This window comes from Callospermophilus lateralis, chromosome 10 (genome assembly GCF_048772815.1).
Source record: "Callospermophilus lateralis isolate mCalLat2 chromosome 10, mCalLat2.hap1, whole genome shotgun sequence".
Classification (NCBI taxonomy): Eukaryota; Metazoa; Chordata; class Mammalia; order Rodentia; family Sciuridae; genus Callospermophilus; species Callospermophilus lateralis.
Window position 1 is genome coordinate 48,756,933 of NC_135314.1, and position 144,179 is coordinate 48,901,111.

The 144,179-nt window shown below is 41.6% G+C and overlaps 1 protein-coding gene across 1 annotated transcript; it reads right to left on the minus strand.

Annotated features, from left to right (window-relative positions):
• Positions 1-7,644: 7,644 nt before the first annotated feature.
• Mb21d2 (Mab-21 domain containing 2) lies at positions 7,645-121,510 on the minus strand. Its single transcript, XM_076868444.2, has 2 exons — positions 121,300-121,510; positions 7,645-10,488 (listed from the first exon to the last, which is right to left on the minus strand). Exons 1-2 carry the CDS (start codon positions 121,508-121,510, stop codon positions 9,224-9,226), a joined length of 1,476 nt encoding a protein of 491 aa, XP_076724559.1. The 3' UTR covers positions 7,645-9,223.
• Between the last annotated feature and the right edge of the window lie 22,669 nt (positions 121,511-144,179).

Consider the following 144,179-nt stretch of genomic DNA (forward strand, 5'->3'; position numbering starts at 1 on the left):
GGGGGCATGGGAGGATTAGATGAATTCTAGATAGGAAGAGGGGTGGGAGGGAAAAGGAGAGGGCAGGGAATTAGCAAGGGCAGTGGAATGTGATGGACATCATTATCCAAAGTACATGTATGAAGACTCAAATTGGGTGTCAAAAACTTTATATATAAACAGGGATACGAAAAATTGTGGTTTATATGTGTAATAAGAATTGTAATGTAAAAAAAAAACAAAGTTCATGTATAAAGGCAAAAAAATAAAGTTGAATAGTGATACACACACACACACACACACACACACACACAATGGAGTTTTATTCTGCCATAAGAAATTATGGCATTTGCAGTAAAATGGGTGAACTAGATGATCATGTTAAGCAAAATAAGTGAAACTCAGAAAGTCAAGAGTCATGTTTTTTCTTATATGTGGAAGCTAAAACATCAAAGGAAGATTGGTAGAGGAGAGGTACCAGGGAGTGAAAGATGGGAGGAAGCAGATAAGTACTGGGAAGTGATATGCACAAAATTATGCTGTTATATTATGTGCATGTACAAAAATGTAACAACAAATCCCATTAATATGTAAAACTATAATGCACCAGTAAAAGTGTGGAAAAAGAAAGAAAAGAAAATAGCTCCTTACAAAATACTTTGAGAATAAAAACATATCTCATAACGGAGAAAGCTGGCAGGCAATATCTTAATTTAGTAGTCAAATCTCAATAATGTGCCACAAGATGGAATGTTTTAAAAGTTCAGCATAGATTCTGGTTTTCAGTGCCAATGCTGCAAAAAACTAATTCAAGATGTGTAGAAAATATTAACAAGCTTAAATTGAGAGGCATTGTACAAAATAACTAATAATAAATAGAAGGAAGACCAATAGAGTAGAGGAAGGGGTCATAGAGAGGGAGGAGGAAAGGGAAAGAGGAAGTACAAGGAATTGAAATGGAGAAAATTGTGTTATGTTGCAAACTGTTGCATTATGATTATATCAAAATGAACCTCACTGTTATGTATAACTATGATGCACTAACAACAACAACAACAACAACAACAACAAAAACTAAGTAGTCATCTTTAAAAATGCTAATGTCCTATAAGTCAAGGAAAGACTAGAAAATGGTTCCAGACAGCAGGAGACTAAATGTAATAAATAAATCCACTACAAACAGTCCAGAAGGAATTTATTTTGCTCTAAAGAACATTATTAAGTAAACTGAATACATTTGAATGGAATTTGAGTATTAGATAGTAACAATACATCCATATCAATTCTTCAATTTTGACAGAAAAAATACAACAAAGTAAACAGAAACTAAGAAAAAGGAAAAGGAAAATAATTTAAAGACAGTGAGAAAAATAAGACTAGCAAGAGAAATAAAATATGAATATTAATAGTGTCCCAAAAGAAAATGATCAAAACAATGTTATAACAGAAAATTTTTTTATATTAAAAGTAAGCTTTAAATGTACTTAAACAAAACACCCAGTAACTGGTAAATATTTCCTAGAATGGCCAATACCTGTCCTAATATGGAATTTTAAATTTAAAGAAAAAAAAAACATGAAAGGGGATACAAATGAAGACAAATTGACATCAGGAGAAAAATCGATAATAAATTTAAAATCGAAGCAAATTTTTTTTTTTTAAGTTTTCTTTGGCTTTTGAGGCATTCACACGTTACTGATACTGCTCAGTTATTGATTTGAAAGTTTCATGCACCATTTGATGTGACTTAAACTTTTACTAGTTTGTGTGGAACAACCACAGGTAAGAATATTTTCAAAGAACTTGAGAAAGTCACTAATTCTATACAATCCGAAGTGGAATCTCCCAAGGTGATAATGGTGTAAAAAAAAAAAAAAAAAGTGTGTGTTGACTAGAAAAGGAGCTACATATCCCAAGTTCAAACTGCTGTTATAGATAAATTCATAAATTTTTAAAAATATAACCTTAAACCTATTATTCATTATGTTATTCATCACCAGTTACTTTGAGCATTGTAATTTAATTTTGTGTTGTGAACAGGTTGAAACAGTGAATTTAAAATGTTCTTAGTGATGTAACTATTGGAAATTTTATGTATTTTTGTTGAGAAATAGAAGTTGACCATTCTTAATTTCCTAAACACGTGGGGAAGGGCAGAAACATTTTTAGTTGTTACAAGTGCCCTTTTTCAATATAGGGCTGAAACTGAAAATTTCTGAATGAGAACTGCCCTCAATGACTATTACTAGACCTTGAATGGCTTTGGAAATTAGCTTTTGCTACAGACTTGATAATGTTTCTTAATGAATTCAACCAAAAATAGCAAAGTAAAACTGTGCTCATATGTAAACCTTATTTTGCAGAAAAGTCATTTCAATGACAACTTACATTTGAATCTCAAATATTGTCAAGCTGTTTTATATATTTCCCATGCTGTCAAAAGTTAAAACAAGAAGTGAAATTCCATTTCCAACCCAAATTTGCAACAGCTACATATCCCAAGTTCAAACTGCTGTTATAGCAGCATTTTCCAGATCTCAGTGTACGAAAGAATGGGATGACCTCTATTTCTTATCCTTCATTCCAATATTTGGTGCCTCCATATCTCCTTCTTTGTTTCTCTTTCATTCTACAGCTCTTTCCCAACCATCTTCACGGGTCTATCCCATTATTTTTCAAAGCCTTAACTCAACATTCCAGTCCAATATTTCTACCTGAGTTCAACTTCTATAATAACTATTAATGGTCCTTCTTGTGACCTTTTCTCCATATTACTTTTGTTACTTATTATACTTCCACCTCACAATCAATAACTCCTCTTATACACTCTAACTAAATTCCTTGAAGAAAAAGTCACATCTTGAGTGTAACAACAGTTCCTGTTGGCAATACTGAATTGGAAAATGTTGGTTGATTAGCTGTCTGAGCAAGTGTTTCAATCGTTAGAAACATAAAACTGTTAAATGAAGGATGATGGGAATATGCATCAACACTTCAGATCTTGCATATGTAATTTAACCACTATTTTCTAGGCATTACTTACTTTTAGCTAGCCATAAAAACGAACCTGAATTGTCCCTACCTTGAGGAAATAACAGATAATATAGAATTACTTACTACTGGGGTTGTCAACCAGAGGCAATTTTACTCTGTGTATTTGGGGGGAACAGTTGGGAATACGCAGAGACATTTTGTTGATTAAAAGTGGGAGGGGTAGGATGCCACTGACACACAGTAAATGAAGCAAAAAAGGATGCCACCATCCACAGGGCAGCCTCCCACAGCAGGAATTATTTGGCCCAAAATATCAACAACAACAAGTTTGATATCCTAAGTTGCTGTGGCAATGTGGCCTGATGTATGTAAAAATAGCTTTCAAGGAATTTTGTATTGGGCAGAGGTGAGTGAGGAGAGGGGAGCGGGTATGGGGATGGGAAAGATGGTGGAATGAGATGGACATTATTACCCTATGTACATGTATGATTGCACGAACGATGTGACTCTGCATTGTGTGCAACCAGAGAAATGAAAAGCTGTGCTCCATTTGTGTACAGTGAGTTGAAATGCATTCTGCTGTCGTACTAATTAGAATAATAAAAAAGTTGTTCTTATATTTCTTTCAAATTATGAAATTTTCATGACTGCTTTATGTATGTGTATGTGTGTGTATGTATGTATATTATATATATAATATACATACATATATATATAATATAAGCTAGCTAGATATTATAATCTCGGAGCACTTAGGACTGACAGTCTTCCCCACACTCAAACTCATTTTACTAAACTAAAAGAAAAAAAAAAATCAAGAAACCTAGAAACCAGTTCTCTTCTTTGAGATGCTTGGTAAAGCTTTGTTGAACCTAGGTATAAATAAATATTTGTTGAATAAATAATAAAAGGCTGAAATATTATACACTCTTCCTTCATTCTTCAACACATGGGTTTGGCATTTGCTTTCTAGAGTTTCTGGCCCTTTAGAAATCTAGAAGGACCTTTATAGATAATCTGATTACATGCTTCTTAATATTTGTTAAACCTGACTTTTTCTCCCCTCAAAGTAGCTTCCTATGGGAAATTCTAGTATGTAAGACAGATAAACATAGAACAGCTCCCCAAGCCAAAGGGGGTAATTAGGAGCTCCCTACCCACACATGTGACATCTCCGGGAGGGAATACTAAAAACAACAACAACACACTCAGATTGAAATTAGGAAAACAAAAGTAGAGAGAAAGAGTGACCAGATTAAAGTTGCACGGATGTATAGGTCACTAATAGAAGCTGTTTTCATTTAAGAGCCCTGAAAGACAAGTGAAGAATGAAGTCTCTCATTTTGTTGAACTAGTATAAACGCTATGCTTTTGGTATGTGTGTGTAGATGGTGTGTGTGTGTGTGTGTAGATGGTGTGTGTAAGAGAGAGATGAACCCCTATATTCTAAGACAGACTTCTTCCACATTAACCCTCTTTTCACTAGACTAAAACCTCTATGAACTCTTAATCCCTATCCAAACCCATGGGAAATTTGAAACTTGAACAAATTCTGTGGCTCAACTACCTACAGAGATATTCATGAATCATTTTTTTCCCACTGAGACATGGTTTTCTATGAGACCCATTCAAGTGGAAGAAATTTATCATCCATTTGCCCTTCCTTAGAAGTAAATGATTGTTACTTGGAAGAGGGTGGTTGTATAACGATATTTTGGAATTAAGAGTTATGTGTTGTGTGAAAAAGCAGTCTGTAAATTTATTTTTTAAAATTCCCTAACACCTATAATTTTGTGATAAAAACCTCTGAAAGCTTGTCAAAATATTTTTGCCTGGCTAGTGGGAATACTTACAAGAGTGCTTTTCTAGCAAGTCACAGGAAAGTGAAAAAGAAGCGTCTGAAAGACTCAGAGGTTGAAACATGAGGGTTTTATGTTTATCAAAGGATTTCAGGTTTTTAAAGGTGAGAAGCAGAAAACAGGGAATGTTATGTAAGGACTTGCTTCAGTGGGGTCTCTTCACCCATGAAATGTCCTTCTCTATAATTTAAAATAATATAAAGATTCAGGCATGTGTGCCTGCTATCCCAAGGAGTCAAGGAGGTGAAGTCAGGAGTATGGCAAGTTTAACGTCAGCTTCAGCAACTTACTGAGAATTTATCTGTCTCAAAATTAAAATTGAAAGGTCTGGGGATGTGTTTGAGTGGTAGAGTACTCCTGGGTTCAGTCCCCTGTACCAAACAAACAAACAAACAAACAAAAAACAACAGATAGCTAGGGCCAAACTTCAGGGATCCAGGTTAGGACCTTCCTTCTGAAGGTGAGGAACACATTCTTAGCCCCTCTTCTAAGGTTTTTACTCCATTACACTTTGTTGCATTCTTCTCAGCACCATGAGCATAGAGAAATGCAAGAGGACTGGAAGGTCAGTAGGACAGCAAGGGAGGATTCTGCTGGCTGGAGTCATGCTGTGATCTTGTCAGAGTCACAGGATTATGATGGGAGACATTGTCCCCAAAGGCATGGGAGGTAAAGATCAAATTTAAGCAGATTATATATGCAATCTAGTTTTTCTTGTCACATGACCGCCCAAAGGACTCTCATATAAAAAAGCTGAACAAAACTGATGCATTACCAAGGTCAAGGCTTGAGCTAGATATAATGACCTGACAATGAAAAAGGTTTCAATTTTTCCAGTAAAATTCTTCTGCAAGCAATAGCTTAACAAAATGCCACAACACAGCCGTGCAAAGGATACAGAGAGATCTGACCTATGACAAGGAGACTGGCCCCAGGGAGCTCTCAGAAAGCTGCCACTGGGACTAAAGGATGGGGCCAGTAGAAGCACTGCCTTCTCGTTGTTCTTGCTTGGGGGCTATTGTCACTTCCCTGCACCTTAGTTCATCTGGAGCCCCTGCCTGCAAATCCCGTGGACCCACCATAGGTTGTTATTACTTAATTTTCCCTTTGTCCACCCTCTGTCCTGGTGTTTATTTTCCCTCTACTGCCAACAGCTGTTTATGGAAGGGTCTTCAGAGGACCCCAATCTCACCTCCTCAATATTCAAATGTTGACAAAATCGAAGAGCCAGAGAAGGGGAGAGATGCCCAAAGTCACATAGCGGATGGCAGGCCTGATGCAAGCCAGGTGGCACAGCTCCTAGACTACTGCACTCAATCTTAGACACATTGCCTCAGCCTGATTTTCCCTCTCACTAAAGAATGCTCTTCCTCCTCCAGATCCTCTTTTAGCCCCAGAAGCCTCCTATTTCCTCATATGTCCATTCAAAAGAAAATTACATAACTCCTATCTCGTTTTCTCTTAGGTAATTCTGCATAGTAATTTTAGCAATATTTTTATTTTTTAATTATCTGATCCTGATTGGCTCCATTCAATCCCTGACATGAACCTTTATTTGCATCTTTGAATCTTCTGTTTCAAAAGAGAAAGGCAGGGGGCAGAGAATAATCTATTCTTGAGATAGGGGAAATCAGATTCTATCAGAGAACTAAAGGCCTGTTGAGTAATCACTTATAAACCCCTCACGGAAAAACTCAGCCATGCATAATGTCAAATCGTGACTTCATCTTTAAGGCATTTAAATTACACTTGAAACCTAAGTGATTGTAACCAATCTTCTGGGCTTTAGATAGATGGACTGGTGACTAATTCAATGATTGAAGTCTCAGACTGGGAAAGGTATCAAACTACATCTTATTTCTATTCACCCTCAACATTTGACTGAGAATTAAAAAAAAAAAAAAAAAAGTTTTAAAATTCTAGAGCCCAAGGGCCTCTGAACCTTTTTTGTGAAGTTCAACTAAGAATTTGTGTTCTTTGCTATGAGTTAAGGTAGCAAAAATGGAAAAAAATACGCCAACAGGATCAATGTGTTAGCCTTCTAACATGCCTGCAATGAAATTTATCAGAAAACACAGCATATAAAATATGGCAAAAGTTGATAAAGTTGCTAGTTAAGTATTGAAGTTGCAATTGACTTGACAGTAATAGCTTTTTGAACACACTTGCTACTGATGTGGTATGTAACTATTTTAACCTATAAGGTATAACATATGGTCAAAGTATAATAAATTTTAATGGACTTAGGAGCTCTGGTGCTTATGTTATCTCCCATCTCTCCATCAGCTCCATCCTGAGACTGGCTCTAGTCATCTTGTATGATATGTGCAAGTACAACAGAAGTCAAATGCTTCTTCTTCCATATCCAGAGATAGGATATGTTTCCACCCCAGCATTCCAACCTAGAAGGCTGTGAATGTCCCTGATTGGAGCAGCATATATCATATGTCCTTCACTATTGTTTGTGGAATGATGGTTGGTTTTGAGTGGCTTTTCCATTCACACCTGGAGCTGGAGCTCAAGTCATTTACCAAGAAGGCCATACATTATGTGGAGGATAAGTAGATACCAGAAGGGAAACTGGACAAAAGGAAAGAATGAATACTGGATATCCATTACCTGGACTTCTAGGCTAAAAGTCTATAGTTACTGAATATTTATATTCAAGTTATACTTACTGAAAATTACTCTTAGTGTAACTAATAAGAAAATCACCTCAAGATTACAAAATGATAATAACAACAACAAAATTCCAAGGTCAGTATGCTTCTTTTTTATTATTATTTCTGCAATTAACTTAAGTTCGTTGAATGATTTCATTTTCATTTATAAGCATTACATTAATTCCCATGCAAAAACCCAAGACCACATATGCCTGATTCCAAATGGCAAAAATCCAACTTATGAGTCTGGACATTCAGGACGAAAACCAAGATGTTGCTTGACTTTTCCATGAGTAGACATCATGGGTATCCTCTGGGAGAGCAGCAGGTCTCTTGACCCTCGAACAGCAGTTTGCCATGAATCCAGACCAAAGCAGGGAGCCAATGTCTTGAAGCACCTACAACTGGCAAGGAATTTCACTCATGAAGACAGGACACCTCTGTTCCAACACTGCCACACAGATTTTTCTGGTTCCAGCTCTACAGTAACACCTGCTTTTGAACAGATGTGTTATCTTCTCTTTGAGGATAATAAAATTTTCCTGCCAGTTTTCCTCAAAAGCTCAGGAGAAAGAGACTTCATTTAAAAAAATAATAATAACCAAAAACTCACCTCTAGAACCCCAAAAGAAATAAATACAAAGACACCTACTTTATCAAGTATGTATCTTCCCCAACTTTAGATAGAGTCAATGAACAGGTATAAAGCTTTAAAAACTTCTCTCAGTAAGTTAGGAACCAGGAATATCAAAGAGGGCAAAAAAGGACCCCACAATTAAAGGAGAACTAAACAAACACAAAGAATCATTCTATCAACTGAGAGAAATGGGCTAAATGAACAACTGATAGCATTTCAAGAGTGGATGTTAATTCCTACTGAAACACACATCGCAACTCTGACAATGGCAAAGATTTCATTAGTGCAAATAACAATTATAATGGTATGTTCTTTAACAGGACTTAAATAAGGCTTCAAATAATTATACATGCTAAAAATAACATTTGGAAACCTTAAATTTGTTTGGAAAGCTATCAAACATACTCTTCCAAACCATCCAATGTTCGCTGGATCCAGGACAATTACATTCAGTGAAGTTGTCCCCAAAACACAATTTGTAGCATTATTACTTTCAAAGTTTACATAGTCTGGTGAAAAAAGGGGAAACCACTCTGGTCACTGATCAAAAGAAAGAAATCCAGTCAACGTACCAGGTAGTTCCCAGGTTCTTATGATTCTCAAATATCCACAGTGATGAAAACTCATTAGAAAAATAAAGACAGAAAGAAAACAAAAATATATTAGAATTCTTAAATGTCAGAGATTTGTTTCCCAAGCCCTATTAATACTATTAATAAATTCTGCTCAAAGTATGAAACAGAAAAAAGAAAAAAAAAAAAAAAAAAAACAAGAGGATTCATGGGCATATTCATCTATGGCTCAAGTTCTCCTGAAAAAACAAACAGCAACAAAACCAACAAACAAAACTACAGGACAATAACGGGAAAACATACATGACAAAATCAGAGGCAGAGTATGAAATAGTAATATACTGTTTCAGAGCCTGCACCATCCTGCAGAACCAGGAAACTTAAAATTTGTTCTTAACAAATCCAATCTAAGCTGGATATGTAAAAAACGGAAAGACAGAATCACAAACCACACTGAAGGTTATGGGAGTTTTAGAACCAGGAGAGACCCCCCCCCAAAAAAAAAAGTCAGCAAGACACTCAGAAAAATTTATCATCAATTCTGAAGTGGGGCCTTGTGACATCATCGGGGTTAATAAAGACAGAGATGGACTTCCCCGGATTCTCAGTCACGAGCTGCTGCAGTTTTTTTGCCAAACGGTCATCAGGCTGGTTGGGGTCCCCTCCGTCCGACTGCGGGGAGGGGATGCTGGTGGTGCTGCCGCGCCGCTGGAGGTCCAGCGTCAGTCGGTTGGCTGCCTTGACGTGCTCGATGGCCGTGCGCAAGTGCTCCGCGGGATCTGAGCGCACGGAGGAGAGCTTGCGGGCGTGGAGCATGACCGTCTCCTCCGACAGGTGCTCCAGCATGTTGCACTGAGGGATGAAATAATTGGGGCACATCTTGTTGACAAGACAGTGTTGCAGGTCATCAATGAGGCCCAGCAAAAAGTGGGCGGCATAGTCTTCTTGAGCCAGATAGTTGGCAGGAAGTCTGTCGCAGGCCCAGAGCATCATGCTCCGCAGGTGATAGGGGCTAATGGCCTTGGGCCGGGACAGGAGTTTGATGATGATGGCTTTGCAGGCCTGGTAGGCCTGCATGAGACTGCTAGAGATGCACTTCTTCAACTGCACCTCGCTCCTGGCAAAGGACAGCCGCCACTCGTTGTCCTTCTTACCCTTGTAGGAGCAAGCAGGCACCAAGTAAAACCCACTGATGACTTCCTCCTCGGTGATCTTCCCATCCCAAAAGTGATTTTCCATGAGCCAGCTCTGGGCCACTGCAGGCCAACCTTTGAAAGATACCACTGGGACAATATCGTACAACATGCGACTGCTCCCCACACCCAGAATGATGGAGATGATGGTCCCATTCTTTTCTACCTTTTCCACCTTTGGCATCCCTCGCTGGGGCTTCTTCTGGATCTCTGATAGGACAATGCTGATGGAGTCATAGAACCAGTCGGCCACTTTGGTAGGGGAGAAGAAGTAGTTGGTGGCACCATTGATGTGGTCTACGATGGTGCAGCAGTCTTTCCATTTACTGATTGTCCCCTCATCAAAGAGACGAAGGCTGAGCCAGGAGTGGCACAAGGCTGAGTGACGCATATCGAGAGTCACAGGCTGATTACGGTCATGCAGTTTAAGGGCTGGCACCAGAAGGGTAAAGTCCATATCATAGTCAGTACCCCGGGCATAGACATTTAGCTCATCTAAGTCCAGATCCACCACACCTTCCCGGACTCCTCCAGAGAGCAACAGGTACTCGTTTGCCACTGGAAGTTTTTGGTCCAGCTTTTGCACCATTCCTAGAAACAAAAAGAAAAAAAAAATGCTATTATAAGAAACTCAGATGAGGGAGTCTTTGACCTTCTAAGAACCAAAATGCATTACCAACACAAAACCAGATCTCAGGCTGCTGCTCAGACCCACTTACAACACTTTGTTCTTCTGTCCAGTCCCAGAATCTACCCTTTTCCAAGTAGAATTATTATGACACATCTTTTTTTTTTTTTTCAGAGTGAAAAGCAATATCATTTTTAATCACAGACCAGGGCTCCTCTTCCTGCAGGCATATACTGCCTCAGTCATATACTGCCATCCACTCAACCAGGCTGAACACTTCAGTAAGCTTCAACCCTTCTTTGCTCCTTCTCCTACCAAATTTTACCTATGTACCTCTGCCACGTTTCTCACTTGCTTCCCTGTTCTCTATCTCTGCTGCCATCATAGGAGGCAAGGCCCTTTTTGTCTTTCGCTAAAGCAAGTGTGTGGACCCTTGTACTGAAGGTACAAAAGCCATGGAGAGCAAGCTGCTGGTACCTCACTCAGCTTCAGTCAAGGCAGCAGTATCAAATGTATCAGCAGTCAGTAAGTTCATATATATATATTTTAGCTTCACTTAAGAAAACCCTTAATGGTGAAGAAACATGACTGGTTTTATTAAATCCCAATCTTTGAGCCACCAGAACAAGTCCCTTTCTAATAGTCTAGTGTCAAGGTGTGGACGTATCCACAAAGCTCCTCTGCTCCACCTGGATCACAGAAGCACTGGTACAACTGAGTTGTGGGCCAACCTGGCCGCTCTGCTCAGGGAACACGACTGTTACTTTGAAGAATGAATGATTCATGAGGGCTATTCCGAATTGAGTATTTGGCATCCATTTTCTTACAAAATGAACAAAATAAGCCTGGCTCTAATAAAACAACTGCCAATATTTATTGTCAATGACAAAATTGAAGCTTTCAAGAGAAAATTAATTTTTAGAAAACTCATTGTTCACCAGGAGTTTGACATTTCCCAAATTACATACATCTCTGATGGGATTGATGATGATATTTACAAATGTGATTCTTCAATGAGACTGAGACCTCTGAGGGTGTGAATGGTGTCTCCAATGGGTATAAGCAGGCACAGGGTCTGCATGGGGTAAGCACACAACTTGGGTTATAACTAACAGATATGGGAACAAATGCACAGAATCAATGAACTGAATTCACACGAGTACTTAAACAAGGGCTAGACTTAAATGACTATTCCACAAAAAACATACCAACTTACCTTCCCTGACTCCTTTGTACCATGTAACTACTAGTATTTCATTGTCTAACAAACTGGCAGCATCATCTTGATTCATGTAAAAGCTTCTCCCCAAAGATCCAAGAACTATGAACTAATATTCCATTATTCACTCCAATTACTGCAAATTGATGGTTGTTCACAGGACAAATCTCAAAGCAAATAAATAAGCAGTACTATGGTTTGAATACCGTTTGTGGCTCCAAAACGCAAGCTGGATTTTCATCTCCACTCTAAGTTATGAAGAGGCTGGAAACTTAATCCGACTGCAGCATTCAGAGGTGGGGCCTCAGGAGGTGTTGGAGGCTCAGGGCAAAGCTCCCATGATTGGATACTGCTGGCTTTATAAGAGAAAGTGACCCAAGGAGATGCACATTTGTGGTAGCTCCCTGTCACCATGCATTGCCCTGCGCTGCCTGGGCACTCTGCCAGCCAGGGGCAACCCTCAACCTTGAACCTACACTACTGTGAAAACAGGTTTATTTAACCTGTTTTCTTTATAACTTAGCCTGTGGTATGGTGCTAAAAGCAACAGATAACAGACTAAGATAACCACCTAGATGTGTTTTGTTACCATTAGTTTTATAGACTGAATGTTTGTGTCCTGCCCCCCACCAAATTTGCAAGTTGAAATCTTAACTTCCAATGTGATGGTTATCAAGATGTTGGGCCTTTGTTAAGGGATTAGGTCATGAGGGTGGGGCCCTTGTGAGTGAGCTCAGGGTTCTTATAAAAGAGACAACAGGGGGCTTCCCTACCCCTCCTATCTTGTAAGGACACAGTGAGAAGATATAAGTCAAGAAGTGGGCTGGGGATGTGGCTCAAGTGGTAGAGCGCTCGCCTGGCATGTGTGGGGCACTGGGTTTGATCCTTAGCACCACATAAAAATAAAATAAATATGTTGTGTCCACTGAAAACTAAAAAATAAATATTAAGAAATTCCCCCTCTCTCTCTTAAAAAAAAAAAAAAGGAAGAAGTAACTCCTCACCAGATAATCAAACTGGGTGCCCTGATATTGGACTTCCCAGCCCCCAAAATTGTGAGAAACAAAGTCCTGAGGTTTTTTATTTATTTATTTTTATTTAAATTTTTTTATAGTTGCAGACAGAGAGCATGCCTTCATTTTTATTTGTTTATTTTTATGTGGTTCTAAGGATCAAACTCAGTGTCTCACATATGCTAGGCAAGCATTCTGTCACTGAGCCACAACCCCAGCCCCAAAGTCCTGTTTTTTATAAGCCACCCTATGGTCCTGTGTTTGAACAGCCTGAATGGACAAAGACAACCATATTTCAAAATTTAACACTCATTTATAGAAATGTGTTCTCCTTCATTCCTTAAAATCCTGTTTTCCAGACCACATTAATCACATTTAGTATCATGTTCTTCCATTCAGATAGGAATACGGCAAGTTGTTACTTTCTTTTTAAAGCCATCAATAAGTTATTCAACATTATAGAGTCAGCAATTCATCAGAAAGAAAAAATCCAGTGTACTTTATGGCTAATGCTGTTTGTTCATACTACTTGTGTTATAACAGACCATCTTGACCCCTTTTCAAGAAAGGATTTGTCACAGAGGCTGGAAGTGCAATCCCTTAAGTATTGTCCTGCCTGCACAGAGCTGCTTTCACCAAGGCCATTCCCTGCGGCTGGGTGGGGCTGGTGAAGCACATCTACAGTGCTGGTCAGTGTGGGAACGTCCCAGCTTGGGATACTGTGAAGGACCACTCAAGCCCCAAGAGCTCAACAGAAGCCTAGCCTGCATTTGCAGGAAAACTCAACTTCTTCTGTCCCTCCTTTCTGCCCTCCCTTTCAGAGGTGTAGAAGCTAACACCACCTGTGGTTGCTTCCTGAGGAACCAACCCGAGACATCACAACTACCCAAGCTAAAACAGCCTTCATTACAAATGAAGCATGGAAATTTTATTTTCCTTTTAAAAGTGGCTTTAAAAACCAAACTTAGCAATCAGGATTGACAGTCATCTTAAACATCAAGACCAATATCAATTTCTCAATGGTCACCATGTTTTAATATTCACCTCATCTTTGCAATGTGAGAAATAACACCACCTCAGGTTTTAAGGCTAGCTATAGAAGGATAAAGTTCATTTCTCAGATCCCAGAATAGACTGTGGGATTTATTTTTATTATAATAATTTATTATTTTATGGACTCATACATAGGTACAGGTACTTTCAAAGAGATATATTTGATAATGAAATAATTTATACTTAATTATTTCATATATTCTTCCCTTCTAGCATTTGGAAAGCCAAAAATACAACTGAAAAAATTGTGAAACACTGTGTTGTGGTTAGTAAACAAATTCTTTAACAATTACAGTGCTATTATTTTGTGGGTACCACATTATTGTCTCCTGATAGGTGTAAATAACTCAATATTCTTTCTGTCCATTCATCCTAGACAGGAAGGAGTTGATCCTGACATAGTACCTGGGATCTGGCTATGTAATCAGAGTGACTTGTACATTAACAACCTGGAGGTGATTGTCTACAGATGTGTCACTGAATTTTATCTTGGATTGTCAAAATTTTGTTCAGGAAGTCTTTGGTGAGAAACAGCTTAAATTCCCTTCTGCCCTCTGCTGGATTAAAGAAGTTGTAATTTATTTTTCAGTTCCTGTATATCCTAGAACATTCCTGCCAATGATAAAATTATTCTCTTTTCCTCCCAACAGCTGCTCAGGCATTTAGTTAAAATGTTAACACTACTTTCCAAAGAGCCAATATAAAGTACTGGGCTAAATTTTACTCTTCAAGAGGCAGGGTGATTTTGGATATTTCGTATTTCCTTTAAAGTGCAGAAAGAACTTTAGCAGCAGAGAGAATATTGCAGAGGCTCATTTACCCAGTTCTCAGATATCAGAAATAAAGTCCCCAAGGTCACGCGATTCCAGAAGCTAATCCCTTGTGACATCCACATTTCTTCTCAGCCTCCCTGAGCCTACTGGTCTGCAGTTTTATAAATGATTTGATAACATAAACTGGAACCTTCTCCAGCATCTCACAAGCCCAGATGTCCTCCTTGAAAACTTTCCTGGGCTAACTTTAAGTGGAAATGAGCTGACATCAGCTATCGTGGCAGATGGGTTGCCAGGCAACTGCATCAGCCCAGAGCTGGGAGAGGAAAAGACAGAGCACACTGTACACTTTGGTGGAGGGATCAGCTCCAACAGGTGCCATTCTGAACCGATTCAAGGTTTTCTGGCAATAATTATAGCAGCATAAGATCAAGTGACTGGCCATTTAATTATTAGTTACATTATCCAAAGCCAGGAATGGGAATGAAGGGGAGGCCCACATACACCACTGAGCTCCTTAGCAGCAAAGAGGAGGAGGGACGGGGAAGCAGCTTACTCCCTGGGTACATCTCTGCAGGGAAGGACTGCCATATATTTGCTCTTAAAAAAAGGTGCCTCCCTATCATTTTCCACTCCTTGGTTTTGATTTATTTCATAATTTCTATTTAACAAGACCTTAATATTACTCTTCCATATAGCTACTGCAGCCTTGACTTTAAGGAATGAGCTTTATGTCATTTCCTTAGCTCTTTGTTGATTGTTTAAAAAAAAAAAAAAAAAACTGAACTGTGAACTATTGAACTTCATTATGTCCTAGCAGTAAAACTTTATCACTTTCCAATGAACTCAAAATACTAACCCCTGTCACTCAAACACATCACCAGGTTGTTTACATTAATGTATGAGACATCTTCATGGCCCAGTATAGATAAATGAAATTAGTAATTTGTGTAGGTTTCCTTTAAACATGTGTGCGGGTGTACAAGCGCGCGCGCGCGCACACACACACACACACACACACACTCTTATGTGGAAGGAAGAAAGACCTATAAAAGAGGCAAAACTTTTGCCTTTTGTAATTAGTTATAATTTATCTCCCTGTATACCTTTGACTATGTTTATAGAGAGACCTCTAGGCAGAGCTTAACAGTATTCAGTGTTTTGAGAGAAAGGGTGATCTTCTCAGCCTTGAGTGTGGTGGGGTGCACACTAGTAACCAACACTAGCTCACCACAGCAGTGATTCTTCAAGACAGGAGGGAATAGGGTAGGATAAAGCTGACAAAGTCCTCTGTGATTCTGACGCACCTCAAGGGCAGCAGAAACCTTGGTTAGTATAATAAATTATAAAGAACCTTCCTACAAAATATTTTGACTTATGCTTCAGAGGAGAAAAAACTTTTGTCAAACTTACCTGACATTCTGTGGAACATGTTAAGAGGTAGTCATGGTCACCTTTTTTCTAAGAAAGTCACTGACCTTGGGATTTTTAATGACCCCAATTTGGGGAAGGTTTTAGCATTTTCCTCATCCATGATAGAAATCATTTATCTAAGGTCTCTTGATTTAGAGCTGAAAAACCTAAGATTCAGAGAGAAGAAGTGACTCATTCAAGGTCACACAACCTTGGTGACAGATAACAGCACTGTCTTATTCCTATATTTTTGCAAAGGTCAGCATGTCACAGACATACTGTTCTCTCTAGGACAATGACTCAGTTTGACGTAATTGCAGAATGACCTGGAAGGGCAGAGGCAGAGGTCTAGGGCAAAGTGCCAGCTTTGTGCTTTCAGTGGTCAGAACTTTAGGGTGACGTCTGACAACCACAGATTGTTTCTGACCATCTACACTCCGCATAAGGAAGAACAGACCTTATCTGCCTTGAAAAATGTCCTTAAATCCCCAAAGGAACTGCAAGACACTGGAAACAGAAGAGACCAAGGGAGCTTGCTAGCTTTTCATAATCTCCTGGGTGATCATTACTAGTCACCCCCACACATACTTTTTAAAATTTTGTTCTACTTAGTTATTATACCTGACAACAGAATGCATTTCAATTCATTGTACACAAATAGAGCACAACATATCAATTCTCCGGTTGTACACGAAGTAGGGTCACAACATTCCTGCAATCATCTATGTACCTAGGGCAATGATGTCTCATTCCACCATCTTTTATCATTATTCATAATCATAGTAAATGTTTTATAAGTCAAAGAAGTGGTTTTATTTTATGTAATTTCAGACAGAACTACATGCAGTTTTATTTAACCCTTTCAGAAACCGATGAGTTCATGCATGGCAGTGATCACACCCCATGGAGCAGAATACATATGGAATAGGATAGACTGAAAGATGCCACCTCAAGCAAGCCTTCCTTGGTCTTCTTCATTTTGACACTGAAATGTGTGCAAGAGCACTGGACTTGGAGTTAAGAGGCTTCGTTTGGGTCCTGGGTTTGTCACTCATCTAAATCATGAGCTTCATGAGTTATGTGACCTCTCTTGAGCTTCTAATTCTAAATCTAAATAAATAAATAACACCACTTTTATAGGGCTGGTAGGAAGAATCTAAGCAGAGAGTAGATATTTAGTTCATTTTTTCCGTATGTTCTTCCATTTTTCTGCCACCCCTAAGCCTGGAATAGCAAACTAATTTCACAGAGTTGATTTGAAGATTTAATTAAATAAGATAATCTGTCTAAAACCTCTTGCACATGGAAGGCAAACAAAACCTGTTAGAAGGAGGAAAATGAATGCAGCAGTCTCCCATGGCCATATGGGACTGTTGCTGGCACAGGCACACCTCCTCTGGGTAGATGCCACCATGGGGCACAACATGGCCTGGGACCTGGAAGCAAGGTGGGATCCTGGCCCTTTCCATGTTTCCCCAATCAGCTGCTCCATGGAATGCAACTGTGCCCCTTGGGAGGGCCCTGACCTGAACTCCTAGTTAGCAGGTTCAACACCCTTGGGAGCAGCAGGCTGTGCTGCAGATTAGTGCCCTCCTCAATCAGATAATAACAGAAAGCCTTTGGCACAGTAACTGGCAGTGAGGCCCAGCAAATGAAAGACACTGTCATGGGTAACAGTCTACACACTCCCCGTGGTCAAGCTTCAACACTGTATGGCAGGAACCAACTTGGAGATGAGAAAGCAACTGCTTGCTGAAGGTACCATTTGCTTTGACTTATTTTTGTTTGTTTTATTATATAGTTTCATGTTTTAATTTTTATTTATTTTTACTGGTTATTTTTAGTTAATCAATTTGAATACCTCATTGACTATATCCTGTGATTGTGAAGTTTGCTACACAATATAATAGGAAATACTGTCAGCATATGTGTATAAATTTGCTTACTAATTAAGTAAAAAGAGGTGAGAAAACAAAAAAAAAAGAACCAAGTTTTTGTTTTGTCAATTTTTTCAATTTTCCTTTTGTTTCAATTTCATTTATTTCAGCTCTGATTTTAATTATTTCCTATCTCCTACTGCTTTGGGGGTTGATTTGTTCTTCTCTTTCTAGGGTTTTGAGATGTAATGTTAGGTCATTTATTTGTTGGCTTTTTCTTCTTTGAAGGAATGAACTCCATGCTATGAACCTTCCTCTTAGAACTGCCTTCATAGTGTGCCAGAGATTTCAATATGTTGTATCGGTGTTCTCATTTACCTCTAAGAATTTTTTAATCTCCTCCTTGATATCTTTTGCAATCCATTGTTCATTCAATAGCATATTATTTAGTCTCCAGGTGTTCAATGAAATAGAAACAACTGAAAAAATTGACAAAACAAAAAGTTGTTTCTTTGAAAAAATAAATAAAATTGAGAAATTTTAAATTCTAAAAACTAGAACAAGTCAGGGATGCCCTCTGTCACCACTTCTATTTAACATAGTTCTTGAAACTCTCGTCAGAGCAATCAGACAAATGAAAGAAATTAAAAGGATATGGATAGGAAAAGAAGAGCTCAAATTATCACAATTTGTAGACTATATGATTCTATACCTAGAAGACCCAAAACATTCCACCAGAAATCTCCTAGAACTAATAAATGAATTCAGCAAAGTAGCTGGATATAAAATCAATACCCATAAATAAAGGCATTTCTTTACATCAGTAACAAATCCTCTGAAAGACAAACTAGGAAAACCACCCCATTTATACTAGTCTCAAAAAAATAAAATACTTGGAAATAAATTTAACGAAAGAGGTAAAAGACCTCTACAATAAAAAACACAACACACTAAAAAAAGAAATTAAAGAAGATGTCAGAAGATGGAAAGACCTGCCTTGTTCTTGGATAGGCAGAATTAATATTGTCAAAATGACCATACTATCAAAAGCACTATACAAATTCAATGCAATCCCAATCAAAATCCCAATGACATTCCTCATAGAAATAGAAAAAGCAACCATGAAATTCATCTGGAAAAATACGAGACCCAGAATAACCAAAGCAATCCTTAGTAAGAAGAGTGAAGCAGGTGGTATCACACTATTCCAGACCTTAAACTATACTACAGAGCAACACTGACAAAAACAGCATGGTATTGACACCAAAATAGACCAGTGGACCAATGGATCAATGGTACAGAATAGAGGACACAGAGTCTAACCCACATAATTACAGTTTATCTTATATTAGACAAAGGCGCCAAACACGTACATTGGAGAAAAGATAGCCTCTTTGAAAAATGATGCTGAGAAAACTGGAAATCCACATGTAACAAAATGAAATTAAACCTCTCTCTCACCACTGCACAAAACTCAACTCAAAGTGAATCAAGGACCTAGGAATTAAACCAGAGACCTTGTGCCTAACAGAAGAAAAAGTAGGCCCAAATCTCCATCATGTCAGATTAGGCCCCAACTTTCTTAATAAGTCTCCTACAGCACAAGAATTAAAACCAAGAATCAATAAATGGTATAGATTCAAACTAAATCAGGGAGGTGAACAGAGAGCCTATAGAATGGGAGCAAATCTTTACCACAAGCACATCAGATAGAGCACTAATCTCTAGGATATATGAAGCACTCAAAAACTTAACTCCCCCCCAAAAAAATAAATAACCAAATCAACAAATGGGATAACGAACTGAACAGACCCTTCTCAGAAGAGGAAATACAATCAATCAACAAACATGAAAAAATGGTCAACATCTCTAGCAATTAGAGAAGTGCAAATCAAAACTACTCTAAGATTTCATCTCACTCCAGTCAGAATGGCAGCTATAAAGAATACAAACAACAATAAGTGTTGGCGAGGATGTGGGAGAAAGGGCACACGCATACATTGCTGGTGGAACTGCAAACTGGTGCAGCCAATCTGGAAAGCAGTGTAGAGATTCCTTGGAAAACATGGAATGGAACCGCCATTTGACCCAGCTATCTCTCTCCATGGTCTATAATCAAAGGACTTAAAAACAGCATACTACAGGGACACAGACACATCAATGTTTATAGAAGCACAATTCACAATAGCTAAATTGTGGAACCAACCCTGATGCCCTTCAGTAGATGAATGGATAGGGAAACTTTGGTATATATACACGATGGAACATTACTCAGCATTAAAACAGAATAAAATCGTGGCATTTGCAGGTAAATGGATGAAGATGGAGAATATAATGCTAAGTGAAGCAAGCCAATCCCAAAAAACCAAAGGCCAAATATTTTCTTTGATATGAGGATGCTGACTTATAATGGCAATGGGGGGTGGAGAGCATGGGAGGAATGGAGGAACTTTAGATAGAGCAAAGGGGAGGGAGAAAGGGAGGGGGCAAGGGGTTAGGAATGATGATGGAATGAGTTAGACATCACTACCCTAAGAACATGTATGAAGACACAAATGGTATGAAAATAAACTTTGTGTATAATCCGTGACTTGAAATATTGTGCTCCATATGTGTAATATGAAATGAATTGCATTCTGTCATCATGTATAATAAGTAAGAATAGATAAATAATTTAATTTTAAAAAACCCACAAAAAAAGGCTCTCTAATTTCTCATTATTTTCCTCCTCGGAAATTAAAACTGAAGTTCTAAAATTTGCTAGGCTTTGTCAAAGTCTAGTAAGCTACTGTATACAGAATGAACATGAATGAGTTAGACCCGGATTCAAGTCCGGTTCATCCATGACCAATATGATTAACTACCCTAGGTCTGTCTCTGACCTTAAATTGGGAAATGACAACTGTAAGTTTGTTGGGTGGTCATGGGAAGATGCATGTCAAACTTCCTAGTGTGGGGTCTGTACGTGATCAGCAGTCAATAATAAGTGACGAGTTCTGCGCTTCTGCATGCACACATGCTATTTTCCCATCAAATAAATTCTGCCCTTTCTTTTCAGTTCTTAGGATAGTTTAAAAACCCAGTTTCTGCCATTCGGCTTAGTGGCAAGAGTCAAAGGAGAGACTTATTAGCTCCACAGAGCAAGCGGCTTTACGCAACGCAGGTCAAAGGCACAGGTTGACAATTTACAAGAAGGAGGGTTCAATTTAGAAGGCTCATTCTTGACAATTGATAGCAAAACAAAAGAAAAGCAATGATCAATGTCAATGTGGTCTCAGATGGCCACATTAAGTTTTTCTTGATCTGCACAAAGAAGCTTGAAGTATGGGATGGATTTATTTGGAATTGAGTCAACTGAACCTCATCACCTCTGCCTGTGACCTAGCCAAGTCTGATTTTCTATTCCTTTCTTATTTGAGATTATATATGTGAACGATTTAATTACTCTGAAACTAGAAATCTGGGTTCATTAAGGAGGGAAGGGATTATATTTCAGAAAAAAATAATGAAGTAAGCCAAGTCCAGGAAAGTGCAAAAAGGGTGAAGATGGAATCCAAAACTAAGGCTGCATTTATTCATGCATGCATTCAAATGCTTCCTGTGAACCAGTGGACAGAAGATAAAAAGGTGAGGAGAAATACACAAAGTCCCTACTGCATGATGCTTACCACTTAAGAGAAAGCCAGAAGATAATTATATCAATCAGGATAGATGAGGTTGTACTGAGAGGAACAAACCCGATATCTCAATGATTCAGAATAACAAATTTTTACTTCTCATTCACACTATAGGATCATCAAGGGTAAGCCCAGAACTTCATAGTCACTCTACTGGAGAAACAGAAAGCTCTGGAGGATCAATTTTCAGCAGTTAAAAATGCTGTGGCTACCCCAGGCATGGTAGGGCACACACTTGTAATGCCAGCTACTTGGGAGGCTGAGGAAGGAGGATCATAAATTCAAGATCAGCCTGAGCAATTTAGAAAGCCTGTCTCAAAATAAAATAAAAAGGATTGGCACCTGCCAACTGAATTAATCTCTAATAACCCCCAACTCCCAAAAGTCGCTTAGCTGGAATTGACATACATCATTCTTATTCACAAATCACCGGCAAAGACTAGTATAAAGTCCCACCCAACCATAGAAAAGAAAATGTAATTCTACCACATGCCAGTAAGGGGGAATGCAGAAATATTTGATAGGCAGCAAGAACAGCTCCCATACTAATCAAATAATCACCCACCAAGAAACATATAATTACAAGCTGAGATTATAACAATGAAAGAAATGAATAAAGGTCCTAAAGAGGAAGAAGAGTCATGAAGAAGGGTTAGCCTGGAGAATAGAAACTTCAAGAAGGCCATGGGATTGAGTTGTCCTAATAAAGAACAAAAGGACTTCACCTATAAGATTTCAAAACATAGAAGGTACAGAGATAAAAACTCAGTGTAATGTTATCGGGCACAACCTTCTAACAACGCTGCCTGGGGAAGCAGTACGTTTCTGGCCTCAAGAATCGTAATATTCAGCAGGAAGGAAACCACGTGATCGAGTCTGAGTGCAGATGCCTCCCAAGGTGTCTGTCCATCACGAGAGCCTGCTACTAATGGAGGCCACCACCATGTCCACTCTATGGCCACCCAGGACCATCCAAGCATGTGCCCCATCAATGGTGGCAGTAGGAAGTAAGGAAATTGCTCCGATGCTAGAGGCTCCTCTCCCTGTGGTCTGCACAGCGTCATTTCTAATCTGCAGCCAGTTACTGCCAGTTCCTCCAACCAGATTGGTCAATTTTTAAAGGAGAGAGCACAGGACTAGAAATGTTACACATGGAGAAAAAAAGAAGGGCTGACTTTAGAGAGTGTGTTCTTGAAGTACAAACATCTCGTCGAGGCTGTCTGAGAAGGGCACACACATTTCTCTATGCTACTCTGTGCTAAGGTACAGGCTGGATGCTTGGCATGTGTCATTTCAATTCAACCCTCTTTAAGTGGACAATATTGTCCCCATTTTACTGATGAGGAAATCAAGATAAATAACTGTCAAGCAAATTGCTCCTGGTCATAAAGGGCTGAGCTGGGATCCAGATTCAAGTAGATTCTATGCTCTTCTCACCACGCCCTACTACTCTCTCCAGTACTAAATGGGCTCTTTCAGGAGAATAAACCACTTACTATCTTCACTGCCTTTGGGCCATTAAAACTGCAACATAAAACACTATAGGAAATAGTAAACAGAAGCCTATTTCTATATATAAAAATGAGACAAGTTTCATTTTGGAGTATTTATTGCTAAAGTACATAAAAATTATTCCAGCCATCCCTGGGGAACAAAGTATATAAGGAAAATGAATCAAGGATCATAGGAAGACATGATTACAAAATAACATTAAGAAAACAACATCCAATGCTGTGACACATGGTGTGTGTGTGCGTGTGTGCATGTGTGCGTGTGTATGTGTGGTGCACACTTAGTTCTTCACTTAGTTCCTGGATATTCTCAAAGAACATTCCAGAAATGCTTCAATCACAAAGCATCCCTGGAATTCCATTAGACCCCAAAGACAAACTCTGAAAATGTTCCCACATATCCAGATGCATCGTCTCACTTGCTTATTTTAAGCCAAAAGCAGAACATTAACTGTGAGGTCCTATCCCCACATTTCCAGTACCAGGCTGAGGAGACAGGTGAACTTGATTGACAAAGGCAACACTAACCTTGAAGACAGGAGCTATGACTGTTGTATTGTGTGCAATGTGACATTTGTTTTTTGTACAAAAATCAGGTCAGGCACATCCGGAGATGTGGAGAAAGTAACATGAAAAATTCTGTAACTTCTTTGCAAATAACAAAACCAAGAAACAACTGAAACGGAAATCCCATGCTCCTTATGACCCAGCTGCCTGAAAAAAACATGTCACTCTTCATTTTAAAGGGACCCTGTTATAACTGAGGTCCACACCACACTCTCAGATTTGTCACATTAGCTCACAGCCAATCCCAATTTATATAAAGATGGCTTCTCCAAAGTACTTTAAATCTACAATAACTTTGACTACCATAGGCTAGTCAAAGATCTTAAAATTAATTTATTTGGTAAATTTTCAATCATACACAATAGAGAAGACAGTATAAAGAATCAACATGTGCCCATTACCAAGCTCCAAGGATTCTTTTTGCCAATCTATTCTAGTATCACTTATCTCTCCATTTTTCTATCATACTTAAAAAAAATTTTATTTGTTCTAATTAATTATACATGACAGCAGAATGCATTTTGATTCATTGTACACAAATGCAGCACAACTTTTCATTTCTCTGGCTGTACATGATATAGAGTGCACCATATGTTCAGTCAATGATATTCATCTCATTCCACCATCTTTCCTATCCCCATGTCCCCTCCCTTTCCCTTCCTCCCCTTGGACCAATCAAAGTTCCTCCATTCTGCCCACATCCTCCCTCCAGACTATGGATCAGCAACCACTTATCAGAGAGAATATTCGGCCTTTGGTTTTGGGGGATTGGCTTATATCACTTAGCATGATATTCTCGAACTCCATCCATTACCTGCAAATGCCATAATTTTATTCTCTTTTAATGCTGAGTTATGTTCCATTGTGTATATACTCTACAGTTTCTTTATCTGTTCATCTATTGAAGAGCATCTAGGTTGCTTCCACAGTTTAGCTATTGTGAATTGTGCCACTATAAACATTGATGTGGCTTGTCCCTGTGGTATGCTGTTTTTAAGTCCTTTGGGTATAGACCGAGTAGTGGATTAGCTGGGTCAAATGGTGGTTCCATTCCAAGTTTTCTAAGACATCTCCATACTGCTTTCCAGAGTGGTTGCACCAAATTTAGTCCCATCAGAAATGTATGAGTGTGCCTTTTCGCCACATCCTCGCCAACACTTATTGTTATAGTCTTGATTCCTGCCATTCTAATTGTAGTGAGATGAAATCTTAAGAGTAATTTTCTTTTGCATTTCTCTAATTACTAGAAATGTTGTACACTTTTTCATATATTTGTTGATAAATTGTATATCGCCTTCTGAGAATTATCTGTTCAGCTCCTTACCCCATTGATTGACTGGGTTGACAGGGTCTTTTTTTTTTTTTTTTTTTTTTTTTTTTGGTGTTTTTTGAGTTCTTTATGTATCCTGGAGATGAGTACTCTGACGTGTGTGTGGCAAAAATTTGTTCCCAAAATGTAGGCTCTCTCTTCAGTTCATTTTTTCTTTTGCTGAGAAGAAGCTTCTCAGTTTAAATCCTTCCCATCTATTGATTCTTGATTTTATTTCTTGCACTATAGAATCTTATTAAGGAAGTCAGGGCCTAATTCGACATGATGGAGATGAGGGCCTACTTTTTCTTCTATTGGGTGCAAGGTCTCTGGTTTAATTCCTAGGTCCTTGATCCACTTTGAGTTGAGTTTTGTGCATGGGGAGAAATAGAAGTTTAGTTTCATTTTGCTGCATATGGATTTCCAGTTTTCCCAGGACCATTTGTTGAAGAGACTATCTTTCAGGTTTTGTTTTGGATTAGTCTATCTCCACTCCTCTAAAATGTATAGAAAGAATTCCAGATGGAGGACTCAAACCAATTATGGATTATCTGTCTACCTTGGTGTCCCTCTGCCTGATGACCTGTATGTCTCCTAACCTAATTAAACAGATGTTCAACAGATGTAACTTAAAGGAACAAGATAGATGGTATGGCCTGAAATAAATTCCATCTTTATAAGGATGAAACTGTCAGGTGATAAACTTAGATTGACAGTGTTAGCCTGACACTGTCATTTCAAGACATAAAAAATTCCAGAGCCTTTATATCTGCAAGCAAAGAAACCATATTAAACAGTCAGAAGAGATGGAAAGGAGATGCTAGGAGCCTATTAATGAGCTATTCCACAATACACAAGGCACTCTTCTTACTCTCTAAGAAAAATTTAGCTCTAAGACATTCTCTAAAGTACCAATTTTCAGCCGAATGACTTTAGCAAGGGAGTAGGAGAAAAGTACTATATAATTATAGTGTAATAGGAGATCAAAATCTCATATCTGATTTAAAAAAAAAAAAAAAGATGATAATATGCCTTTTCCCTTCAATTCACAAGTACAAATAAATGGACTCCTCCTTCCTAAGCAGTTCCCAGTATCCACCAGGAGATGGCGCCAACACTCCGCTTACTTACCGTGAGTTTCCAGCTAGGCTCCAAGGTCATACAATCCTAGAATGCTCAGGTGTGTTGTACAGTGTTTGTGGCCTTGCTGACATGAAGCTGTTCTGTGAGGTTTGCTTAATGACTTAGTAATCAAACTGTGCAGTATTTTTTGTACTCTGGATTTTAAAAGTTTTTTTTTAATTATTATGCATTATATCAAATTACCACTATACAAGTGGAAATTTAAGACTTTATGGAGTTTTTATATGTTGAAATATTTCTTCAAATAAATCTCTCCTATATATCAAAACATTTTTAAAAATAAAACCCAGAAGCTTAGTAAGAAGCTAAGACTTGATAAGATATATTAAAATGGTCATCCTGGACCTATTTGTCTCTAGATATCGTATAGTGATTTGTGTTAGTCAACTTTCCATCATGCGGGGTGGGTGTGGGAGGGGGATCAGAGAATACCAGAGATGAATAACTTAAAAGGAAGAAGGAATCATTCAGGCTCAGTTTCAGAGGTTTCAGTGTATGGTCACTTGGTTCCATGGGGTATGGGCTTTATGTGGTGAGACAGAATATCACAGTGGGGAGCATGTGGTAGAGCAAAACTTCTTACCTCAGGAAGGAACGATGGAAGGAGGCAGGGAGGGGCTGGGGACAAAGCACACAGGCTCCTAGTGATCTACTTCCAACTAGACCCACCTCCCAACTTTTCCAACACCTCCCAACAGCCCGCTAAACTGTGAATCCTTAGCAGCACAGTGCTGCTGTGCGGACCAGCCTTATATGCATGAAACTTTGGGAGATATTTACAATCCAAACCCTAACATGATTTGTAACTTTGCCTTTTGACTCCTCAGAGAAAATCCTGGTAATTCAGAAGCCATAGGGCTCCATCTAGGTTGATCAAGACTGAAAGATACAGCAGGCAGGCAGCATGGTGGACGAATAATTCCCAGGGCATGCTAAAGATCTTGTTGTAAGGCACAGAGCTTCAGCTCACATTTGCTGAAACTGAGATTTAAATAAAACAAGAAAGAGGAATATGAGCTCAAGTGTCATAATAAAGGGGATTCTGAGAAGGCAGAAGAAATGGTCTTAGCTATTACAAAATAAAGGCATTATTCTTTGACATGGTTTCATTCTGACTACAAACAAATAAATGCATGAATTGATTTGAGAACTCTAGATGACTATTAAAAATGAAAGGAATTTTTAAACATGGATTTAATTAATAAATAATCAAAACAAGCGCTGTCACATATTGTATGATATTTTGCAGCACTAGTCTCAGTCTCTCCTGGTTTTTTAACAACCATCCAGTAGAAAGCATCATAACCCTCATTCAACATGTGTGGGTGCTGAGGCTCCTGGCCCCTCAGATTGCCAAGGTAAGTGCACACAATATTCACCTAGGTCTCTGGCCTTATCTAATACAAAATTATTTTAAAAGAAGGAAGAATGTGTCATTGGTTTTGTTTGTTTTACAGAGTTGTCAATTTGCTTGCTGCAAAGTGGGCAGAAAGATAGAGAAAGGGCTTAAATGTAATGCCTGTTCTGCCAGAGGCATCTATGGAGCTCAGCCTAGGACTGCAATTAAGGCTGAACTGACCAGGTCAATACTAAGTACCAACTTTCATCTGCCCAAGAAAATAAACACACATCATTCCTGAAAACACCTGTCTTTAAGAGTCAATAATCAAATATTTAATACTAACTAATCAATTTGTCATATATTAATAATAATTCCCCTTTGTCTAGACTGTCTTTACCTTCATTTAAATAATGTTATTTCAAATACCAATATTCTCAATCTAGTTTTTGAAAAACAAAGCAGTCACATCCTAAAAACCTGCTATTTAAAAACAGTAACGACTCAATGCCTTACAAGTCTGTCTATGGTATAAAACTGGAATGTTCCCTGACGAAGGTTCAGATTAGTACATCTGCACCCACACCTATAATTTATGGAAAGACTGGAGGATCACATAATAAAGTTTTCAAGGAAAACAGTCATGGGGGGAAAGTACCAACCACCTGACGGGCTAATAAAGAGCAGAACTCACTTCAAGAGACACCACGGTCTACCTGCTAATTACTTTCGGTATCTGGGTAAAAACATGCTTTATTGTCTGAGCTTGAAAACATTCATATCAAAAGAAGTCAGGCTTTTCCAAACAACCAGCCCAAACCCTATGTGGACACTAAAATGTATAGTCTAAAAGCATGGGTATCATCTGAAAGAGGGTTTTGAAATCCAAGTCTGCTCGATACAGAAGGGAAGTCCAGACAAGCTCCAAAGGTCTGTCTCCTGATGCCAAAGTGGGAAAGTTCTGTTTGGGATGCCTTCTTTCTCCCGCTGTCCCCTCCACCCTCTCCAATGGAGGAAGTCGGTGGAGTAAACAGGGCATTCAGTATTCTACAGCAATCACAACCAAACCCCAGCTCTTCAGGGAGAAGTCCTGTTTGCATCGTTTGTTTTCACTGAGTGCTGAAGGATGTTGTTTGCGTCAACTGCAAATCCTGTAACTCTCAAGGCAATGCAGCATGAGGTGCTTGCCTGTTTCCCACACAAAGATGAAGCAGTTGGATTACTGGGGGTGCTGGGGACAGAATCCAAAGTCCCTGATGCCCACTCCACAGCTCTTTCCATTCCCAGGGGGATCCAGCCCAAGGGACGTGTTAAACATACAGGTCTCTGTGTCTGGTCCCAGGACTGAAGCATCATCTCCAAGGAGACGCATGTGTTTAAAACTATCAATGTTGAAATGCCTTTAAATAATGAGATTCCTGCTCCCTCCCTCAATTCCACAGAGGAAGGCTGAACTGCATGGAATCGAGAGAGGTTTTACTGCCCCAGAAATTCTAAGATCTTGATGAGCTGAGAATAGTAACTTTTCGAATCAGGAAGGACACAAACTAGGTGGGACTCTTAGACAAGGCCATTAACTGAGAGTCAGGAAAGGTGTGGCATCTCTCCCTCTTACCTAGAAGACCCGCTCACATCTCCAGCCCTCAGGAATTTGTTTGGCTTTGAAAAAAAAGATAGGTTTTTGTTAGATTTCTGCTGGTTGTTCTATTACATCCTTATCTACCTTCTCCCATCAGAGTGGCTAAGCTTTGTCCTCTGTTCAAGATTAAGCATGGTGATTGTGTCATCAGCCAAGAATCCTTAAGGACAACTGGCAAAACACACTACCCTTTCCCTGGGAGCATGTGTACGGGTCAGTATTGAGTGGGGTGGACCAGCAGCCGAGCAGTAAGTCCATGGTAACAGGCACAATTACAGTTTAGTCTCTAAAACCAATGATCACATAGTCTAAGTGGTCCAAATGCAGGAATATGATTTCCAAAGCCATCCACTGTCCCCGAGCTGCGTTTAGAGACAATGATTAAATACAGATGTCCTATTCATATTGTGTCCCTTCCAAAAATCCACAGAGATTAGATTTTATAGTTAAGCAGGGAAAAGACTAAAAATATGATATGATGCCTGTTTGAGAAAGGGTCATTAAAGGACACAAACCCAGGTGCAGTATGATTGTGAGATGGAGAAATACAATTTTTTAAGACAATAACAAAAATGGCATCTTGTGCACAGATTCAAGTCTTTTTATGAGAGTAACATTCAGATGAAAAGCCCCATAATTCCAGTCTAAAGAGGGCAGAGTGTGTGTGTGTGTGTGTGTGTGTGTGTGTGTATACTTGGATGTTGTTTTAGGGCAAAAAAAAAACAAACAAAATTTTCACTCTTTCCATTAGAGGGCGTGCCTTCCTAATTTTTCTTTTACATCAGCAAAGGGAAAGGGCCTGAAGGTTCAACTTGTAAAATTCATACCTAATTTTACTGATAGACTTCCAAAATGAGAACACAGTGCTTTTCACTGATGAACAGTTCTGTCTGTACTGGTGAAATGTCACGCATCCATTGATACAATTCCCATAGTACTGGGAGGAAAACAGCAGAAGAAAGGAAGGATGTCCCAATAGCTAATGCAGAAGGTGTGACAGAGAGGTTCTGAATTTAGGATACAGACAGGCTTCAGTGAGCACCCTAACTACTAGTTCATCAGTTGTGTGACGTTTGGGTGAGTTACTTGACTTTTTGAAACTTTAGTTTCCTCATTTAAAAAAAAAATGGGGATAATACCACCTCTTTCATGTGGCTCTTAAGGGTTACATACAGCTCCCAGTACAGTTTTTGGAACTTTACAAATGCTGAGAAAATGTAATTTTATTTTTAAGGCAGAATTCTGTTAACACTTGGTCAGGTTAACTGATAACACCAGTTTTTAATCTTATTTGTTGAACATGTGACCTTTTTAAAAAGAAATATTCCAGTATTTTCCTATTAAGCCAGAATATTTTTCAAATATTTCAAAGAAATACTCTAGTGTTTTTCTTCCTATTCAACCAAGTCCTTCTCTCCTTTTTTAAAAAAAAAAAAAAAATAGTTTTTAATAAGTAATACAGTTGCACAGTTCAACATTCCACAGAGTAAACGTGGCTTTGCAGGGCAGGGCTATGTTTAGACTGTCTCCTTCTTACCAAGATTGCCTAAGTGCTGCTTCCTAAGTGGCAAGTAATGTGGGCTGATTAAAACCTTGTGACGACTCTGCAGGCTTTGTAAGGATAGAAAACACTTCTAATGAAAAACTAAAACAAACTACCTGGTAGGTAGGCGGGAGGAAGGAGGGGAAAGCGACAGATGAACTGATTTTTATTGTTCACTTTAGCTTTATACCATCTCTTCTGCTGTCTGATGAGTCTGATACATGAGTAAATGTAGTGAAATCTTGGGTACTGAATGGATCCTGCTTTGTTGCCACCTGGGTCCTTCAGGGGAACTTGGAACACATCTGGCTGGGCCTACAGTAGGCGCCTGATTCAGCAGGTCTGGCTGGAACTGGGAATTTGCATTTCTAACAAGTTCCTGGGTGCTGCAGAAGCTGCTGGTCGGCACTACACACTGAGAAACACTGGTCTAGCACCACCACAGAACTAACCATCCTATGGCAGACCAGAAACGGAACAGAGAAACCTAGGCTGAGTTCCTAGCTTTCATCAATTCACCATGTGATGTAGGGGCAGGTTAATTACCTGTCCAGGTCTCCGTTTGCTATTGTGTGAAGAGGATCCCTCCCTCCCTCCCTCCCTCCTCCCTCCCTTTCTTCCTTCCTCCCTCCCTCCCCCCCTCCCTCCCTCTCTCCTCCCTCCCTTTCTTCCTTCCTTCCTCCCTCCCTCCCTCCCTTCCTCCCTTCCTTTCTTCCTCCCTTCCTCCTTCCTACTCCTTCTTTCAAGGGCTCTCTACCCCTGACCCACATCCCCAGTCCTTTGTATCTTTTTGACACAGGGTCCTGCTAAGTTACCCATGCTGGCCTTGAACTTGTGATCCTCCTGCCTCAGACTCCTCTGAGAACTGGGATTACAGACATGCACCATTGCACCTGGCTAAGAGGAACAATTTCAAACTATGGACACACCAAATGAAGGGCAATGAAGGAAACAAATTAATTAGGACTCAGAAGAAAGTGAGCAAATGCCCTATAAAAACAGCCTTTACTTTATAGATTGCCTAAAGACTGGGCAGTCCTAGGTTCTTGCCTGGGTTCTACCAGTTGGCTTACCTTAGACACAGGAGCTTTCTGGGCCATCATTTTCTATATAAAAAGCAAAAAGACTTGGTCCTTCATATGTAAACACTCCACAGTCCTTCAATCGGCCTGGAGCTGAGCAACAAAATCTTTCATTTTGCCTCAGTAGCACCCAACAGTGACCTTGTGCTTTGTCCACTGTCAGTACAGACCAGCTGCAGAACCCAGGTGTACATTAGCCCCTGCCAGCCCTCAGCGCCAGCTCCTCAAACATCCTAAAACCAAGCTTCCCACTGTCATTGGTGGGACCTGTCTGCCATCATTAGACAGGCACCCAGGGTCCCGTGCCATCCTTTCGGCTGACAAAGGCTTTCTCCTCTTTCCCTACAATGCCTGGTGCCGTGTTCTCACTGTCCCTGTGTGTCCCTGTTACCATCTAGCTAGGGCCTCACATCTCTCCAGGGACAAGGACAACACCTCCTAATTGGACTCTACCTCCCATCGCCATCACCCAAAAGCAGCTATGGAAGGAGCTTGTTAAGGACAGGCTCCAATCACAGGGCTCACCTACACGCATCCCATCAGTGCCCCCTCCCTGCAGTTGGGGCCCCCACACTGTGGGGCCAAGCCCCATCTCAATCCTGCCCCCATTTCAATCCTTATCTTCCTCATAGGCTTCTGCCCCAAAGTGGATCCTCCAGGAGCTGGTTCCCCAGTCCCATCCTGGGCTTCCAGTTCCCAATCCTTTCTCGCTCTCTTCCTTTTGCCCTGTCTTTGCCTGTTGGAATCCTGCCAACTCTCCCCACCTCAGAAAGCTTTTCCCTTCTAATCCTCCACAAGTACACATATCGTTCCCTTTCTCTTTGCACAGCATTTTGATTGCCCTGACATTTTATGAGGTTATGTAAGATCATCTTATCTCACTCAAGACCATGAGTTTCCCGAGGACAGGGACAGAACTTGCTCACATGGGTCTCCCAGCATTCTTTGGGTATTCTGCCACTGAGATCCAGAAATGGCCTGGCCTGGTACAGACGGGTCACTGCAATATGAACTAGCTTGTATGGGACAGGAAAATGGGAATTGTGTAGCACAATGAGAGTAGTGTTGGTGCAGTTTTCTCAGAATTCTAACATTTTGTACAACCAAGGAAGAGTACCTAAACAAAACCCCCTCAAACACAGCAGAATGCAGAGACCCACAGAGAAAATCATGCTCCCGTTCTCCTTGGCCCATCCTGGCATGTGGTCTGGGGTGGAAATGCTTTTCTTTTTGAAAATTGCTTTTTATAATGTTTTTATCCTCATCATCAAATTTCCACTTATTCCTTGTCCCGTGACCCATTTCCTTAAGTCACCTTTAGCCCTTTTTCAAAGGTAAAGTCCTATATTAGATTATTTCTTTATTCACAGTATTGTCAATTGCTTTTGTTAATGTTCCAGTTCCAAAGTCAAAGGGGTTTTGAGTGACCTCTTCACAACCCTATTTTCCCCCCATGTCATGTTGTTCTTAGGAGGTGAGCTTGCAGAATGTGAGTTTCAGGAAATGTGCACACTGCGTTGTTATGTAAACACCTAGACTAGTGCCCTGGAGAGAGAAGGCAAGACTGCAGTTCTGGAAAGAATGACAAGGGTGGCCTGTCTGGGCCAGAAAGGAGCAGGGACTAAGCTCCTCTCAAACTACCAGATTCCAGTGCATTCTAGTGCATGGAACTGGCCATGCACTTGGGAAGACGGGCTGACCTCAGCTGACACCGCATGTAAGTGACTCAGAGCTTTCCTGGATAGCTGAGTGTTTTTGAGGAGTTCTAAGTACCAGAGCTGTCTGGGTTCCTGGAGAGACTATCCAAGGGAAGAAAGGCAAAAGGGGAGAAATGATAACAAGAGGTGTGTAACTCAACAACCACAGAGATCAACAATGGCCCAGGTGTACCATGCACCATCTTACTTAACATTTACATGCAAAAGTCACCTATCTGACATCTTAGCCTCAATTTACAAGAAAAGAAAGTTAGGGCTGGGCACATGCCTTTAATCCCAGCTACTGGGGAGGCTGAGGGAGAAAGATCACAAGTTGGAGGACAGCCTCAGTAATTTAAGGAGATTCTGTCTCAAAAGAAAAAAAAAATCAAAACAGGACGGGGAATGTGGCTGAATGGAAAAGCACTGTTGAGTGTTCCTGAGTTCAATCTTCAGTATTGCAAAAAAGAGGGGAGGGGAGGGGAGGGGAGGGGAGGGGAGGGGAGGGGAGGGGAGGGGAGGGGAGGGCGTCAGGCTCAGAGGTTGCAGGATCTGCCTCAGGTGACTAACACAGGGTTGCTGGAATCCAGAACACTGCTTTTCACTGCAATGATGGTTTCCAGACTGAGTGCCAGGGGCTGGGCCTCCCATGGAGCTCCTGACATGATTGGACACTAGGTGCAGAAAATGAAATTTAAGGAAAGAATCTGGAAGCCAAATGAGCCGAATCTGGGCCTCCCACCTCCACTTCAACCACTTTTAACTGTTTTACATATTGGGCTTCCTCTTACACTTCTATTTGAAGTGAGAGTCCTACAGTTTTAAAAGCAGAGAAAAAGGTTTGAGAATCACTGCATCATATCAAGCTGCCTACTTCCCAATTCTGCCTGAGGCTGGCCTTCAGCAGAAAAATAAATCAGTGCTTACAAAAGGCCCACTCTATGCAGAACACCGTTGGGGGTCCCCGATTCCCTGCTCTAATCATTTCCAAAGCTGTCTAAAAGGACTCTACTTTCTTCCAACTTTACTTGCTGATGCACCCACATCTACCTGCACCCAGATGTCCCATGGCAGGTCAGAGGCTTGGCGGGCACCTCACACAGAACCTGGAAGCACAGGCATCTCCATGAGCAGACCCTTCAGCCCTGTAGCCAAGTGCTCTGGGGACAAGCCCTTGGATCCCAAGAGAGCTCTGAACCTGCAGCAGGATGCCCTAGGCCTGTCCCACCCCATGAAGGGTGATCCTCCTCTCTGACCTTCACTTCTTTGGCTATGAAATGAGCCAAGGTCTTTAATGCTGTGACCTTCAGGACACATAAAAGCGTTTGTGCTTCTGTGTGGAGAGAAGGCGAAGGAGAGGCCATATTAAGAGTGATTTTGCAACGAAATATTACTCAGCTTTAAAGAAGAGTGAAATTATGGCATTTTCCAGTAAACGGATGGAGTTGGAGGATATCATGCTAAGCGAAATAAGCCAATATCACAAAACCAAAAGTTGAATGCTTTCTCTAATATGTGGATGCTAATTCACAATAAGGCGGGGGGCACTAGGGAAGAATAGCGTTACCTTAGATTAGGTAGAGGGAAGTGAAGGGAGGGGACATGGGGATAGAAAAGATAGTAGAATTAAACAGACATTATCACTTTGTGCATATATGTGACTACATGATCAATATGATTCTGTAACATGTACACTCAGAAAAATGAGAAATTATATCCCATCTATGTATGATATATCAAAGTGCATAAATGCATTCTACTGTCATGTGTAACTAATTAAAACTTAAAAAAAAAAAAAAGAGTGAATTTGTAGCAAGTCGGAGCTGACAGGTGTCAAAGTCCACACCCCACAGACACACAGATGCTCATGCAGACCCTTCAGACAGATTATCACTCTAAGTCATGAGCACCAAGGAACAGACTGTAAGAAAGAAAACACAGACATCAACGAATGCTGGCGTGACTAAGCAGAACGAAACAGAAGAGGTCTTTAATTTCCCCAAGAGAACAGCTCCTTACAACACAAAAGGTCGTTTCAGATTTTTGCAAAGTATTTTCCATAATCCAGGGAAGAGGCTCTGTGTGGCAGGGAAAGGACTCGTGTGGAAGTTTCTTTACAGTGGTTAGAAAGAAAATAACAGGCACTGGATTTACAGCCAGTCTTCAGGCAATGAATGATTTGTCACCTTCTCCTTCTGGTATTGATTCTCGCCCCAGACAAACGGCGAGTGACTGCTGATGAAGGCGTGCGTGTCTTGGTGACTGCTCAGGCTGGTTTCGAATGTTCCTCCAGCATCTGGCCCCAGGCTCCTTCTGCGAGGCCCACTCTCCTCTGGGCAGCTCAGCTGCCTCATCTGCATGCATCTGGAAGTCCACCTGGCAGCTCCATCAACCACTGCCCATCCCCACAAATCTACGTCAAGCAAACAGAACATTCCCAAACCTGAAAAGATCATGCACTTACATTTGTTTGAATGATGCCACCGTCTCCCAGGTATTGCTGATGTCACTGTCCTACCACCTCTAGACTCTTCCTAATATCACCCATTGATTGGGCATCTACTTTGGGCTAAGAGATTCTTTTGTGTTATCATTCATCGTTATGATTCCTCTGGGAGTATGAGACTCTGGGTTAAAGAGCCCAAAGTTACATGGTCAGCAGATCTGACTCCTAACATGGACCTGACTGTGGACCTCTCATATCGCTAAGTGGAGCTTCCTGTCCACCCTGACTTGTCCCATATTCCTTCTCCATCCTCACAGCTCCACGTCTGCCCTGGGAGCTGGCAAAGTGACTGAAGCTTTCAAACAATAGGGGGTCCAGACATGAAAGAAGCATTGGAAACTTAGGAACAAGACAGGAAAATTAAGCCCGGGGATAGATAGATTTTCAAGCCTGACTTCTCCTGAACTCTTTTGCCCTCTCATTGTTTCCTGAAATTCTACCCGTTATTTACAAAATAAAAGAAAGAAAGAAAATGAAAATTGACTCTTGGAAGTTAAGATGCCAATTATCATTTACTCCTAGTATAGATGTGTTCCGTTGGAGAGAGAAATTTTCACAGCAACAGAGAGACCACCTACCCTTGTGGATGGAAGTTTTTAACTCAGAGTTGCGTGACTGATTTGGAGATTGACAAAGTACCATGGCCAAGGGGCTAGAGAGGACCAACAGTTTCCCAGAGCCTGACCTGTCCTGTTGAATCTGTGGCTTTCCTGATGGCTATGGCTAGGTCACTGTACATTGTCATGGCTTTTGTTTCTCTGAAGAAGACATTCCCGTGGTGCTAGAGGAGACATCTGGGTGCTAGATGGCCTGGGGGACAGAGATCCGGCAAGGACAAGCCCAAGGTAGCACCAAGGAAATGATTTGTCGATTTCAAAACTGCTCAGCTCTCCTCTCCCTCTTCCTTTCCCTCCCTCCTCTACAGCTTCTGACTCTCGAAACCCCAGTTAATAAGTATTAGGGTTATTAATTAATAAAAGTATGCAAATTGAATTAAAATGGCAACTATGAACCCAGGCACTATTTGGAATGTTCTTACATGGAAGTACGTGATCTGATTCTAAAGAAATTTATGCCCGTCGTGTTTCTAAATGTGAGGTTATCGGGAGATATTGTTCACAGCAAGTCACATAAAGACTAATTACATGTCTTGCAAACAAGCTTAACAGTGTTGGTGCAAAGGGAAAAGGTGGGAGGGGGAAGGGAGACAGAGAATCTGCTTAAAATGTTCATTCCTAATGGAAGTTGTTTCTGAATTTAGGTGAAGAGGAGAGCCCATCGTCTCCTCAAGAGTCACTTCTACTGCTCCACTTGAATTACTGGCTTCTCCCCCAAAGTGAAATTCAATAGAAAAGGTAATACAAGCTCCTCTAGCACACACCAATCTCACTATCAAGATGGATAGAAAGACTGCATGGAAACAGGATTGGTATTAGAATGGGAACCTGCCCACTGACTACTCTTCCCATACCATTTAAATGCCCACCTAGAAGTGATCCTGGCAAAGGTAAGAGTAAATGCAAATGATTGAGCTTGGTAATGGATAAAGTCCAAGTGTCGGGGTGACCATGAGGGACCATGAGGGTCAAAGGGCTAGAGAGGACCAACTATTTCCAAGAGCCTGACCTATCCCCGTTGAGTATGCAGCTTTCCCTATGCTGGGGTGAGGTCGCTGTCCATGTTATGGCTTCTGTTTCTCTGCCTCCAAAACTGAAGAGACATTCCCTTGTCATATTCATCCATTTCGGAACGACATGGGCCCTTAGAACACTGACTGCTTCATCTTACAGGTGGGAACACTGAGTGCCACACAGGTAATGTTAGAAAGGAAAGGTCACTCAACTGGTTAAGTGTTGGCCCAGCCTAGACCAAGGGGTCCTAATTCTGAAACCAGCACTCGGATACCCTGGATTCAGTCCAGTCAGACCACACTGAAGACCACATCGAGGTGGCAGGATGGGCCATGAACGACAAGCCCAAACACCTTTCAGGGCAGTCTGACCACCACACTAACAGCAGCGTTCAGTGGACATCTGCTTTCTACACTCTCTACTGGGGAAATAACATAAGCCATATCTGACACATTTATAAGCTGGTATAGTATTACTTCAAAATTTAATTTGCACTTTTTAAATAACATCTGAATCATTTTCAGACTCAATATTCTGAGTTCTACTTTATTTATAGGTGGCTTCCACCAAACACATTTAAAATACAGCCAAGATTATCTACAAGGAAATTCTGGTTAGAATAGCTCTAATCAATGGCATTGCAAAAAAAGAAGCACATACAATTTGCTTTGAAACCACCTGATAGGATGGGCACAGGGTGTGCGCTTGTATCCCAGCTATTTGGAAGGCTGAGGCAGGAGGAACACTTGAGCCCAGGAGCTCAAGGATAGCTTAGGCAATATAACTAGACCCCAAGTCAAAAATAAAATAAAACCATTGAGTAAATAACTGTCTGATAATCTCTAAAATAACTCACAACTGGAGATACGCTAAAAACTGTATCCGGTTGCTGCTTAACAAAATGCACTTCTCAAAGTCTACCCTTTAGTTCTGAGAGCTTAATAGATAAGGAAAAGGTAACACCTGTGGTCGGCTTGGACTTTGAGACACACATTTGTGTATGTAAATGGTTAATTTTAAAACTTTGGTATTCACAACAATCTGTTTTATTCAAACAGAGTTTATAATTGTTTTTGAATAAAATGGACAGATGAAAAACATGAGAAAATTTTAAAACAACGGAAATAAGAACTGGTTTCTGTGCCTAAATGTAACAAAAACACTTTCGCGTGTGGACACCCCATAGACAGCCTCAGGATCCTGAGGGGAAGACAAAAGTCCCTGTGACTCCCCTCGACGTTGACATGTGTAGTAGGGATTTGTTTCTGTGAGAACTCAGTGAGTAAAAGTGGAACTCTCCAATTTTACCAAGAAAATCATACACAGAATAAAGTCAAATCACCAAGGTATTAAAATTCCAGATGAAGAATTTGAGATTTCATCCTTTAAAACTGTGTGACCCACCTTCCCATATACACCAAAACCTAAAGACCCCTTTATAATACCAATAATAAAAAATTTCAATTTGTAGGATGAAAGAAGAAAAAGCAAAATTACCAGAGTATGTTGACAGGTGTAATGAGACCTTGAATAATTTGGCAAAAGTTCAAGTTTGCTTGATTTGTTTTTCTTTTTTCTTTTTCTTTTTCAATGAGGAAAAGTTTGAAGTTGGGAATTGGTAGAATATAAGGGGAAAGAGTACAATATGGAAGAAGGCAGAGGAGGTAATACTTGGAGTTAACGTTTGGAGAAAAAGGTAGTTTGGAGAGGTGGAGAGCGTTTTAGAGTCAACTTTGCCATTAACCTGGTTCTTCTGTTTGCTTGTTTTCTGCCAGGCTGGGGATCAAACCCTGGCACTTGTGCATGCCAGACAAACACTCTGCCACTGAGCTGTGTCTCCAGCCCAATCTGATTTCTGAAAAAAATAAATAACTTCTGTGTGCATCGATTATCGCATGTGAAACGATGAGTGTAGACATTTTGAGAAGTGGTTTTGAACTCTAGGGATCTGATTAAATAGCTGATTTCATAAAGACAGGCTTGAGTTCAATTATGGCCAGCAATCTCCATTGAAGGAGGGAAATACAAAACATATTTCTAAGATTTCCATTTAAAAATGTTAATCTTTTCATAATGACAGCCCTTTGAGTATCAACCCTTTGTTATTTGGGCTCCCGTTTTCTCCACTTTCTGTTCTCACACCAAGCAAACACCATGCTTTAGGATGCCCTCATAATCCTCTTTGGAGAAGATGGAGAAAACATTCTCAAGAAGTCCTGGGAGGCACATGGCACAAGGCCCACTCAAATACTTGCACCCACACCCTCACCTTCCCCTTCCTATTTTGGGACTCCACCTGAAACACTACATGTTCCTAACAGAAGTCCTTGAAGGACCTGTTTTGGAAGCTCATCTGAGCTTTCCTCTGCTCTCTACTCCCCGACCCCAGCTGGATTCTATTCTCGTTAGAACCTCAACTCTTGAGAACAGGGGCCTGGTGCTGATCAGGCCTGTTACCTACTTTATTTCTAGTTCCTAACACGCTAACTGGCACACAGTGAGCTTCTTGAACAAGTAAGAAAAACACATTTCAGAAAATGGAAGCCCGGATCAATGTGCAGACAGGGGGATGCAATTCATTTAGAAAAGTTCTCATGCCAAAGCAAGTCAAAAATTAGAGTGTGGAAGAGACCTCAGAGATCATCTGGTCCCACCCCCTCATTTTCCAGACGCCAAGGAATCCTGGCACAGTGCCCCCTTACATATAAAAGAACATTTCAGGAAACATAAAAGAATATTAGGAAGAGCAAACACCCTCTCCTAATAAGTGAAGATTCCAGCCCACACAATCTGCAAGTGGAACTTAAATAATTAAAAATTTTCACGATGCTAATTTTATTTGGCCTTTATTGGTGCCTTCAAGTAAGCCTACCCATTACCTAGCCGTGTCAAATCTACGCCTTCTGGGCTCGATTACTTAGTATGTAAATCAGGCCAAGAGTCTCCCTTGGTCTCGGGGCTGCATTTCTCTAGCCTTTCACTGCTCATTAGCACCTCCAACAGAAGGCAGAGGAAATGAAACTCCAATTTATCAATGTCAACTGTTGAACCAGCAAATTGCATCAGTCCCGCCCCCACATGGAAGTGTTTGGACAATTCTGAATCAACAAGATGTTGGCAGCTGTGTTCCTATGGTTCAGTAATTGCATTGTTTCCTACTGTGCTCTATGGGTTGTGAAATGAATTTATTAAATAACTTACACAAAGGGAGTGAGGTGGGGGCGAGCAGCAGCAGTGCTGGGCGGGTGTCAGGAGACTGTCTTCATCCTCCTCCACCTTGACCGCTGGCCCTGACTCTAGGCATCAGGCTCCTAATCTATTCAAGAGGACAATAATTCTGCCTGGGGTAGTAGAAAAATCTCTAGGACCCACCACGGTGTGCTTTTTCTCTCCTACAGGGCTTTAACATGAATTATATTCTCCACATACTAGGATCTCGTGTGCTAACTTTCAGACCAAATTACACCTTTTGAGTGTAACATCCATGACAAAATGTGGTCCACAGTGCTTGAGAGGACTTACGTTAGACTTACGTATCTGTAAGTCTAACTGGCCACTACTGCTGGATGGCGAGGATCAGGAAGGGAGAGGCAAGTCAAAGCACATGAATCACAGAATGGAGGGATTTAAACACAGTGAGAAAACCAGTTCTCTCGTCCTTGGTACATTTGCTGGTTAATGTTTTGCCAGTTACCTTAGGCTATTAAAACCAGTTGGTGTTTTGGAAACCCAGGCTCACACCGACTATGTAACAGAATAAGAAGTATTTTCAAGTGAAGATGGAAAACTTAACTTGGTACATCTTTACAAATGCAAAAGGGGGACAATGAATTAAGTTTAATAAAAGTCAACCTAAAACCAGTGACCCCATTTCGGTCAGCATTAAACCACCATCTAAGCCTTAGAGGACAGTTTGTGATTACAGAAAATGCCCAGAGAGCTGCCCTGCAGGGGGGCTGCTGACAGTCTCTCTGCCTCTCTGGTTCTGGCTTATTTCACTTAGCATGATTCATTCTCCAGATTCATCCATTATACTGGCAAATGTCATAAAGTCATTCTTTTTTTATGGCTGAGTAATATTCCATTGTGTATATACACTACCATTTCTTTATCCATTCATCGGTTGATGGGCATCTACGTTGGTTCCATAACTTAGCTATTGTGAATTGTGCTGCTACAAACATTGATGTGGCTGTGTCACTGTAATATGCTAATTTTAAATCTTCTGGATATATGCCACGAAGTGGAATCAAACGGAGTCAAATGGTGGTTACATTTCCTGAAGAAAAGGCAGACCCAGCACTTCAACATAATGGCCCTCAAACTAACTTCCTGACCAAGACTCCTAAAGCACAAGAAATAAAATTTTTTAAAAATCAATAAATGGGGGACTGGGGTTGTGGCTTAGTGGTAGAGTACTTGCCTAGCACATGTGGGGCACTGGGTTTGATCCTCAGCACCACATAAAAACAAGTTAATAAAATATTGTGTTCATCTACAATTTAAAAAAAAATTTAAAAACCAGTAAACGAATGACATTAAACTAAAAAGCTTCTTCACAGCAAAAGAAACAATCAAGAACATGAAGATAGAGCCCACAGAATGGGAGAAAATCTTTGCACCTGCACCTCACACAGACCATTCATTTCAGGATACACAAAGAAACACACACACACACACACACACACACACAAAATAAAATAAAAAAATAACCCAATCAATAAATGAACCAACAAGAAATTCAAATGCCAACAAATATATGAAAAAAATGTTCTACATCTCTAGCAACTGGAGAAATGTAAATTAAAACTATAGCGATACTCCATCTCACTCCAGTTAGAATGGCAACAATTAAGAATACAAGTAACAACAAACATTGACAAGGATGTAGGGAAACAGGCACACTCGTACATTGTTGGTGGGACTACAGATTGGTGCGACCACTCTGGAAAGCAATATGGAGAGTCTGCAAAAAATAGGCTTAAAAAAAAAAAAAAAAGTTAAAAAGAAGCTTCTGCCTAAATTTAGAAGAGTTTCATTCCTCAATAACCTTCCCAGACAATTATTTTATAAACAGATTTTGATTCAGAGCCACAATCATTTACCAAAATCTACACACAGACCCATGGCTGTGGTGGTGGGGTGTGAGGGCTGACCCATGGCACCTGTGGGCTCAGTCACGTCTAGGAGGGGATGACGATCGTTAAGGCTGGAGATGAGATATGGGAAGTACAGAGCCCAGGACCGACACTCAGAACCGCACACCCCAGCTGGGTCAGCTGCTCTACTTCCCAGTCTCTCTCAAACCTCACAGAAACCTCATCAGGCAAGAACTGTGGTCACCATTTTGCAGACAGTGAAGGTAAGTGTCTGTCAAGGACAATCAGCGAGGAAGTAAAAGATTCAAGAACTTAGACCAGGCTGGGTTCACTCTAAACCTGGCCATTCTCTGAGACAAGAAGTTGGTGTGGGTCTCCAGGACACTCTTCTGTCTGGACTGACAAGAGCGCCCTACAAGGCCTCTTGTCAATACATGGATGGCACTGTTTTCCCCCCACACACACTTATAAAAGCAGAATGTGTACACAGAAGTTCACCATGAGAGCTTTATGTTGGATGCAAATTCATTTTATTTTCTAATTAAGAAACCTCCAGCCAAATTGCAAGTGAACAGCCTCATGGGTGTCAGAGTAGAGGGTGGGTTTGGAAAAGCCCCACAGGGCGCTGCTCTGAGAAGCATGGACTGGAGTCCCACTTGCAGTGTGCAGTGGACTGACAGAAGGTCAGGTCTCCAGCTCACTGTCACCTCTGGAGTGGGCCCAGGAAGCCTGGATTCCTGCCTCTGCACTGCTGCAGCAAGTCCTGCTTCACCAACGGCTGCTTTTCTCATTTGGAAAATGACTGGTTGATGTCATTTTGTTAACGTCATATTTACTGAGGTGTAGCTTCCCTACAATAAAATTCACCTCCTTTAAAAAATGCAGTTTGAGCCAGGCACTCAGGAGGCTGAGACAGGAGGACTACAAACTCAAGGTCAGCCTGGGCAACTTAGCAAGATCCAGTCTTGAGATAAATTATAAAAAGGGCTGGGCATGTAGCTCAGTGATAAAGTATCCCTGGGCTCAATCCCTGATACTCCCAAATGCAGTTTGATGAGTTTGACAAATGTATATAGTGCATAAAATCATCACAATGAAGAAACAGATTTCCAATACCCCAAATATCACCCCAAAAAGTTTTCTCCCAACTTTTGCAGTCAATTCCCTTTCTAGGCCCCAGGCAATCTCTGAATACCAATAGCTATAGTTTTGGTATTTCCCAAATGACACATAAATGCAGCAGTGTGTAATCTTTCACGGCTGGCTTCTTTCGCTTAGCATGATGCTTTTAAGATTCATCCATTTCGTTGATTTAACCTTCACTCCTTTATTGCTGAGTAGAATCCCACTGAATGGACATCTCACAATGTAGTCATTCACCAGTTTTTTTGCCAATAGGAATAAAGTTGCTGTAAACACTTGTGTATAGACCTTGGTGCAGATATCAATTCCATTCCTTAGGTAAACAATTAAGTGTTCAATAGCTGTGTTATTTAAGTGTGTAGTGTACCTTTTTAGCTTTTTTATTAAGAAGTTATGCCATTATTTTCCAAAGAGGTTGTCCTATTTTAAATTTCTACCCACCAGGAGGGACTGGCTGATATTCTAGATAGCCTCCAATGATGACTATTATTTCTTTGACAAATCAATATCCCATCTGTAGAATTTTCTGGAACGGAGGCCCTGTGACATGCCACTCGATAGCATCCCTCCACAGCACCAAGGAAAAACACAAAATTCATGAACTCGATATTGAAAGCCCTGCCAGCTTTGATAGGTTCCCCAAAATACCAGAATGTGGAAGAAGAAAGTTCCTTGTGCACTGCTCCGAACTGGTTTCCTGGTCACCAGGTTCCAGGGTTCCCTTCTCAACATGTCCTATTGGCTTACTCATTCTTCTCTTTGTTTATAGTGTGTGTGTATGTGTATGTGTGTGTGTGTGTGTGTGTGTGTGTGTGTGTCTAAACATACAGGCAGAGATCGAGACTGATTCAGAGACAAATAAAGCAGGCACCACTCCTTTCTTGTGAATCTGTGGTCTAATATGTTCCTCTTGACTGATGGGGTGGGGACCACAGGGGGTGCAAGTTTTACCAGAGACAAAAAAAAAAAAAGAGTGTCAGGGCCAATGTCCAACTCTCAGCTAAGCAGCAAGTGTGGTAGCATTTATGGAACTGTCCCAGCTATAATCTTCATTTTATTCAGGAAAATATACTCTGGGTCTAGAGCTTGCCTGAGTGAGAATGCTTCAGAATGTGTATGTAAGAGGGAGTGAGAACTGGGGTTGGGGCAATATGCTAAGGGGTGCCTGAGCTCTGAAAAATGCACTGACATGTTTCATTTTAAGTACTGTATGGTTTCTGGTCCATCTCACCTCTACCCCCTGCAGGCTAACTACCTAGCCACTATGAGCACCCAGCGGTTGCCGTCTGAAACCTGACCTTCACCATGAAGCTCACAGCGGCAGTCAGCGACCCACCTAAATATGCAGGGACTTTTGTCTGCTGCATGCCTCCCTCTGTGAGCCACTCTTCATGACGCAGCCTGCTCAGTATCCCCAGTGTCTTCTCCCTAGACCATCTGCCAAATAAAGGAGGAGGTGCATATACTCTGAGAAGGAAGAAGTTTAGGTTACAGTGTGGTCCTAGAGATAGTCCTATTGACGCCTGCTTGGCTCTGTTCATTCTGCTATTCAAAGTGTTGGTCGTGGACCAGGAGCAAGGGCACCATCTGGGAGCATGTGAGAATGCAGAAGCTCAAGCCCATTCAAGACCTACTGAATCAGAATCTGGATTTCAACAGGAGACCTGGGGGATTTGTAGGCTCATTAAAATTTCAGAAGTGCTAGAATGGGACATAAATCAGAAAGAGTTTTCATTCATTCAATTTAAGAACTGGCCTAAGGGTATGAAATGGCCAAGCAGAGCATAACACAACTATGCGGGAAGGGCAGGGAGGTGTGAAAGAAATAGCCAGCCCCCAGCAACTTCACCTCCCACCTGCCCCTAGACTCAGGGTGGGTCTACACTACACGGCAATTTGATGTGTAGAAGTAACAGAATGAAGCAAGGTCATAAAAGGCATTTTGATATTTTACTTGCCTTGGTCCCTCAGGTCACTTGATGGGGAAAAGCCAGTCACTGCCACTGTGTCAGGGCCCCTTCCAGGAACTTTGTGGCAAGGTTTCCATGGGGAGGAACCGAGACCTCCACTGGTACCCTACCAGTTGCAAGTGGACCCTCTGGCACCAGTCAAACTTCCAAATGGCAGCAGCCAACCAACTCTTAACTGCAGCGTCGTGAAATCCCAAACCAGAACTGTCCACCAAGCCCATCCCAGATGCCTGATCCCCCAGAACTGTAAGATGATACGTGCTTAACCTGGTCACTTGGTAATCAAGAACAGAGCTGAATCCGAAACTAGGTTCCCCTAACTCATGGTGACTCCCAATGGTCATGTCACCTTTTTTAGTGTCTCAGACGACTCATCTATAAAAGGAAGAAACCCATTCATCAAATCTTTGACACTTTCTGAATATCAGATGCACCATTATTTTATGTCCTGCTCAGAAAAAAAAAAAAATCAAACTCAGCATCAATTCTAAGATGTGTACTAATGTTAGAGATGTAAAACTGTGGGGAAAATGTGCATCTTAGAATCAATAAAATACTATCATTATACTTGTTCTGCTACCATACTGAGATGTTGGAAGAATCAATGGACTCTCAGATGCGAAGGCACCTGCAAGGCACTAATGATGGGCAGCATCCAGAAGCACCACAGCTTGAGAAGGGGAAATGACACTGTGGCTGTGCAGGCCAGCTAATTAAACTGGCACTGCTGGGCTTCACCATCTCACTTTCAATGCTATTGCCTCGGGCTCCTATTCACAAGTTATGCTCAAAGTGGCTGCTGCAAAGACCAACTGAGGGGAAAAAAAGTCAAGGAAAAGGTTCTACAGTAGTGTTCCTCAACTTCTTTGAGAATTAGCAATCACTTGATGAAATTCTTAAATATACACAAACACCCCCCCACCTACCCCCACCCAGAGACTTTGATTCAGTAAGCCTGGGGAGGGCATTGAAATCTATATTTTAACAAGAGTCCCACACAGTTATTAAGAACATACAAGTTTTAAAACACAGATCTAAACAATATAATATCCATCCTCTTTCTTACAGCTTTCCTTGCATCAAATTATTATAGAAATCTACACACCTGAGCTGGGCACGGTGGCACATACCTGTAATCCCAGGGGCACGGGAGGCTGAGACGGGAATATTGCAAGTTCAAAGCCAGCCTCAGCCTCCGTGAGGCATTAAGCAACTCAGGGAGACCCTGTCTCTAAATAAAACACGAAATAGGGCTGAGTGGTTGAGCACCCCTGAGTAACCACCCTCCCCAAAAAGGAAAATAAATCTACACATCTGGATTACCTTAACTACGTGTCCACATAAAAATGCATTCAACTAACAATAAGATTTTACTTAAAGTCAATGCAAAAAAACTTGGTTTACCAAAGAAAGTTTGCCATTGGCTAGAAAACTTACTGAAATAAAAGCAAATTACACTCTTCAACACTGATCACATCAATACCTGCGTAGTAAATATGTTAAAAAATGTATCTCCCAACAAACTGACCTGTTTTCTTTTCATCCATCAATAAAAGTTGTCAGGTAACCATATTTTTTTCCTTTTTTGTTTTAGACTGCCAGTAATCTTCCATCTAAAATTCAGATCCCTGAAAAATAATACTTACTGTAGCGATCTACTTAGATCCAATAAAAATGACTCGCTGCTACATTAACCTTCTTGTGAAGGCTTTGGCTTTGCCCTGTATTTTAAAGGCCGTGTTTTATGAAGTCTTTTTTCGTAAGACTTTTCTTTTAGAGGTTGGTTAAGAAAAAAATTCTAAAATCAATAATGTTCGTTGGGTGTTTTTGTTTGTTTCTCATCATGTGTGCACTAAAGGACCTCAGCCCAGTTCTAGTACTTCTCCCTCAAGCTGCTGGGCTTGCCTCCTCTCAAGCCAGGCTCTTGGCCAGCAGGAATGCGAACCTATATTTGGCAAGGAAAATGCGTCCCACTAAAACCAAATTTAAAAGAACAAACAAAAAAGAACATCACAGCAGCTCCTCCAAAGCTCTTCCTATCTCCTGGAGGACACCATTTTTTGAGGCTTTGAGCCAACTCTGAAATACACTCAGGCCATGAACATCTTTCTCTGCAAGAGAAAGCAAAAGTGAAGCGAAACAAAACCATCTCCCCCCTTCATTTTTAAACCTCTCACTTGGGTGCCTTCAGTTCCACAACAGAAAGTCATCCTTGACCTGATCTTCTAAAGATCCCACAAGCTGTAATAATCCTGTCACTGGCCCTCTGCCAGGAAAAGGCACTTTCTGACAGGTGGAAAATCAAGCCAAAGCAGGGAGACAGTTTCTTTGCTTTCTCAGCCTCGCAGAGCAAGATTTCCATCTTCAATCATCATATCCACCCTAGAGATCCGGATGCACGTGAGGTCTCAAAAGGACAAGACCAGGGCTAGGGATGTCGCTCCGTGGTAGACTGCTTGACCAGCATGCATGAAACCCTGGGTTTGATCACAGCACTGCGGGAAAAGTGATCGAGTGAGAGTGAGTGTGCGAGCAGGAGGACATGATTAAGTTGTCATTGCTTTACAGTCGGAAGTAGCAAAACCGTTGGCCAAATGAATATTTTCAATCTCTACAAAATTGTTTTCACAGGAGTCTGGCCGCCCAGGCTAATTTCACCTTTTCTCCTTTGGTGGATGGTGTTTCCTCCAGGCAGCCCTCCAGACCCTGATCTCCTCCTGTGAAGGCCAAGTACATGCTCATTTGTATTGCCATGACTCTCAAAGCACAGCATCACATGTTGCCTCATGTTTTTCTCTGTCACTGGACCTCACTGCTGGAGGACAATGACCTCAATTCACTCATCTCCCAGTTGCAGGACCGTTCATATTGCCTGGTACACAGGAAGCACCCAATTCGTGTGTGAAAATCCAGTCCAGTGACTCTGAGGTCCCTCAGCTCTTCCGACTCAAATTCAGTCATAATAGAAACAAGGACACAAGGCTCAAAGAAGGAAAGTGCTTTTTCCCATTTATACAATATATTATTATTAGTAGTAGTAGTAATAATAATAATAATAATAATAATAATAGGACTAAAATCCAAATGCTTTCATCCCAATCCACTGCTCTTCCATTACACCATCTCCCTGCACATGCTGTTCCCTCTGCTGGGCCACAGTCTTCTGGCTCCACCTCTCCAACCTTCGAGTTACCCCTCCTTCACTGCCTCATTTCTCAGCCGAGAAGCAGGTCCTCAGGGAAGCCCTCCAGCCTGGGCAGGCTCCTTCATTATCCACTTCTATTACCTCCTAGACTCGTATTCCCTCCTTTGGAGAATTTATCCAACTTGCATGTATTCAAAGTGAAATTATTTTATTAAAGCTTATTTTTCTCACTAAAATATAAAATCCCGGGGAGTAGGAACCGTAATCTTTGTTATCATTGTTCCTGTTGTCTGGCACAGGGGGCTGCTCTCAATTCTTGCTGAATGAATAAATCATTTAGGAAATAGGAAGTGGGTCTATTCTCTCTCATGGATAGCACAGATACAGTAAAAGTGGCAAGTCATTCTTGCAGAGTAAAAAACATCTCTATTTTTTCATTCGTATAAATAACACATAGCTGATGTCGAAACTCAGACATCTAAGCTTCAGGCTCTAGGAAAGGTCTGGGCATTCTTTCCCTTTTAGTGGGTTCACAACAAGGAAGTACCAGCAATCCCATCGTGAGAGCAAGACAAGCTGGGAATGCCAATGTGATACTACAGAATTTCTTTCCCAGGACAAATGGAAACATCCATTTGGATTATGTAGACAATTGCTCCTACCACATGATACAGATATTTGAGAGGAGTGGTTGTATTTGATTTGCCTATGGAACTTCCAACAGTTTTCTTTAAAGTGCTCACACCATTTACAAACTTTTACTTCAACAAACTTAAGAGAAAAGGTTAAGCCACACCTCTGATCTCCAAGTCACTTAATGGATTCCAGAGAGAAATGACGAAAATTGGGTGCAATTTCTTAAAATGTTTCAACAGTCTGTTAGTTCTCAAACTAGTTAGTCATCAGGATTAATTTCCGGTAAGAACTGAGAAATTAAACTAAAAGAAACAAATGGATCATTCCTTTTGTCTGTTTCTGTACCCATGTGTTTCAATATAACCAACTCAGCCAACTTACCAACCTACAACTCATGGTAAGAAACCCTGACCTTCTCTGTGAGATCAAGAAGAAGAGAGCATTGAAAATAGTCTTCCTTCAGACAAAAAAAAAGCTTTTGATTACAGGATGTCACTATTTTTAGGATGTTCTTAGTGCATTCCCAGCGAACACCCATCACAGCCTCCCTCCTTGGGGCTTGAATAAATGTCACACCCCTCTTTTGTTGGGGCATCTGCAAGGTGTTAAGAGTGAGGCCACCGAGGTCAGAGATACAGCTTTGTGCTCTGATTGCTCCTGCAGTGGGTGGAGCTGGGTTATAAATCAAGAGACCTAATTATAAGCACACTTCAAACCCTCTCTGGATTTTGGTTTCTTCTAACATTAAAGAAAGGGCATCAGTCAAAGTCTTGCCTTCACCCTTCGAAGCATTCTGTGACTCTAACTTTGACGTCACATGGCACACAGAAATCTCAGAGCTTGCCTCCAGAATAGCAAAGAAAGGACCTGGCATCTCCAGGGCTTCATTCTCTTTTACCACTGTGCTATAGAGACACTAACCAGAGTGCCCAGCACCTACCCTAAGCCAATGCTTCACATGACCTATAACACCCAAAGACCATCTGGATGCTTCCTATAAGCTGAGCTGTGTTCCCCTACAATTCAAATGTTGAAACCCTAACCCCTAGGTCCTCAGAATATGGCTGTATTTGAGGTAAGGCCTTTAAAAGATGTAACTAAGGTAATGTAAAGCTGTTTGGGTGGACCCTGATGTAATCTGGTCCCTGGACTGGTGTCCTTGGACGCCTGGAGAGACACCAGGCTGTGTGTGTACCGAGCGATGGCCACGCAACCACACAGCAAGGAGGCCATCTGCAAGCCGAGGAGTGCCTCCAGAGAAACCAGCCCTGCCAACACCTGGATTGAAGACTTCTGGCCTCTAGAACTTTGAGAAAACTGCTGTCATTTAAACCAACCTGTCTGTAAAATTTTATGGTAGTCTGAGCAAACTAATATAATAGTGAACAGATTTACCTATGTAGATGAGTAGTTGGAAAAATTACCCTTTTCTCTAAGGAACAGACATCTATTCTAGAGCTGGAATGGCTAAGATGACCCAGTTACTTAGTGCCAGAGAGGCGCTGAAAGAAAGAAAAGAACATTACCAAACATAAACTCAAGAAAAGAAAAGAAGGAACGAACGAAGGTAGGAAGGAGATCATACAACAAGACACTGAAACATTCAGTGTGACATCCTAAAGGTAAACACCAGAGACCACACCCAGGGCAATCCCAATCTTGGAGAACCCATTTTAAGTTAGAATTACAGCATGTCACTGAAAATGAAAAAAAACACATTTAAAATGTGCTGTATTTGTACCCACAACTGTGTCTGACTCTGTTAACAGAGAAGAAACAGGACTTCTTTCTTCCCTGTAGACAGCCAACAAGCTTCCTCCTGAGAATGTTCTCATAGCTACTTGCTCTCTTCTGATTTCTTCTCCTTCCCAAAGGGGTGCTCTGAAGTCCGTACACACACACATAAACAAGCCTGTTTCTAAGAACAACTTCAGGCATTAGCTGGGCACGGTGGTGCACACCTGTAATCCTTGAAACTCAGGAGGCAGAGGCAGAAGGATCACAAGTTCAAGCTTGAGCAACTTAGCAAGACCCTGTCTCAAAACAAAAAACCAAAAGGGCCCAGTAGGGCACTGGGTCTCATCTCCAGTAGGGCAAAAATCAAATAGGAACATTACCAAACATAAACTCAATAGTGGCACTGCAACCTGTCTCACTCTTGGCTCTTGGTCACATTCAATGCCTGAACAGTGTGACGTGCACTCCATGCCAAGCACATAGCAGGGCTCAAAGGAGAGAACCAGCTTGCAATGGTTTATGACTCCAAGGCATTAGGATGACCCCCAGAAAGAGAACTAGAGTGTAACCACCCCAGAGCAAACCTTGATTATCAGAACTGAATGATGGAAAAAGGAAAAGGTTTCCCTTTGGTAGTTCTCAAATAATATTCCTTGGATAATTTTACATCATCTGCACAGGAATCACCTTAAGAGTCTTTCAAAAAATATGAACTTCCATCCTAGGATGTTCCACTTCATAAGTCAGGGTGACATCTCAGATTCTGTGATTTTTAAATGATCCCCAGGTGATTATCTAATTTAAGAAACACTCAAACTTGCTATGCATTTTTCAAAGTTGAAAGAAAACAAGTAAGAAGTAGCTGGTGCCTATGAATTATAGATCCTATCACTGATTAAGTATCATTGACTGTCAGAAACATCTGCTCTTTGAGGTGCTAATTCATCTATTTCTCTAGTAGTGATGTACAATTACCTAATAGAACACCCCAAAACTTAGTGACATAATTATAACAACAAACATTTCTTATCTTTCAATCTGTGTAGTTGGAAGTCCAGGAGCATGGGGTGGGGAGCTGGGTATCGCTGGCTCATGATTTCTCGTGAGGCTCCAGTGAAGTCTTTGGCTGGGGCTGCCATCATCCGAAGGCTTGACTGGGGCAGAAATACCATTTCACAAATTGTTGAGCAAAGGCCTCTGGTGCTCACTGGAGGCTGGCAGAGGCTTCAGTGCTTCACTGCGTGGGTTTCTACACATGACATCTCAAGGGTCCTCAGCAGCTGTCTTCTCCCAGAGTGAGTGATCCAAGAGGAGCAAGGAGAAAGCCAGGCACATGCTACAATCTAGTCTCCAAAACTGCCGTTCCCATTTCCAGTTTCCCCTACTCATTAAAAGCAAGTCACTATATTAGTTATAAGAACAGGATCCATCTTTTGATGGGAGTGTCAAAGAATCTGTGGACATATTTTAAGCTTATATCTTATGCTCTGTCATCCAAGAATAAAGTAGAAGTGAGTGCTTAAAAACAACAACAAACAGCACACAGATGGCCCTGACTCTGCCTCGTGGAATCCATAGGTAGCAGCAGAAGCAGAAAACTGAAGCAGAGTACTCAATACATCATTCTCCTTTCCCAAAGACAAGCTGTGAATGCCCAATTAGGCAGGACAGAGGCACATGGTATACCAAATTAGAAGTCAAAATGGCTTGGGTTCGAGATCCTGGTTTCCTACATTTGCATTAAGCCCTATTCTACTGTCTTCCTCCTTCACAGAATAACTGGTAACAGGGTAGGATATGTGAGACAGGGATTCTGTGAGTGCTGAAGAGGATAAAACCCATGACAGTGCCAGACCAAGAGCCAAGTGCTACACACAATTATGATTACTAGCAGGCCTGTTATAAGCCCTGGGACTCATACAGGAAAGTGGACTAACCACCCTCAGGTGACCTTACTCCCTTTTGCATGAACCTTCTCCTCCGGATCTGAGCATCTTCCTTCTGAGGCAAAACAGCCTTTTGCTACTCAATAAGAAAATTCTACCCAAAGGGACACACATCTTCTAACACCAAACTATGTTTCCTTGCTGAGAGAGATGCTGCCCACCCGACCTGGACTGGTGGTGGATCCTATGAAATGTACCTGAATTAACTGCACAGAGCTGTCTAATCATGTAACTCACCTTGAAGACTTGCAGTTCCTCCCTGTCCATATATATTGAAAGTGAGAGAGAAAAGGAACTGTAAGTAAATATGGAAGTGTCTAGAAATGTTTAGTACTTGCAGGTATGTTTACACACAGAAATTTAAGTATTATGGATCTCTATATAGGTGAGAAATATACAAAAATTCCAGTGTTACATAATTCTGTCATCAGAAGAGGAGCTTCCTCAGAGTTCAGGAGAAAAGAATTTGACTCAGAATATAGCTGCTAAAGAAAATGTCAAACTACACAGAAAACAACCCCATAACCACCCAGGAGCACGGAAAGGTCTGAGAAGGCTGTTCTCAATTCTTTTTCCAATTTCCTTTTTATCTTCTATCCCGGGTATGTTCAAATGCTTTAAAGAGATTCAAGAAATTCCAGTTTTGAAGAAACTCATTTGTGATGAAGCATGTAATATTAAGCCACCCCACGACCACTGCAAGTTTAAAAAAAAAAAAAAAAAATATCCATGCAGAGGCAAGAAAAAAATCTTGAAGAATAATTTTCCATAATCCTCCAACTCTGGGGGAGGACATACTTGGACAAAAAAAAATGTCCAAAAACTGTATCTTTAACCAATAAGTAAAATATCCAAGAATCATTACAAGAATAAGTCCAAAAGGCTCCTGCAGACATAAAAGATGATCATGAGAGAGAACACAAAAACTCAGGGTGTTCAAGTTTTAGAAAGCCACCTGCAGCGCCCCTTTTTGCACAGCAGAAAGGGTGAGTGCCTGAAATTAGAAACACATATGCACTCCACATTTTCAAAGTAAAATAAAGGGCCCAGAATTCTGTTCAAAATGAAAAAGAAAATCAAAGCGCCTTTATTGAATTCAATCAGCTAACTTTGTGCTTGGAGGAACAGCATGGACTTCTTCCTTTTTTTTTTTTTTCCCCCTTTTCTTTCTGTTTTTCTAGAACCTCTCTCTGAAGCTAAGTTACAGTACCTAGAACAGTTTACTGGGAAATATTTTAGTTTAGATGGATGACAGCCCAATCCCAGCAGGCTCCAGAAGACCCAGAGCGTGTTCACAAAAGCTTTACCTCTTTAGGACAAGGCCCCTCTCACCATAAGAAACTTCTTGGGGTGGGAGGGGACAAACTGACTGTCCCCAGATAACTTTAGAAAAAAAAAAAAATTTACAGTGAAATGTGGCTCCCCTGTGGGCCTCTTCTGCTGCCTTGTTCAGTAGAAGAGTCAAATCGGAGGCTTTGGACAGGACACTGCTAAAAAGATAAAGGCCAGGAATCTGGGGTTTTGCTGTTAGAAGACTTCTTAGGAGCTTGTCCTATCTTTAAATTGTTATATACACACATACTTCCCTGCACCCCTTGGTGCCACCAAGTTGTTCCTCTTCATATCACCAAAGCTGACAGGAAGCAGGGTGAAGAAAATATTTCTCAGAAATCAAAATCAGCACACCAACTTTAACATGGAAAGAAGACATGTTTTAGATCAGAAAGATCTAGGAGCGGATTCACACTCTGCCGCTTAGTGGCTAAATGACCTAGATAATCAACCCTTTGGGTCAATAGTTTCTACCATTTGCTTAAAAAACAACAACTGGGGCCGAGGTTGTAGTTTGGTATTATATGTGGTGTATTGCCTGGCATGTGTGAGGCACTGGACTCGATTCTCAACACCACATATAAATAAACAAAATAAAGGTCCATTGATAACTTAAAAAAAAAAAAATTTTAAAAACCACCACAACAACAGATTACCAGGAAGAGAATATAGACATCTCCATGAAACACACTCCCTGTGAAATAGGGAGCCATAAGTAAGCAAGACCCCCTAACAGTCCCAGGCTGGGACACCCGTGGCCCCTAGTGACCCTACCTTCCAGCACTCACATCTTGTGCCATCGCCTCCCATGGTGTGTCAGTGTCCTTCAGGGTGACAAGTAGGAGTTTTAACTTCCAAGATCTGGTTACAAAAAAGCAGCTTCCATCTTAGTCCTCTGTCTGTCTAGCCCATCACTCACTGTGAAGGATCCGGCTGCCTTGTTACTGAGCAACCCTATGGACAGGACCAAGAACAACAGTTTCCTGCCCAGAGCCTCATGAGTGAGCTTCAGTCTAGCCATCAGAAGACTGCAGCCCCTATGGAACAGAGCCATAACCACCAGCTGAGTCACTCCCAGATTCCTGGTCCTCAGAACCCACACAAGAGAATATGTTCATGGTTTTGATGTCACGGGTAATCTGCTACACCACAATAGAAAACTGAAGCACTAGGCTACTTTAAGAGTGGCAAGGCTTGGGAGAAGAAGAAATCCCTGAAGGCTGGGGGTTCTCCTTCAAAGTAGTTAGGCCTTGTTGGAGGAAGGCTGGTTTGTGAGAGGTAGTGCAGGGGCAACGAGCCACAGACATGAGAGTGAACCAGGCAGAGGCTCAGGACAGACAAACGCAGCAGCAGTGTGTTGTGGCCATGGACCCCAGGCAGACTGCCTACACCGATCCCGCACAGGCGAGAGAGGGGATGATTGGCAGTAACCAGAACTGGGATTCTCCACTGGTGAGACACACAAGATTGGAAGGTAGCGTAAAAGCAGAAGCAAGGTCAAATGGGAGCCTACCGTAGGGACCCAAGGGAGGGCAGAAGTAGCTGAAGTAGAGCATAGCTAAAAGAGGAACAGAGGGCTGAGGATGTGGCTCAGTGGTAGAGCACTTGCCCAGCATGCATGAGGCACTGGGTTGGATCCTCAGCACCACATAAAAATAAAATAAAGATAATATGTCCACCTAAAAATAAAAAAATAAATATAACAAAGAGGAATAATTAGGGGGAGAGAGACATAGAGAGAAGAGTGAGAAACACAGCATGAACATGGCCCACCCCGCCCAACATCAGCCTCCTACAGCTACTTGTCAGGTCCGAAGTTTCTGAACACTTACTTGGTTGTTTAAGCTATGTGCATATTTAGTTATATGTTTGAGGACAAAGCTACCACAGGACACACTTTCCAGTGAAAGCCCCACCATTCATGCACGTAACATGCTGTTCTGGTACACAACACACTGAATGACAAAATTAATGTCGTAAATATTGCGGGTGTCACAGAAGCAAAATTATAGTAAACGTGTAAGCTCCGATTCTTCTTAAATCATCTCAACTGACTCCAAATTACACTGTTAACTTTTAATAAAACAAAGTCAACTAATAATAAGATAAGAAAACAAGCTGTGGAGGTAATACAGAGAAAATTCAAAACACAATCCTTTACAGGAGTGACAGGTCTGAGGAGGAGAGCCCTGAGGACCAATATTAACAATATCAATCTCATCAAGATATCCTATATCACAAGAGAAAAACTATCCAGATGCCAAAGAGAGTCAAAAAACATTTAGATCCTGGGCCTCTGGCATTCTTTGGGAAGAGGACATCGCCAGTTACTCAGAGACTAGAATCTGCTGCCCATGTTAAATGCAATCAGGGTCAATCTAGCAGAACTTTGAAAATTGACACAAGGTCCTGACCTCTGGCACACTCTCTTTGACCAACAGAAGCCTTGAGGGACTGAAAGGAAAGAAGCAATATGCCATTGGGCCATGTGGCCTTTCCTTCCTAGAAGGTTAATGCCGGCTTTCATGTGCAGGGGAAGCCATTTAGCCTACGCTCATTTTCCAGTGAGGGAAACTGAGGCTGAGAAAGTTAAAGCTACTGGCTCAGATCACACAGCCAGGACATCTGATCAGACTGGCACCTAGGTTTCTTAATAGAACAATGTGATTCGTCCCTGGTCCAGAAGCAGCTCAATCACCCCCATCTGTAACTTGCTAAAGGATTCACAGTCACTTAGTCCTGTCAATGGACTACAAAAGACACTGGTGCAAGAGAGCTCCTTCCTGTCTTTGACATGTTATAGTGGAGTGCTGCTCAGGCTTCCCGTGAGGGACAAGTGCTAAAAAGCCAGCTTTAGTAACCTTGCTCTTTCTCTACACTACGATCAGACGAAGGACTTGTCAGCACAGCTCTGCTAACAGCATGCTGTGCTGAGACCAAGGAGAAGCTAAGCAGTCTTCTAGATTCAAAAGCAGTGGAGGCAGAGACATTTGCTCAGGAAAATTGGATGTGATAAATTCACAGATATATAAACATCTCTCCATCTGGGAAACGGTGAAGTCTGTCAAAGGAAGTATATGCGGAATGTACATATACACAAGAAGAAAGCTGGGTCAGAGAAGAAAGAGTCCTGCTCGGAGAATCGATAAACAGAAAACCTGTTATGTCTTGGCTTCTCCACTTAACAGCCATGAAACCTGCAGATCACTTCACTTTTCACCAACTCTAAAAAGGAAGTAAATGCCCTTTGCTTTGTCTGCCTGTCAAGAAGACTGCAAGAGAGAAGCACCAACATGGTCCCCTGCACAGGTTTGTAGGCAGCCACAGCCCTGCTCCCAGCACTGTGGGACAAGGAGCATTCAGGAGCTCACCCCCATTTGCATGCGGGGTTCCACAGTGCAGAGGTGGCCAGAGCTCCTGTCCTCCCAGCGGCTCCTCTCCTACCTTGCTTAGTTCCCCTATGACTAGAAATATGCCATTGTTGTCCAGGTCTTGATTTCTACTCGACCTTGTTCTTTCTGGCACTGTCTCCTTGTGAGAAACCTGCTCTGAAACTCCTGAAAGCTCTCATCCCCACCAGCCTGGAAGAGCATCAAACACAGCCAGACCAGACCCTCTCACTTGTCTTGTCCCTGCCACTGTGTCGATGGGGCCTGGATACGCAATGACTGTCAGCATTCAAATTTATTTTTACTTTCAAACATTTTGGAGGGAAGGAGTTCAACCGTTTTTATTGCCCTGGATGTTAGTGAGGGTGTCTGTGAATTGAGCCACCCTGGTCTTGAGACAGATGCTTACACTAATGTGGTGGTTTTGGAGTCCTAAGTATGCTTTCCCAGAAACCCTTGCTGATCTCCAGCTGATGTAGATTTCTTCAATGTCCCCCTTGCCTCCTGTCACAGATCAATGTGTGAATGACCAGCGATGCCTCGTGGTGCCAAGTTGTTTGATTCTCAAACCACCACCCACTTCTTTTTACACTCACCTCCCCTAAACTCTCTAGAGACAGTGAAGCCCCCTGAAAGAGAATCCAGGGAACTGAGCCCTCTCTGTGACAGTGACCAGGGGGCTGGAGTCTCAGCGGGAGAGGAGATGCTTCCCCCACGTGACTCCTTCTGCTCACTAACTCTTCAGGCCTGTTCCCTCACAAGGACACCATTCTCACACATTCATATTTTTCCCAAATAAGCAAAGAGCCCTCCTTTGATTTGCAGGAGAAAGTCCACCTCGAAGCCTCCCATCTCTCAGGCTGTTGGCAGCCCTTTCCCTTTCTTCCTCCAAAGGAAGGGCCAAGAGACTTTTGTGGCCATTTGGAACTTTAACAACTGGTGATTAACAGCCTCTTAAACAAGAGTGATCCTCCACTTACTGTAGATCTGGCCGCTAAGTACATTTGATTCGAATTTAAAAGAAACATGTATTCATTGTCCCACTTCCTTGGGAAACTCAGAAGTTGCAAAGTAAGTGATGGAGAAGCCTAATGAATAGTAAAAGAGGGATTAGAGGGTGACCAGCACACATTCTTCAAATGACACAATTTACTGAGTAAGGGTTTCTTTCCCTGTGTAATTAAGAGCCAGGAAAAAAGTAACTCCAACCACCTCATCAGCTACAGGAAGAACAATGAACCATCCGCAACTCAGGGAGCTACCCGGGCATCCACACAGCTCCCACTGCACAGGACAGCAAACACAGTTTTGGGGTGGAGGTCATCTGGCACTCTTCTATCACACCTAGAGAATGTTTCCCTCCTGACTAGATGAGCATCCTGCCCTTGCTCCAATTACAAATTCTCACCACCAGCAGCAAAAGGGTCACAACGGTGAGGAAATGTTTGGCCTCTTCCCCTTGACCCATAACTTCTCACTTTAGTGGTCAACACTCCTGAACCCTAACCGGCTGATCACCTTGCTAGACAAATCACCTTGTCCCCTCCCTAACGTCAACTGGAGATAGTGAAAAGACCACAGGCTGAATGAGGCTGGGACTGGGTCCATACCTTGGCTCTGCCATTAACTAGCAGTGCTTCCCCACAATGCATTCTGCAGGGCCTTAAGGGGACAGTGCAAAGTCAGTAATGTCACATGTCACTCTCTGGTCCTCCTTCCTTTTCCCTCCACTAGAGACTTGGAAAAAAACACATGCAAGAGTCCACATTTATTTTATACTCTAAAATAAGTGCCTTTAGCCAAATATGGTAAAATTTGAATTGGATGCCGATCTTTTTTTTTTGGGGGGGGGGGTGTGACGGGGGGGACACTACTGGGAATTGAACCCAGGGATGCGTCACAATTGAGCTGCACCCCGGTTCTTTTTATTTTTTTATTTTGAGACAGGGTCTTGATAAGTTGCTAATACTGGCCTCTAACTTCAGATCCTCCTCAGCCTCTTGAGTGCTAGGATTACAGGCACAGATGCCCAAACTTTTAATCTGATTTGTTACACTCCAACCTGTCATCATCTAGTTCTGTCAGTTACAAATGTTAGAAAACTTACATAGCATCTCTTTTAATCCATATAAGCATTTCTTCCATGCACATCTTACTCTGTGTGTGTGTGTGTGTGTGTGTATAGACATATATATAATAACAGTAATAAAGCAATAGTAATAACATAGAAAACAGTATTACTACATCTTAGGCTTGAAGCACTTCATATATATTATTTCAATAAAACTTCAAAAATCCTGTGACGTACATACGTTGTTGTGGTGTTTTATTTGCTCTTCTATCTAATTACCTTGCCTATTAATCCTCTTCTTTCTTCCCTCCATGCCACAAGCCACCTCCTTGATTTGATGCACTCACACAAACCCGCACCATGGGGACATCGACCACCTGGCTCCAACTCCTAGCCCACTCACAGTGTTATCTATTATGGAAGCTAGAGATTTGAGATCCAAGATCATTTTTTTTTTCCTGTTGGAAATACACCAAATAAGAAAGCCATGAAATTTCATCTAAAATCAGAGAAAACTGCTCATTTGGCCAAACCACATTCAGAACATACACTGCTGCAGAGAGCTCCCTAGAATAAACAAAGCCAGAGGCTGACTTTTCATTCATGCTTTGCATGTCATAAGCGTGAGTCTGAGGTCTTCTTGGAACTAATTTTCACTTTCCTCTTCTACCTGTTTCAAGATGCAAGGGTGGGGACACACATGCCAGCAACTGTGTGCATGGGCACCTTGGCTCCTGCAAACATTTCGATTAAATGCCCATTAATTTAAGATCCCCCAAGTGATCTTATTTGAGGATTCCCTGAATCGCTTTATTTAGAGGTAGAAATCAGAACCCAGTTGTGGGGAAGACTTGTCAGTACAGGGATGCAGAGGCCCTGGAAATAGTCTGGAAGAAATCATTCTGAGTCTTCACGGTCTCAGGATCAAGGGAGCTGGAGGGGACCTATGCCCTCATTAGTCCACAAGACAATCATGTAATGATTTGTCAAAACAAGATCCAGATGATCAGGTCTCAGAGACCAACGAGACTTTGTTGATTAAATATTCAAAATAAATTCATAACAGGTAAAGACACAGGGTCTCCAATTAATTATCTAGAAATTGAGAAACACTGGACAAGTCAGACTCAATCATTTGGGACATGCTAGAAAAATCACCTTGTTCCCCGGCAATGTCAATAGGAAATAGTGAAAAGCTGGATGATGCTGGGACTGGGTCCATACCTTGGCTCTGCCACTAGCTAGCAGTTAGGAATCTTAGAAAGGGTGTCTCTCAAAGTCTAATTTTCCTCAATATAAAAGAGGATTGAGAGCAACTCACATGACAAGTAAGGATTAAATGAGAGGGGCATGTGACAGCAGGGCTCCTGATGCCCACTGGATGCTTTTTTCCCCCTTCCCCTTTGTTTCTGGGTTTTAACAACATATACCAGAGCACCCCCACCTTTGAAGTCCTGCATGATAAACAATTCCCAATTCAATACAGCAGACCAGTTGCCCAGGTGCTTTTACAATCTCATTAACCCTTCACCTGGCTGCTGATTTAAAGTGGCTACAATAACCTAAGGCTGTTTGCATAGCCCTTTTCCCTGGGGAACTAGAGATGGGAATGATTGTTTGGATAACCATCTGAAAAATGTAAACAATTGCATCCACCTTACATGGGGTTAAAATAGTCTAGCCAGTAAGGACAGGTAAAATTAATACATATGTGAAAATTCAAATAGAAATCCAATTGGAGCTTAACTTTGATACGCTGCACTCTCGAAAATAAAGTATAACGAACCAAAATGTATTCGTCTATGGCTCTAACATTAACATCGGTGGCAGCTTGTTTACATTTATTGGCCAAGAAATGCTCTTCCATCTGGTCACATACCCAGCATTATACACATTTTAAAAAGTTATTCCAATATTTCATGTGTGAAAACACAGAGGTTATTTCATGTAGGCAAATTTGGAAGAAGTCGAGTGCTAAATATGCTGCAGAGCTCCTGCTTAACCCACAGAAATTGACATTTTTCTTTCAGCCTGCCAGTTAAATGCCTACTCTGCTTTTTAATTCATTCACCCACTTCTACAAACGTTTGCACTGACATTTTGCCAGAGCTATCCCACAAATCTCTAATGGGAGGGGAAGAGGGAGTACAACAACAGTAGCATCAGTCTCAAACTCTGGGGACATCTTCCAACCATTCTGGCAGAGAGAAAGCTCAAGTCAAGCCAGATGAAATAAATGACATCAGTAGTTTTAAACTAAGAATATACACTTATCCACAAGAGGATGTCCATTCATATGGTAGACAGTGTAACTGTTGCATGACCCATTTCCTTTTCCCACTGGATTAAGGTGGAATTGCGTAAAAGTAAAAGACCCAGTGTTTTCCGTATCCTATTTTGAGGATCTATTTCTAATCAGAAGGAAATGCTGTGAAATGAAATAAGCCCATGTGTAACAGAAACTATGTGTTTTATGTATACATCTCTACTTTAAAAGGTATACACACAAAGCATGCAAATGATCAAATAGTAATTTCTAAATCTTTCTAGAACAAGATCCAAGGACTGGTCACACCGCCCTGCCCAGTTTGACTACGGAATGGCCATGCTGCTTCTACAGAATGCACTTGCTTCCCTTAAGGTTCCAATTGGCCAAAGAAAAGAAAATAAGAAAATGCATTCAGGGGTTCCTGGGAGCCTGGCAAAGTGACTTCAGAATTCTCCAAGCTCTGGACATACCAGAAGAATGATTTCTTTTTACTTTTTGCGTAATCTGCCTATTCTAAGAAGTGCACTAAACATAGTACAGATTCAGTATCATGATAAGATTCTCAAGGCTGCAGCCAGAGAGATTATTTTGAAGCACATGTGCACCTCTGTCCCTCCTCTGCTCTGTCCTGAAATGGCTGCAAATTACAGTCAGAAGGAAAGCCAGAGTCTTCCTGACAGCCTGAGGAGTGACAGGCATGTCTCCCACTACTGTCTCCTGTGCCCACACCAGCTCCACGCCCCCCTTACTGTTTCAATGTCTTCAGAACTCTGCCCCAGCAGAAGTGTCACAGCTAACATCTTTAAGTTCAAGTTTTTGTTTGAAAGTATCTGATTATTGTATAAACAATTTTAGCCACTTTACATTTCCTTTTACCCTACTCTACAATTTCCCTTTTTTTTTCCTCATAAGACCAATTGCATTAAAATAAAAAAACAACAACTATAAGATTAGTTATGTTTACTGCTTATTATCTGTTTATTCCTGGTGAAATGACTAAGTTCCAGGACAGCAGACATCCTTCTCTATTTTGTTCAATATGTCCCAAGTGCCTAAAAACAATTCCTGGCATACAGCAAGCCCTCAAATATTTGTGGAATGAATAACCAAACTGCCCGAAACAGAAATGTTGTGTCACAGAACTAGTTTCTGGGGCTGCACTAAGGCAAAGACTAGGCCTAGAGATTCCCATCTCCCAGAAGACAGACTATGCCATAGCAAACAACCTAGACAGTGTCCCCATGCAGCTATTGGCCAGCAAATTTATGTGGAACAACAGAGATGTGGGCAGCACATACATATATAGTAAACTGTGTATATTTGTACACCTCTTGGTGTACTCTTGAATCTGAGGTGCAGGGGCAACCGCCTACCATATCTCTCAGTCATTCCATCGGGTATCACATGTACAATGAGCTGGGCATCATGCTTAGACTTGTATGGGCCCCTCTGCATTCCAGAGAAAAGAGCTGTTTGCTGTCAAGTCTGTGCTGGCCCAGGGCCCCACCCAGGTACACATAATGTCTGGAAACCTTTAGCCTCAGGCTCAGCCCTGCCCAGTGCTGTGTCAGCCAGGCCTGGCAGTGGATTGGGAGCTCCTCTCACCCTCATATGGCCAGATCACTTCTGCTGCCCTAAATCTACTGTGTGCCGTAACACAAAAGGCAGTAAGAATGATTCTGAGTACAATACACAACACCACACGAAATACAGCAGAACACCCCAGGCCACAGGCCTGAGCTACTGAACCCCAAAGTAGTTGAAGACCCTTGCGACTTTCTGCCATGTATCATTTAAAAATACATCTTACATCCTAGGACTTGTGGGGTATACAGAGCAGCAAGTGAGAGCAATCTCCTTAGTTAAGTCAGGCTTGCTCTGCCCCTTATGAGCTGTGTTGCCTGTCTATGCCTTCTTCCTCACCTCAAAATGGCATTAATAATAATAATAATAATAATAATAATACCTACAAAGTAGGGTAAGGGTGAAGGCTAATGAATTTTAGGTAAAGCTTATGAAACAAGGAACATAGAAAACACTCAAAATTAATCCTATAAACAAAATGTGGTATCTTCACACAGTGAAATGAAATCCTATTATGTGGATGAACCTGGAGGTCATTAGCTAAGTGAAAGAAGGCAGATTGAAAAGGCCACCTATGATACAACTCCAATGACACTGTATGTCCAGAATAGGCAAATCCACAGCAAGTAAATTAGGGACTGCTAAGGCATGTCGTCAAGGGTTGTTGGGGTAGTGGGAAGAAATGGAAAGTGACTGCTAATACATACAGGGCTTCTTTGGGGGCAATGAAAATATTCTGGAATTAGATAGTAATGACTGATGCACAATTTTGTGAATATACTAAAACCAACAAACTGAATTTTTTAAAAAAGGCATTACTCCTCCCCTCTGAGATTCAGTCAATACAGCACCCTCTAAAGTACCCAGAACAAAACAAGGCATGCTTAATGTGCTAAGCTAAGCAACCAATGACCAATGTGGAGCCAAAATTTTCTAGGAAATGCCAACAAAGACTTGAACCACTGAACAGCTTCGAGGAATGATTGGCCAACTTGGACAAAGTCTTCTCCCCCAGGCATTTGGCAAGGTGCCAGCACAGGCTGATTCACTGTGGCTGAGGGTCAAAGGCAGGTTCTGCCAACAGGGGAAAGGATCAAAGCCGAACATGGTCAAACCGGTTCAGGAAGAGAAGAATTGGGGAGAGAAACCTGCTTCATCCTTTGGCTTGAGTTTGTAATCAGAGATAGTAATCAGCATGCACAGCACCAGTCCCCAGCACACAGACCTATTTATATCAGCAGCCTCTCTTCAATCAATGTGATGGCTACAAAAATGAACTGGGAGGAAGGGATCTAAGGGAGGTGGGGGGGATGCCATGGGAAACAAATAGGCTCTTATTTCAAAGCAACAGTTTCTTTGCTTGAATTGGCAGTCAGTAAGGAATACTTAACACATTCCAACCGTCAGCTGGACCACCCCTTGGAACGTGTTCCATATACATGCTCTAGAAGATGTTTTCTTAGCAAAACACTTTCAAGAAAGGAAAAATAGGAGAAGGGGGAAATGAAGTAAAGTTTTCAAATAAGAAAAGGAAAATAGTCTCTTCTTTTGATGATGGAGAGAGAAAAAAATTAAATTTTCTTTCTCGTGTTTGCCAGAATGCAAAAGCTTTTAAACATAGAGAATTTAAAACAATGAAAACAAAATAAAAATCAAAGTCCATTTGTCAATACAGGTATCACAATTAGGAGATCGACAACTGCTCAAAGCAGGTGAAACCCCGAGAAAATCCTCAGGCAGAGCCCTAGAATTTTCAGAACGAGCTCCTCACCCAGACCTTCCAGTCGTTCCTGTCATTTCAATATGACTTCCATTATCCTCTGCTGTGGCATTCTATCACTTTTCCATATCACTCTAGATTTGCTTGTTCTAATTTTGTGACCCATTAGAAATCCAGAATCTTAACAAGTGCTTTTAAGCACCTTTGATTCCTTTTAGCTGCTTCTCTTTCCCATTATCACTGGTCTCCATCCAGTCCTCATCTCCCTCCCTCTGAGACCACTGGAATGGCCTTTCACCTGGTTTACCTCTAGTGCCTATGGCTCTGATTCCTTTTCCACTCAATCCCAGCACCATCAATGGACAAATGAATGCATGGAGCCCTCTTCCTGAGCCTGACGTATAGGACCAACACTACCGACCAACCACATCACATTTCCAGGCTCCCCTCCCAGGTCGGACCACCTGGCTCCATGTCCCTAGGCCTTCCAGCAGTCATTCTCTTTCATGATTTGATGATCCTGTCAGAATTCAGCATTGTCTCCTTTACAAGGCACTGTGTGACAAGCAGTTTTTCACACCAAGGTAGCATTTAATACAATGTGACTTTTATCATTTGACACCTGAGAAGTTCACAGTTGATTTAGCCATGTCTTATCTAGGATGCTTTACCAAGTACCTACGATGGGCCAGAATCAGAATTAGAACAACTGTGTTGGAGTTGCACCCAAGCATTCCTTAATAAATGTGCCTTGAATATATAAATGAATGAATGACTCTAATAGGAAAATAACACCTGAAAATATTATTTTGCACTATGCTAAATGCTTCACATAAACTTCTATTTTTTTGTGGGTTTTTTCATTCTCAATTGACCTTTTGGGTATGTACTATCATCTCCATTTTCCAAATAAGGAAACCTAAGATCACAGAATGAAAACAGCAGTGCCAGGATAGAATCTGTCCTAGGTCTCTTGACTCCAGAATGTATTCTTTCCGATATTCACCTCCCCTTTCCTCTCATTCTCCCTGCTTCTCTACCTGCTCCATGCAAAGGATCAGGATCAGGAGCTTCAGAAAATTTCTAAAGCAAGACAAAGGCAGAACTGGAAAGCTCTGAATGTCTGGGGCTCAAACTAAAGTAAGTTAGAAGGGGGCCCCACTGTACTCTAAGCAGGGCTGATTTCCAGCTGTGTGGCTGGAGTTGGGAGGAACACAGAGCTACTTCATTGGCATGGACCAACAGAAGACCCAGAGTCTCCCTATGGGTTTAATGCCCAGCTCCAGTTCTTTTTAACCATGTGACCTTGAGCAGATCCTCTCATCACTCTGAGTCTCGTGCATTAAAAGAGAATCATAAGCTTATCTCACCAGACTTCAGTGAGGAGAAAGGAGGAAACTGGGCTGTGAGCGCCATGGAGGAGGAGACCAGCTTATCTTTGTCATAGCTCTATCCCAGCAGACAGCAATGTACTTGGCTTGTTTTCTGGAGTCAACTGCAGTAGTTTCTTGATGTTTCTCTTCTCTAATATCAATCTTCTGTCTGTTTTTGAGATCTAAGTGTGGGAACTTCTTTTAAAAGACAAATAATCATAAGGATGATGACACTATTATTGCCAATGATGATGATAATGATAATAATAATAAATCACATGCCTTAACAAGCAAACAATAAAAACAAGCATTTTATTCATTTGCCACATGTGCATGCTTTTTACAGTGGAGGAAACTTACAGAGAGGAAAGAGAAAAGCAAAAGCAAATGTAAGTTAATAGATTAAGAAATCTAACTGATGTCCTAAACGTTTAATCAAAAAGAACAGACTTAGCAATATAAATGGAAAAACTTGCTAAAAGAGAAGCAATTGAAGGCCCAATTGAACAGTCTCAGCAATTTGTGGAAGAAGGAGATAATTTGAGATGGCATAATATAAGAACAAAGAAGAAAGCCATTTTCATCTGGCTCCCAAACTATTAAAGGAACCTGCCAATGTCACGTGGAAGAAGGGCTTTAAAGAACTGCAGTCAAGTTGGGGGAAACATTTGAAGTCCACCATTCAGTAGACAGCAGAGGAAAAGCAACTACAGATACTTAAACAAGTCTCTCCAGCCCAGGCCAGAAGGAGCCCATGGCTGCCCAGAGCTGCTGGAGATTTGAGGGAAACCACTCTTTTATAACCTTCCAGCATGCACAGACTGCCCACTTCTGGACTCAGTGCCTCTCATAGGTGTAAGTAACGCACATGTACATAATCTTCATAGAATTAAAGAAAAGAGGCCAAGGAGGACTAGGACCCGGCTGTGGTTTACCGAGGCACGTGATCAATCCTGATTCTTCCTTTCATTTAGAGAGGAAAGGAAAATTCCTTTCTCTGGGACCATCTCCTCATCAGCAACATGGGGAAAGCTGGGAATTAATTCTTCAATCAACAGATCTAACAAAATCACCTAAAGTGATTTGGAAAACCATAAAAAAAAAAATCACTCAAAAGGTGGCATCCATGAGTTTCAATGCATATATCACAAGAAGCACAAGAGACGTGGGGTCAAAGGAGAAAACAGACTGAGGTCTCCCATTAGCCATCTCCTGCCCTTAGGATACCGCTGCATGATGGAGTTCCACACAGCAAGCCACCAGCACCATTTAAATTCTTCCTAATCACAATCCTGTAATTTAAGGGGCACAGAATCATTTCATATTATAAATCCTATCTTAATCCTAGGGATATCTGAAGATTAACACATCAAAATAAATGAGAAAGCACTGTGCAAACAATGAAGTATTTGACAAATAAAGATTATTCCTCTGTTACATTGTGAACTTGTAGGGGTCAGGGTTCACTGCCCCCACAATATTTCTAGTACTCAATACACAGCCTATCTTATTTTCTAGGCACCCGATAAACAATGAACAGAGGAAAAAATGGAGCTATGAATCAAGCAGCCCTGAACAGAGTTCTATACATCAGGTGATAAAAGGGACAGGATATGCCCCAAGTCTGCCTGTCACTGCTCACAATCTAGTTGGAAAAGATTTTCTCCCAAGTCATAGAGCATGGACAATGCACATACACACCTACAGGTGCTATTGACAGAGTACAGACCAGAAGCACAAACCCTGGAACAATCCGTGAGTTAAGACTCCTCAGCAAAGAACTCCTGCATGTGATGAGCATTTTATGATTTTTTATTTTTTTTTTAAAAAAAGAGGAACTCTGCAGTCGGAAAGCCCTTAGGAGGCAGTTATTCTACTCCTGTATTTTAAGACTGACAAAATTAAGCCTTTGGAAATGGCTTGTGTGTGCTGGGCTCACATAGCAATTTCCACATTGGCTGGCCCCAGCAACACCACCACAAATACCATGGTCCCACTGGGATCCAGGATCTAGCCTTGAGCAATACTGTCCAATTCAGGATAAATCTTGTTTAGCCTCATGGGGAATAGCTGGCAAACAAGCCTGGGCAACAATATTCACTTCCAAATCATTTAGTAAGCACCCAGATAAAACATTAATAGCTTGCCTCCTGGACCATCCTGTATAAAATCACATCCCTGTCCCTGCTCCAGGACATAGGACATCCTATATGCACATTCCCCACCTCTTCCTTGAGTAGAAATCTTTGTCTGTTTTCCTCTGTGTTTTGTCCATACCACCAAGCACAAAGCCCCAGGCATATCAGGGACTCAACAAAATGTTTGTGGAAAAAAAAGGAATAAAAGTAGAAATCAGAGAAAACCTGAAGAACCTGATGAATGGAGCTCAGAAAGCAGACAAGGACGAGGAGGGGACAAACCAGAGGGAGACATCTAGGTGGAAGCAGCAATGTGGAAAAGTATGGAGGGGGCCAGAATGGCACAAGGGAGGGGCTCCTTGTTTAAAATAGAAGATGTTTAGATAAAACTAAAGCAGAGAGAATGCAGAATGGAGCCCACATGTTGGGTAAAGTGTACAGACACAGAGCTGTACAAACCCAAGTGGAGGGCCACCAACGACTCTCGGGAGATCACCTTGGTGTCCCCAGACTCATACAAGCCCTGCTAGAAAACAGTTCGGCTGGAGGTGGGAGGATAATTCCTGGAAGCCAACAAATTTAGCACAGGCCCTCAAGCTGTTCCTCACACTGCCAATAGGTTCTCAGAGCCAAAACCCCATCTCCCTTTTCATTCGGACTTGGCTGGTCCAGAAAGACCAGCAGGGTCTCTCCAGTAAGGAACAGAAAAAATTTCCCACCTCCAGTTCAGAATCGAAACGCAAAACTCTGGGTTTTGAAACTCACTGTGATGCAGAGGGCTCTTTCTTGTCGTTGTTATTTATTTTTTAATGTTTCAAAGACTGATCTGGGAAACAAGTACATTTCAAAAGAAGTCATTTGCATGCATAAAAAATAAAGGCAGTGGAATATTGATTGTGGCAATATAGAAAGCTGGCACGATGCACCTCTCCAATTCATGGAAATTGAAGAAAATATGGAGACAGTGTGGAGATAGTGTGGCCCCAAGATATGGGCAGCTGCTGACTGTTATGTGGGCACCTTCTGCACAGGGTCAGATTGTCTTAGGAGCCAGGGATGCTAAGTCTTGCCAGAAAGAAATGGGAGACATGACCGCGTCTTAAGAGAAAGCAAGGTAGGGCAACTCCACTGATGTCCCTGTCTCAGAAGGCAACTGAATCTCCCAGGCAATCCAGACATGTCTGAAATAAATGCATAGACCCCACAGAGGCCCTCAATCAATATTCTGGTGTGAAAGATTAAATATCAATTGTATTTATTTATCTTCCTTCATTATGTTAATAAAGGCAGATTGGTAAGTAAATAACATAAGCCAGTGATCTCTACAGTGCTAAGTGCTTTCATGGAAAGAGCAGTTACCTAGAAACCAAGAGGTTGAATATCATTCCCAGTTTGGGAGGGCATAAAAGTGATCTGGGGCAAATCATTTGATTTTTTGATCCTCAGCTTCCCTTCCTAAACGCATCTTAGCTAAAGTTAAATGGATATTATTATTTCAATTGTAATGAACCTCTATGTTGATACTATCATCAACATCATTTTGTAAAATAATTTTTCCAAATTCATAAACAAGAAGTGGAGTCAGAAGTGCAAATCTGCCTGATTTCCAGGGAACCACGTTCTCAATCCTTCGGGTTATCATCTCCAAGTCCCTTCTCACTCTGACCATCAACAGCATTCATTCAAATAGAAAGGGCTGAGACCACCAGAGTCTATGTGCATCTAACTAGTAACCAAGTGTCAGAGGAGAACTAGTTAAACAGTATGATGGCACTGACTCCACCTCAGCAGCTTAGGGTAACAGAAGATCCTAAAGCCTTTTTTATAGCTATCCCCAGATTATATCAGAGTTTTGTTCTGATCAACTGTTGAGAATCAGAGAAGCAATATGGGTCTCTAACACAGACCCATTGCTAGTGATAACTTCCTTCCACCCTCCTCCCATCACAAGCCAAAACAGTCCAATGTGCATAGACAACACTGTGATAAAGGTGTTTCCTAAGTCAGGCATGGTGGTACACGCCTGTAATCCCAGCCACTCAGGAGGCTAAGGCAGGAGGACCGTAAGTTCGAGGCCAGCCTGGACAGCTTAGAGATCCAGTCTGGAAATAAAAATAAAAAGGGAATATAGGTGTAGCTCAGTGGTAGAATGCCCTCTGGGTCCAATTCCTAGTATTGAAAAAACAAACCCAAACAAACAAAGACCAAGTACAACACAGTAAAATACAATTATATAAGGACCAGGCCGTGGTCTTGGGGTCAACTAAGTAAGAACAGGGTTTAGCAACATCACATGAAACCAAGTTCAGCTGCCAAGAGAGCATGATTGAAGCTACATAAGTAGAGGTGGATTCCTGGAGGGCAACTGGGTCATTTTTGATCTGCATTGCGCATGTCAAACCTGGAAGGTTCCCCTTCAGGTTCACTAACAGACTGACTGATAGAAGTTTCATCATCAGCATGAAGGAAACCATACCTGGGTGAAGGTTGGAAGGAACTGGGGATACAGTAAGGAGATCAGAAGCATTATACTCAAACCTTGAAGTTCCCTCTTCTCTAAGAAATGAGTATGATTATCATTCCACATCCATCCTACTTATAGAATGATGGTGGCAGCAGGGAAATAGACTTGTCCCCAATTTTTTTTTTTAATTTCCTAAAAAGCTATTGTCTAATTAAAGAAATTTACTGCTGGGGGGAAGTAACACTCCAGAGATGCTAGAGCAGAGGCTGGCAACCATTTGGAGGGGTGGCTGAGGTGTGAAGGAGTCCAGCTCCCATGGCAAGGTGTGGGTACCAATGTAAGTTGAATTGTGTCCTGTAAAAAAATTATGTTCAAGTCCTGATTCCTTCCATTGCCACCCCATCTGTGAATGGGACGTTATCTGGAATTAGGCTCTTTGTGAAAGCAATCAAATCAAGTTGAGGTCATACTCAATTAAGGCGGTCCTTAAATCCAACAATTAGTGTCGTTAAAAGAAGAGGGAGACTTGGACACAGAGACACACATACAGAGAAGGTGGCTGTCCTGGTCCATTTGGGCTGCTGTAAGAAAAAAATGTTAAACTAATAAAATACTTCATAGACAATGGATATTTATTGTTTATAGTTCTGGAGGCTGGGAAGTCTGAAATCCACACATTAACAGATCTGGTGTCTGGTGAGGGCTCTTTGCTTCAAAAACAGTGTGTTGTTGCTGGGTTTTCACATGATGAAAGGTGAATAAGCTCCCTAGGGACCTCTCTTTTTAAGGTTCCTAATCCCATTCACAAGAATGGAGCCTTCAGGACTTAATGACCTCCTAAATAAAGGTCCCATTTCTTAACTCTCTTGCACTGAGGACTTGGTTTCAACATACAGATTTGGGGGAGACATAAACATTCAGAACACAGCAAAGTCCACCTTAAGTTGGAGGGAGAAATTGAAACATTGCAGCAAGAACTGCCAGCAACCACCAGAAGCTAAGAAGAGTAAAGAAAGATTCTTGTCTATAATATTCAGAAGGCACATGAGCTTGAGGTTCCTAGACTTTCCAAAACTGTGGGAAAATACATTTGTTTTAAGCCACCCAATTAGTGGAAATTTGTTACAGCTACCCTAGGAAATTAATGTATAGACTACTGCCTGACCTTGGTGGTATTATAGGTCTTAGGAGCTGACTGCTGTGTTCCAAATGGAAACTGTGATGGGAGACTAATTAATTCTTGAATCAGAAAGAATGTTGGAATGTGGTTTAGTTCTTTCAACTCAATCACATACTTATTAAATACTGAGTCCTAAACATGTTTTCCAAAATTCTGCTAAGACCTTAAGAGATGAGGATGTAGACATGATTTCTGCTCTCAAAGAACTCACTGTATGCTGTGATCTCAATTTTGAGGCACCCCACCCTCACCGCCAGAATCCATACATTAGGAGTAGAGTTTGGGGGAAGTGACTAGGTCATGAGCGTGAAGCCCTCAGGAATGGAATCAGTGCCTGTCTAAAAGAGATGCCAGAGAGTTCCCTTGACCCTTCTGCTATGTGAGGACCCAGTAAAAAGAAGGACAGCTATGGACCAAGAAATGGGCCTTCATCAGACACCAGATCTGCTGGTGCCTTGATCCTGGGTTTCCTAGGCTCCAAAGCATAAGGAATAAATATCTGTTGATTATAAGCCACCTAGTTTATGGTATTTTATTATAGCAGCCCAAAGGGACAAACACATCATCCACCAAAAATGTAAAGACATTTCTTGATTGATATCTTTAAATCAATATAGATACTACAGATGGGTTTAATGAGGGAGGGACACGAAATAAAACTCAAGAATTACATGAAGCAGTCCAGGGAACCCCACAGGTTTTGGACAACCCTTAACTCCATTTATTTTATTTTATTTTATTTTATTTTATTTATTTATTTATTTATTCATTCATTCATTCATTTTTAGTGTGTGGGTACTGAAAATTGAACTCAGGGCACTCAACCACTGAGCCACATCCCCAGCCCTATTTTGTATTTTAGTTAGTGACAGGTCTCACTGAGTTGTTTAGCACCTCGCTTTTGCTAAGGCTGGCTTTGAACTTGCAATCCTCCTGCCTCAGCCTCCCGAGCCACTGGGATAACAGGCTTGCGCCACCACACCCGGCTCCTTACTCCAATTTTTAGAAGTCTTATTCAGTGACTCCCCTCACACCCAGGGCACTGTGCCATTTCATCTCAGAGTGACAGAAGTGCCATCTTCCCCCTCCCACGCTGGTTATATGCCACCTGGCTGTTTCAATGGGGATAGCAGCACTTAAAATACTCACTGCTGAAAAGCTACACAGAAGTCACCTCAGATGGTTTTGCAAACCCCCACGAGATTCTTAATTCATTCATTTCTCCTCACTCTGGCACGTGGAGAAGGGAGAGGCAGGGATGAAACTAACAGCTGCTCCCCAATAGCAGAGGGGCATGAGGATGTCACTGTCGCACTTGACAGCTGTGAGCTGTGAGCATTCTTAGAACACAATTATGTAACCCCTTTGCATGGAGCCTTCCACTCTTCCAGAGCACTCACGTGTCAGTGGCCTTATTCCTACGGCAACCAAAAGAGCTGAGCAGCATCAGTGAGGCTGGAAGGAGCCCAGGGGTAAGGGAAAAAACCAAAGCAGAATCGACCTAAGAGAACACCTGGTCTCCTGAACCCAGGGTGCTCTCACCCCCTTCATGGTCCTGCCTGATTTTCTTTTGAAGCATGTAAAAGAGCTCATAGGATTGTAGACCAGGAAAATGGTTCAGCAGAAGTAAATAAAAATCATCCAGGTGACGTGGATGAAGATGCCACTAGAAGGAGAAAAAGCACAAACCCTGCTTGCCTTCACCTTGAAGTAAGAGACACTTCATGTACATGACCAAAACAACCCACACCTCTGCCTTCTGAATTTGGGAGTCTCAAGGAAAGAGCTGAGGACAGAGTGGGATTGATGCTAGGGATGCATGTGGCTTTGATGGACCTCGGGAGGCTGCTGACCAGGCCCTCTCTCACTCCTGCCCTGACCTCCCACATCTACCGCTCTTCTGTTCACTATATGATTATCTACATCTGCCACCTTCAAGAAGTTGCCAAAACCAAGGATAACAATGAGATCATCCCTGGACACTGTGAACAGGGGCAGGGGCCCTTGTGTACCAATGGCCTTTTACTTGAATATCATTATACACTGATTATTCATCGCTAAGGCTCAGAATTTCACCCAAATATTTGGGTTAAGAAAGCAACGGCAAACCTGGAAAGCTGAAGCATACCTGTAATTCCAGTAGCTCAGGAGGCTGAGGCAGAAGGATTGCAAGTTCAAGGTAATTCAATGAGACCCTGTCTCAAAATGAAAAATCAAAAGGGCTGGGGGTGTGGCTCAGTGATAGAGTACCCCTGGGTTCAATCCCCAGTATCCCCCTACACATCCATACCAAAAGCAAATACAAACTCTGACTATATCCTAACATCATAATGTGTAAGTGTAAGCAAGAATTACGTTCTTCCTGAAAAAACTGCAAACATCACTGGCAAAGTCTCTTTAATTTACTAGGATTAAAAAACAAAAAGAATATCAATTAGATTGTATCTTCTGGATAGAAGATCTTTCTTTCTCTGATTAAGAAGGGAATTGATGCAAGGAAATAAAAGAACATTAATCCTCTCACCTTGCCCTGCTCCTCGGCCCAATACCTGTGTTTCTGGGATTTCTTTCTGGCTGATCTATAATGATAAAGGTGCAGCGCCTTTCTGCATGTACATGTGTGTGCGCACAAACATATTTCATTCTGAATTCTCTTCCAGGTATACTAGGTTATATATTAATTCTAAATTAATTTAATTGTCTAGCCTGTCCAGGAAGACAGGGCTTGTTTTTGAAGCATGATTATGTGAAACACAAGGTTATCAATACAATTTGCCCTCACATCAGGTATTGGATAACTCAGGAGAGAGGAGCTGGAGCTGGAAGAGGGGACTTAAGTGGTTTCCTGCAGGACCATGTTCTCTGGTCCTCACTCCTCCTGCTTCACACACTTGGAAATAGACATCAAGTCCTACATGAAGAAAGCCTGCAAATGTTCCTTCCTCCCACAAGGGAGAAAGAATGGAGAAAGTCGTTTCCCTTTTCCCTCATCTCTCTCCCTTTCTTGCATGTATGCACACCAGATGGTACGAAGGCGCAGGTTGGAGGGAGGTAATAAACCCAGAAAATATTGCAATATCAGGTTATAAAATGACTGACTTTCAAATACAAAGGTGTCCGTGGCCCACTAATTAACAGGAGGAGCACTAGGTAGAAAGTGAGCTCAGGCAACAGGCAGCAGACCCTGAGTCCCTTCCAGGGAGTACTATTGCAATAAGCAAAAGGACACTCCATGATACACGGGAAGCAGGCTCAGCCCCTCTGCTCCAGGCTGGGGAACAAGTCCCTGCAGAGCAAAGTAGCCTGAAGCCCATGCAAAGCAGCTCCCTCAAAAGTGGCAAGCGAAAAGTGGCAAGCAGCATTTTGTCACCATTTTATTTGCAAAGAGAAAACAGTATACCCTGGCTCATCTGCGCTGGGCCCTGTGGCTCAGTGATACAGAGCAAGAGAAGGCAGCAAAAGGTGGACAGTGGGGTGCTCTGGCCCACAGGGTAAGGAGTTCTGTCCTGGTTGCTAATTGTTTTCATTTTATTTCAAAAACTGGGAGTTGAGGCTCGGCTGGTTTTTCAGCTCAGGCCTTAAGAAAGTGGCAGCTTCTATTGCTTATTTCTTGGAGCATTCTCTCTAGGAGGCTTGATCTTCCATGCAAGGAGTCTGACAGACTGAGGATGCCATGTTGTGAGAAGGCCAAGCAAGTCAGACCAAAAGATAAACAATGCCCACACCTGAGGGTAGGAAGACTGGAACGAGGAAGGGGAGAAATGTGTGACCAGCTCCCAGCCCAGGTCCAGAAATCACAGAGCAATTACTGGCAATCCCTTCTGTGTTTTGTCTGAATTCCTGACTCACAAAATCATTAGATATATTTTAAGTCACTAGATAGATTGTGAGCTAGTTTTTGTGCAGCAATTCGTAACTTAAATGCAATCTATAAAAGCCATTTGTTAAACGCTTTGGATCTTAAAGGTAAAGTCCCCCACAAAGGTCATGTGTTGCAGGCATTGTCCCTCTCTGTGGTGCTTCTGGGAGGTGGTGGAGACATTAGGAGGTGGAGCCTAGTGGAGGAAGGGTAGGAAGGGTAATTCATTTGGGGCCAATATGAGGACCCCAGTTCCTTTTCCTCTCTCTTTTTGCTTCCCAGCCACCATGAAGCAAGCAGTTTCCTCCACTGCATGATTCTGCCATGATGTTCTGCTTCACCACAGGTCCAAACCTTACTTTCATTAAGCTATTTATCTCAGGTATTTAGATAGAGTGACAGAAAGCTGACTAAAACACCTTTCTATTCCTAAAAACTCTGATTCTGCAACCTTCCTATATCCTTGTGGTCCTCCACTTCTTACCCCGTCCTCACAAGGGTAATCAAATTCAAAAGTTCAAAGTTAGAAGGACTAGTGCATGCTCATGGTAGACCCGCCTTGTCTGACTCTTTAGAATCCGCCTTCCCTTTGGATTGGAAACAGAAGAGGCAGCTAGAGCTGGAGGGGAGAACCTTTCTGAAAAATGAAGTCAATACATTGGGAGAAATAAGGACTAACAACATCATTTGACTCCTTTGATCAAGTCAGTTCTACCCGTGAATTTTCAGTGACACATACAAGTCAATAAATGAATATTTTGCTTAAGCATGTTTATGTTGCCTTTTCTAGAATTTTGCTGCTCGTGAAACTCCTAACTACCAATTAATGTCAAAGAAGCATCACAAGTCCTTGATTTTTTTTTCCTATGCCCAAATAATCAGTCATTACAAGCAAAGATAGAAGTCATTTTGGAAGATAGGGACATGTAGGCAAAATTTTTAAATAAATCTAGTCATCATTTTCTGGGCTGGTCTATCAAATGAAAAAAGGTTGGTCTAAGCCCAGGGAAGAAAGGATTCTAACACCGCTAGGATCCCATCATATAGCTCTTTGCCATGCTATTCAGTTAGTTACATGTGATAACCCCACAGATGGACACTGGTGGCCAGTTAATCAAACTGCATTCAGAGTACAGTGTGAATAAAGTAAGGTAGTCAATGAAATATGAAGGTTGGGCACTATGCTACTAACTGAATCTATGCCCATGAAATAAATCACTAAGTGACTGATTCAGAAGGTCACAGACTAGCTGTTAAAATACACATGCTGTGTTTAGTAATGAAATAAGAGAAGGAGAAATAATGTTGTTGTAGGACTGGGTGCAGCAGAGATGAACATGGTGAGTAAAACAGGCGAGAACCTAAAGCTGCCTGCAATTGAGGTGGTGTTCTACCCAGCCGTCTCCCTTGTGACTGGAACAAATGCAAAGCACAACTCTCCAGAGTCCTGCAGCATGCGAATGACTCCGCAGAGGCCCTCTTCATGGTTGGGTTTCCTGGCTGTGCCAAAAGAGAGCCAAGGGCCAGGAGTGGGGCTCAGTGGAAGAGCACTCACCTAGCATGCTCTAGGCCCCTTTGATCCCCTGTGTTGCAAGGTAAGTAGAGAGTGAAGGAATGCCAGTGTCTCACCAGGCTCTGGGCTCTGCAACACCCCCTGCAACAGCCACTGGGTCTACTTTGCACTTGGGGCTAAAGCCATTGCCACAGGAAAGAAGGGTATCTGCACCTGATACCACTGACGAGCCTGTTCCAAGCTGCAGAGGCCAAAGCAACAAAGTGCAGCGATATTACCAGTAATGAGAAACACCACTCGCTAGAAAGCATCAGCACTGGCTCCAACCTGCTGAACTGAGCTAAGGAAACAGGGCAGCTGCAGCATTCACACTATATTAGAGCCACACAAAGCAATTCCCCAAAGAAAATAAATTGTATGTCCATAATACTTGGATGAATGATGCTTCAGATTACAGCAAAGGTCTTGAGATTTATCAGAATGCCTAGCTGAAGAACAAAGCTAATAATAATCATCATGAAATAAATTATACAAACACACACTGAGCTCTCTGCCCAGGACTGCTTAGACACATAAGAATCTCATACCCACACAATCACATGAAAAAGTGGGCTGAGTCCATCACTTCTACATGCAACCTGCCTTCCACCCACCCACCCATGCTGTCAATCACCTACCATGAAAAGCCAAAAAAATACCTCCTGGTGGAACGTATCCAAGCGTATTAAAAAAGGAAGGATACTAACCTGTCAAAAATGATGGTTACCTATCAGTTGCTAGGACCTAATAAAAAGGGATTGCTGTCAAAACACTTGACTACTATAAAGAACATATTGCAATTTTTCAACAAGTCTCTCCTGAGCACTGCCTGCCAGGCACGGAGCAAGAATTCCAGGGATATGGTAGTAAATGCAAGGACCACACAGAGCTTATTCTCCTGGAATTACCTTCTTTGGAGAATAACTAACACTTTATAACAAATGAACACCAGAGGTACAAGGCATGGGAGTAAAAAAGGAAAAACCCAGCTTCACCTGTAGGGCCAGAGAAGAAGACCTGCGGAAAAGGGTGAAGACCATGTTCCAGGGTCTGAAAACAAGAGTAAGCCAGGTGTGGTGGTGCATGCCTATAACCCCAGCAACTCAGGAGGCTGAGGCAGGAGGAGGAGCGAAAGCAAGTTCAAAACCAGCCTCAGCAATTTAGTGAGATCATGTCTCAAAAAAAAAAAACTAAAAAGGGCTGATGATATGGCTCAGTGGTTAAGCACTTCTGGGTTCAAGTCCCAGTAACCTCTCCCATGACCAAAAGAAAAAAACAAAACAAGAGTAAGACAGTCAGGTTGAAGGACTGCAAAGGAACCAAAGCAGAGAGAATGAACAGGTTGGGGATAGAAGGTAAGGCTGGGGAGATGGACAGAGGCCAGGTCATCCCTAAAAACCAGTAGGGATGATTTTTAGAATGATAATGGTCGCAAAGTACTGACATGAAGGGGGAAAACTGTATAGAGAGCAGTTACTCTCCTGGAAAGTTCAAAGGAAATTTACTAACTGGAAATGCCCTTGGGGACGAAACAAAGATGTTATATGGTGCTAAAATATAATCATAGTCAGTCAGACAGTGTGATAGACTGAAACAGAGATGCCTTAATCTTGTAACATACCCAAACATTTCACTCATTTTTTTCCTTTAATAAATATGATCTGAGTCTGTCTCTCATAAGACTGAGTTGTGGGAAGATAATCTTTGCCTAGCTTTCTGGCAGTCTGGGAATAAAGGAAAATTTTCTCATTAGGCAAACCTCCACCTGTTTCTAAAAAAGATTTGAGGCAGTTTAAAATTTAGAAAAAGGTTAAAGAGAGACAAAAACAAAAAGGTCTGACAAAGGAGCTCACCACACATGAGGCCTCCTTAATGGAAAGCTCCCAGGCTCTGACTTCATGGCTTACAAACCAATACAGGAAAAAAAGAATTGTGGACAGGGGCAGTATCTCCCAGGGGGATGACTAACATCAGGAGCAGAACAGCTTCCAGGTTCTCTCTGGGCTCATCTCTGTGTAAGTCCTTCCCCTCACTATGAGACCAAAACAGAAGAAAGAACAAATGGAACAAAGAAATGATTTGATAGGAGTGCAGACCCTGTCCTGTGTCTTTAAAAACAGAGATCATGCCAAGGCTCCATTGATTCATGAAGACAGACAGACACACACACACACAAAAAAAAAAAAACACACACACACACTTAAACTCGAAGCTCAGAGCCCTTAATGGTGCCATTAGATTCTGATGTGTATTCCTACTTCCCTTATGAGGTTCCATTCAAATAAGTGCTTCATTAACTCTAGCAGGTTGAGACCAAATTTGACAATCCACAAGACACACACCCAGGCAAGCAACCCAGAAAGCTGCCCTGGCTGCTTTGCCCAGTATACACCTTTGCCCAGTATACACAATCAGTATGGAGAGGAGTACTCATGTGCTTCCCTCTCCACTCTCCAAAAACCCTTACCCCCAACCCCAACTGCCTCCCTGCACCTTGACAATGGCTATAATAGAAAGACCACCATATGGGCTGGGGTTGTGGCTCGGTGGTAGAGCACTTGCCTAGCATGCGCATGAGGCACTGGGTTCGATCCCCAGTACCATATTAAATAAATAAACAAACAAACAAAATAAATAAAGGTATCATATCCATCTACAACTAAAAATATTTTTTTTTTAAAAAAAAAAGGAAGAAGAAAGGCCTCCCTATGTACAATTAGGACTGTATGAGTACATTAGAGTTGAGTAATGGTAAATAATATTCAAGTGCAGAGCTTCAGACACTAGAACTGCTGGAACGACAGGACTCCATGACTGGAAAAGACCAAGGAAACATCAGTGGTATTACAGTGTAGCACACAAGAGCATGATAATATTCATGCATCTGGGGTGAAGGGGAAGGGGCTTCCCAGGGCCAGAAGTAACAAGAACCCTCTGTGCCCATCAGCATCTCTATTAATTAGTCCCATCCCCAAAAGGAAATGAACATCTGAGTTCCACTCAGCCTTTCCCATACCTCCCTCCTTCCCACTCCCATTCCTCAGCCTACTATACAGTTGGAGAAGCCTAGGGGACTCCTCTGTGCCATTCCCTCCCCTTCTGCACTGAGGGGACCTGCTGTCCTGACCGTGAGCTTCACTCCCTGGAAGCAGAAGCCTTCCTTAGTAATTACTCCCCTCTCTTCCAACACTTGCCACTTAATGGCTCACCATGTATACAACTTTGTTAAGTTTATTACCATAAAAATATATTAGGGGCTGGGGTTGTGGCTCAGCAGCAGAGTGCTTGCCTAGGACATGCGAGGCACTGCGTAAAAATAAACAAAATAAAGGTATTGTGTCCAACTACAACTAAAGAAAAAAATTTTAAATATATCGATGCTTATTTCATTTGCAAGAACAGCTCACTCCTGGTACCAGCAAGAACTGGAACAAACCTTTAGGACAAGGCAAGAGCTACAAAGTACATGGATGGAAGAGGAAGACTATCAACATCATTTCTTGGATGCTCCCTCCAGGCCCTGCCAACCCAACAGGACCAATACTGAGCTCCCTTATCCTGAGACGAGTTCCCATTTGCTCATTTCAGTACCCAAGAAAGAAGCCTGGCCAACATCTTGTTTCTGTCTCTCTTTTACCATCCACATCCAAACACCAACTCTGCTCAATTTTGCCTTCTAATTATCTCTTGGATCTGGTTTTCTCCAGAACAGGTTCCTACCACCTCTCTCCTAGACTACTGAAACACACTTCTGTCTTCCTTGTTGGTGCATCCAGACTGTTCTCACCATTATAGCCACCAGGGTGTTCCTAAAAAGCATATCCCTCCTTTGCTTAAACTCTTCAACCAGAGAGACTGTGCCTACTTCTCCATGCAGTCTGTCCCACTTCCTCGAAACATCAATTTTAATCTTTTGACACTCTGTAAGACCTGCTCTTGCTCTCCACTGGATTCAGTGGATTCCTTCCAACCAATAATATCTGCCCAATGAGTATCAAGCTTTAACTCTCACAGGAGAATTATTTTTCCCATTTTCCCAATTTGTTAACTATTTTTCTCAGGATTCAGAAAAAGAAATTTCCCAGTAAGTGCCAGGAAGGAATTCCCCTAAGGAAACACTAGCAAAAAGAGAGAGAGAGAGAGAGAGAGAGAGAGAGAGAATATGACATGGAGAAGTCCTACAGAAAGAATAATGAGAAAAAGCAACCAGATACTATCTATTAAATATATTATAATTCCACATGTGTATATGATATTAATAATTCATATATGTGGAAAATATATATATATATTACAGTTCCATTTATATGAAGATCCAGAACAGCCAAAATTCACTGATGCCAGTAAAAGTTCCACAGTGCTTAATGTGAATGCAAAGAATGTGCATGGCTGGGGCACCAGGGAGTTCCACATTTAGACCCAGATGGTGCAACACAAGTGTAGACGATATAAAAATTTGTTGAACTGAACACGATGATTTTGCCCCTTACAATGCAGAGGTTGGACCTCAAGAAAAGAGAGGGAAATTTGGGGGGTTGTATGAATTACTGAACAAGAATGAATCAGAGCCAGGTGTCTACTCCTCAAAGCCCTGTCCATTCCCCAAAGTCAATGTCCACTCCCCAAACCTCTGTCACTAAAAATGTCTGCACTCTAACCCACAAGCCGATAGGCTAATCAAACTTCACATTGGCTTATGTTTAAAAATAGGCAAACTGCATCCATCAACACCAAAATTGGCCCAAGAAACCACTCCACTAAATCCCAGTTTCCCAATTCCAACTTCTGTCCTGCCGCTTGCTCTATTATTGCACATGGTGAAGTTGCTATCTGGTGCTTTCTGTCAGAGAACTCAAGAACTTCATCTGTCTGTGCTCAATAGCCTCTGCCTGTCCCTCTGCATCTACTTTCCCCTCACACCTGGCCCCTCCAGAGCTGGTCTGGGTAGAGAGTTTCCCAAAACTCTCTTGCCTGCTGTCTTCTAGCAGGGTCTAACCAGTGAGGAGCCCAGCAGAAAATTAGGAAAAATCAAAAAAATAAGCACAGGGCGTGTATTCTCCTAACTCCTCTTCAGGGTCACTTGGCATGGCTATATTCCTCAACTAAACTCTCAAAGTGTCCATTTTTACCAAATGAAGTCATTCAGAGTTTCAGAACCTCTCCCTCCCCTGGTTCTGTTAGGCCTAGAGGGATTAACAGCCACTAGTACCAGGGAGGCACTGTCCGGATGGTTTCCCGGAACCTCTGTAAATCATGTGGACACCCTCCCCCATTTTTCTTCACTTGGGTATAGTACCTGTTTCCTAAGACCCTGAATGGATATAATGTTTAATAACAAGAAAGCAGTTTTGTTCAATTTATAGCATGGATAGAACATGCTGTACCATGTTTATTACCTTCATTAAAACTTTTTTGGGGGCTGGGGATGTGGCTCAAGCAGTAGCGCGCTCGCCTGGCATGCGTGCGGCCCGGGTTCGATCCTCAGCACCACATACAAACAAAGATGTTGTGTCCGCCGAAAACTAAAAAATAAATATTGAAAAACTCTCTCTCTCTAAAAAAAACAAACAAAAAAAAACAAAACAAAAAAAAAACAACTTTTTTTCCTGTTGAACTTGTTACCTGTTGAAGCTATCACCCAAGCAGCCCTTGTTCCCCTATTTTCCCAAAGTTAGCTTCACAAAGAGTGACACTAGTACAAACTTCAGTACGCTACAGAGCACCCACCACTGAGAAGATATTCAGATGTCTGATGAAGGACTGAATGGATGGATGGATGGTAAAATATTGGTAAAAGAAGAAAGTTAGAATCCGGGAGCAGTGATTCACACCTGTAATCACAGCTACTCTGGAAGATGAGGCAGGAGGATCACAAACTCGAGGCCAGCCTAGGCAACCCAGTCTCAAAATAAAATAATATTAATAATAATAATAATAAAAAGGGCTGGGGTGTAGCTCAGTGGTAGTGTACTCCTGAGTTCAAGGCTCAGTAATACACACAAACATACACACACATGCACACTTTCTTTCTCTCTCTCTCACTCTCTCTCCCTCTCTTTTCTCTCTCTCACACACACACACACACACACAGAAAAGAAAATGTAAATTAGGATTACCATATGGATATGTAGAAAAAAGGACTGTAAGAACATAAAGCTTAAATTTTTGTTGTTGTTTTTATGAAAAGACTGTGGGTGGGTTTTTAAAGTTTAATTTTTCATTAAATTTGCTATGTTTATATAGCAATAATATTTTAAAAGAAAATATTTTTGTGACACTAAAATCTGGAATGAAAATGGAAATGTAACAAATATGCATTTATATGTTTTATGGATACACAAATGGAATAGTAAAATAAACTTTTTCAAGAGACAACCAAATGATTAAACATTAAAGTTGACTTTCCCTCTGCACACAACTATTAAAGAGTAATTAAGACTTTCCACTGTGTTAAGCAACCACTTGCCTAACAAAGTTGCCATAATCATGTTCAAAAAGGGCAGATGGAATCAAATGAGATGCAAATGGGGCATAGTCCCCACGTGGATTTATGGCCCACATTTTTGCTGTCAGCAGTTCTTCCCAAGCAAGGGACAACATGGCTACACATATTTATTTCTACGTGTTTTTCAGAGGCCACTAAACCAAGATTAAGAGTGGAAAAACTCCTAGACAGATGCTGCTAACTTAGTAGCCCCAGCTCAACAAGCACTATATGACCCTAAGCAAATCGTTCCATCTCTCAGGTGCTCCTTTTCCTCATGTGCAGAGTTAGAAGTCCCTTGCCAGACCACAAGTGCCCGCAGCTTGGACATTCTACACTTACCACTTCCGGTGGTAGGACACGGATGGCAGAGGAAGAATGTCAACATCATTTCTTGGATGCTCCCTCCAGGCCCCATCAACCCAACAGGACCAATACTAAGTTTCCTTATCCTGACATGAGTTCCCATTTGCTCATTTCAGTGCCCCAGAAAGAAGCCTGGCCAACATCTTGTTTCTGTCTCTCCTTTACCATCCACATCCAAACACCAACTCTGCTCAATTTTGTCTTCTAATTATCTCTTGGATTTGGTGGGTTTTCTCCAGAACAGGTTCCTACCACCTCTCTCCTGCACTACTGAAACACACTTCTGTCTTCCTTATTGGTGCATCCAGACTGTTCTCAACATTATAGCCACCAGGGTGTTCCTAAAAAGATTTCTCTGCTTAAACTCTTCAACAGACCTTGCCTTCAGGATCATGCCCCATATCCTGAAGTTGGTGCACAAGGCTCTTGATTATCTAGCTCCTACTTCCTCTCTCACCACTTCCCCAGTCACTGCATTGTCTAATCAAACTAATCAATCTATAGTTCCCATGGGACATCATTTCTCACCCCCATGTCCTTTGACCATGCCTTCGGTTAGGATGCTCTTTCTCTGGATGCTTCCAACCACAGGTCCTTGAGGCTCCAGCCTTCTCTTTTTTGGAGTGTGGTCCTGGGGATTGAACCCTGGGTACTTTACCACTGAGCTACATCCCCAGTCCTTTTTATTTTTTTTTTATTTTGAGACAGGGTAATTGCTAAGTTGCCTAGGCTGGCCTCAAACTTGTAATCCTCCTGGCTCATACTCAAGAGTAGCTGGGATTACAGGAATGCACTTGGCTTGGTTCCAGTTTTCTCTAAAAAATTTCTTAGGCATCCCAAACTAGGTTAGGTATAGTTACTAAGGGCTTTCATTGCACCTGATATTCACTACTGAGAGTCCTTACAGTCTGTCCTCTGAGGGAAACTTGAGAGCACAGGGTTGTTCATCATTTATTTCTGGGATTTAGAACTGCATGCAGGAATTAATACATGTTTATGGAAGAATGCATTAAGAGAAGGAGGGAAAGGAAGAGAAGGATGAAAAGCAAGACTTTCAAGACCCTAATCTACAACAGGATTTGTGTGAGCCATGCCCCCACGGATTCCACATAGGCTTTGGCTGGAAACTTATATTTTCTTCCTTAGGAGACAGAATGAATTCCCATAGACTGTCATACCTTTTATGTTGCACTCAACCCAATTACCTTCAAATCATTCCTGATAATTCTAAACCCATCTTTTAAGGAATATCCATAACTATCTAGGTCATAACATTTTTTAAAATCTGAGTAAACTTTCAGAGGAATGAAATCTCATGATCATTTTGAATGCTGAAAACCATTTCCAACTAGTCACCCTTTACCAACCTGGGCCATGCGGATGCTTTGAAAACATCCAAAGCTATGCTCCTGCCATTCCAACCTAATAACTCTGAGTTCAGCCCATCTCAAGTATCGACCTATCCGAAGGATTCCCTGGCCTGTGCCAGACACTATAGCAGATACTTCATTGTCCCCCGTCCCCCACCACAAGGCTTCTGGAGAGACCTTTCAATGGTCTACACTGCTCATTTATGATTCCTCAAATATCCACCATGGATCTGTAGTTACCTGTGTGTGCATACACATTAACACACATAGTGTTTATCCGTACTTACTCAAATGTTTCCTCAAGAAATCTGTATTACATTCCTATCCAATATGTCTTTATGAAGAAGAACACGTCACAGCTGAGTGGTACCAGAGCCACTCTGACTGGGGCTTAGGATCTGGTGAACTCACAAGCAGATATGTCAGATTGATGGTGGTGCTGGGAATCTGAGGTTCATAAATAGAGCCTTACCTCCTGCTATGGTTTGGAGAGGAAATGCCTCCCAAAGGCCCATGTGTGGAAGGCTTGGTTGCCTGCCTACAGCTCTACTGAGGGGTGGGTGGATCTCTCATGAGACCTGGTGCTGTAGAAGGAAGTTTGGCTATGGGGGGTGTGACCTTGAAATGGATACTAAGCCCCCCATTCCTTCCTGGCTCTCCTTACTCCCCATCTGCCATGAGGCAAACAGGCCTCCTCTCTACATGACGTACTGTGCTGCCAAAGGACCAAAGCAAGAGGACTTAGTGAACATAAACTTCTGAAACCATGAGCCAAAATAAACCTTTGCTCCTTATAAACTGATTCTCTGGTATTTTGTCACAAGAACAGAAAGCTAACTAACATGCCTCCCTTTCACACCAACCTATTATTGAAAAAGAATGAAACAAAAGAAGCACTGAGAGGAAGCATGATGGCAGGAGAGGACAAAGCGAGGTAAGAACTGCCCCTGCAAAATGTCCTCAGGTGGTTTCTCCTCCTCTTCCCACTTCCCAACACCAAAAATGAAGACAGTAAACTAAATAACTTCAAAAGTCTTTTTGACTCTATAGTGTATTTTCTACTTATGAGTCTTCTTCCCCCGGGCAAATTCAGTGGCAGTACTAGGTCATTTAAAAAGTAGTCACAGATGAGCGCCTTTATAGATCTTTCTCCCCCTACAGAGAAAATTGGACAAGAAATAAAAAGCCGAACAATTTCTGTGGTCTCAAGTCTTTGCCCATTGCCTTCTATAGAATAAAGCCTAATTCAGCATCATCTTCTGGTCTAGTCTGCCCAACATTTTTTTTATATATAACTTTAAAAAACATCCATTAAGCAAGTGAGGCTTTCAAATGTCTGCATTTATAGGAACTATGTATGGCAGACCTTACTGTGAAAATCCCAGTTCCACTCTTCAGACCCAGCTAAAAGGCAAGTCCTGTGGTGGGCACTTTGCACTGGAGGAGCAAGATGACTGTGTTAGAATAATTCTAAAGAATCCCCCACCTGCCTACCCAAGACACAAACAGGTGCTAAAGGAGCAGGGTCAGGCCTTCCTTATGTCCCTAAAATCCAAACAGCAGTGGCTGGTTAAGGTTGAAGGTTAAAAACACCAAAGTAAACTGGGCCTTAGGAGCTGGGAAGGGGAGGAAGAATCTCCCTGCCTTCAAGGACACTTTTTAAAAAAAAAAAAAAAGAGTTCCAGGGAAATAGAGCACAGGTGGCTCTCTTTTATGCCAGATGCCACCAACATCAGAGCTGGGCAGCACAGCCTTGAAGTGAAGACCTGTCTACAAGGGCCCTTGAGAAGAAGGCAGGGGCAGGTCTACTGATGCTCCCAACAAAGTCAGGATGACAAGGTGTCTAAGCAAGTGACTAGAACAAACCCCTATGAGACCTCAAACAGGCATTCCCTGCTTCCACCATACTCTCCTCTCTAAACCCCCTTCTACATCAGCAAGATTATAAATTTATAAATTAAAAATTATAAATTTTTCTGGAAATTAAAGCTATTGGAGAGGTTGTGCCAATGGAGGACTTAGAAAAGACACCATTCATCATGTGGCAGGTTGGGAACACAGCAGAAAAGCAGGGATATCTATTGAAAATAAAGGGAGAAAAATAACAACAAAACAAAACAACAACAACAACAACAAACCTTCTTAATCAACTCTTAGGCAGAAACTTTCAATGTTCTAGAGAAAGTTCTCCCAAAGCAGATAAATCTTTAATTGATTTATGTCATAAACAATTAAAATGAGTTTTCATTGCAAAGAATATGCATAGCAAGAAAGCCTTGTAAATTTTCCCTTAAAACCACAAAACAGTCAGCTTTAGCACCTGGCCCCAGGCCAAATTCTTCAAATGCCAAACCTCTGACAGAGGTTAGAGAAGGAGGGGATGAGCTCACTGGAGAAGAGGAATGTGTTAGAGGATTCTGAGCAACCTCAGAATTCTACTGGGGCCCAGACCCTTACCATCAAGAGGGGCTTCCATAAGAATTCTTGATGCATACTAGCTACAGAGTCACTGCACTAACCAAATGTACTGTTGCAAGTTCGGGTTTGTTATGATTTGGATATGAGGTATACCCACTAAGCTCCTGTGTTGATGCAGGAATATTCAAAAGTGAAATGACTGGATTGTGAGAGCTGAAACCTAATAAGTCCATCCTAATTTGAATGATCAAACTGGGTGGTAACTGTAGGCAGGAGGGGAGTGGCTGGAAGAGGTGGGTCACTAGTGGCAGGGTGCCTGGAAGGGTGCATCTTCCCGGTTCCCCTTTCCCTTTCTTTTTCTCTGCTTCTTCATCTTGGGCCCAGAGCAATAGACTCAGCCAGCCATGGACTAAACCTCTGGAACCATGAGCCAAAGAAACTTTCCCTTCTCTAAGCTGTTTTTGCCAGGTGTTTTGGTCATGGTGATGAAGTGCTTAAGATGTGCAGCAAGGTATCAACTCTGCTAAAAGGAGGAGGAAGTACTTTCAGGCAGAGGAAGCAAGCCAATAAAGCCTGGGCAGGGACTTCCCACCTGTACTTGACCTGTCACCAGATGTCTCTAGAAGGTTCCCCAGAAAGGACAAGGCCTAGGGCAAGCAGCTCCCTGCAGAGGACACTCCTGGAGCTGACAGCCATCAGGAGACTGTCAGCAGAGCACACCACCTGCAACTGTCAGCATGCCTCCTTTTCAAAGGAAACCTCGGTGGCACATTTCTGCAGTTATCACATCCACCTGTTCCAGAAACATAACCTGTAATTTACGATTAGGTTTTAAAATATTAAAAGTTTAAATTTGAAAAGTAAAATAGAAAGAGAGAAATATTTCCATTTGTACTTAAAGATATTTTCAAATTAAAGAAAGATCAACTGCAAGGAAATATTGCTCTTCTCATTTACTAAAAATTATAAAGATGTATTTGTATGTATATGTGCATGCTGTATGTATTTATATAGAGAATTAACTGGAAGAATACTGCCAAGAATGTCCATTGTAATTATCTCTTGGTGCTATGATTCGAGAAATGCTTTCTTTCTTCTTAATATTGTTCAAAATTGTTTGCATTTTTATAGCAAAACTCTAATCTTTGAAAACACACACAAAGATGTAAACACAAACCAAAAGCATCTTTTTTTTCTTCTCTCAAGGACTTCTGTATCTTACTTGTAAATCCAGGTGAGAATGCCATTATAGAGAAAGGAAACCAGATTAACTAAAGGCCTGGGATCCAGTCACTCACCAACAAAATAGACTAAAAACTAGCTGGTCTGTACCTCAGCTTCGGCACATATTAGCTAGAGGTGGGAGAAGCTGGAAAATCTATACGACTCCTTCCAACTCAAGTTTTGTGGTTCTAAGAAAAATGTTGTCTACCACCTCCCACACTGTTTTCTGGAATGGGAAACTAAATTTAACTAATAAATGAACAAAATAGTTTAAATAAAGGTATAGATTTACTATAAGAAAATTGTACTGGTGGCAATGAAGTTTGAGCTCTCTGTCAGTTACCAAAAAGCAGATTCCTTGGCAGGTCGCTGTCACAAACCTGCTGAGGCTTATGTTGCAATCTGATCAAACCAGAAATAAACAGATCTATACTCACAAAGGCAAACAGGGAACCGGACAGCACTAGCCAGTAATGGCCTGCCAAATCAAACAGCAAATATTTATTTGGTCCTGTTAAATTACCAAAAAAAAAAAAAAAAAACAAACTATAGATGACACAAAGAAGTAGCATTGGTATTTTGTCCTTGTCCTAAAAGTACTGGTCTCTCACTGTAATTCTCTGTGACATCTGGGACTATGAGCCAAAAAGGATGGTTCCTCTTGCTTCTCCTAAAAAGAATTCTTGCCTATTTATCTCCCTTTTAAGGCGTTCAAGGAGCAGCCTCTGAACTCTGAGAACAAGGACCCTTTGTAACATTCAATTATATATCTCTAGCACCTACCCTATTACTTGACACAAAACTAATTATTTTTAAAATGAACAATGAATGAACACATACGCTCCTTAGGCTACATACAAGGACATTAAGGATATCAGAAAACACGTCATGCTTGGAATTAAGGCAAAAGAAAGAAATATATTCTTTCGGTGCTATACTGGAACACTAACTAGGAGGTGTACCCAGGGATTATTTGATTCTTTAGGAGACACACCAGTGTTTGACTTGTTATTTGCCACTGATTAGAGTTCAAATTTTATAAAGTTACATGTTAACTTGGAGATTTCTATCCATTATAGATGTATATGATCTCTCTGGCTGGTAGAAATAAGAGCCCGGAATGTTAACTCATTTGTTGCCCTGCAGGACATGGACTAGTTTTGAATCTTCCCTAGCAATCTTATTCCAATAGTTACTCCAGCTCCTATAACTGCACAGCTCTTCAAATGTTCTTTGAACTAGCTTTAACTTCCTCCTGGTTTCTTCATTAGTGAGTTAAATAAATCTTTTGCCATGTGCTGACTTCATATTTGTAGAATAGATATGCCTGTAACTTTTTAAAAAATGATTCAACAAGAGAAATACAAGAAAACTTATTTTTTGGTCTAGGATAATAGGAAGATATGTACATATACATTTATACTTTAGATTAGAAAAGGTATTGCTGAAGATCAATATAAACAACCACTGAACTGCAGGGCGTAAAAGAGATGGCTTTCAGTTTGCTTCATAGCTAGGTTTGGTGCTCACTGTCAGGTATGTAAATCCTTGACCACTCCTTAAAAGAAGGGAGTGATCCAATCCGTTGGAAGGTACTTAGAAATACTAGACAATAATTGCTTCTCTGCTGCAGTTGAGTGGGGTCCCAGGGAGTAATACCAGGAGTTACTTCCCTCTGAATGCCAGTTTCCAGCTCCAAAGAGACATAATTATTGGACAGCTCCCCAACCTAAGGGAGCTCACCTCCATCCCAGCTTCCTTCACTCCTTTTCAGGGGTACCTGAAATGCACATCTTTTATTTGCTAAAAAGAGGGGAGAAATCAGTTTTATTAATGACGGGGCTGCTTCCTGATGACAATAATCAAATCTAGATAGAATCGCACAACCTTCCCAGGCTTGGTCTATCCCTAGTCTACAAACATGTGAGGCTCCTTGTCGTGGGTAAGGAGCCCAACAGGAGTCAGAACCAGTTAGATTTACAAGGACATGTTTACACATATAAAGCCAAGTCCAAAGTCTTTGGATGGGAATGTATCAGATGGGATGTTCCCTTGCCTGGCAAAATCAGAATGTGTTGTCTATGCAGTGATGAAAAAACTGCATTTGAAAGCCAGGTATGGTGACACACACCTGCAGTCCCAGTACCCACGAGGCTGAGGCCGAAGAATTGCTGGAGTCCAGGAGTTCAGAACCAGCCTGGGCAACCTAACAAAACCCAGTAACCAACCATTCCTTCACTTGTACATCATTCAAACACAATAAATCTTTCTTTGATGCTGCACTAATCCTCATTCCCTTTTAACTACATGCAACTGTTAAAGCAAACTACAACAGTGTTGGGAGCTGAAGTAAGTAGAGGTCCATGGGATTACTGTTCCATCCTGATCCAGGCAATAATTGTGAACTTGAACTGAGATGCTCTTGCTCTCGGCACATGAGTGTATATACACATTTCCCAGACCCATGACTGCCTTCCTCACCATGCCACCCTACACACCAGGAGGAGCTTGATAAGAATCTAATGAACACCTGAGTGAAAGGACAAATCCATGAATCATTCAGAGATGGGAAAGGACAGAGTATCATCCCTCTTCCAAGGAGGTAAAACCTGAGACAAAAAGATTTAGTGTCATGCAAGAGCCACGAAGCAATTCTTCTGCTACACCTGGCACGATTCAGACCCTTAAAAGATAATTATATATGTTTCTGGAAGATTAGAGATATTTGAGAGTGGACATAAGGGCAATAAATATGATTAAGGAGACAAAAATCAGTTCTGGGAGAGAAATAAAATCATAGTGGCAAGGGTTAGATGAGACCAGGAACAGTTCTTGGGGCTGTCTTCAGGTGACTGCGGCTGGAAGCACAATTTCATTACTAACCGGAAAACACCCACCACTAAGAGACCTTGATGCTGGACAAACAGCACATTATTTAAACTCTTGGCAACATGCACTTGATTGTTTTTTTGTCAACGTGGCTTAATTAACAATTCTTCGGCTCCTGGCCACCCGTGCATGCTCTTTGGTTTGAAAGTCCAAGTCTTTCCCCATCACCAGAAAGAACATCCACAGTGATTGGTTTCAGTTCTACACTCATGAATAAATATTATATTTGTGACCTTTAGCACACCCTCTAGGCAAGGATTATTATAATGAGAACACTGATCAGTTGCCTTGGCATGCACAGCAGGAAGACTCTGGAGGGAGGAAGGCCTTCCTGAAGGGAAAGGTAATTAAGCCCTTGACCATCTCCAAGGGGCCCGCAAATCTCCTGCTCAGTGATCTTACAGACACCACCATCAGCCTCAGATGGCTCAGAAGCAGAGCTGTCCAGAGACAGGACAGGAACAAATGACAAAGCCATGTGTACGCTCTGAGGGTAAGATGCTTTAAAGGCCACAAGGCCACAGCAAGCTGGGATGTTGCCACTTCAAATCTTCCTTGGAAGCAGCAGAACCATAAATTCCAATACCAACAGAACTGGCCCTGGTCCACCATTAAAACTCCCTGGAACTTTGCCTGAGTATACAGTGATAAGGTAGGCAGTGTAGATTAACAGCAGACTAGCTCCAATTCTGGACAAACGCACACACTTTACAAGTGGCTCCTATTGATTGTTTTTTGTAAGTCTGTAACCCAACCAGTTAAATTATTTTCATAATATTTTTACACAGTCTCAATTTTTTTTTTTTTTGGATGAGTTTGGGGCATAAATAAACCACACCAACGTTTTTGAGGACTCGAGTTCACAAAATGTCACCATATAAGTTGATATTGACCAGTTGGTTTTAAAAAAATATATAATAATAATAATAATAATAAAAACAAAGCAAGGGACTGAAGGTATAGCTCAGTAGTAGAGAGCTTACCAAGCATGCTCAGAGACCCTGGGTTCCAACTCCAGCATACACAAACAAACAAACAAATAAAACTGACCAGTTCTTGAAAACACATTTCATTTGTAGTACTCCAAAAACATATAGCAGAACTAAGACCATATATGCCCATTGATATATCAACCAGCTTTAGCATACCATTAGCATTTTATATTTCCTTCAAGCTTCTGTATAATAAAAATCTATAGATACAGTTAGTCCATCCCCCTTCTCCTGACATCAGAGAAGTGAGTATCCTAAATTGTGTGGGTATCATTCTCAATTTCATACTTTGACTACATGTGTATTTCATAAAGAATCTATATTATTATTTAACATCAAATAGGTATTGTGATACAAATCTTTCTACAACATGTTTTTCAAAACTTTATATTTTTGAGATCTACAAATATTGGAAATGTAACCCAGATAACCAATTCTAATTGCCATATGGTATTCTAATTTAATTAAATGTTCATAGTGACCCTGTGCATGAAATGATGAGTAAATACCTACCCTCATTCTAAAAAGCCATGACTAACACACACTTAGTTCTGATTCAACAGTCCATGCTCTTCCTATTGCAAAACCCTCATTTATGAAAGTTGAGACTGAAAATTATAAGCGCTTCATACAAAACCCTGTGGGGTAGTAGATTAGAGAAAGGGAAAAAAGCCCTCTCTCTTACCACTGTCTCCAGATTCATCACGGTACAAACAAGGCTACCAACACACAAAGAGAAAATGCTGAACTCCATACCCTGGTTTCTTTAAGTTAATATTCACTCTGGGAAATCTGAACATCAGGCAGACATTTGGTATCAATGAATTAATACTAAATTTTTTGAGGTGTGATAATGGTGGTGTGGTTACGTTAAGAAGGAAAAAGAAGTCTCTTAATATTTATAGAATTTAGTTTTACAGAATTGAAAAGAGTTCTTCAGATTGCATAAAAATGGTATGCTTAGAAATGGCTAAGATAATCAATTTAATGGTATGTGCATTTCACCATAACTAGTTAAAAAAAGAAATAGATATATTTGAGGATAAATTATGTCTTAGATTTGCTTTCCCTAATCCAGGGTAGGTAAAAATTAGACATGAGTTGATAAGTGTTGAAACTAGATAATAGGGACATAGGGGTTCATTATACTAGTCTCTCTACTTCCATGTTTAAAGTTCTCCAAAATAAAAGTTTTAAATACTAGTTTAGCCCAACATAAAAATAACTCCATTTCACTAATGAGCTGTTTGACTTTTAAGCTGAAATAAAGAGCAGCATATTTTTCAAATGCTAACATTGTTCTCATTCTGTGGTTCTAGAATGGACAGGGTTTCTCAAACCTGAATGTGCTTTTGAATCACCTCAGGCAGGACCTAGCTAAAACCCCATTAGTTGCTGTTCAGTAGGGCTTTGGGTGGTGCCTGAAAAGTTTTCTGACAAGCTCCCTTGTGAAGGTGCTGTCCAATGGTCATGCATGAGCCAGGCAATGGGGGACTTACAGGCAGCAAGTGTTTGCTAAGGAGGGAGCCAGCAATACTTTATTTATATTGCTTATCTGCGCAGCAATGCTGCTGCTCTGCTCTGGAGAAAAGTCTCATCCCTTTGCACCCCAGGAAGAGGTATCACCATTCACTCCAAGGTAGAGGTCACACAAAAACAGAAGGCGCCTCGCAATAAGGTTTGTACATTGGGGACAGCACTGTACATCTAAACTCATTAAATTACAATGAAAAATTATTGCCCAGACAGATTCTGATTCTAAATCTGTTAAGTAATGACTAAACCAAAGAAACACATTCAGAGGTCAAAGTTTAGATTCCCAGGCAACACTTGAGAACCATTAACTATAAGGAGGTCCAAAGGGCAAAATATCTTGGAAGTGCAAGTCAATTCCGTGTGATAAAGAAATAAACTTCATGTAAGCATGAGAATGCCTAAAAAAAAAAAAAAAATCACATCTCCGAAGAATCAAAAAAAGAAATTCTACCCATAAAAAAATCTTGTCCACAAAATACAGTGACTTCCTTTAGGATTGATGGAAACTGGGATAACTTATGCAGTCTTCTGAGTCCAGAGACTGCTGGCTCTATTTGTTAGATGACCTGTACTTAGCATACAGAACAATTCTTAAGGTGTAGGCAGGTAGTCATGCCTCTCCCATTTAGAGAGCTCACTGATTGTGAGACAAGTATTAAGCAATTTATATTAATTATTTCAATTAAAACACTTTGTCTTTACTCACTGAGTCCTTCTCCTCTTTGCAAAGATTTTTCCTAAAATGTTAATTCTTGCTTCTTTCAGCAGGCAGTGATATAAAGAATAGGTGCTAGCAACCCTCTCTGTCCTTGAACTGCAGATCTAAGCTGTCCAATACCTAGAAAAGCAGCTCAAATCGAGTGACTCAAATCCAGCGGCTCACCCTCTGGGGGTATGATAGAGAGCTACTTGTGAGGGACAGGGAAGAAGCCTACCCATCCCTGCCTTAGTCAGGCCTGCAGTCTAGTGGAGAAGTCAGCTGACAGAAAAATTAGTCTACACTTACTGTCTGACACACACACACTCCATTCAGTGCAGGCTGGGAGGATCCTGACAAAAGGGCTGAGAGGTCTCCATTAAGATGGTTTGGAAGGACCTTGAGGTCACTTATAATACACAAAGAAGAAAAAAATACAAGCTAAGACACTGAGGCCTGTAAGAACCAACACCAGCAAGTAGTTTGGAATGGCTGGAATGCAAAGATTCAGACTACTGGGGCCACTAGAAGAAGTCAGTGAGTTGGTTATTTTAAGAGGCTGGTTAGCCCTGGATCTCCAATTTTGTACATAATTTTTAATTAATAGATATTATTTCTTAAAAAAAAAAATCTATTGTGACTTTGCAAAACATCTGTTTTTGTTGTGACTAGCCCCAGAAGCTTTTCTTGAGGCCATAGTCTCCAGGGGAATTATAGGACATCCGCCCCGACCTTGGAGTTTGTCAGAGAAAGATAAAGAAACATGTTCACACTTTGTTTTTAAGAGTTTTGAACCGGGTACCCTGAACCTAAACCAAAACCACTACCCAAAATATGAAACAGGGAGGCAAAAAAACAATGCATTCAGAGTCCAGACCTGAAAGGAGTTTTGTGCATCATTTGCAACCTTGGCAATACAACAGTAAAATGTCATGGTAAAACTTTTTATCCACAATTAGAAAACACTTCTATCAGTCCTAGGATTAGACCGAGTCCAAAGACCTCCCACAGGAAAGAGGTAAGGTCCTGAACACCCACCTCCAGAGGATCAGTACCAAGATTAACAAGATAAAATCATAAAAATGTTGCTCAGTGGGGAAGAAACCCCCAAGAAAATCCCAGGGCAAAATTCAGAAGTGTCTTCTCTGCACAGTACAGACTTCGAGAAATGTCTAATACTACTTCTGAAACCACAGTGAGTCAGAAAAACAATTCCTTTCCCTTTTATTTCTTCCTCAGAATACACACAAACAAGAACTAAGAGTGAAATTTTCTTGACATCCTTCAGATATTTATGGAAAAGTGCCTCCTTAGAATAAGTAACTGAGACATGTTCTGCCTCCCTTACAGGATAGGCATGAGGATCAAGTGGTATGGAAAAGTTGCTTGTTGAGAATCAGCAAGGTGCCAGCAACTACATTCCCATCCTCCTGTGGACAGTCTGTTTTTTCACAGATCACTGCGCCAGAGAAAATCCCAAAAGAAATAAAAGGACTGAAAAAAAAAAAATTTTTTTTTTCCTGGTATTTCCAGCTCTGTGTACTTAGGGAAACCATTATCTCGTTAACTCTTAGGATTTCAAGAACTTGATAAACAAAAAGTTTCTACATGTCCTTTAAAGAACCCTGGGTGATTTTACAGGATGGCAGGCTTAGCCTTGAATGCCTGATGGAACATCAAGACAAAAGGTAAAATCTGAGCTTTCCTGCATGATAAATTTTTCCGTTTTGTTCTGTAAGCAATAACTACAGGAAAGAAAAAAAAATCTACCAATAAAGTTTATAGTTGGCATACCATGTTTCTACCAGACTGAACAGGTACAAATTCATAAATTCTGAAAGCCATGAAGCAAAGTGATTATACTATCTTATAAAAGCCTTTGAAACAAGTGAATTTCAACAAAAATGATTTATGCTATGAGAATATAGCATTAAGTCATAACAGCCATCCTCACATCTTCCCATGGCAGGCGGTTACTGTTACAAGATGTACAAGCCGCTCAGGAATCCTAAATATCAGGTCCACACAGAGCAAAAGAAAGAGGGAAAAAAGATGATCATTTTTAATATTAATAATAAAACTCATAGATTGTGTCAAGTGGGGAAAAATGATAGTGACACCACCTGTCCAGGTCTAAGGTCGTTGCATTGTTAGAGGGTTTTTGGTTGTTGTTTTTTATCATTTCTTAACAGCGTATCTTCCCCCAAGAATACCTCTTGGGGGAAGACTAAACCAAATATTTATTTACAACACAAAACACACATCAGGTTCTGACTTGTATGAAGTTCCTCTAGAAGTTTCCTGTTCAAATTAATTGACTCATTTTAACTCAAATAAGTACGTAAGGGCTTACTTTGATCTTCCTAAACTCAAGATCTTAGCTCACTCCCCAATGAGGTAATTCAGTCTTAGATAAAAACAAATGTACATGTCCCCAGCTCCCTTTTCTCCTCCCTACCACAGACCAGTGTCAGGGGGGCTCAGGCCTATATCAGGAGGCCACAGGCCACCTCAGCAGGCCTCAGTGTCACCACAAGTACTACATCCCCTGGTTAGTACCTTTGACAAGCCACTCCTACCTCTGGGCTTCCAATTCCTGTCAGAAACAATGATAGCTGCCTCTTTTCTGAAATACACACCACCATGTGTCACGTACCAGGCTAAGAATGTTTTATGCTTAACTTTAAACCTCACAAATAACTAGTGAATTGCATCATGTCAACAAGAAGAGCTAGGAAAAGACAGGTCAGGGATTCTGACCAAGGATTGTCTCACTCCAAAGTCCTTGCTCTTTGCTCCTTCCTCATCTCTACAAAACATTAAAAAAAAAAAAAAAAAAAAAAAAAAAAGGGTTGAGCCTGGATGCCGGCCAAGAGTCTTTCTAGATTGCACACTCATTTCCAATAGTCCTAATCACCAGGCTCCCAGTTCCATACGTCTGAACTCCTCTTGCTCCTTTTTAATCAGGTGCACTTGGCTTGACAGGCTGGAAAGGGCAGGGATCAGACACAGGACAGAAGGCAGCAGCAGGCAGCTCTGGCATTTTATGAAGAACCCTGGACTTTCCCTTTCTCATTCCAGTGTCTCACACACAGCTGGGGCCCTGTGGCCTTCTGTCACCTGCCAGCACACTTGCCAGCCCTCCATTCGCTTTAACCAAGAATGAAATTCATCCCCAGGCCTGTGTCCAAGAAAAAGTTCTAGAAAACAACCTATTGCTAAAAATTGCAAACTGGGGCCTAGGGTGTGGCTCAGTGACAGAGCTTGAATGCAGTGTGTCTAAGGCTCTGAGTTTAAGTAGCAGCACCACAAAAAAGAGAGAGAGAGAGAGAGAGACCCTAACAAACTAACCCACTGGCTTGATGTTTTATGTACACTAACTCATTAAAGTTGCAAAAATCTCCATATTTACTTGTTCATGTATTCAACATATTGAGTACCTTTTCTCTATGCCAAGCACTGCACCCAGTGCTGGGAGATAACATTAGCCATATATGTGTGAGTATTGAACAGGCTCAGGGATTAGGTGATTTCTCAAGACAGGGACAAAGTGGAAGAGTACAAAGGTTCACAAAGTCTATCATAAGCCTGAAACAATATAGGTGATAATGCTCTCAAAACATCTCCAGTGGGCTGGGGATATCGCTTGGTTGTAGAGTGTTTGCTTCACATGCACAAGGCCCTGGGTTCAATCCCCAGCACCACACACACACACACACACACACACACACACAAAAAAAAAAAAAAAAAAAAACCCTCCAGTAGTAATTCATTGGCTTAATACCCAACAACATGAAGTGCTTTCCATACACATCATCTCATTTAACTCACTGGCTATATGGCTCAGTTTATTTTTTCATATTCTCAAATACTGAGTAGTACAGTAAAAGTAATTTTGCCAAGTAATACAGTAAAAGTAATTTTGAGGGCTGGAGGGTGGACTCAGTAGTAGTAGAACACTTGCCTTAGCATGCGTGAGGCCCGGGGTTCAATCTATGCACCACGGGGGAAGATCTAAAGCATGTCACCTTTTAAGTTCTGATGAGTCACAGGCCCTCAAGTTAGAGGGACAAAACCCTTCTTCCCCTACATAATAATTAAGCCCAATATGCCTATCTGTGGGAAAAAAAAAAAAAAAAAAACCCACAAGAGTAAATCACCTCACAAATAGCAAATATTCTCTTACCAAACAGCCTATTTTTTAAGCTACCTCCATGAATTTAATTCTGCATACATTGGCTGCATCTCTTCTCTGTATCAAGATTTATTTATTTTTCTACCTAACCAAAACATCCTCCCAGGGACCTCACTCACACTGGTAGTTAGGTGGAAAAGGAAAAAAGAGATGGGGAGAGAAAATAAGGTTCATTTCCAGTCTAAAGGGAGCAGTTTGGTTCTGGGTCATCAATAAAAGTATCTCACAGGGCCATTATTTTCCACAACAAAGGATAAATCCAGACTTTCATAGTGTCACCCAAATTTTTAAATGTTGCCATCTAATTCGTGTGTTTGTTTTTAATATAACAAGGGCAAACAAGGAAGGGTTGCAAGCCAAACTGAGGCTGCAGATTGACGATTTCTAACATCTGGATTGGAATTAACAGATGTGACAGAAGGAGAGCAAACACATCCTCATAAGAAATACTGACTTTTGCTATTTCCAAACTGGTAGGAGAAAGCCGAAGGTGGGCATGTGAGAACCCACTCTGAGCAGGGAGAGATGGCAGGAGCTGCCACCTGCGGAGCACCTTTCTTTGTTGGCGCTTCCTTCACAGGCGAGTGGGACACCAAAGAGGCCCTGAATGACACTGCTGCACAGGGTGCCTGGCCCCTGGGAGTCAAGAAATGTCCATTCTTTTGCAGTTATCGTGGTTACTAGCTAGGACAGGAAAAGCTCGCCTGCATCCGCCACCCAGCCATGTAACCTCCAGGAAGCGACAGTCAGCCCTCTGAATTTTGGGGGCCCACATCCATGGATTCAACCAAAATTGCCTGGGGAAAAATAAACAAAACTGCACTTATACTAAACATGTACAGACTGCTTTTTCTTGTCATTATTCCCTGAACAATACAGTATAACTCTTCAGGTGGCATCATATTGCATTAGCTATTATAAGTAAGCCAGATATGACTTAAAGTCCAGGGAGGATGTGTGCAGGTTATATGCAAACACTAGGCCTTTTTTATGTAAGCGGCTTGAGCATCTGCAGATTTTGGTATCCTCAGGGGTCCAGGAACCAATCCCCTAAGGAACTCATAACATCTCTAGCTCAGTGTCATCATCTGTAAATTGTGCTGGCATAGACCAGGCATCAAGAAATGTCAGCTATTATTGTTGTTACAGAGGTTACAGGAAGCCCTTTCTGCAGTAAAATGTGATATATAAAAAAAAAAAAGAAAAACTCAAGATGCTGTGAACACAAGCCAGACATTATAACAGATTATTTTCAAACAGTCTAATTGGATTTTAGGCATATTATTTAACCCATCTGCACCACAATTGCTTGGTTTGTAGAATAAGAAGAAACAAAATAACTTATTTCATTGGATTTGTGGGGTCAAAGCATTTCATCCACTATCAAGTGTCAAGGAAATATAATCATTATTAGCCCCAATATTAAGTATCAAATTTCTATTCCACAAAACATACTCATGAGGACTACCAGGAAGCACCCATGGAAGTGACAGTTTCCTATGGCTATGCTACGAACTGTGCTAAACAGCAACCCTGCCATTCATACTTGTCTGGTCCATCTTTAGCTCACTGGTCCTCATATCCACCAGTGCCTAGAAGTTCAGATAATTCTGTCCCCATTTTATAGATGAGGACATAGAACTGGGTTTCTGAATCCAGAGCTCATCCCCATGTTGCACCCTGCCTGCCTGTGGTACACATTACTGCCAGGGACAAAGGCTTTAGGGCATGGGAATGGGTTGGGATATCTTAATTAAGGAGTCTGCTAAATTCTTGTTAATTCCCAGTCATTGCTTATTAATATGGCCAGTACAGGCAGACTCGGGGCTAATATTACAGCAATCCAAAAGCAGAACATAGCTCTATAATTACCCTAATGTTTCTAATAGAGTTACACAATGGGCATAGAATTATGTACAGAGGGGGAAAATTGTATTAGACACCTCTGAACCTTCGAAATTGCATTACTTAGAACCTTGGCAAATGAGCAGTAAGTATTTAAAGAAGATTAAGATGAATTTCTCATTTGGTGTCCTACTTAATTTTCACGACAATATTTGGCTGTCACCTTCAGTGTAAACTGCTCCAGGCCCTCCTGATGCCTTCCACACCGCAGTTAATACTCTGCTGGGCCACAGCACAATGCTGTCACACCAGGGCAACAGGAGCCAGGTGACCAACCTCCCAACAAGGTCAAAGATCCTCTGGAGTCACCCTTCTGAGAGCCATAGGAGGAGATCTGGGCTTCCCCATGTGTCATGTGACATGACATCCTGTCTTCCTCAAATGAGAACAGAAACTGCTCTCCAGAAACTCCCTTCGAAAATAAATCTCCATCCCCAAACCACCACCACAACAAATCTCCACATCCGACCCAGAATTTCAAAAGTTGAGGTATGTAACACACATTTTCACACCACTAAGAGAGAGATGAGTATACATGGAATCTAAAATCACAGACCCGAAAAAGAAACCCAGTTTCCTCATTTTAGAGAGGAGAAAGTACGGGCTTGAGAGAGGAAGTGACTTCCTGAAGACAACCAAGTCGTGCAAGACAGAAGAAGGTCACAAATACCCAGTGATTTTGAGAAAACACTGCTTTCCCTGGAACATCCGGGAAACATATGAACAATTCTCAGCACACTGAGGGGAACCCCACTGCCCGCTTCTCAGGGTCCAGCCCAGGCCCTCCCTGATGCCCAGGCTCTTTCTCCTCCCCACTCCAGGGTGGGATCGCCTCTGCTCTTCAGAGACATCTTCTTCCCTCCCACCTGGCTTTGGAGGACAGTATGGACCCCCTCAGCCTTTCCCGCAGCCCTCTACCTGGCTTCTCCTGAGGTCTGAACCTCTCAGCACAATAGTGAAGGAAGGGGGTGGGGCACGGGGTTGAAAAGACAGTCAGTGTAAATAATCCACGATTGGGTCAGATCCTGAAGATGGGGGCTGATTGGAGAGGAAAGGCAATCAAATGCTAATACCTCCAGAGCCATGTTCCCTCCTCCTCCACCTGTTGCCTAAGTTACCTGTTTACAAGGGAAAATAGGTTCTTCCCAAGAAGTTGTTAATGAAGTACCTCATGGGCAGCTCCTTTCCTGCCCATTGGGGCAGACACAGAGAGGCATCCCCGGAAGGCTTCTTGCCCGCCTTTTGGTCAGTAGTCACATAGGCAAGAAAAGGGGAGAAGGAGGACATGAGAACAAAGGAAATCTAAAACCTATAAAAGGGGTAGAACACCCCCACTTCCTTGCACATCCAGCTCTGGGGCTCCTTCTCCCAGGAGAAGTCTATCTGTGTTCTGTCCTTTAAATAAAACTTGCTTCCGACACTTGCCTTGGTATTTCTCAGGTGTTCAGTCTTCAACATCTGGGGAAAAGGAAGGCCCTGACTGATTCTCATCATCCATATCAATAGGAAGGCAATGGGAAATGGAGCAACAACCCAGGAACATTTAAAAGCTGCCAGAATCTTATAAGCTTTTTGTGCCTAATATACAATTTAATTTTTCCTGCAAAGGCAATTAGAGTTCCTTCTACTCCTGAGACTGAGGCTGAAAGTCCATCCCCCACCAGCCTCCTCCCTTCTTTAAGAAGCCCTTTTCTCCTTGAAACCCAACACCCCTTCCCTCCACCTCCCACCTAAGCAAAAGAACACACATTCTAAGGAGGGGTGCACCCATTTCACAGGGCAGCTGCTCCTTCAGAATTCAAAATGTCAGCTTAGCCAGGTGTGCTGAAGTACACCTGTAATCCCAGGTGTACCTTTTTTAGGCTTTTTCTAACCTAATCCCACACACAAAGGTATCCATATGAAATCTCGTTGTCTAACATCTCCTAGCACATTCTTTCCAAGCTCTTTACAGTCTCCCTCAGAAGAGTCTTCTGGCAACCCACCCTAACTAACTAATAACTCCTTGTTCACCAACCCTTTCCACTTATGGGGCTAGTCACTGAGCCCTAAAGAAGCAGGAAACAAGGGACCTGCTGGGGAATTTCTACATGGTAACAACTTCTCTTCAGGTCAAGGAACCTGAAGGAGTACAAGTCTTTCCTTAATCTTTACTTTTGGTCCAGTGCCCACCTTCATTTTACTAGTAGATGCCCGACCTCCAGCACCACCTCAGTCCTCAGGAAGATTAGTGTAATCCTGAACCTCACAGGCACACTTCTGGGTGGGAGCATCACACTCTCCCACACCCACATCCCACAACCACCTCTAGGTCACATCTCCCTTAAATATCTCCCTCACTTCTTTGCTATGTAAAAATTATTAGTGTAAGTATCAGATTCAAAATGTCAGCCTAGCCAGGTATGCTGAAGCACACCTGTAATCCCAGTGGCTTGGAAGGCTGAAGCAGGAGCATCACAAGTTCAAAGCCAGCCTCAGCAATTTAACAAGGTAAATTAGCGAGAGACTGTTTCAAAATAAAAAATAAAAAGGGCTGGGGATGTGGATCAGTGGTTAAGGGCCCCTGGGTTCAATCCCTGTTACAAAAAAAAAGAAAGAAAGAAAGAAAATGGTCAACTTAATTTCATTTTCTGGAACCCAACCAGGCAAGAAACTTTCAATCCAGGCAGGCAGGCAATCACAGTGAAGTGGGGGTGGGATGGGGGGCTCTCTTCCCTCCTGAAGGTTGGGTTTGCAGAGTAGCCAGAATAAGCATCCTGCTTGGCCAATCCCACACTTTGTGAAATGTCCAGGAAACTATTAAAAGCAAAAGAAACTTCTTTAGTTTCCTGGGAAATCTAGCTTTTGTTTATTTATGAAACTTGAAAAAAAAAAATCACTAGGAGCTCTATCCTATCTACTCAAGAACATGTTGAGCCAAAAGGTCTGCATGAAGAATGGTACAATTCCCTACTCAGAGGACTTTATTCTACTGCTCTGTTCCCAGGCTGGCAAAAGTCCTACTGAGAGGACTTTATTCTACTTAAAATAAAATAAAATCCTACTCAGAGGACTTTATTCTACTTCTCTGTTCCCTCCCCTACCCTCAACATCCAGAAGGACCAATGCAATGGCACTCTTCACCCCAAAAGAACAGTGAAATTTAACACAAAACTGCAAGATTTTTCTGTAAGAACATTACTGCTAGAAACAGCCCAGCAACCGGCTAGCATCTCCTGGATATTAGCAATACCACAATTCCTTAGTTTCAAGTATCTTAACAGACAATAATCCAGCAGCAATTCTTTGATGTTGGGGGGAAAGTTCCAATGATCAGGTGTCTTGGATGGCACTGCAGGAGCTTGCTTGTGGCTGTGGACCCCTACCAAGAGGATGTGGGATGAAAGGCATGAAGGTCCCTTTAGAAAGGACAGGATAGGACGTAGTAGGGAAGAAAGCTAGGGAGACCTGTAGCTCCCTTCTCATGTTAAGTCTAAAGTGAACCATGAAGCTATGACAATGAATGACAAATTCCTCCGTGACAGAAAGAGAGAAGAGACAAAAAAGAGAAGAAGGGGAAATAATAACAATTCTAATATAGAAGCTCTTTTTTCCCCCCTCAGTAGATCAAACAACTCTCTGGGAACCAGAAGGTATTGATCATAATGGGGTAAAAGATGATCACACTGAGGCCCAGAGAGATCACCAACCTGGTGGGTCAGTAATTGCAAGAAGGCAAGGTCTCAGGTTTCCTGATTCCTGCTCTAGGGCTCTTCCTGCTCACAAGCCTCAGCAGAGATGAACAGGAGACCCCATTCACTTGGGGATTAAGTCAGAAGATTACAAATTCCCATACTACCTTGCTATGACAATAGTAGGGCTTTTAAATGTTTGCTCCAAATTTTTTAATAAACACCATACTGGTCAAATCAAATGCATACACAAGGGAAACTAAGTGAACAGCCAGCCAGTCTTAAATGTAATGCATATAAAATGAGGGGCAAATATCCAGTTTTGACTGTGGGACCACAGGGGTATTTTTATTGATGCTAAAAATCCAAATGCCCACCATGTATTATCTGTCATATAAATATACTGCTTTTTTCAAGTACATACAGATGTCATTAAAATAAAATTCAAAGTAATGAAATGGTTAACTAAATTCAGTGTAAGAGTTCCATAGCTATACATTTTTCCCCAGTGAATTGACAGCAAAAATATTTCCACTACCATTTGATCTCATAATTGTGTGTAATTTTATGTGATGCTAGGGACTGAACCCAGGATCTTACTATTTCCAGGCAAATGCTCTACTACTGAGCTATGCTCCCAGTCCCATGATCTCTCACAATTTTTTTTTATTGAACATAAAAGGATTCTCACTTTTAGAAAAGGTTAAGATTGACTAGACTAGATAATTTCTAAAAGTCCCTATTTTAAATGCTACAGAGAGGTGGGAGACTAGGAAAGGAAGAGAAGTCCCCCAAACACACCAAGGAATATATCTAACATGCAGATCACTCATGGCCATCCCAGGGCCTCATCCTGAACGGTGACCACCCAATGGCCCAAGTTCAAGAACAAAAGAAAAATGGTCTATAAGACCAGAAGTATCTGCTGAACACCTTGCAGATATTGATGGCAAGTAAGAAAAGACAAACAAACCATAAAAGGCCATCCCTTGCTGAGATTTTATGAAGCGGGAAAGCACCAGACTTAACCACAAATAATTTCAAATTCATAACTGACCAGTGCAACCAAGAGATCTACAAGACTGGAACACCAGTTGAGGGGGATTTGGCCTGTGCGGGGCTACTCTGGAAGGCCTTCTTGACAGTGATGAACTGAAAGGCCAGTGTGACTGACCTGACATGACAAGGCCATCGGAGGCTGGGGACTGAGGCCAGAGACACTGTAGAGCTGGAGCAGGAGGCTTTCCAATCACGGCCAGAGTGCCTGGCTTTCACCCTGCCACGCAGTGCGGTGACAGTCCCTCACAGCAGGTAAATGAGAAATTATAAACATCTGTCCGGTGAGTTCCTACAGCGTCCAGATGGGCTCACCACTGGAGGACACGTCCATTCCCATTACAACTTTAACTGCTGGGGAAAAAAAGACGAGTAAGAAGGTTGGAATGAGGCTTCTGTGAAGAATCCAATTCCAGTCCTCGGAATCACAAGCACCAGGATGTCAAGAAGCTCTTTCGTCCCAAGGACGGATTCTGTAGCATAATGCCAATGCGCTTCAGTGCTTTAGAGATCATATATTAATATCAGCCCTTACAAAGCAGGGAAACCGGGCATGATTATTTAACAAATTATGAGTCACTTTTTAAAAAGAGGCACAACACGAAAGAGGCTGATCTCTTAGTTCACAGGAAACCAATTCAATTTATATATTTTGAACTTCTTAGAAATACATTTGGCATTTGCCTTTCTCCAGGGGAGAAAAATCTGTTCCCCATTATCCCCACAATGATGGACTACATTAACTATGTCCTAATTAAATCTTCTAAATCTGGAATAAAAAACGGGGCGGGGGAGGGGGCGATCGGGGAAGGAGAAAGAGGGGAAATCCTGCATCTTCATAAAACTTCCCTAACTTGCCCAATATCAAGGGCCCAGTTGACTTTCATGCAGCTTAAGTCAATCAATTAGCTAGAATACACTCCCTTACTTTCAAAGGGAGGAGGCTGTGGATGGGATGAGATTGCATACAAAGGAATATTCAATAAACAAAAACCACAAGCATCAAAAGAATGTTGGTCCTAAGGGCTGCCAAGAAAAGCTAGATGACAGAGTGAAAAGACTTTGGACTAGGAGCCAGCACAACTGGCTTCTAGGACAGCAAAGCCACCCTCTTCTCCACTCTGCCCACTAGCCCTTCCCATCCTCCCTGCCATGCCCCCCCCCACACACACACACACACCATGTTGTACGCCATTGAGCAAGGTCTGGCAGTCAGTTCTGGGAAGGTGCAAGGAAGGAATGATGGTACCCAGCTGCCTAGGTTTGAACCCAGCCTCTATTACTAGCAAGTGATTTCAGGACTTGAGCTTCCTCATCTGTGAAGTGAGGATAGTACCGATTCCCTCCTTGCAGGGATGTAGTGAGGACGGAATGGGTTAATGATCATACAGCACCTGGAACCATGCCTGGCAAACAGTGGGAAAGTTTCCCAGTCTCATTGTTCTCATCACTACCTTTTGACCTTGAGTAAATCACTGTCCACTATGGGGGTTAAGTTTCCCTCTCACTAAAATGGTACAGTCGGGTGGCTTGATCTCAGGAAGACTGTCACTGAAGCAATTCCTTCAATCCTGTTACAACTCTAAACCTAAGGCTCTGAGCGCCCAGACCTCAGAGAAGTCCAGACCTCAGAGAAGGGAAGAGAGTGCTGGTCCCCTCCCCCACCAGGAGGTAGACCAGCCAGCGGAGCCACTTCTCAAGCACAGTGAGGGCCGGCCAGCCAGCCTTTTCCCTATTCCAGATACAGATTGTTCCAAGATCAAAATATTCATCACAACGCTCAAAGCCATGAAATCTGCACGGGTGTAAGAAAAGGACACACTTCAGAGGAAAGACACCAGAGAGGGAGAGACAAGGAACAATCAAAAGACCAAAGCAAACACGACAGACCAAAAATACACCCTGCCCATGAGGTTATCTTTTTTAGCATCCTTTCTCTAACAGCAATTAAGAGAACTTCAAACTACAAGGAGGCTTTGTAGTGGGGAAAATGTTCCCTACCTTGAAGCATAACCCTCTGGACCGACTTCCCTTCTTCCCTTCCTTGTCAAAGGCAGGCAGAGTCCTCCCTGGGGAGCAAATGCTATGGGGTCAACCGTCTCATGTGCAAACACCTTTCTCAGAAGCAAAGTAAAGTCAGGGCCCAGGAAGATCAAGTCTCTCTCCTCCTTTCTCAACCTCAGTTTCCATGTCTGCAAAATGGAGGAGGGAGGAAATCAGGCACCTAATTTCCAAGCTTCTTAGGAGCATTAAAATTGTAACAGTCCCTCGATGACTTCCAGTTCCCATGGAAAACGTTTTCTTGTTATTTAAAATGAAGTTTAAAAAAATGCAGAGTTATTTGATGTTTTCTGCCTGAAACTAGATGTCTTGGGTTCACACCCCCACTCCACTAGTAGCTCTGTGGCTTTCCACAGATTATTTCTCTGTGCTTCGAACTTCTCATCAGTGAAGGAAAATAATATTGCCCTTTTCACAGTGTTGTTAGGATTGACATAGGATTGGTAAAGTATGCCAGGCACAGCGGGGCATTCTAGAATCTCAGCTACAGGGCAACTTGGTGAGACCCTGTCTCAATATGAAATTTAAAGGGCTGCAAATGGAGCTCAGTGGTAGAGCATTTGTAAGCCCTAAGTGCTATCAAACCCAGGCCCACCCTGGGTTGGATCCCCAGCACCTCATTACAACTTAAAAAAAATCAATAAATGTAAAATACAAAACACTTAGAAATGTGCCTAGAACATACTGAACATTATTTTAATGTGGTTATCATTATTTTCAAGATTACATAGCTAGTTTTTCTATTTAAAAAACAAAACATATTTAGAAGACAACATGCTAGGACAGACACACATACACACACACACACACACACACACACACACACACACACACAGCAGGTACACAAGAAACTTGGGTTCTAGTTATGATTGCCCAAAACTAACTGGATGTTCTTGGAAGAGCTTCTGCCCCTCCAAGCCTGGGACAACCCAAGGATCTCCCTGAAATACTCAGACAAGAGGGGACAAACACAGCCACAGTGTTCCATGTGACCTACGTTTTTGCATCCAATGGTGTTTCTTTTAAATATGATTTTAGTCTCAATACTTAAAAAGCTTAGAATTTCTCATAAAAATTCAAACACCCTAAATTCCACCCTCAGTGGTGGTTTTTAGAGTGTGGTCCCTGGACTAGCAGCAGCAGCAGCTGTATCACCTGCAAACCTGTTAGAAATGCAAATTCTCTGGCTCCAACCCAGACCTACATAATCGGAACTCTGAAAGTGGGGACTGGCAACCTGTGTTGAACAGGCAGGGTACGGATACAGGCCCAAGTGGAGAAAGGACATGGTGTTGAGGCGCATCAGCCGCTGGCAGACCCAAGGGCAAAGGTGACCTCAGTTCATGGTGGCACGCCGCCCCATGCCCTGGGTTCTGACACTGAGTTACCCACCAACATACTCATTCCCCTACACCCAGTCCCTGAGGGCCTTTGGCACACTGGCTCTGATCTAGATGACCCACCTCTTCTCACAAGAGGGCGATGAGCCCCTGGGCACCATATGCCAGTAGGACTGTGTTGCTCCAAATCAGAAGCACAGCCGGTGTGCAAGCAGGCTGCGCACACCAAGGGCACAGTTGAAAGAACAAACTGTTGAGTTTCCTTTATTAATCACAACACAATCCGCACAAGCAGCTGCTATTAAGAACAGCTGCAGCTGCTAAAAGGATGATCTTGAGGCAGACTAGAAAAAGCGCGTCCAAGCTGAATGCCAGTCCAGGCACAGCAGGCACGTGGAGACCTGCAGGCCTCTGGCTTGGTTCTGCCTCCCAATCCCAGGGACTCTCTGCCCAGAAATCGCCCTCCTTCTTCCACTCCCCAAGATCCATGGGACAGGGTAAAAGAGAAGGTTTTAGATTCAGTACAATACAAAGGGTGACCTTCAAAAGACTTGAAACTGACCCCACCTCAACCCCTTGGAAAGTGAGCTACTAGACTTCTCTTGATCTTTTCTTCTGTTGTGAAAAAGGATACCCTAATACTACTTCATAGGGTATTACAAGATATGTCAAATGATATTCTGCATATGAATGCATTTTGTATACTGTAGAGGACTAGATACAAAACAAAGGCTTACTGTCCTGCAAGAAAGCTTCAGTTTGCCCCATAAATCATCAAATGTAGGACTTACTGTTTCTAGCCTAGGGCAATCAGAGGTGAAATCAGAGAATCACAGGGCCACAAAGGCCTTTTATGCACCTGTAATCCAACCTTTCTTTGTTACTCTCACCTCCACTCCTATCCCTGAAGGCCAGTGACAAGAGCCCAGGTGGAGGTGGGCCCACCTGGGAAGCATCCAACTGGAAAAGGTGCACCCTCAGGAAGCTCACCTCATTCCTCAGTCCAGGCCTAATCCTATCATCTTTCCTCCCAGTAGAAGCCACAGAGACAGGCTATAAAGCAAGCAGCCTTGAAAACTGCTAAGTTCCCCAACACCTCCACCTCAGGGCCTTTACATCTGAGGTTCTATCTGGAGTTAAGCTTCCATCGGTTCTTCAGAAGGTTGACTCCTTCTCCTTTCATACAAAACGTCTGTGTTTCAAGGAAATCTAGTCGATCACTTTTCACTCCATCCTACTCAATTATCCCCCATCAAAACATTCTGTGCTTCTTGTTTTTCTTACAAGACACATCCCTGTTTATTTGCATGTTTAATCTTGTTAAATCCTCCAGAGAACAGAAGCCTATGGAGGCAGGGATCTTTCTTCTCTTATTCACCACTCTCTGTACTTACATAGTAATTACACTAGCACACTGTTGGCACACCAACATATGCTGAATGAATTTATGAATTAATAAGTGAATGCTTAATACCACTGTGATACGCACTGTAGACATTCAAATACTAAGGTGGAAGAAACAAAAACCTAAACAAGATGTATACCAATTCCCACTTGTGACTTGACTCAAATTATAAATAGTAATCAAGTCTTCCTGGTTTGGAGGAAAAAAATATAAAAAATAAAGAAACAAATTGAATAACAGCTCCCCATGCCCACTATATTCATAGCAGCACTGTTCCTAGTTATCTTTTTCTTGTGCAGAGGGAATTCATGAAAAGGCACTTAAGTGGATGAAAAACAGATAGCTGTTTCCTGGAGACAGGGCCTCAAAGAATGGCATAATTATGAACTGTCCTTAAAGAGATCACTCAGCTGGCAAGCACTTATCCAGGCTCATTGTAAACACCATCACAGACACTAAGAACCAGTTGGGCAAGGCCTACAAACCAGACCTGGAGAATGAATCTCTAGATGCTCTAGAACTTGTGCTTCCCCACTCCACTCTCACTGCACAGCTTAGGCTCAGGAGGAGGGCAGAAAAGCCCAGAGGTGAATGAAACCTACTTGCCCTGCCTGAGAAGATGATCATCCTGGGCTTCTTCCAGCAACCTATGAAAGATGTCTGAGGATAGAACAGCCCCTATAGAAGCTCTTTGCAGGCAATGTATTGCAGCAGAAGCACTTGATAGCAGGATTGTCTCTTGTCCTCTCAGCTTATTCTGAAACCTTGAACTAAGTCATATCACCACCTCCAAGTCTCAGTACCCACATCTGTAAATAGGAGCTAATAGTTCCTACACACCCTTCTTTAAGGCCTATCCTGAGGATACTACACTAGATGTGAATAGAGATTATAATCTATAAAACATTGCTTACTGTGATAAAAACAAACTGCTATTGTTGATGGCAAATAACAGTCATTTATTACAATAAAGAATTGCTACAATTGGAGCCAGGAACAGTGGTGCACACCTGTCCCAGTGACTTGGAAGGCTGAAGTAGGAGGATCGTAAGTTCAAGAACAGCCTCAGCAAATTAGTGAGGCCCTCAGCAACTTAAGGAGACCTCAGCTCAAAAGTAAAAAAAGGCTGGGGATATATCTCAGTGACAAAGCACCCTGCACCAAAAACCAACCAAACAAACAAACAAACAAATTGCTACAATTAGGATCCCAAAGAAAGCATCTAATCATTTGGAGGATGACTGATAAGCCTGTGGAACACCTTACAGGGAAAGACAACTAGTTTCTGCTTTGTATTCTGTAAAGCCCAAGAGTAAGCAGGCAGAGGTCCGCATGCTCTTGGCAAACCAGCATTCACTTTGGACATATCTAATATTGACCTAGGTAGGGTGAGTCTTAAAAGGAATACCGAAATATAAAATGTAGAAAACAATCCTCTTTAGTCCTGTACCCCATAAGGAGATAACATCAAGATTTTTTGGACTCCAGAGAAGATGCTAAGAGCCTGGCTTAATAGAAAGGAAAATCACAGGGGACAATGTCAGAAACTGTTCATTTCTTAAAAAGCACCTCAAGTAAGAAGCTTCACAAGGTCTCTAAAAAGAAACTCTTGTCACCTCACACTTAGTACCTACTGGGTTCAACAGCCCACTGGCAGCTGCAAACATAAATAAGCCCAGGATCCTTGAATCTACTGCATGGGAAAGAATGTGCTAAGGGTCAGAAAAGGGGACAAGATATCAGAAAAACACACAGGAAAGGAATTCCCCGCCCCCACCTTGGAGAGACAGGAAGGCCAATAAGAGTCAAGGGCTTTTGAGCTGGAGGAGACAAAAAAACAAAACAAAACAAAAAAACCCATAGACAAGATACCCAAGGCCATCTGTGAGAACTAGGACCCTTAACTGTTTCTGTAGCTTGGATTCTTTTGACAGGCTGGTCTAGTTTATGAACCCCTGCAAAGAATAGTATATTTAAATGAAGGTGATCACATTGCATGATATTTCAAAAAAAAATCAGTATTAAAATGCACAGCATGTTTTAAAATTGTATTTATGATAGAGTATCATATGTGATTTTTATTAATGCATTAAATAATAAAATCTAGTTAGTTTAATATCTGCCATCATTTTGAAACAGCAATAAATGAGTTTTTGAAATATCTGCAATAACTGTAATGTGAAATGAAAATGCCTGTGATTTCTATGGGCAACACAAACGCGGGTACCACTGACACAATGTTTTTTTAACCTACTAATGATGGAAGGAAATAATTTATTTCAGTGAGAGGTTAATAAAAATAAAAATGTCTTTTTTGTTCTGATTCAAGTTCACAGACACTATTTTAACTGTTTTCATGAATCCAAGTTAGGAAACTAATGGAAACAGCCTAAGGGGGGAAAAAAAAAGCAAGAAATACAGGGCATGTAATGTGGCCATGGAGAGCGTGCAAAAAGAGATGGGAGGTAGCCCTGAAAGGAAGGTCAAAGGTCATCAATGTAAAGTCCAACACCCCCAATTACTTAATCACAGGGTACGATTCCAGAATGGAATTGTCTTTAGGGATTTAAAAAAAAGGAAATGAATGAAAGAAGTAAGGAGAACATTTTTCCCCAGGTTTCAAGTTATAGCTCCTCTTTTAAAAAGTGGTAGATTAATTTATAAGAAAAGCACATGATCCCTGCTATGTAACTATATGCACATCAAAATATTAATAGTGAGGGCTGGAGTTGTGGCTCAGAGGTAAAGTGCTCACCTGGCACATGTGAGGCCCTGGGTTCAATCCTCAGCACCACATAAAAATAAATAAATAAATAAATAAAGGTATTATGTCCAACTACAACTAAAAAATAAATAAAGTATTAATAATGAGCCAGGAGTGGTAGTGCACACCTGTAATCCCAGCAGCTTGGGAGGCTAAGGCAGGAGGATAACAAGTTCAAAGCCATCCTCAACAAGTCAGGCACTAAGCAACTCAGTGAGACCCTGTCTCTAAATAAAATATAAAATAGGGCTGGAGATGTAGCTCAGTGGTTGAGTGCCCCTGAGTTCAATCCCGGGTACCCTCCACCCAAATATTAATAGTGATTAAAATGTGGGAATGCTTTGACTTTTTTCTTTCATTTCCAATCATGGGAAAGTAGGCAAAAGAAGCCCAACAGAGGTTAGGAAACTTACTCAGGACAACACTCAAGCCACACAGTGAAAAACAGAACTGGTACCAGAACACAGAAATTGCCTTCTTTTGCACTGCACAAAAGATTTCAGATTCAGAATTGGATGCACTCAAATACATGCACTAGGTATAATTATTAACCCCAACTTATACTTTCATACATATTCAAAAACTGAGGCTATGACTTCTCCAAAATCACACAGTAAGTAACCAGAGAAATCACAGCCAGAATCTAGGTCTCCTGACCCTTATGAGCAGAAGGTATAGTCCTTGTTGAAAGAAAGGGCTTTTCATCAGTCTGACCTTGATTAGGTTCCAACTATGCCACCTACTTGTTTCTAAACTTGGGCAAATTCCCAAAGTTTTCCAATCCTAGGGTTCCTCATAGTTGCTTACTTCAAAGGATTATGGTGGCGATTATAGAATATAATGATGTAAAAAATCCTATTACAGCCCCTGAGGGTAAACACTCTGAACCACTAAGCCTCAGTGTCCCTGTCTCGGGTGGAAGGACTCCAGTATTACCTCTCCAGATTCAGCAGACATAACTGCTCACTGAGGTCAGCATCCTGGATCTAGCCTTAACAGTCAACCAGGACCATGCTCACTGCACTCAGGAGCAGCTCTAAGGGACAGAGAATGCACATCCTTAGGCCTAACAGGACAGTATAGGTTGAAGTGCTGGGCAACCAGTTCAGGGATCTCTAGGGATTCTGAATCAATAGATCTGAAATGGGACCATGGATTCTGAATTGTTAAAAAGCTCCCTGGGAGAATCTAAAGTGCTAACACTCATTGACAAGTTCTCTGTTTGACAAGAGGGAATCTAGTCTCTGAATACAAAAAAAAAAAAAAAAAAAAAAAACCAGCCTCAGCCTCATCACCCAATAGGTGGCACAATGGGAGTCTTCCTGAGAAGACAGCAGTTCCAAGGCTCTTCTGTCAAGGGTGAAGGAAGCAGCTGTCCAGAACCATAGAGGGAGAATTGGAACCAATTCAAATCAGCATAAAAATAAATGTTGAGAGGAACTCCCTGCCCTGGATACATGATGTTTTCAGAGGAAGAACAAACTTCAGAGATTATTTTGTAATTGATACTGATACAGCACATTAGTGAACACAACTCTAAGGAACTTACCAAGCAGCTGAAGACCACAAAGCAACAATTTCACAACAAATATTGCTGGCGGATTCAATAATAGAAAAGTAGCACTCAAATAACAAAGTCAGGCCTTCAAAACAGCCTACTCTGGATCTCCAGATGTTTCTAAACATCTGCCTAAAAATGTGGGAGATCCAAGAGCTCTCCCAAGCACTAGAAAGGTTTAGAGCTTTGAAGTGGCCAACGGGCATTCATTTTTTTTTAGTAGCCAGAAAACTAGTCTCTTAGAGTTAGGATACAATGGAGAAGGACAGGGATCTCCTAAGACCTGGGGAACATCCCAACATTCTGGGTCACTATCCCAGGAGTCCTATATACTGCTTGGCAAACAGTATTACATTAAGTATTTGTTGAGTGTATGAAAGAAAGAGGAGCAGAAAGAGGGACTGACAGAAACAGTGAGCCGGAATGGGACTCTCCCTGTTCCAACTAGCTAAGTGGGTGGAGTATTCCCTGGGAAGTGGGGCCTTTGGGTTGTCTGACCCAAGAGTAATAGAAGCTGATACAGTGAAAGAAACATGAGCATTTGAGGGGAAAATGCCTGGATCTAAATCCGAGCTCTGTATGATTGGTGTAAATACTTGACTTCTTTGAGCCTTTTTCAGTGTTTCGTCATTAAAAGGACATCTACTTCATCTTCAAAATAGGTAGGATGATACTTATCCTTAAAATTGTCAGAAGATTACAGGAGCTAATGGATTTATGCAAAGTAGCTAGCACTGTGGTCAGCCCATAGCATGAACTTAATTAATGATGATGCTGTTGGAATTCATCACACCCTCTACAGCCACAGCCAATATCCTCCTAGGCTGCTGCTAATGGTATTCCATAGTTCTTTGGGGTGTCAAGCTGCAGAAATAATTCTAACTGAAGTTCACAATGTTTTCTAATAAAGCATGTTTCTTTAAATAAATACTAAGACCATGTAAACATTCCTTTTCAGTTAGCAAAGTGATTTCACTTTCAGACATAATTCTAAAATGATGCACTACTATTAGCAATATGTAATACATCAAAAAACTATGACCAAGCAGGAAGTGGTAGCACACTACTGTAATCTCATCGACTCACGAGGCTGAGGCAGGAGGATTCCGAGTTTGAGGCCAGCCTGGGCAACTTAGCAAGTCCCTGTCTCAAAATAAAAATAAAGGACTAGGTTGGTAAAGTTCCACTGAGTTCAATCACCAGTACCAAAAACATAAAAACTAAAACCACACATTTAGCCAAAGGCAGACTGAGACAGGAACTGCAGATTTCAACATTTTATTATAATGATCATGATTTTCTCAATCAAAAATTCAAATAGGTGATCTTTTTATGGAAAAAAATACTTGAACTCAGACTGCTCCTGAAATCACTTCAGATGCTGTTTGCATTATGCTAATCTAATACTTTTAGCTGAAACCAGAAACAAAATGCTAAAAAAAAAAAAAAAAAAAAAAAAAGCACTTTTTTAAAACAAAGCCCCTTCACAGCTGGGGATATAGCTAGGTGGTAAATGCTTGCTTGATAGAGAAAAAGACCTATTCAATCTCCAACATGACAAAATAAATAAATAATATAAAATAAAGCTCCTTTTTTGGATTTCATGTAACTATTCTTTTTTTTTTTTTTTTCCCAAGCACTTTACCACTGAGCTACATCCCTAGTCCTTTTTATGTTTTAATTTGAGACAGGGTTTTTGCTAAGTTGCTAAAGCCCTTGCTAAGCTTCTGAAGCTGGCCTCAAACCTACAATCCTCCTGCCTCAGCCTCTTGAGTCACTTGGATAACAAACAGGCATGGGCCATTGCGCCTGGCTCATGTGTCCAAACAGCCTCAAGTAGAAGAACATCACACATTATGTCTTTGCATCCAACAGACCACAGTTTTAGTAATCTCTACCATTTATGAACCATGTACTCTTATATGTTTCCTAACCTCAGTAACCTCCAATACCTTCATCTGTGTAATGGGAAAGCAATATCTATTCAAAAGGTTATGTCATGTTCTTAGCAAGAGGAGGTAATCAGCAATGACAGCTACTCTAATAACTATGTGTGGTACCTACCACTTAGTTTGCAGATTTAGTGACTGCTTGTCTCCCTCCTGTCTTCTCTGGCTTTCATATGCCCTCTCTTCCAAAAATGTTCAATAGAAACAAGCAGTCGCCATCCAACCTCGCCAGGGAATGAAGATAACAAAAGAGCCGGCAAAGACATTATGCAAATACCAAATATTATTAAAACATTAATGAACTCTGGCAATTTCCCTGAATTTTGATAAATGGTGTTTATTATGCACTGCCAGCCTCTCACACAATCTGGGCTCTCAAACATTAACTAGATAATAACAGCAATCATTCTCCTAAAAGACCAAGGTGTAAAGAAATAAGGAGTAGGTCTGGGTGATTTCAGCTAACACCTGCCTCCAGAGGAATCTGAATCTGCACAAACAAGAAAACATCAGGCCAGATCACAGAGACACAGTGACCACCAGTGGGCTCCCATCAATCCCACAGCCTATGCAGATCCCTGCTTTGACAGTACATTGGAATGTCTTGGTGCTGACAGGTCATTGATTATGAGCTGTGTTCCACCCCTTGGCTCTTCTTTGTAAAACTGCCTGCAAACTAGACGACACATAAAGAGTCTAAGAAGCTGGAAGGGCTTCCACCCAGTCTAACAATCTCATACAGACAGTGGCTGGCCTGGCCACCATACCCCCACCTGCCTGAAACCAGAGGCAGCATTATCCACAGCTCCCTTAAAGAGGCTTGTACCAAATTCTTTGGTCATTTTATCCTGTGTGAGGGGATAATGTCCTTAAGCTGCTGACAATCCTCAGGTGCAGCTCAGACAGAGGCAGAACAAAGCCAAGAAAACTATATGGCTCCCAACAACTCCCAGAAATGAGGGCCTGATGCCGCCCAAGTGACATCTTAACAAGCTGGGGGTCATTAAAAGACACCTCACTTGCATATTCATGAAGGACCCAAGGCTGTAGCAAGTAAAACAAAGTGTACAAAAAGAGATTTTGTTTCTTAAGCCAAGCGAAAATCTGCTTTAGAAAAAGTAAATCCACACAGGGACCCTTGCTGTCGCCTGAACCTTCACTTGTCTAGAGCAGCCAGCACCTCATTAAGGAAAGCAAGGAACTCGAAAATGAATGCAGCAACACACATGGGCAAGCTCATTTCGCCATCTGCCTTCTAGTGTCCAGAGGGGCGAAGGGCTTAAATGACACTCCTGAATTTTCTCTCTCCAGAGTGGAAACATCAAATTGCCAGGGGGAAGAAAGACTTCTCTTGCAAGGTCAACTGAGTAAAAATGGAGGAGAGGCAAATCTAGTTTACCTGTCAATACAATGCCACCCATGACATTAAATACATGCATAAATTAGGCATCCTAGAATAATTCAACCTTTATATTTGGACAAAAGCTTTGCTAATTTGGTTTATCAAACATAAGGTTAACATAAGTTCCTAAAGAGTTAGGCATTTAATTTATCCCTCCCCATCATCTCTCCATCCTTGACTTTTCTGACCCACCCACTACCTTTCCCATAAGAAGGAAAAGACAGGAAAACTGATGTGGGGGCTGTAATAATACAACAGCAGCTAGTGTTACTTATGCCAAAGAGAAAGGCCATGATTAAGCAACTTAAATAACTGCCCTGAGCTTTCTGTGTGTCCCCACCTTCCTGACAATCACCATGTTGGTTTTCAGATGCAGAAGCTTTGTAAGCCTTTTAAGCTTTGCTTTGAAAGCTCACTCCCACCAGGGCATGGGTTTCAAAAAAATATATAGTAATTCAGCTCAATAGTTGAAAGTTCCAGTAAAGATCCTTCCAACCCCATACACAATCTAGAATATGCTTGGGAGGTATATGGAAAAAGGTAAAAACTAGCCCTGAGTTTTAGTATGTTCTATCCAACTTCCCAAGTCCTTAGTACTACCAGTGGCCCACGTTCAACTTGTATTATCCCCCACTTGGGCTGTGGGGAGGAAGGAACCTAGAGGGAATAAGACATCCCGGAATAGAAGCAGCAACAGCGGCCGGCTGGAATCCAAGTTACATCGCAGGAGGAAGGAAAAGGCTCCGACTTCCTCGGTGGTAGAAAGATCTTTGCCAAATTTTCCCCTAGCTGGGAACTGACTGAGGGTACATTTGTAAAACACACACAGAGACGCGCGTTAGAGCAGCGCTACGCTGGAGCCCCAGTTCTGCAGAATGACAACGACGGAGCCACGTACTGCATGACAGCCACGACTCCACTGTAGGAGCCGCAAGCGACAACGGAGGCTCCCAGCTGCGGCACTCATTCTTCAACTCAGTAGCAATCATCCCAAAGGCAGGACGCTTTGGGAGGTGTTCGGTCTCCCAGGCCTGGCTCAATTACTTTCCCTTCTGCAGCAATCGATAACCTTTCAGGACCGGTAGGTGAGGGGCTTATTTTCTACCCGCCCGGCTTCTCCCGATTGGAAACTGGGCACCTCTCTTGGCCAGTGCTAGGACAATACACAAAGAGGAGGGGGGCCACGCTCCTCTGCGGTCAGAGCTCTGCGTCTGGTTAAATTCGAGCTGAGAATTAGGGATTCGGAGCCCAGCAACCACCCCGGAGAAGCACCGGAAATGCTTCCGATCGCTTCTAAGGGAAGTCGATTTGCAAATCAAACTTGCGGGAACTCTGGGCGCCCAGACTACTTGGGCGGGTTACTCGGGAACACCCAACAAGTTTGGCCACCGGGGGCTCGGCGTGACAGCGCCGCGCCGCAAGACGAGAGAAGCAACTTGTCGCTCGGGCTCCGAGCCAAAGCCCCAAGCTGTCTCCGCGCCCCAAGCTTAGGAGAGGACCCAAGACCGGCGCCTCCGGGAGCCAGACCCCCCAACGGAAAGGAGCCTCCGATCGCACCTGGACCGCGCGGCGCAGAAAGGCTTCCCCCCACCAGTGGGGCGTTTGACCGCCTCACCTGCCTGCCAGCCCCCGGCGACTGGGAAATTAACAAAAGAGCCAGCGAACGGGGGGAGAAAAGGGGCGCCCGGCGCAAAGTGTAGTCAGGAGGGGAGGGGAGCCAGTTCGGCTTGCAGCGGAGAAAAACAGGGAAGAGGAGGAACAGATGGGTGACCCCCAAGGCATCCGGCTCTGCAAAAGAAACCGAGAAGGCAAGCGCTCGAGGAGGAGTGGGTACTCCACTCCGATTCCCATCACACACACACTCACACACACCTCCCCCTTTTTCCTCCTTACCCAGCATGGAAAAGATGAAATCCTTGGCTGTGTGAATCTCCAGCGCTCTCTGGTCGTCGTATTCCCGCTGGTCGTGCTTCGTAAATTCTTGGATGAGTTTGTTCAATTCCTCCACCCGAGCTCCCGACCTGAAATCCAGCTCCGGGAACGCAGGCTTGTTGTTACAGCCCAGGGAGGCTGCCTTGCTGGCGGTGGGAGCCGCCATCTTCATGCAAAACGCGCCGAGCAGCAGCTCCGCGGCGGCGGCGGCACCCACCCCCGCCCCCCACCCCGCCCCCGGGGCCTCCTCCACTCGCCGGCTCCCGGGCTCGGCCCCGGCCCGTGGGCGGGCTGGCGTCTAGGCGGGCGGTCCCCGGCTCGGTGCGCTCCCGGCGTCCGGGCTTCGGGAGGAGCTGGACTGCAGCGAGGGTGCGTGTGTGGCCCCGACACCTTTTCCTTCGGTCCCGAGCCCTTCCCGATGCTGCGGGTCCCTGTCCTCCCTTAGCTCTCCCTGGCAGCGGCGACAGCGGTCGTAGCGCCAGCCGGAGCCTCCCCCCCGGGCAAGGAAAGTGAAGTGGAAACAATGTGAAATTCACCAGCTCTGAAATCAACAAGCTGCCGGGCTCCGGTGTTACGGAGCCAGCACCAGCGTCCCCATTTAAAGGGACAGCGCACCCGGTGGAAAGAGAAATAAATAAATGACAGAGGTCTGCGCGCCTGTATCACTTGCCAATCTGTACTCGGGCAGATGCGCGAGGTGCGGACGTATTCTTTCTCCACCTCCACCACCACCCCCCTTTGGGGGCAGGGCTTGCCAAGCGCATTCAAGGAGAAAGGAGTCTTCCTCGTCTCATCTTAAGGGCGGTGTCCCGGGCGAGGACATCTCTACGGCCGCGTTTCCATCTCTATCCCAAGAACTCCAGTACCTTTTGATGGTGAAGGAAACTGCCTTAAGGAATAAGAAATCCATCTTTTTCTTTTTTTTTTTTTAACATAGATTACCAAGAATTATAGGGCTAAGCGTATCCAAAAGAGGGGTGTCAATGCCACCCGGTATGGACGCTTTTATTAACCGCGAAAGTATGCCTACCTTTGCCCTAGGTAATTAGTTTTTCAGGATAACAACTTACTCAGTTTAACATATAATGAGTTAATGAGGTCCAACTTGCTCTAACATAAAGATAAGCAAACTGGAGGGTGAGTGTGGGGGAGGGGAAATAGAATAAATTGCCCCAGGTTCCAATGACTATAGGATGGAGAGGTGAACATTCTCTTGTTTAACACGTAGAATTGGAGCATTCTGTTTTTTGTTTTGTTTTTTTTTTTTTTTTTTTTTTAAGACAGAATGCCAGAACCTGGGTGAACAGTGATAAACCAAAGGACGTGGTTTCCTAAATGGAGTAAGGCTTTCATGACAAGGCAGGTTCAGTCTGAGTCATAGTCATCAGGCAGATGGGATCTGAAAGGTGATTTTCAAACACTAAGGAGGCCTTTGGCTCTTAGAAACAAAGGGTATCTTCCTTAATTCTCCAAAACACATCTCTATGTCACAGTCTCTGCTTTGGATCAGGTCTTACCTGAGTTCTTATAATCAAGAATTCAGATTGTTTTGTTAGATTTGGAAGAAAGTCCAGATTCTGCCACAACATCCCTTGTAAAATGAAAATAATAAGTCCTGCATCACAGATTGTTTTAAGGATTATATGAGGGGAAAAAAAGGGTCAAGCACTTAGAATAAGGAATGGCATAATAAGTGCTTAATAGAGATTAGCTCTGTCAACTTCCACTATTATTATAAACTTAATTCCCTTTTCCACAATCTGTTCTGTACATTGTTGCCACGGTGATCTTTACAAAACACAGATCTGGTCACCAACATTCCCGTGGAATTTCTCTTTACTCCCTTTTCAACTTTATACTACAGTCAATTCCATACCTGCCTTTTTTCTGAAAGTCTACACGCCAGCCCCTTCCCCACAAGTGCCCAAGACATATAACAACCTTTCCTTCCTTGGAACTTTTATTGCACCCTTACAGAAGCTTTCATATGACAATGATGAATTTTGGCATTGCTGTCTCATTCTTAATGCAAGTTTCAGACCGTGACATCTTTTAAAATGAAGGCAAAATCTTGCTCATCTTTGTATTCCCTGTGGCATTTAGCCCTGCACAAAGTTCCTCTATGTTTACTGAATCGAGTACAGAGTGAAGAACTTTGGTATAACCTGGTAGTTTACTTTTGATTTCCTTCTCTTTAAAATAAGCCTTCTCACCCACTTACTCTGAAAGAAGGAAGATATATGCATCTAAATAAATGATGAAGGACTGATGAGGAAGGTACTCAAAGTCTCTGACATTTGCAGCCTTGCCATGAGGAACTGACTTATCACGAGAGGATGTTATCATTCCTTGGCAGCAGTGTATGCTACACAAGTGGTTGAAACTCCTGCACATACTGGTCTACTTCCTGTGGTGGGCATCTGTGAGACAGCTGGCAGAGAGAGACACAGTTATCCAATGGATCAGAGTGGTTTTCTAGATTACTTCCAACTTATGTACTCTCACTAGAAATACTTTAGACAAAAAAAAAAAAAAAGTCAAGGCAAGGCATTTTGTTAATTTCCAAATATATGGGGAGGAGGTATCATCCCTCCCTTGTTTCTGCCTTTTTTTGTGATATTTATAGTTGTAGAGAGAAAACAGGTATGTAGCAGAAATTACACTGATTGTGCCTTAGCTCTGGGCCTTGGCAGTTTTGAGTGACTGAGTCAATGAATGGCCTTTCTGTTCTTCATTGTCTGTTCTACTTTCCATTAGCCAGATCAGAATTCTATGAATCATTGACCCTCAATGAGCCTATTTATTTAGAGAATGTAGCTGAATGGTAAATACCTCTCATAGGCTTTTATAGAACTGTGATCAGATGGTATAAACATTACTTGAAAAATTGGAAAGATAATCAGGACCTAATTTCCTGATATATTTCTTAAGGGACTCCTCCCATTCTGACCTGAAGTGCTGGGGGTTGAACCCAGGGCCTCACACATGTTAGGAATGCTCTACAACTGAGCCACATCCTCAGCCCTTTTGTTCTTTTCTATTTTGAGAGAGGATTTTGCTAAATTTCCCATGCTGATCTAAAACATTCAATCCTCCTGTCTCAGCCTCCCAAATAGCTGGGATTTCAGATGTGTGTCACCATGCTTGGCTTCTTTTTAACCTCTAGGTCCTAGTAGACTCTGAACCACTCAAGAGCAAGTACTGTGTCTCACCTTTGTAAACACTGCATTTAATGCAATTTCTAATCCATCTTATGACTTTAATGAACATGTCTGAATGAATAAATTAATTACATGGCTCAAAGTTCAAAAAGTATTCAGGTGAGTTTGGCTACAAGTACATATCTTAATGCAAAGGTATCTGTGGCTTTCCATTAGGACTCAAGTTAGTAGAAATGTAGGTATTTCTGTTTGAGTCATGTCTCAATTTTCATGCCTTTTTATTTTAACCTGTGCATATACATGATATTAGAGAAGGAAAGGAGATGAAAAGGAAGTTGAAGAGAAAGAGAAAACAGCAATTAGAAGATGTTCAGGAGAATATCTGAGCCTTGTAACAAAAGGCACATTTCTAGAGTTTTGCCCAATAACTAAAAAAAAAAAAAAAAAAAAAGAGCCTACCATCTAAATAAACACTACTGTAGGCTCTTTCTTCTTTTGCTCCTATGAGATCAAACATTCCAGAGGAACTCCCTGTGTTTCACACCAGGAGGAGAAACTGGCCCCTCTCCTCCATTCCCAGATTTTATTAGTGTGTGAAAGAAGTCTCCATCTTGCTTTTCTGGAGCTGTTTGCTTTTACATTCAGCTCTGAAGTTCGTGGCAAACTCTTAGCCATGAATAACTAGGCTGTGCAGAGCATATATTAAAAATAGCAAGCTCCACATCCACATGATGGATTAACAAAATATGATTTTAAGCAAAGTTTCTGTGGCCTGACAGAGATTTAAATAGCAGCCCAGTCTACAAGATCTGGCCTTCTCAGGCAGCTGGATTTTCAATAAAAGACGAACAAATGGAAGTTTCTTATGATTTGAGAATGTGGGCAGGAAAAGGAGAGGCAAACATTACAGATGGGTGGAATATTGATGTTAGAAGGCACTTGGAAGATAAATCAAATCTATCATCTTTATTTTGCAGACAGGAGAACAGAAAAGGAAAGATTTGCTTAAATAGAACAGAGTCACTGATTCCAATATTATTGCCAACTTCAAAGTTAGTAAATATTTATTGTATTTTCATACCATCAGAAGCAGAATGGGAAATGCCATGAAATTGTGCCAAAATCTTGATTTAATAATGATAATTATTATTACAGGAGAGTGGGCTTTGGGCAAAATGCACACATTGCACTTGAAATTTTTTTTTTTTAGTTGTTGATGGACTTTTATTTTATTCATTTTTTTATATGCAGTGCTGAGGTTCAAACCCAGTGCCTCATACATGCTAGGCAAGCGCTCTACCACTGAGCCACAACCCCAGCCCTTGCACTTGGAATTCAAATCTTAATTAACAATGAATTAATGATACTTGGAATCACTGAGCTACTACTATTTCCTGGTGATAGATGAATAATCATAACTATAACTAAATCTCTTAAATATACAAACAAATCCTTCAGATACACATGTGTCTGCTTGGAACAAATTGGGCAATTTTACCTCTGGTGAGATTAGGCCACTGAAATGTTAGTGAAGTCCTATGGAAGTCGCCCATCCACACCAGCACCCCCTCCCCCACATAAACAGGTATGGATTACACTCTTCACTAAGACTATTTGGCTCTAACAAGGTAGGCCTCAAGGGAATCCTGCCCTCTCTGACAGATTCACTTGGTTCTGACAGACTTGCCCTACTCTCTCCCCATCCCCTGATAACCCCGAGAGCCTAGGTAATCAAGCTGAGCAGAAAAGTAAACAGTATAAATCTCCCCATCCCAATCTGTTGTTTTGTTCTTCTGTTCCTGCTGTTCAAGGGGGGAGGCAAATCCATATGTGCAGAAAGAAGATAATATCTGAAAACACTAACATCCCTTACAATTTCAGAGCACTTTACAGTTCAAAAAAGCTTCAGTTGAACAATGATTTACTGATCCATTCCTCACAATCTCCTACTAAAACAGGTTATTCCAGACTATGGTTATCATTCCCATTTTAGAGATAAGAAACCAAGGTTCAGAGAGATGGTGATTTTTATGAGGTCACCAGTCAGTAATTCTCGTTCAAATCTATTTTCTGCAAATAGCTTTTCTGTGACCCTCCCTCTGCTCTCTACCCTACCACACAACTAGGCCAGGGAGGCCTTTGCTCTTTCTAGTCCTAATTTTCCTCACAGCTGATTGTAGCTGCCTGATCTCTTGTTTGTCTCCACACAGTGTACACTCCATGTGGTAGCCATCATGCCAACAACTCTATCTTGATCACAGATGTATCCTCGGTACTTATCACTGGATCTGAAATACAGTAGGTGTTCATTAAATGTTTGGTAAAAGTAAAAACAAATCAATGAACAGGCCCCTAATGCAATCTTTTAATTTGTGATCCAGAGTCTTTCCATCAAATCTCACTGACTCTATAGTTAGCAACCTCTGAACATCCAGTAAAGCACCAGAATCTCTTAACAGTTTAGAGTTTGGGGACACACTACCCAGCATTTCACTTACACCACCTGATCCCAAAGCTTGATTCAAATTCCATCATTGCAAAGTCTTTTGTTCCTCTTCTCCCTATCTTAAAATCTAAGCACAGGCTATTTGATCAATTAACTCTATGACAAAAATAGCTTTAAAAAAAAATAAGTCAAAACTTTTCATTCTTTTCTCAGGAAAACTTGCTCAATGGCTGTATTAGTTGGGTTCGCATCGCTGTGACCAGATAACAACATCTTAGAGGAGGAAGTTATTTTGACTCACAGTTTCAGAAGTTCAGTTCAAGTTTGGCCAGCTCCATAGCTCTGGGCCCAAGGTGAGGCAGAAATATCATGGCAGAAGTGTGTGGAGGAGGAAAGCTGCTCAGTTCATGACAGTCTGGAAGCAGAAAAAGTTCTGCTCTCCAGGGACAAAAATATAACCCACAAAAAGAAACTCCTAATTACCTACTTCTTGTACCTACACACTCCCTGCATACAGTTGCCACCCAGTTATTCCATTCATGTGGATTAATCCATTGAATAGGTTACAGCTCTCATAACCTAACCATTTCACCTCTGAATATTTTTGCAATGTCTCACATATGAGCTTTTAGGGGACACCTCATATCCAAACTATAACAACTGTACTTCTACACATCAAGTAAGAAAAGACAGTGTTTGATTTCCAGCAGTTTTAACTCATCTAGAAATCTTCTTTGTGTATGAATGCTTTAATCCAAGCCACTGATCTGTGGAATCTGGGGCTCCCGTAACCAACCAATTCCTGACACTGTTACATCCTCTGTGAGCCCTGGAACTTGAGAAAAGGCCAGCTCCAGGTCCTCCTCACGGATCCATATCCTGTCTTGTTTTGTGTATGGGTTCATGTATCAAAGGTGAAGCATGGTATCTTATTATGGGAAGAGTGAGATGATTGGCTTGTTTTACTATAATCAATTAACTGATAAGGGAAAATTAATTTAGGCTATTTTTTTTTCTGTGTGGCTTTAGAAGTCAGAACCAGGAGAGATGGGTGGCAGGCTTCAGAATTAAAGCTCAGGATGTAGGAGTATTTTCTAACAAAAAAGAGCTACTCTGCAAAGACAGTGTTGCTTTTGAATTAGTAAACTCCTCATCTGAGGAAATGTCCAGACCAGTGTTACCAATCTATCAGGGTTCAGCTAGAGGAGGTCCTGAGCTGGCAAGGAGCTCAGACTATGACCCTTTAAGCTTTGAGAAGCTCCAACTCTATGATCCATCTTCAGCTCACAGAATAACTGAGCACTAGCTTTCTGCAAGGACACACCTCACAACTGAGCTACAGTCTGCACTAAGCACAAGGTGTTTTTTGGGGGGTGGGTACCAGGGATTGAACCCAGGGGCACTCAACCACTGAACCACATCTCCAGCCCTTTTTTATATTTTAGTTAGAAACAGGGTCTCACTCAGTGAGTTGCTTAGCGCGTCACCATTGCAGAGGCTGGCTTTGAACTCACAATCCTCCTGTCTCGGTCTCCCGAGCTGCTGGGATTACAGGCATGCACCACCGCTCCTGGCACAAGATGTTTTATATCCATTTACACATGCGGCCCAAAATCAAGGATTGTGTCTTTTTTTTCCCCTAGGCTTAATGTATATATTTTCCAATTTCTGGCTTTCCTACTGTCTGATTCTATCAACTTCTATCATTCTACCTTGTATAAAGAATTTCTATAATAAGAAACTCAGCACACACATCACACATACACCCCATACCCCAAGTTTATATTCAAAGAAGATCTCAGGAAAGAGAAAAGAAAGGTTCTTCCTTTAGCACTTTAGTGTACTCGCTCTTTTTATAGCAGACAATGGCTCTCTGAGCAGGTTTGCAACATTGACAAAGGAATCCTAATGATGCCTGTTTTGTTTCCAGATCTTGTCAAAAAAGGATTCTCTAAACCCAACTCTGTTAGAAGTTTGTTAAAAAAACATGGCTCCTCTCTCCCCAGGCAAGCCCAGTGCAGTGTATGAATACAAGGAGTTGCTTCCCCTGTCTGAGACCTGGTGTATTGAATTGTGGTCCAAATCTCATTGTCAACTCTAACTTGCAAAACCCAGAGAGAGGACACATGGAGAAAAGCTGACATTTCTTCAGCTCTGACATTATCATACATAGCCATAAATAGGCTCCATGGACAGTGCCTTCTAATTCTGCTTTCTCTATTAAACTTTCTAAGCAGAAATAAACAAAGTGAGTGGGGGAAAAAAATCTCAAATCTGAACCCCTTTCCACTCCCCAATGCTTTTTTAAAATATAGTCTAGTGAATTAAGGGGGGGGGGGCGCTTTTTAAAAACAACAAAAAAATTTTTAAAAAGGGGCGGGGAGACATAAAAGAAAAAATCATTTACCTTGCTGTATATAATTTCTGATTATTCTTGTCTATTTAAGCTAGTTGGGGAATATGAGTGTGTACATTTTTTTTTTTTTTGTAATTTGCCTACCAGTGTATATAGGGTATGCCTTATTAATAGGCAAATAACAGGCAAAAGCAATGGTTTGGAAGTCAGGAGACCTCTCTTCTAATCCAGTTTGACCATTAGTAAATTCCATGGTTAGAGAAAAATCTTCTCCTCTGAATTTCCGTTTCCTCATGTGTAGATAAATAGAATAAGGTGTTATCCAGGCGTGACATTCTGAGACTGTAGTTCTAACATGAAAAGACAAATAAAGCAATCTTATGCCCCTACAAATTCTTAACACATTTCGTTTATTTTTCCCCAGTGTATCGTTGCATGGCTTGACATTCCATAGTTAGACATTCTAAGATTTTTTTTTTTTTTTAAGGATCTTTGCTCTAAAAGAATCAGCCTGAAATCAAAGAGAAGAGAATCTATAAGTGCATTAAGACCCCCCTCCTCAGCACATCCTGGCTAATTGCCTCTTATTCTCTGCTGGTGGGGGACAAAGCCAAGCCTGCTGCTCAAATTCACTCAGCAGCTCAACCCTGGGGCATAGATATATGGCCTCTAGGTTCTTAGGGCCCCGCCAGAGCCCAGCAGGTGTGTCCGACTCCAGATATCTTTCTCCCCACAGGATAAAAACAAACAAAAGGTAGGCAAAGAAAGTACCCCAGGAATTATTTACAAGAGGCTGCAAAAAGATAAAAAATAATTGTCTGTCCCTAAAATTAGAAGCAGAAGTTTGATGTTCTGAATGAAGCTCAGGTGTAGGACGAATGTATATATGGGATTTTACAGCCAGGCTTATAAAGCACTTGGGCACAAGGAAACATGGTTTTGGCAAAAAGCCTTTAAAAGTCTTTTTATTTCTTCACAACTAAGATATGGAAGAGATCTGGTCCTAGAAATCTGGGCTTCAGTTTTTTTAAAGTATTTTGGAAAACAATTTAAAACAATAAATCCCAGCTAGTAATTGATGCTAGCCTGATTAGTGAAGAAATAATTATCATGCAACAATTACCACGTCCCTTGGTGCAATACACATCAAGTGTGTAGAATATCAAAAATAGGTGCAAAACTAAAGATATAGTAGTGCATAAAATTCACATATATTAGAGAAGAGAGGAAGGAATATCTAAATTCGAAGATGATGTAAAGAAAACAAATGACTTTCCTATGGGACAAACAGCATATGCCTATATAAGGAAATTGATTTTAAGGAGATGGTTCATGCAGCTCTGAGTACATACAAGTCTGAAACCTATAGGGTACACAAGTCTGAAAGTTATAGGGCAGGTAAGCAGGTCAGAAACTCAACCAGGATTTGTGGATGCAGAATTTCTTCTCTTAAAGAGAGAAAGCTCTCAGTATTCTCAAACCTCAATTTTTGCTCTTAAGGCCTTTTGACTACTTGGAGAAGACCTGTCCACATTATGTGGGGTAATCTCCTTCAAGCCAACTGACTGTAGAGGTTAACCACATCTAGGAAAATATTTCAGAGGAAATATTTTAAGAGGAAATATCTTCAGAGGAATGCCTGGATTTGTGTTTGATGAAAGAAATGGATACAATAGCCTAGCCAAGTTGACACATAAAACTTACCACAACACCATCTACTCAACAAACATTTATTAAGTGTTTACCTGATGCCAATTTCCTAGATAAATCATGCACAATTGCTGCCTTCCAATGGAAGAGCATAAATCATTTACTTAAATGAACATTGAAAAATACGACTGCAAATCAAAAGAGATGGAGAGCACCTGCTGTCTTTTGCGGGTTTGGAAGAAGAAAGAGTACTCCTAGGTAAAGACACAGGAAAGGAGTTTGTCCTTGGAGAATGGGTAAAATTAGAACAAGGGAAACAGGAAGGTGGTGCTCCCAGTGGGAGAAATGGCATAAGCAAAGTGTGGAGTCAGGGAAATGTGTGATGTATATAGGAACGTTGAGTGGTTCAGTTTGGCTGGAAATATAGAGCATTCATCAAACTTCTTTTATTTAGCCAGTGATTACTCTGAACTCATTCAATACTCATTCCAAAGATATTAACACATTTGCAGAGGAAACAGAGAGATCAGGAGATTCCTCCAAAGTCACACAGAAAACCTTCAGGGTGTGACTCACACAAGTCAGTGCTGTTTTCCTTCAGAAGACAGATACTGCTCCCTCTTTCAAATGAGTTTTGCCATCCCTGGGAAAGAACGCTTTATCTCTGTTGTTTCAGTATAACTGTCTTTGAAAAAGTCATGCTCTCTTTCCATAAATGGAAGAAATTGATTAGACCTTAATTTTCAATGAATATATATAGCAACTGATTCTCCAAACAAGATGCTCAGCTATGTATATATCACAAAATTAAAACCTTAATGCTTTTTACCACTCAGTCGAGGATATTTTTTTGTGTTTGTATGTGTGTGTGAGAGAGGAATGATAAAAGTGCTTTTCTCAGGGGAATGGTGTGCACAGAGAAAATGTATATGGGAACTAAAAGGTTCATAAGAAAGTAAAATTCAGCTAGGACTTCTTTTATCACATATAGTTTTGTGTTTTGTATACGTCTTTTCTTAAATTACTCTTGGCCATCTTGTTTCCATGCCCCAAGCCTCACCCTAATTTCAGGGAATGACCATTGGTTTAAAAAATCACTATTAAATAGACACAGTTTGTGCCTTACTTACACCACTACCAGTCTTTCCCATATCTACATTAAATTTAATCATCTGTTGCCCACATTGGAATTCATGTTCACTTGTTTTGTTTTGTTTTTGCTACTGAACTAGTCAGCCATGGGCTTGTTCTGAAATTGATATTCTTTTTTTTTTAATTGTATTTTTTTAGTTGTAGATGGACACAACCCCTTTATTTTATTTATTTATTTTTATGTGGTACTGAGGATCGAACCCAGTACTTCACACGTGCAAGGCAAGCGCTCTGCCACTGAGCCACAATCGCAGCCCTGAAACTGATACTCTTATGCCACTCAAAATAATGCGCCAAGTTTTGGGTCTAATGTAACATTAAAAAAAAAAAATTTATGATAATGATAGGAACTAGACTGCAGACACTTCACAGACCAGACTTTATTCAGTTGATACCAATGTGAATTGAGCAAGAGCAATTGCTTTCCACTTTATGAAAGGGAAGCTAGGGACCTGAACCAGGAAGTGATGTCACCAACTGCCTGGTTTCATATCCCCATAAAGTGCATTACTTTAATTAAATCTATCAAAGAGGCTAATAAAAGGGAGACTGGGGAGAAATGAGGTTATTGATCAGAGGTATTATATAAATGGACATCACTGGGAAGTGGATATTAACCAATGTGTGGAACACTCAAGGGGATCAGAGTTCGGCTTTTTCAGTGGGTAGCTGAACATTTGTCTTGTGGTGGTGACGGTCTCTTGTTATTTTCCAAAGATGAGGAGTGTGTCTAGAAGCTTAGAATCAGATTACTTCACATTTACATAATGCTTTGGATTTATTGTGCACTAACTCATTTTAATGTCAATCCCCACAACAATCTTATAGGACAGGCAAACCATAGATTCACGGACTGTTGGATTACATTTTGGAGGGCAGAGTTCAATTATTCACAGTGCATTCATAATACCTGGACAGAGAATGCCCGGGTATGCCTCAGAAGGGCAGGTGTGGCAAGAAATGGAGCATCTTGAGGAAGATACGTGATAATTATGCAAGCAAACAAATGGCCTCCATAAGAAAATATATCCCCTCCAAGATGTTCATCTATTTAGTTTATTGTTTTTTTTTACTCTAGCTTCAGGACAAGGTCACAGCCCCATTTGGTTAGAGAGCAGAGTGTCCCCATAAGAAAAGCAGACATCCTCAGAAACATTCACCAGCACAGAAGTGGGGCCTCAAAAAAGGGTAGAAGGCAAGTCTGAGCCAGGTAGAACAGAAGAAGCCTCACTGGCCTGGGGTGTGAGCTTGAAGAGTATGAAGAGTTACAAGACACTTCCAGATGGGTGCAGTTCCCAGGCAGTCAGCACAGGATGAGTGGGCATGTGTCTCTCAAGGCTGAACTATGCCGCAGAGCACTGTAGGAAAGGCCACAGGAGTCTCCTGATCCTTAGAGGAGAACCAGTTGACTTGTGGGGAGTGTGTAACAAGTGTGTCATCAAGAAATGTCTTGGGGAGTCGCAAGTGACAAAGGATTAGGGAATGCAGCCCCTCCACTGGAATCCTCATGCTGCAATTGCCTTCCCTGGGGGATCTTGGCTTGAGTTCACTTGAGATTCCCTCCCATGTTCACCCAAGGATGATATTTCAAGGATAAATTCTTGGCACTGCCAGTGAAGCAGGGCATAAATGCCAACTCTCTCTCCAAGATGTTCTCCAAAGTGGGGGCTTTTCCCTCATTATGGTCTTTCATAACCCATTTCTTAGGTAAGATAATGACTCTATAACCTAATGGAGACCAAAGCCCAGTTTTCAATCCTATGATAACAACCCCTTGCACCTGACTAGTTTCTCATCCCCCAGAACTTTGTTCTTAACACCCAGTGTTCACTGAATACTCATTATGTCTCAAACACCATATCATTCATTCTCTCCAATTGGATTAGGAAGTTGTAGTATCATTTTCATTTTCAAAGGAGGAAACTGAGGTTGGAGTTGATCATATAGCTTTTCCAAGATCACATAATAGCAAGGAGCCAACCTGGACTCTCACCTGCATCTGTGAATCCAGATCTATGGCCTGACCACCACTTGTGATGCCTTCCTGGTCACCTCCTAGGGCCAATGATGGGACAGTGAGCAAGGTACTGGGTAGCAAGTGATTTGTCTATGTCAGGAGATGTGACAGCTTGGTCACATTTGCTAGCTGTATCATTTGTACAATTTCCCTTGGCCTCTCTGAGTTTCAGTTTTCCTCCTCTGCAAAATGGACATCATCCTTTCCTACTTGCTACAAAGTTATTGACAGGGAGTAGGGGGTGGGGTGGGGGGAAGGGGGCTGTGAAAAGATGGAATACAAGTAAAAGCTATAAAATTATTATAAAAGTTATTATACTTCAATTTTCTGCCTTCCTAATGTTGTGCAGAAATTGACGAGTCTCGGCGTTGAAGGAAAGAACCCAAGGGAATGCAGGAATTGTTTTTTTTTTCTTTTAACAAATACTATACACCATCATGTGTCAGAAATAATGAAGAACAGGTGATCAACAGTTTCTGGAGAGCTGATCTGTAAAGAACTGGTTCCTTTTTCACATCTAAAAGAGATTACCACTTTGGTCAGTTATTTGGAACCCCTCTCTGAATTGCTACCTGAGCTATAATGGTGTTGAAAATGAAATAAAAAGAAAAGTGACCTTAGAAGTGACCTAAGGAGGCTCTGGCCAATTCAGCACCTTTCACAAGCTATAAATTTGCTCCTCAAATTGACTACTTAGATAGTTTCTTTTCCCCCTCTCAGAAACAAAAAATGTAGCCTGTTTAAAATTAAAAGTCTGCTTCATAAGGAAATATCACTGTGGAAATGTAATTCAACAAGTATTTGCTGAGTATTTTATGGATTCTGTACCTCACTAAGTATTGAACTGTTTTAAGAGGCAAGGGTGTAGATGGCAAAGCTGAATACCATTGTTTGTAAGACACAGTTCCTTCCCCCAAAGCAGCAATAATTTCCACAGGAACTGTGCTAACATAGGTAGAATTTTAGAGGTTGAGACAGGTTAAGACAGAAATGGACTAAAACCAGATGTCAATATAAAAAATAAGTGGTTGAGCATTCTCAGGTTTATGTTGGAACATATTAGGAAAGGTGGGCCTTTTGTGTGTGTGTGTGTGAGACTCTGAAAGTGAAGCAGAAGAGCTGTAATTTGGTTTTATGGACAGTTAAAAAGCTCATGAAAGGTTTCAGAGCAGAACAGTAACATGATAAAAGAAGGAAAAATCCAAACCAAGTGTCACAGTTAAGATCCTTTTCATTTTGAACATTTTATTATCAGAAGCAACTCAAATTAAGCAAAAAGAAAAGAAAAACTGCAGGAGGAGAAATGCATTGGCTCTTGCAACCGGAAGGTTCAAGCAGTAGACTTTGGTCAAGGTTGTTCGGGTCTTCAAATAACACCATCAGCTCTTGATTGGCCTCATTCTCAGGCTATGCCCATACTGTAATGTCTATCAACAGCTTACATGAGTTCCAGAGAATATGGGTCCAGAAAACGAGATGTTGGAAAGTCTACCACAGGGAGGTCTGAATGGTCTGGCTTAGATCATGTGCTCATGCCTGAAAACTCACTGTGTCCAGGTGGGAAAAGCCATTTGACTGGCCAGGGCCAGATCCTATGCAACTACCCAGGGAGGGAAGTGACCCTGGTCAGTTCTCCCTCTACCTCCTTTTACCATATGAACTGAGAGAGATGCTACATCACGAGGATGTGGTAGTTTCCTAGTGGAAGTGATGCTGGGTTAACACATGTGCATTCCATAAGCTTGATGTTAAAACATTTACAGTCTAAGGTAGGGTGCTTCTCTTTTCTGTAACCTGCAGTTTGTTCCTTTAAAAATTGCTTTTATTCATTTATTTTATAGGCCTGACTTCTATTTTTGAGTACCACAGAAGTTTCTCTATTTCAGGTTAGGTTCTGAAAATTTAGTTCACAATAGAAATAAGAAACACAGCAAAGATGGATAGCTGACTTTCAAAGATCCCCACCCAGTGCAGGGCTGCTCAGAAGTGAGGTATTTCCCATTTACTTGCATCTGGAGTGGAAGGCATTTGGCCAGTTCTTGGCAATAGGTGTGAGAGGAGTGATGTAAGCCACATCTGGGTGGAACAGCTAAGGGGTGAGTGTACCTCCCTCACAGCACCCTTCTCTGTTAGGTTGGTGGGGAGGACTCACAGGAGCCACAGGACAGGGGATCCTGTGAAATGTTGCCACCAGCATCGCCTGCATTGAATTCTCATAGAGGTGGGAAGTGAGTCCTGTTCTTGAAGCCAATGGGAATTAGAGTCGTACCTTCATAAATATGCATGGACTTTATTTACTGTCTACACCCTAATTTCCACCCTGTAGAATTTTGAGAGTGAGTGATGTTCAAAGATTTGAAACTGGATAAGTCACTTTCTCTCCTCACAGCTATGCCTTGTCTCTAACATCTTTTCCACAAATAACCAATTCATTTTATAACCTGGAAACATATTGAGGCAGGTCGCCTACTCCTTGATATTCCTCTAAGTATTGCAGGCTGTTCTGTAGCATGTCCTGCATCTGCATTCCTTCCCTCCCCATGGAGATGCCTAAACCCACACACTATGCATGGCTTATGACAGGTTTCATTAACTGGGTTAATAGGCTCCACCTTTAAATTCTTTCACAAACTCAGAGTCTCCAGGATGAATACATTACTGCTGATGTTGCAGCCACACATTCAAATGGCATTCAGGTTCATCAATCACTTCTCTTTTGCTCTTAATGATTATTGCTGATTGCAAAGGTATAGATCCTTGCACCTGCTTCATGAGCAGCTCTTTGTCTTCAGAAATTTTTTCTGCAATCCAGTGAATCATGCCACTTTAAATTTTTAAATATACTCTAACCTGTTTAGGTAATTATCTTAGGTCTCTTATTAACACTTTCAATACTTCCCTGGCTTCTACATTTATTGGGTATCATTAATTAATAATCATTGCAAAGCAGCTCAAAACCTAGGTCACATAAAACAAATGCATAGGAGAATATGGAAAAATACTGGTTTTTGTGCTGGCCCACAACCAAACACAACAGCTGATATCCTCTGCTGATGGTGGTCCCAGCTGATGTATTTTTATGTTGTTCTTAGCTTCGTTAAGCATGAATGCTCTTGAGTTGTAGAATCTAGAAGTGCCAGAATTGAAAGTGTCATCTCATCTAGTTATGTAACCTATACTTCACATGTGAGAAAGATGACACTGAAAGATGAGTGTAACACATCCCCAATCATGTGGCTCAAAATTTAATGAAAAAAATGAATGAATAGAATTTAATAATATGTTAGAGTTTTTCAATTTCTTTTAGCCCTATCAACTCTTAAAAATATTTTTAAGTGCTGGGGCTATAGCTCAGCTGGTAGAGTGCTTGACTTGCATGCACAATGCCCGGGGTTCAATGCCCAGCACCAAAAAAAAAAAAAAATGTTTTTAAAGTTTTAATTGACACATAACAATTGTGCATATTTATGTGTATAGTATGATATTTCAATATATGTATTATGTGTAATGATAAAATAATCAGAATAATTGGTGTATCCATCACCTCAAAAGCCCTGTGAATGATTCATTTTTTTCTGGTACTGGGGGGGTTGAGCCTAGGGGTGCTCTACCACCAACCCAAATCCCCAGTTCTTTTTATTTTTTCGATTTGAGACAGGGTCTGTCTAAGTTGCCAAGCCTGGCCTCCAGCTTGAGACCTCATGCCTCAGTCTTTCAAGTAGCTGGGATTACAGGCCTGTGCTACCATATCTGGTATAACCCTGCCAAATTTTAAGTGACATTTTGTTTTCATTAGCACAGCTGATACTATTTTTATTTCACTCACAGGAGACAAACTGGAGAGACCCACCCTGAGACTTATGGGAAACTGTGGATTCTTGTATGTTTCATGAAAAAATGAATGAACAGAATCTAGAAAACCTGGGCTGAAGATGGGGGGAAGGGCTGGCAAAGAAGCTGACTAAATTATGAGCTGTGAAAGAGAAAGGGAGAAAATTTTTTGGTAAGGGGTGAGGAATTGGAGGGCTCTGAAACAGCTGATCTTTAAAAAAAAAAAAAAAGAAAGAAAGAAAAGAAAACGAAACCAGTCACCCTCCCCTTTGCATTCAGAATGCGGTGCTAATCAGTTTGAAAGATAGTCTTTTCTGAATTATAGCCAGTTATCCCCAATACCATCAAATATTCCAAATATTATTGAATAAGTTGCACTATGCAAAGTGCCGCTTTTCAGACTTTTATTTGAGATACTCCTAACGTTAATGGAGAGGGAAGCAGCATTTCTGGAACTGGGTATAAAGCACTCCCTTGAACCCCTGAAAAAAATTCACTTACTTTAAAAACCATACATCACTGCCCTTTCTATAGTCCCCAAATGGCAGAATGTTAGCAATTGCTTATGGTTGAATCTAATATAAGAACTTTGCTTTCTCTTCACAGTATATGTCTATACACAAATGTGTGTGTGCATTTTCATATGAAAACAAGATCATCAAGTAGATTGATGGGTGAAGATGATATATCATGCTTAGCTTGTGGCCATAAGTGCAGTCTGAGGGAAGGGGAAAGCAACAAACCTCTCAGAGAACCAAGGTAGGTGGCTTAGGGACCAGTGTGAAGAAGCTGATAAGGACTGCAGGATGGCAGGAGTCTGAAGCATTAAAAAACAAAAACAAAAATGAAGTCCCCCTACCCCCCATCTGCTTCTCTTGTCATTTTGGTTTGTGTCCTCTCCACAGCATTGAGAATACCTGCCCTGTGTCAACCTTTCCTATGAAAAGCTTGGAAATGCCCAGTCTGAAGTTTCAGATATAGAAGCTATACTCTTGCCAGGCACAGTGGCACATGCTTATAATGCCAGTAACTGTGGGAAGCCGAAGCAGGAGGATCTCAAATCTGAGGCCAGCCTTGGCAACTTAGATTCAATCTCAATAAAAAAGGGGAGGGGGGGCAGCTGGGGATGTAACTTACTGGTACAGCACCCCTGGGTTTAATTCCCAGACTAAAATAGTAAAGAAAAAGAAAAAAAAAAAAAAAGCTACACTCTTTAGAGCTGATAACATCTATTTGTCTTGCTGGCTTCTTTGTGGTAGAGACAGGCAATGAGTAGAAATCGAATAATGCTTTGCTGGAATAACGAAAGCAAAGGATAGAAAGCAAGAGGTCAGAAATTCAACTCCAGCTCTGGACACCAACTCCAGTTAGTTTGTAAGATGTTAGAAACTTTCTGACTTTCCCATATGATATTGCTTGCTCTTGTGTGTTTCTTACTCTGATTGATAGTAAACCTCTTTAAATTAGAGCCCTGGTGTCTTGTCCAAGGGATAGAATGTGAAGCAGTAATAACATGTATTTTAAGGGGAAAGACAGTAGGTTAGGTTCTTTGAGGTTGAGGACAATAAAAATAAGATTCTAGTCTGAGAAACAGCCCTAGAACTTAATATGAGAGATGGGCAGGAGGGTTCCTGACATGCCCTGTACAGCGTGAATACGTCCTCCCAGACTCCCTGAGTGGCAAAAATGAAGGTACATCCACCAACACTTGCACATCGCTAGCCCTGCTGGTAAGACCCTGCCCCCCAGGACTAATTAGTCCTATACTGTTAGAGTCTGTAAACAAGTCAGGATGGCACCTGGCATTTTGCCAGAGAAATGTTAGTCTGTAAACAAGTCTGGATGGTGCCTGGCAAAATGCCAGAGGGAGTGGTTTGTGAAGTAACACCAGTGAGCCATTAAGTGTGGAGGTTCCTTATTGGTTGACTGCTGTATCTAGTTTATGTTAATTAGATAAGCTGTGTGGAATGTATAAATACCACTCCTGTCCTACAATAAACGGCTCCCATTCCTGTTGTATCAACGTACACAAGTTGTTCGTCACCCCCCTGGTTATTTTGCTGCAGCCAGCCTGACTGCGGCACTATACATAAGTGTGGCACATCCCTCTGCAGTACCCAGGACCTTGGCAATAAGGGCACAAGAAGGGCCGTCTCCTCAAAAATGGTGGTTTGAAAGCCAACTGGTAAGAGAAGAAATCATTCTTTTAAAGATTCAAATTAATCCAGGAAGTGGGTTTTTCTCTATCTCAGAAACATTTCTCCGATTGTTCTATTTTTAAAACCCAAGTCTGGGAGGAAGGAGACCACAGATAAGAAAACGCCTTATCTACTTCAAAGTCACATAAGACAATATGCCCTCAGGTACCCCTGTCATTTCCAAATATGTTTTGCTTGATTCCTGGGTAAAATCACATGATTTTCCTTTAGTACAACTTGGTCACGAACAGGACTTGAAAAAGAACACTCATTTGATTCTCAAAACATAATTAGCAAACTGAATATCTATACAAAAGTAATTTTGTACCTCAGCAAAAGAGTGCAGTCAGCAGATAATTCAGTCCTGTGGCTTTTCATTAGCTCACTCTCCCTGGGGGCAATTAGAGGTGAAGGTCCCACTCATCCATTTTCTCAGCTTCTGTCGGAATTGTGGCTGCAATTCACAAGGGGAAAAGAAAGAAAAAGAGAAGAGAGAGAGAGAGAGAGAGAGAGAGAGAGAGAGAGAGAGAGAGAACGAACAAACTTGGTGCCTCTTCCCAGAGTGAACCCCTTGTAATCGAGATAGATGCCATTTGTTGAGTGTCTCATGTTATTCATTTTAAACATACTACTTAATCCTTTCAACAACACTACGAATGAGAGTGAATCCCTATTTTAACAAGAAAGAAACTGGTTTTGAGAAGTTAACTAATTTCTCCCAAATCATACAGTTAATAAATGGCTGTGTTTTCACAGTCTTTATAACTCTGAAATCCATTACCTTTCTGTTCTGCTTCTTGGTCTTACAACATCCTCCTCTTCTAATTTCACCCACAGGATAGAAAGTCCCAAGCATCATTATGTCTCCCAGGGTTAAGAAAGTCTAAAAGAAAACGCTAATACTTCATCTGCCAGGGGCAATATGTGACCTCATTGCTATAATGGTTTAAATAATTTTTTAATGCATAAAATCTTACTCAGAAGCTACTTATAAGATAAAAATACATTTAATAAATGCATTTATTTGGCAAATCCAAAAGTATAGTATTTGCTTATAAAGAAATGAACTATCTTTGTAACTCTGAACATTTGAAATTAGGGGTAAAGACAACATTTACATTTTGATTAGCTTAATTATTAACAAAATATTTGAAAATCACTAGTTTAGAGTCATACCTTGCTGGGAGCCATCAGCCAAGTAGGTATGACAATTTCCTTGCCAGCGTACTCCCATGCTGTCTAGTGGAAGGACTCCTGAAAGGTGACCTTGCTCAAGGACCAGGGCGGATCCGTGTTTAGGGTGTTCCTGGTTTAGCATAATAGGAGATTAGGGTGTTCCCCGTTTAGATAGGGCGTATCCTGCTGCCTGAGTTCCTCTTGAGTTCTTAGGGTCAGATAGTATATTTTTGGGAGACAGAAGCCCAGGAGGTGGATTTGGGCAGAGAACGTGGATTTCCCCAGAACGTGTGTGTAGACGGCCGGTGTGAGTTCGGGAATAAAGAATTGCTATTTGAATCTACAAGCTGTGTGGAGGCTCGTGATTTGTGCCCAGTCAGAGACTGCGGCAATACCTTTTTTCCTTATTCCCATCTTCTCTTCCTCCCTTGGAAACATGTATCAATCACCTCCCAAGAACCAGAAACTGGGGAGGAAGAAAGGGACCCTGCTTGTGAAAAATTATGTTTTAATCAAAAGAGATACAGCATCATCACAATAACTTCAGGAATAAAGATATGAAAATATTGTGGTAGTTTGGAGTGGGAGTGACCATTTTGACTGACTATGGGTGGGGTTCTTGGTAGACTGTGAAAGAAAGAGGCTTTTCAAGAGTGGTGTTAATTCATATTGTGTTAGAGAGAATAGTTTCTTAGTTGGAAGAGAAAATAATGATCCAAGGGGAGAAGGGCAGGCGATGGAGTCACAGGGCAAAGTGAAGTGTTGTGGAAGGGGAGTGGTGAAAGCAAAACTAGGAAGGTGACTTGTGGTCATGTGGTAAGGTCTACAAGTGTCTTTGGAGAAAATGTAGCCCCGATGCTATAGGTAACATTTTTTTTTTTTTTTTAAATCAGGGGAGTGAAGATATCTAAGTTGTTCTTTTTGTAGATTAACCCGACAGCAGACTCCTGTGAAACGTGGATGGAAGAGGGAGAGTTGTTGTCAAGGAGAACAATGAGGATGACCCTCTGGACTCCAACGAAGAGAAGTCATCCTGGGAGAGGGTTTCTTCTTGATGAGGGCAGGGGAGAAAGTCTAATGGGACAGCTGGGAAAAGTCAGGGGGTAGAGATGTCCTAGCGTGTTGGGTTGAACAGTGTCCCTTCTTCTCCTCCTGGAACCCGTAAAGGTGACCTTATTTGGAAATAGGATCGTTGCAGATATAATCAAGTAAATATCAGGTCATCTTAATCTAGTATCTGGTGCCCATATAAGGAGAGAGAGAGATTTGGGCACAAAGAGAAGATTAAACGGATTCAGTTGCAAATCAAAGAACAGCGAGGATAGTCTGCAACCATAACAAGTCAGGAAGAGGCAGAAAATGATCCTTTCCTAGGACGTTCGGAGAGAACATGGCTTTGTGGACACATTGATCTTAGACTTCTACTCTCTAGAACTATAAGAAAATAAATTTCTGTTCTCTACAGCCATCAAGTTTGTAGCAATTTGTTGCAGTGGTCTAGAAAAGAAATATATTTGTGCAACCTTAAAAATATGGGTTATTCTCAGGATCAAGGAGAGAATGATAAGAATTCAGAATACTAAAGAAGAAACAGCACCTCACATGACAAATTTGTGCGGTAGATGGAGAGAGATAAGGCCTTACTACTAATTCATGAATCTTACCTACCAATTAGAAGAGACCTTGAACAATCAATGAAAGGAACTATAACTGTGGCAACAGTAATGAAACTGAGACTTAATGATGTGATATTACTTATTAAATTTATAGAGATATAATGTGACAGAATTAGACTTGACCGGTCTCCTGCCTCTGAGGCTATTTTGAACACAGATTTTCACAGAAGAGTAAAAAATCAAGAGGAAAGCTGGGCATGGTAGCATACACCTGTAATCTCAGCAACTTGGGAGGCTGAGGCAGGAGGATGGCAAGTTCAAGGCCAGCTTTGGCAACATAGGGGGACCCTCAAGAACTTAGTGAGACCTTGTCTCAAAATTAAAAAAATAAAATAAAATGACTGGGGGAGTAGCTCAGTGATAAAGTGCCTGAGTTCAATCCTGGGCACTCCCTTCCTCAAAAAAGAAAAAAAAAAAAAAGAAAAGAAGAAGGAGAAGGAGAAGAAGAAGCAAATTCAAGAGGAACATTATGGAGAGGAGGATAAGGCATAGAAAAAGGAGATTGGCTCTCTCCACAGATGAGTCCCTGCTTTTTAAAACTCTATCCCCAAATGGAAACATGATAATCTGCTTGCAGATTCCCAATTCCCCAGCCTTCTAACTCTGCCCTTGTGTCTGGGAGTGCTGTCCTATTTCTTCTAAATCTCCAAAGAATGGCAAGGATGACATCATTGCTTTCTCCATTTTTAATCTTATCTGCTAAACGATTGAGACTTAGAATAAGCAGGTCAACACAAGTTCAGAACAAATGTGTCAAACGTTTGCGCAGTTCCACCATTAGAGCAAAACTAGACGTGCTAGTCCGTCCAGATAAGGGGTGACCTGGCAGCGACATTTGGTATGTATTTCTCATCAAACAATAATGCTACACATGGCTGGATTGGGGGAAAAACATGTAGGTCGTTTAATTTCATCCCTTCTCCTTTTGGGAAGGACTAAAATATGAACCATCTAGAAAGAAGAGAATCTGGTCGACCAGGCATTTTTTAAAAGTTCTTGTCAAGGGACACGCTGCCTGGTTTCTAGACTCAGAAATGCTGGAGACAGAAAAAGCTCATTTATTTACTTAGGGCACTGAAGTGACTCTGAAGCTGGCGCTATCTCTTAGCGGTCTGAGGAAACTCTTCAGACAAACTTAGTGACTTCAGTCTACTTAATCATTTTAGTGATGGCACAGT

What these genes read in the sequence shown, in the direction of transcription:
- Mb21d2 (XM_076868444.2), bottom strand. Translation starts at nt 121,510, where the DNA reads ATGAAGATGGCGGCTCCCACCGCCAGCAAGGCAGCCTCCCTGGGCTGT. An exon ending in TTTCATCTTTTCCATGCTGG is followed by an intron (nt 10,489 to 121,299) that starts GTAAGGAGGAAA and finishes TTTTGTTTCTAG; the next exon opens with GAATGGTGCAAAAGCTGGAC.